Source organism: Mustelus asterias, chromosome 1, assembly GCF_964213995.1.
Source record: "Mustelus asterias chromosome 1, sMusAst1.hap1.1, whole genome shotgun sequence".
Classification (NCBI taxonomy): domain Eukaryota; kingdom Metazoa; phylum Chordata; class Chondrichthyes; order Carcharhiniformes; family Triakidae; genus Mustelus; species Mustelus asterias.
In genome coordinates, this window is record NC_135801.1 from 131,393,802 (window position 1) to 131,515,697 (window position 121,896).

Here is a 121,896-nt window from a genome sequence, read left to right on the forward strand (position 1 = left end):
AAACCAAAGAGATTTAAGAAGGAGACATCTATTACAATTGTACCACCCCTATGTAATCATAATATTTCCAAAGTTTCTGTCTGTTGAAGGCAGAAAGTTTCTGAACCCAGCCTAATGCTATCAGAAAAGCACACTATATGCAAAAGGCTGATAACCCTGCCTGACAAATCACCACTCTTTTTTCCATATTGTTATGCCCTCTGAATTGTGCACCAGGACAGAAATGTTCACCAAAATCTTGTTATCGTTCATGCCGGTGGGTTGTTACAGGTTCGTGCAGTGCACTCAAACCACGGGTTTCTGGCGGCAAAGGGTGTGTTCAACCCATTGACAACGGCAGGACCGTAAGAGCCAGTGCTGCCTCCCGCTGCCACAAAACACGCCACGGAGAAAAGAATCCCACCCAATAAGAAAATTTCCTCCAGTGGAACTTGTTAACCGGAGCCCCATTCTGTTGTCCACATCTGATTGAATAATATAATTCACACAAAACAATTGACACCATTCAGGGAAATGTCATATGGTCTTGGTTCTAGTACCAGCATGTGAGCTGATTCTAGCCACCTTTCCTGATCTTTCAGCACAATTCAATGTAAAACCGTCTGAAAGTGTTAATAATTATACAAGTTTAAAAATCTCAGTCAAACAGGGAAAGGTATGTGAAAACCACAGGTCTTGATTAAAGCCAATCCAGATAAGCGTAAAGGACCATTTAATTAAACGATGTGCAGCCCATGCTTGCCCATTAAAACAAGGAACAGTGGAAAGGGAGGTTGATATATATTGGTCAGAAACATAGCTATCATTTCTTGATGATATAACATGTACAAGTTATCACTGGACACTATACCCTTATGTATGCATGATGTAACCTTAATCAATAACTGCAAGTGAATAGTGGTAACTTATATTTTTATTGGTATATGCTAATTACTTGTAATCAAATTTCATACTACAATTGCTTGTGTATTTCTGAATTCTGCGCTCTGACTGGTCTGAATGGCTTAGTCGGAGTCCTGTAGTGCTACAGTTGTCAAGAAATCATCTTGAACGATTCCGTGACTTTGTCTGGCTACCAGAAGGGAACGATAGTTTTAAATACAACAAATAAAACATTGTGACAACTCTGTAACACCATCTGAAAAAGATATGATAGGAAAAAGTGGTGAACAAAAATTTCCCATTCATATCAAATCACCAATGCAAAGTCTGGACTGGCACCAATATAAAAAATAACTGAACAGTAAAATATGGTACCAAAGACCCTAAGAATCAATACCTAGGATAATTGCATTCTTACCAACTAGCATTAAAATATTCATGGGAATAATGCTTTTAAAGTTTATTTATTAGTCACAAGTAGTCTTACATTAACACTGCAATGAATTTTACTGTGAAATTCCCCGAGTCGCCACACTCCAGCGCCTGTTCGGGTACACTGAGGGAGAATTTGGCATGGCCAATCCACCTAACTTGCACGTCTTTGGACTGTGGGAGGAACCGGAGCACCCGGAGGAAACCCATGCAGACACAGCGAGAATGTGTAAACTCCACGCAGACAGTGACCCAAGCCGGGAATCGAACCTGGGTCTCTGGTGCTGTGAAGCAGCAGTGCTAACCATTGTGCTACTGTGCCGCCTTTTAAGACAAACTTAAATGCTGTCAGTTCTTCTGTAACCTCCACTTTTTTTTTTAGCATGTGCAGTAATCACCAAGCCAGTAAATAGCTTCTGCAATGGCTAAATGGAGCTCCCTGAGCCTTCAGCTGAATTTTGTCTTCAATGATGAGAGTCATTGATTGTGCGCACCACAGCTGCAGTCCAGATTCCCTGCAAGGCCCCACTTGTGCCAATTTGCTGGACAAAGGCTTTAGCCAGTGCAGAAACAATTGAGGAATGCCCAATGTTGGCATGGCAGGTTGAAGCTGAGTGGGCAGGCTGTGGGATCTGTGATGAGGAAGTAGTTTTGAATGGTGGCGTATTGGTTACATTTCTGCTGCCATAGGGTCTCTGCTCTTATTCCTTGGTACAGTGGTCTTAGCCATACAGGCTGTCATGATAGAAGGTGAGCAGGTGGATTGGTAAAGTCCTTGTGTTGCAATCTCCCTCCTTATGTGAAGGGCAGGATGTTGCTCAGGACTGGGAGCCGAGTTGATCGACAGGTACCCAAGTTGATACACATTGTTGTGTTGAGCTTGGTATCTACAAGACTGGCAGGGGATGAGTTGTACCATACTGTCCGCAGTACTCTGCAGTTGAGGTCCTTAAGGTTTGAGCATCTAAACCCCATGAAGAGCTGGCAAGTTTGCTGAGGAGGTTGTTTCCTCAGCAAACTAGAGGGCACAGCCTCAAAATAAAGGGGGGTCAGTTTAGGACAGAGTTGAGGAGGAACTTCTTCTCTCAGAGGGTGGTGAATCTCTGGAATTCTCTGCCCACTGAAGAGGTGGAGGCTACCTCGTTGAATATGTTTAAATCACGGATAGATGGATTCCTGATCGGTAAGGGAATTAGGGGTTATAGAGATCAGGCGGGTAAGTGGAACTGATCCACTTCAGATCAGCCATGATCTTATTGAATGGCGGGGCAGGCTCGAGGGGCTAGATGGCCTACTCCTGCTCCTATTTCTTATGTTCTTATGTTTCATGTTTTGAGCTTTACTGCTCAGATGATTTTTGTATATCAGTGTTCAGTCAAGGGTAACACCAAGATAAATGGGATGTTGTTCGTTCAAGGAGATTGCCATTCAAGGAGATGTGGAGTTCCCTATTGATGTTGGTATTGTGGAGGTGGAATATACCTGAGATTGTTTTGTTGCTGCTGCACACCATGTTTTACGGTAGTTGACCAGCTTTGCAACATTGTTGTTTGGTGTTGCCTCTAGTTTAGAAAATGTACAACCCTGAGAGGCACAATGGATTTTGTCAGCATAGATGAACCACTAAGGCAGGGTTGGAAGCATATAATTGATACGGAGATTGAAAAGGGTTGCGGCTAAACAGATCCCTTGGGAAGCCCATTGGACTGTTTCCTCCAGGCGCTTGTCTCAACACCCATGTGCACCCTGAACCGTCTACCTTGGAATAATAGAACAATTATGTCAGTAACCCACAGACAGAGGCTCTTGAGATTTTGACAAGGAGACAATGTGCCCGACTGTGCCATATGCTGCAGTGAGATCGAGAAAGACCGTGCCTGTTTTGAAGTTATTTTTAATGAAGGCAGTTAGGGCAAGAGCCTGGTTGCATGTGCTTTGCCCTCGCCAACAGCCAGCGTATTCAGATTTTAAATGTCAGCAAAGGGTTACTAAAAGCAAAATCATAAGAGCTAAGATGAATTATAAAAGAAAACTAGCAGAAAATATAAGCCTGATACGAAAAGCTTCCATAAGTATATAAAAAGGAAAAGAATAGTGAAAATAAATATTGGCCCTTTAGAGGATGATAATGGCAGGGTAATAATGGGATACTCAGAAGTGGCATGAAACCAATATTTGTCTCTGTTTCCCCAAAAACTTCAGTTATTGCAGAGGAACTTGGTGAAATTACTATAACTAGGGAGAAGGTATAAGTAAACTGTTAGGATTGAAGGCAGATAAGTCCCAGGGGCCTGATGGTCTGCACTCTAGAGTATTGAAGGAGGTGGCAGAAAAGATAGTGGATGCATTAGTTGTGATAATTCAAAATTCCCTGGATTCTGGAAAGTTTTAGTGGATTGGAAACACATTAATGTGATAACCTTATTCAAAAAAGGAGAGAGGCAAAAAATGGGAAACTATAGACAAGTTAGTTTGACCTCTGGTGGGGAAGTTGCTGGAGTCAATCTTTAAGGGGCAAATAACTGAACACTTGGAAAAACGAAGCTCAATTCACCAGTGTCAGCACCGGTGAAGGGGGAAAGGTTTTGAGGTTGTAACCAGCAAGATGGATAATGGGGATCCTGTGGATGTGGTTTATCTAGACTTCCAGAAGGCACTTGAAGGTTAGATCCCAGGGGGTTGGGAGTAGAGTACTGGCTTGGATTGAGGATCAGCTGACTGACAGAAAGCAGAGGGTCGGGATAAATAGGTGCATCACTAGATGGTGAACTATAACTATTGGGGCGCTGCAGGGCTCAGTTCTTGGACCTCAACTATTTACAATCTATATAAATGAGCTGCAAGCAGGGACAAAATGTAACATAGCAAAATTTGAAGATGATACAAAAATAGGTGGGAAAGCAGGCTGTGATGAGGACATAAAGAGTTACAGATGGATATTGATTGGCTAGAAGAATGGGCCAGAATCTGGCAGATGCAGTTTAATGTGGATAAATGCGAGGTTATCAATTTGGCTGGAAAAATAAAACGGTAAATTAAGTGGGTATGCAGGTGCAAAATATTTAAAAGAAAGGCAAATGCAATCTTGGCATTTATTGCAAAAGGACTGGATTTTAAAAGTAAAGAAGTGTTGTACAATTGTATACAGCATTGGTGAGACGACACCTGGAGTATTGTGTCCAGTTTTGGTTTCCTTACTTGAGAAAGGATATGGTGGCACTGGAGGTAGTTCAAAGAAGGTTCACCAGATTGATTCCAGGGTTGAAGGGCTGTCTTATGAGGAGCTGTTGAATAGCTTAGACTTGTACTTGCTGGAGTTCAGAAGAATGAGGGGGGATCTGATTGAGGTATATGAAATGCAAAAAGGGATTGATAAGGTGGACATTGAACAAAGAACAAAGAAACTTACAGCACAGGAACAGGCCCTTCAGCCCTCCAAGCCTGCATCGACCATGCTGCCCAACTGAACTAAAATTCCCTATCCTTCCGGGGACTATATCCCTCTATTCCCATCCTATTCATGTATTTGTCAAGACGCCCTTTAAAGTCACTACCGTATCCGCTTCCACTACCTCCCCCAGCAACGAGTTCCAGGCACCCACTACTCTCTGTGTAAAAAATCTGCCTTGTACATCTCCTTTAAACCTTGCCCCTCGCACCTTAAACCTGTGCCCCCTAATAACTGACTCTTCCACCCTGAGAAAAAGCTTCTGACTATCCACTCTGTCCATGCCTCTCATAATCTTGTAGACTTCTATCAGGTCGCCCCTCAACCTCCGTTGTTCCAGTGAGAACAAACCACGTTTCTCCAACCTCTCCTCATAGCTAATGCCCTCCATGCCAGGCAACATCCTGGTAAATCTCTTCTGTACCCTCTCCAAAGCTTCCACATCCTTCTGGTAGTGTGGCGACCAGAATTGAACACTATATTCCAAGTGCGGCCTATCTAAGGTTCTATAAAGCTGCAACATGACTTGCCAATTTTTAAACTCAATGCCCCGGCCGATGAAGGCAAGCATGCTGTATGCCTTCTTGACTACCTTCTCCACCTGCATTGCCACTTTCAGTGACCTGTGTATCTGTACACCCAGATCCCTCTGCCTATCAATACTCTTAAGGGTTCTGCCATTTACTGTATATTTCCTATCTGTATTAGACCTTCCAAAATGCATTACCTCACATTTGTCTGGATTAAACTCCATCTGCCATCTCTCCGCCCAAGTCTCCAACTGATCTATATCCTGCTGTATCCTCTGATGGTCCTCATCGCTATCCGCAAATCCACCAACCTTTATGTCGTCCGCAAACTTACTAATCAAACCAGTTACATTTTCCTTCAAATCATTTATATATATTACAAACAGCAAATGTTCCAGCCCTGAGGAACGCCACTTGTCACAGCCCTCCATTCAGAAACGCACCCGTCCACTGCTACCCTCTGTCTTCTTTGACCGAGACAGTTTTGTATCCACCTTGCCAGCTCATCTCTGATCCCATGCGACTTCACCTTCTGCACTAGTCTGCCATGAGGGACCTTGTCAAAGGCCTTACTGAAGTCCATGTAGACAACATCCACTGCCCTACCCTCATCAATCATCTTCGTCACTTCCTCGAAAAACTCGATCAAGTTCGTGAGACACGACCTCCCCTTCACAAAACCATGTTGCCTCTCACTAATACGTCCACTTATTTCCAAGTGAGAATAAAGCCTGTCTCGAAGAATCCTCTCCAATAATTTCCCTACCACTGATGTTAGGCTCACCGGCCTGTAATTACCTGGATTATTCTTGCTACCCTTCTTAAACAAAGGAACAACATTGGCTATTCTCCAATCCTTTGGGACCTCCCCTGTAGCCAATGAGGATACAAAGATTTCTCTCAAGGCCCCAGCAATTTCCTCCCTTGCCTCTCAGTATTCTGGGGTACATCCCATCAGGCCCTGGGGAATTGTCTACCTTAATGTTTCTCAAAAACCCCAATACCTCCTCCTTTTTGATTTTAACATGGAACAGATGTTCCCCTTGTGGGATAGTCTAGAATAAGAGGTCATAGATATAGGGTGGGATTTTCTGGCCTCACTTGCCCCAAACTGGAAAATCCCACCTGAGGTCAATGGACCTTTCCATGGTCTGCCCCTTGTCAGCTCTCATTCCCGTGCTGGTGGGACGGTAAAATTTGCCTTATTGTCTCAGAGCAGCTGAGACAAATGTAAGGAAGTAAGAGGAGATAGATTCAAAACTGAGATGAGGAGAAACTACTTCTCTTAAAGGGTTGTGAATCTGTGGAACTCACTGCTCTAGAGTGCAGTAGAGGCAGAATCAATCAATAGATTCAAGAAATAAATAGATATGTTTCTGAAGGAAAGCGGGATGAAGGCTATGGGGAGTAAGCAGGAAAGTGGAGTTGAGACCAGGATAACATCAGCCATGATCATGCTAAATAGTGCAGCAGATTGAAGGGCTGAATTGCCTACTCCCGTTCCTAATTCCAATGTTCCTAATACAGTCTTCAGCTGCAGAAAACATTGTAAATCTCCCTTACTATACTTCTCCTACTACGTTCATTTTAAATCTTCCCACTTGAATGGCTTCCTCTATCATCTTGCTACGGTCAGTCTGCTCATCCACACTACAACCTTCTTCCTTGTCCATACAAGCTGCAAGAACCTTGAACCTGTTGCTCAATTGCAAGAGTCAATCCCACCTTCTTGATCCCCTTACCTGCCTATCTTGCAGTCACACCCCCCTATTCCTGACGACTGACCAAATCAGATGACGCTAACCTAAGGGTGTGACTGTCTTCTGGAACAAAGTGTTCAGGTATCTTTCCCCCTGCCTGATGCATCGCAATGTCTGCAGCTTGGCCTCTAGCTCATCAACTCTAAGCCGATGTGCCTCAAGCCACAGATGCTTACTACATATGTGCTTGCCACGGATTGCAGTGGATCCCACTTGCTGCAGCAATCATACACCCTGCCATATTTGTGTTATTTAAATTATTTTTTCTTAATTAATTTACAGTTCCATTCTTCACTGAACTCCCTCACTCACAAACTCAAACTCCTGGCTTCAAACTCTGTGCATTCAAGCAACAGTAAAGGAATGATTATACATTCTGAAAAACAGCAGTCAGAAACCCTTGTATTTATACTTTTTGAAAAAGAGCACTCAGAAACTACCGTACTTATACTTCATGAAAAACCATGATGAGTCAAGCTCTGCTAAAGCTCAGAAATCAGTTTAAGCGATCTATTTCATTAACTACCTACAGCTGCTCTCAGAAAGCTTGTATATCCCTTGTCAGGAAAACATGGGTACTTTTAAGTGTTCAATATTTGTAGTGTTAAATATCAGACATAAAGTACAGTTTTACTTGGGTTTAATTTAGTGCTTCTGTGCAAGGGAGGGTGTAGTTGAGAATTCTGATTAATTCTAAATACCCAACATGAGGATAATTAGAATATGTAATTTGAGAATAATACAAAATATTTAAGTAACATCTTAATAATGTCTCTAAGAAATGAATTTGTAACATGCCAGTAAAATTAAAGATGTATTCATGAAAGATATCAGCACAAGTCAGGCACACATTATGCAACAAAGTAAATTACCCAAGCCGGGTGATAATATCAAAAGATAAAGGTGTCTTCATTTGGTACTAGAGCTGGTTTAAACTGGTTAGAGAAATGCTGAATCATAAGAAGCCATATTTGGGAGAGAACTTCCATAAAATGAACAGACGAATGACAAATCAATATTTGAAGGTGTCAATCTATAATTGATTGAAGGACATGTTATTGTTAGATTGACAGAACAGTGAATGAATGAAATTGAAATTGTTTTTAATTAAGTGCTGGGCAGTACAATCTGATAACGAAAACTATAATCATTCTGCTCTTTGGCATGAAATCTAAGATCTTTTAAGAATGCCTCATTGCTAATTTGCTGCATAGGTGAAATCAGAGATCTTCCTTTCGGCCGAAAGAAATTTGTCTTGTCTTAATTGTATGTTTGTCTGAATATTGTTAATTTGTAATGTTTTTGATTCTAACATTTCAATGTTTTAATAAAACTAGATTAATTGAAAAATTTCATTGAACTGAATAAACTTTTTTTGCCTTTGTGAAATGAAATGTTTAATGAAAAGATTTAGTCTTTAAATTAATCAGGCCACCTAGAAGAATTTACCACAACAGAGGGTAAATCTGTAGTTAGATTCATGCTAGACAAAAATATTTGCATCTAGAGGTTTTTGGTTTCAGATAAAACTGTACTTTTATTGTGCTTAGAGCGAGTTATGCTATGAAAGGTAAACAAGCAGGAGAAACATATAATCATTGCTTAGCAACCGGGGCATCTTTAGATAGGAAGGCTTTTTGAATGTAGTTTTTAGCTAAATTAATTTGCAGTTGATTTTAGAAAGCTAGAGAGGGAACATCCCTTTCAGTTTTGCTAAAAGAATCATGCCACGGAGAAATGGTTAAAAAAATGAGCATGAAACTTAGAGAACAGTTAGTTAAGTAGAGAAATGGGAGGTTCCAAAAAGATTGAAGCTGAAGGAACAAAAAGAATCCACCTTTTGGAGCAGGATACTGCTTATAAAAGTCAAAGTCAGAGCTGGGAAGTGAAGAGCTCATGAGTTTGGCTGCGAACTTGCCACATATCTGAAGCAATCATAAGGTTTAGTATCCTTATTTTCAGCGCTTGAAGCAATATATTCTGTTGGCGACTGAGTACCTGGTTTGTGTAAAAGCATTTAAGAAAAAGGAAACCTGAAAGAAGAGGTGGAAAACCTGGTGCTGGATTCCTTGTTAAAAGCAGAGCAGAAGCTTTGTTTGAAAGAATAGTTGGGAAACCTGAAATTGTTTCTTAATGCAAAGCATTGTTTAAAAGAAAATTTTTAAAGCACATATTTTTGGGAGTGAAGTTTGGAAACTCTCATGTGACAATCATCTGGGAAATTGTGAGAGAAATCTATGGAAGATCAGTTGAGAGGCATCAGCCATTTGGTTTCAGAGTGGGGTGTTATCTTTGATAACTGTATACATTTCTAAAGCTAAGGGGAAAATAAAAGTATTATATTATAATCAAACTTTTCATGTTTAAAACATGTTTTTTCTTGTTATTAAAATTAATTCACAAGCCTGTGACTCTGTTCCTCCATGTTTTCTAAAAACAGTAGAAATTATGATCTTTGCAGCCAGGGTTCCATTCTGGAATCTTCCCATCCAGTAGTCACACCAACTAGGTTCGTAACACCCTTTTTAAGACTGGAATAAACTTAGCTTATCTCTTAACTTAAAAAGTATTTTTTTGTTAATTGCTAAACTTTTAAAAAGACTTCAGAGAAAAATTAAGCTTTAAAATTTCCTCACTTACCAAACTCCTGGCTTTAGTATTGGTCTCTGTACCAATACCTTTGGATAAGAGAAAAATTGTAACAACCATCTCAGATGGGTAAAATTTCTAAAATTTCCCGAGTGAAGTTATTTAGTATACAATAACCTGAACTTTGGCAAATCATTGCTGAAAATGTGTCAGGGTAAAATTTTGAACTGAACAAATTTAGATTAATTTAATGTTAATTTAGAGTACTTAGATTTTTGGAGTCAGCATGATTTTAAGAATAAAGGTGGACATCTCACACTATTCCTGCTCCAAATGGAAGCTCGACACTGGGAAATGGTGTGCTGCAGGAGACATTGAGCAGCTTAAAGGCAGCATCAGAAGAGAGTAGCATTGAATTTATGAACTGCAAAGAGCACTGGGGTGGGCACAGTGGTTAGCACTGCTACTTCACTGCACCAGGGACCCGGGTTCGATTCCCGGCTTGGGTCACTGTCTGTGTGGGGTTTGCACGTTTTCCTGTGTCTGCGTGGGTTTCGTCCGGGTGCTCTGGTTTCCTTCCACATTCTGAAAGACGTACAGGTTGGGTGCATTGACCTGAACAGGCGCCGGACTGTGGCAACTAGGGGAATTTCATTGCAGTGTTAATATAAGCCTTACTTGTGACTAATAAATAAAACTTTAGAACTGTGATGTTCTAACAGAGACATATAATTTGAGATTAAACCTGGATCTGCCGGATTTCTGCTTATGAGCAGAAGAATCTCCATTAATCACTTTCCGGAAAGGTTGGGTTGACAATGCCCCCTTTTCAGTGAGATTTTAAGGAAGTGTCTGGAATCATTGCCAGGCTGCCCTAGAAAATTCTGAAAGCCCACAATCAACAGATCAGAGAAATACTCTGTAGCTCCACCATATAAAGTCCAGAATGGTGGACAATCATTCAATTAATGTGAGGAGGGGCTCCATGAAATCTTTATCCCTAACCAAAATATAGCCAGCACAACACAAGGTTGAAGTGTTTGCAAACTCCTTCATGAAAGTACTGCGTGGACGATCATAAATATTTTACTTCACTTTGATGCTAATCTTCAGCCAATTCTGTTCATTCCATGTGACATTAAGAAGGATCTATGTACACTGGCTATATCAATGGCAAAGTACCCTAATTACATCCTGGCTGTAATGGTAAACACCTGAAATAAGTTATCCCAGTAAAACTATGATATCAATATGAAAAATTGCTCAGGTATCCTATTTAAGGAAGGTGCAGAATAAATCTAACCCAGACTCTCCCAGTCATCAGCAAAAGTATGCATGGTTATAAATAATATCAAGTGAGACCTATTAACCATAACAACTCACAATTAATTAGCACCTTTATCATAGCAATGTGTCACAAGATGCTTCCCAGAAGCATAATCAGACAAAATAAATGTTACCAAGCCAAAGGAGCCATTAGAATGGGTGATCAAAAGTGTGATCAAATAGGAGAGAGATGAAAAGACAGGGATGTTCATGGAGGGAATTCCAGAGTTGAAACCTTAGATAATCTTAGGGAATGGTACAAAATGCAACTTGTTCTTGAACACAAGAGCTGAAAGTCAGAAGAGAAAAGTGAGTAGTTGTCCTCAACATGAAGACAGAATTCAGCTGACATGTACAACCTCCATCTGCAAGCACTCCACTACACGCCAAAATTCTACTATCCCACTCACTATGGAATCAGAGTGGGCAAAAGGCGGACAACGGAAAGTTCTGTTGACCTCAAACAAGGTAAGAAGTCTCACAACACCAGGTTAAAGTCCAACAGGTTTATTTGGTAGCAAATACCATAAGCTTTCAGAGCGCTGCTCCTTCGTCAGATGGAGTGGAAATGTGCTCTCAAACAGTGCACTGTTTGAGAGCACATTTCCACTCCATCTGACGAAGGAGCAGCGCTCCAAAAGCTTATGGTACTTGCTACCAAATAATCCTGTTGGACTTTAACCTGGTGTTGTGAGACTTCTTACTGTGTTCACCCCAGTCCAACGCCGGCATCTCCACACCATGACCTCAAACAAGGCCATAAAATCCCACCCTGTCTTTTATGCATCAATCAACTAAAAGCCTCATACTCATTTCCTGTAGCTAACAGCTAGATGCTCCCATTTCTTGCAATTTTATTGAAAGAGGAGGCAGTCCATGAAGTGGAATTTGCTAACAGGTGACTGAATGCCAACCTCCATTCGATCCTCCCTACAATGTGGAAGCCTTAGAACTCCAGGGGAGACAAACAGAAGTGATGTTGGAAAAGATGAACCAGCTACAGCTTTGTCATAATCCGCTGCTTCTCCTTCTTATAACATTAGACCACATTAAGGGAGCCAAGGGTTGGGTGGGAGTGGGGCGGGTTGGGTGGGAGTGGGGCAGGCGGGTGGCGGTGGGGGGGCGGTTTGTAGTCCGGAAAATAGAGTTAAGGCCACAATCAGAAAATCCATGATTTCATTCAATGGTAGAACAGGCTTGATGAGCTGAATGGCATATTCCTGCTCCTATTTCTGATAATCGTATGATAAACTGTCAGCAAGCTATACCATGAAACCCTGGTATAGCTCCTTTTCCTGAAAGTTGGTAAAATATACTCCTCAACAGGGCATTCCAGTTTATCTTTTCCACTTTTAGATGTCACATCAGAAGAAAGTAGAAGAAGAACTTCCAAACACTGCCAGGATTGTAAAACATAAACTATCATTTACCTTCTCCTAGAATGCAGAAGGCCATAGGCAGATACCTGAGAGGCACTGAATAATGAACCTGAGGACAGAGTATAGGATATGGCAATGAGGAGCTGAAGTAGAACAAAGAAGAAAGAACAGTACAGCACAGGAAACAGGCCCTTCGGCCCTCCAAGCCTGTGCCGCTCCTTGTTCCAACTAGACCAATCGTTTGTATCCCTCCATTCCCAGGCTGCTCATGTGACTATCCAGGTAAGTCTTAAACGATGCCAGCGTGTCTGCCTCCACCACCCTACTTGGCAGCGCACTCCAGGCCCCCACCACCCTCTGTGTAAAAAACATCCCTCTAATTTCGGAGTTATACTTCGCCCCTCTCACCTTGATCCCGTGACCCCTCGTGATCGTCACTTCTGATCTGGGAAAAAGCTTCCCACCGTTCACCCTATCTATCTATAATAATGTTGAGGTAGGGAGGGCTATAAACAAGCAGATAAGGGATGCGTGTAAAAACGGAACGGCAATAATCATGGGGGACTTCAACATGCACATTGACTGGCAGACTCAAGTCGGTAAGGGTGGAATGGAGGAAGAGTTCTTAGAATGCTGTCGGGATAGTTTCCTTGAACAGCATGTTACGGAACCGACGAGGGAACAAGCTATTTTGGATCTGGTATTGTGTAACGAGGTAGGTAGAATTAAGGATCTTATTGTGAAGGACCCTCTTGGGTCTAGTGACCACAATATGGTCGAATTTCTGATTCAGATGGAAGAGGAGAAAGTTTGGTCCCAAACCAGTGTCCCCTGTTTGAACAGAGGGAAATATGATAGGATGAGGGATGAATTGGCTAAGGTAGACTGGGAGAGCAGGCTGGCAGGTAGGATAGCTGAGGAACAGTGGAGGATTTTTAAGGAGATCCTTTTCAGTTCTCAGCAAAAATATATTCCAGCAAAAAACAAGGATTGTAAGAAAAGGGAGAACCAGCCGAGGATAACGAAGGAAATAAAGGAGAGTATTAAAATAAAAACAGCTGCGTACAGAGTGGCCAAAAATAGTGGAGAAACAAGTGATTGGGAAAAATTTAAGAAACAACAAAGAGAGACTAAGCAAGCGATAAAGAAAGGAAGGATAGACTATGAAGCTAGGCTAGCAATTAATATAAAAAATGATAGTAAAAGTTTTTATAAATATATAAAAAGGAATAGAGTGGCTAGAGTGAATGTTGGACCCTTGGAGGACGAGAGGGGGGAGTTAATAGTGGGAAATGAGGATATGGCTGAGTCTTTAAATAAGTTTTTTGTGTCGGTCTTCACGGTGGAGGACACAAATAGTTTGCCAAATATTAACGATAGAGGGTTGGCAGCAGGAGAAATACTTAATACAATTAATGTTACCAGAGAGGCAGTGCTGGGTAGACTAATGGGACTGAAGGTGGACAAGTCCCCGGGTCCGGATGGAATGCATCCCAGGGTATTGAAAGAAATGTCAGAGGTAATAGTGGATGCGTTAGTGATTATTTATCAAAACTCGTTGCATTCTGGGGTAGTGCCGGTTGATTGGAAAACGGCTAATGTTACGCCGCTGTTTAAAAAAGGAAGGAGACAAAAGGCGGGTAACTATAGGCCGGTCAGCTTGACGTCTGTAGTAGGGAAAATGCTGGAATCCATTATTAAAGAGGAGATAGCAGGGCATCTGGATAGAAATGGTTCGATCAATCAGACGCAGCATGGATTCCTGAGGGGAAAGTCGTGCTTGACGAACATGTTGGATTTTTATGAAGATGTGACTAGGGCGGTTGATGGAGGAGAACCGGTGGATGCGGTGTTTTTGGATTTCCAAAAGGCGTTTGATAAGGTGCCCCATAAAAGGCTGCTGAAGAAGATTAGGGCACACGGAGTTGGGGGTAGTGTGTTAAAGTGGATTGGGGACTGGCTATCCGACAGGAAGCAAAGAGTTGGAATAAATGGGTGTTTTTCCAGTTGGAGGAAGGTAACTAGTGGCGTGCCGCAGGGATCGGTACTCGGGCCGCAACTATTTACCATTTATATAAATGATCTGGAGGAGGGGACGGAGTGTAGGGTAACGAAGTTTGCAGACGACACAAAGATAAGTGGAAAAGTGAATCGTGTGGAGAAGATCTGCAGAGATTTGGACAGGCTGAGTGAGTGGGCGAGGATATGGCAAATGGAGTATAACGTTGATAAATGCGAGGTTATACACTTTGGAGGAAATAATAACAAATGGGATTACTATCTCAATGGAAACAAATTAAAACATGCTACCGTGCAAAGGGACCTGGGGGTCCTTGTGCACGAGACGCAAAAGCCCAGTCTGCAGGTACAACAGGTGATCAAGAAGGCAAATGGGATGTTGGCCTATATCGCGAGGGGGATAGAATATAAAAGCAGGGATGTCTTGATGCACCTGAACAGGGCATTGGTGAGGCCACAGCTGGAATACTGTGTGCAGTATTGGTCCCCTTATATGAGGAAGGATATATTGGCATTGGAGGGAGTGCAGAGAAGGTTCACCAGGTTGATACCGGAGATGAGGGGTTTGGATTATGAGGAGAGGCTGAGGAGATTGGGTTTGTACTCGTTGGAGTTTAGAAGGATGAGGGGGGATCTTATGGAGACTTATAAGATAATGCGGGGGCTGGATAGGGTGGAGGCGGAGAGATTCTTTCCACTTAGTAAGGAAGTTAAAACTAGAGGACACAGCCTCAAAATAAAGGGGGGTCGGTTTAAGACAGAGTTGAGGAGGAACTTCTTCTCCCAGAGGGTGGTGAATCTCTGGAATTCTCTGCCCACTGAGGTGGTGGAGGCTACCTCGCTGAATATGTTTAAAGCGCGGATGGATGGATTCCTGATCGGTAAGGGAATTAAGGGTTATGGGGATCAGGCGGGTAAGTGGTACTGATCCACGTCAGATCAGCCATGATCTTATTGAATGGCGGGGCAGGCTCGAGGGGCTAGATGGCCTACTCCTGCTCCTATTTCTTATGTTCTTATCCCCTTCATAATCTTGTACACCTCTATTAGATCTGCCCTCATTCTCCGTCTTTCCAGGGAGAACAACCCCAGTTTACCCAATCTCTCCTCGTAACTAAGACCCTCCATACCAGGCAACATCTGGTAAACCTTCTCTGCACTCTCTCTAATGCCTCCACGTCCTTCTGGTAGTGCTGCGACCAGAACTGGACGCATACTCCAAATGTGGCCTAACCAGCGTTCTATACAGCTGCATTATCAGACTCCAGCTTTTATACTCTATACCCCGTCCTATAAAGGCAAGCATACCATATGCCTTCTTCACCACCTTCTCCATCTGTGTTGCCACCTTCAAGGATTTGTGGACTTGTACACCTAGGTCCCTCTGTGTTTCTATACTCTTGATGGCTCTGCCATTTATTGTATAACTCCTCCCTACATTATTTCTTCCAAAATGCATCACTTCGCATTTATCCGGATTAAATTCCATCTGCCACCTTTCCGCCCAATTTTCCAGCCTATCTATATCCTGCTGTATTGCCCGACAATGCTCATCGCTATCCGCAAGTCCAGCCATCTTCGTGTCATCCGCAAACTTGCTGATAACACCAGTTACACCTTCTTCCAAATCATTTATATATATCACAAATAGCAGAGGTCCCAGTACAGAGCCCTGCGGAACACCACTGGTCATGATGTGGAGATGCCGGCGTTGGACTGGGGTAAGCACAGTAAGAAGTCTCACAACACCAGGTTAAAGTCCAACAGGTTTATTTGGTAACAAATACCATAAGCTTTCGGAGCAGAGCTCCTTCGTCAGATGGAGTGGATATCTGTTCTCAAACAGGGCACAGACACAGAAATCAAATTACAGAATACTGATTAGAATGCAAATCTCTACAGCCAGCCAGTTCTTAAATGTACAGACAATGTGGGTGGAGGGAGCATTCAACACAGGTTAAAGAGATGTGTATTGTCTCCAGACAGAACAGCTTGTGAAATTCTGCAAGTCCAGGAGGCAAGCTGTGGGGGTTACTGATAATGTGACATAAATCCAACATCCCGGTTTAGGCCACCGTGTCCCGTGTTTGTCTTCTGAGGAGGTCGGTGCGGTTTTTCGCTGTGGCGCGTCGGAACTGTTGATCGATGAGTCGAGCGCCATATCCTGTTCTTATGAGGGCATCTTTCAGCGTCTGGAGGTGTCTGTTGCGATCCTCCTCATCCGAGCAGATCCTCTGTATTCGGAGGGCTTGTCCGTAGGGGATGGCTTCTTTTACGTGTTTAGGGTGGAAGCTGGAGAAGTGGAGCATCATGAGGTTATCCGTGGGCTTGCGGTACAGTGAGGTGCTGAGGTGACCGTCTTTAATGGAGATGCGTGTGTCCAAGAATGCAACCGATTCCAGAGAGTAGTCCATGGTGAGTCTGATGGTGGGATGGAACTTGTTGATGTCATCATATAGTTGTTTCAGTGATTGCTCACCATGACTCCAAAGGAAGAAAATGTCATCGATGTATCTAGTGTATAGCATCGGTTGAAGGTCCTGTGCGGTGAAGAAGTCTTGTTCGAACCCGTGCATGAAGATGTTGGCATATTGAGGTGCGAATTTTGTCCCCATGGCTGTTCCGTGTGTCTGGATGAAGAACTGGTTGTTGAAGGTGAAGATATTCTAATCAGTATTCTGTAATTTGATTTCTGTGTCTGTGCCCTGTTTGAGAACAGATATCCACTCCATCTGACGAAGGAGCTCTGCTCCGAAAGCTTATGGTATTTGCTACCAAATAAACCTGTTGGACTTTAACCTGGTGTTGTGAGACTTCTTACGACACCACTGGTCACAGACCTCCAGCCGGAAAAAGACCCTTCGACCGCTACCCTCTGTCTCCTATGGCCAAGCCAGTTCTCCACCCATGAGCCTTAACCTTCTTAACCAACCTGCCATGTGGGACTTTGTCAAATGCCTTCCTGAAATCCATATAGACGACATCCACGGCCCTTCCTTCGTCAATCATTTTTGTCACTTCCTCAAAAAACTCCACCAAATTTGTAAGGCACGACCTCCCTCTTACGAAACCATGCTGTCTGTCACTAATGAGATTGTTCCGTTCTAAATGCACATACATCCTGTCTCTAAGAATCCTCTCCACAACTTCCCTACCACGGACGTCAAGCTCACTGGCCTATAATTATCCGGGTTATCCCTGCTACCCTTCTTAAACAACAGGGCCACATTCGCTATCCTCCAATCCTCAGGGACCTCACCTGTGTCCAAAGAAGCGACAAAGATTTCTGTCAGAGGCCCAGCAATTTCATCTCTCGTCTCCCTGAGCAGTCTAGGATAGATGCCATCAGGCCCTGGGGCTTTGTCAGTTTTAATGTTCCCTAAAAAACCTAAGATGAGCAGATAAGACTTTTTCTAAATAAGCTCTTTGCTGAAGATCTGCAGGACCAAGATCTCACAGATAAAAGATAGATGTTAATAGAATATCATGTTAATTGTATCTTAATTGGGTGTTTAAACTCAGTCAAGTGTAGGGCATTAGCTGGGAATTCACCAGCGCTGTATAGGATCAGACTGAAAACTGTGGCTGTTGGATCTTGAGGTACGTAATATTTAATGTATCTCGGTTATATTTACCAACTGACTTTTCAAGGTGAAGGATCATATATATATATATATATGTGCAGGTACAGCTGGCTGTCATCTGCTGCATATCTTGGGAGATTGTCAATTGGGGCAATCCACTACCCACATCTACAGCATCACAATGGATGGATTTGTAACAATGTTGACTGGAATTTTCCAAACGTTAACACTGGCGGGTTGGACTGCCCACACCCACAATGGAGCCAGCAAGGGCAAAAGTACTGCATGTGGGAGAGTCGCCAGCACCCTATCCCACATAAGCAGAAATATCCAGAAACAGGAATAGTGCACGAAGCCCAAATCAGATCTCGTGAGCCATTTTTAAAAGACAACTTTTAAAGGGCTCCTGAGTTGGCCCAGCTCACTGATAATCCAAGTCAAAACTTAGAACTTTTTCCAAAGTAATTTTCCCCAATGTGCAAATTAGTCACTATATTCAAGAGTGTTTGACAACAATGCAATCTGAAACTTAAAACAATTGCAAATTAGAATATTTACTTTTTTCAACTTATTCTGTACATGTAGCTTATTTTTATATTGTTCACACTAAGTAGTTGTTAATAACAATTGTTCAGGGAAACCGATTTTCTTCCTTGATATGCTGCAGTGGCAAAGAAAACAATAGTTTCTAATTAGAAAATATTTATTTCACTATCTCAGTGATCTCTCAGAAATTTCTTCCTAAATTATTTGACTGGAATACATTCTCCATCCCAATCTTATACAATAGTAAACCTCTCCTCTACCACAATAGCATAACTTCTCTCTTAAGGTTAACATGCAGATTGACTCAGCAGTTAGAAAGACAAATGCAATGTTAGCATTCATGTTGAGAGGGCGAGAATACGAGAGCAGGAATGTACTTGTGAGGCTGTGTATGGCTCTGGTCACACCCCATTTGGAGTATTGTGAGCAGTTTTGGGCCCCGTATCTAAGGAAGGATGTGCTGGCCTTGGAAAAGGTCCAGAGGAGGTTCACAAGAATGATTCTTGGAATGAAAAGCTTGTCATATGAGGAACGGAATGGCCCATCGAGTCTGCTCTGCCATTCAATCATGGCTGAATTTTTTCTCATCCCCATTCTCCTGTCTTTTCCCCATAATCCCTGATCCCCTTATTAATCAAGGACCTATTTATCTCTGTCCTAAAGACACTCAATGATCTGGCCTCCACAGTCTTTCTGTGCTGAAAGAGGTTGACTGTTTCATCACTCTCTGGCTGAAGAAATTCCTCCTCATTTCTGTTTTAAAGGATCGTCCCTTTAGCCTGAGGTTGTGCCCTCTGGTTCTAATTTTTCCTACTAGTGGAAACATCTTCTCCACATCCATTCTATCCAGGCCTCACAGTATCCTTTAAGTTTCAATAAGATCCTCCCTCATACTTCTAAACTCCAACGAGTACAGACCCAGAGTCCTTAACCGTTCCTCAATCTGCATGTTAACCTTAAGAGAATCTTGAGCAATGACTCCCAAGTCCCTTTATGTTTCTGATTTCCTAAGCATTTTCACATTTAGAAAATAGTCTATGCCTCCATTTCTCCTTCCTAAGTGCATAATCTCACACTTTTAACGAGAAACGTTTATAGCAACGCTGAGAAGTCAGACACTTCTTTTGTTAAACAAACAATGAAGGTATTTATTAAAGTGGAAGAAAGATAATAAACCACAAAAAGAACAATCTTATACTTTGGCAGATTAATATTTAGCAGTTAATCCCCCAAAGACTGAAAACACAAAAGTATCTGTTTCCCCCATAATCTTAAACTCTGCTGAGTTTTCCAAACAACAACCATAAATCTAAAGTTATAGTAAAGTTTATTTATTCGTCACAAGTAAGGCTTACATTATAGAAAGAAGAAAGAAGTTACTGTGAAATTCCCCTAGTCGCCATAGTCCGAGTCAATGCACCTAACCAACACGTCTTTCGGACTGTGGGAGGAAACCGGAGCACCCGGAGGAAACCCACACTGGCATGGGGAGAACGTGCAAACTCCACACAGGCAGTGATTCAAGCCGGGAATCAAATCCGGGTCCCTGGCGCTATGAGACAGCAGTGCTAACCACTGTGCCACCGTGCCACTTGTGATTTAACCAAAATCTATTGATTAGATTTAACCAAATTAAGCCAGTGATTACCACACCGTACAGCTTAAGTGACCAAGATTTGGGATTGGTCATCTGTGCAGCAAAGAAAACAAACTTTTGCACAACTTGGCTTGCCTTTACACTTCATCTCTTGCTGAGCTGCTTCCTGAAGATGGCTGCCCCTCTGTCGCTTGCTGCTGCTTCTTCAACACCTCATCTGTGTCTAAACTGCTTCCTGGCTCACAGCATTCTGACTACTAATAGTATCAATTACAAAGAACACCCTGTTCCCTATTCTTCCCTTACTCTTAGTCACTGCCCAGACATATCTTCAAAAATTCATGGCAGTTTGATTATACTTGTGCAAAACAATATATATTCATTTTAATAGCATCCAATCTTTGCATGACATGCCCCTCTTAAAGAAAATTAAGCCTCTAAATTTTAAAGGACGTTTTCCTTTTGCACAAGATTCTGTTTAATTTAACACTAATACAAAGATTTTTAGCATGCTTTAACAGAACAATAAACTCCAGGTAACAGTCTTTGAAACTCTTGATAGAGCATCTGCTCTCACATTTTCTCGTCAAGCAACGTGAAAAATGTTTTAATTAAATGGTAGCAATGATAAACTCCAACAAAATAGTCCATACTGTGGTCTCAAAGCTTTTTCAGGAATCTTAATGGGTTATGATCTGTATACGGAACTGTCTCTGTCGGATTATTGGAATGTAAATTTTAAAGTGTTGTAGTGCCCATACTAGACTTAAAGGCCACGATTTTACTGGTTCGCCCTGCCCACCGATGGGCGAGGCGAGCCGGTAAAATCGCGCGAGAGCCAAAAAATCAGGATCACGCCCGATTCTCAGCTCTCGCGATTTTACCAGTGATGTCTTGAGGAGTGTACGTATAAGAGAAGGAGGTGCTGGAAGTCTTAAAGCAAGGTAGATAAATCCCCGGGGACTGATGAAGTGTATCTCAGAACACTGTGGGAGGCTAGGGAGGAAATTGCGGGTTCCCTAATGAGATATTTGAATCATTGATAGTCACAGGTAAGGTGCCTGAAGATTGGAAGGTGGCAAATGTTGTGCCTTTGTTTAAAAAGGGCTGCAGGGAAAAGCCTGGGAATGACAGGTCTGTGAGCCTCACATCTGTAGTGGGTAAATTGTTACCCACTTGAGAGACAGGATCTAAATGCATTTAGAGATGCAAGGACTGATTACGGACAGTCGGCATGGCTTTGTGAGTGGAATATCATGTCTCACAAATTTGATTGAGTTTTTTGAAGGGGTAACCAAGAAGGTAGGTGAGGACAGTGCAGTTGATGTTGTCTACATGGATTTTAGCAAGGGCTTTGACAAGGTACCAATGGTAGGTTGTTGCATAAGGTTAAATCTCATGGGATCCAGGGTGAGCCAGCCAAATGGATATAAAATTGGCTTGATGACAGAAGCCAGAGGGTGGTTGTAGAGGGTTGTTTTTCAAACTGGAGGCCTGTGACCAGTGGTGTGCCTCAGGGATCGATGCTGGGTCCACTATTACTTGTCATTTATATTAATGATTTGGATGAGAATTTAGAAGGCATGATTAGTAAGTTTGCAGATGACACCAAGATTGGTGGCATAGTGGACAGTGAAGAAGGTTATCTAGGATTGCAATGGGATCTTGATCAATTGGGCCAGTGGGCTGATGAATGGCAGATGGGAGTTTAATTCAGATAAATGCGAGGTGATGCATTTTTGTCATTCGAACTAGGGTAGGACTTACTCAGTTAATGGTAGGGCATTGAGGAGAGTTATAGAACAAAGAGATCTAGGGGTACAGGTTCATAGCTCCTTGAAAGTGGAGTCACAAGTGGGCAGAGTGGTGAAGAAGGCATTCGGTATGCTTGGTTTCATTGGTCAGAACATTGAATACAGGAGTTGAGACGTGTTGTTGAAGTTGTACAAGACATTGGCAAGGTCACACTTGGAATACTGTGTACAGTTCTGGTCACCCTATTATAGAAAGGATATTATTAAACTAGAAAGAGTGCAGAAAAGATTTACCAGAATGGTACCGGGACTTGATGGTTTGAGTTATAAGGAGAGGCTGGATAAACTGGGACGTTTCTCTGGAGCGTAGGAGGCTTTGGGGTGATCTTATAGAAGTCTATAAAATAATGAGGGGCATAGATCAGCTAGATAGTCAATATCTTTTCCCAAAGGTAGGGGAATCTAAAACTAGAGGGCATAGGTTTAAGGTGAGAGATACAAAAGGTTCCAGAGGGGCAATTTGTTCACACAAAGAGTGGTGAGTGACTGGAACAAGCTGCCAGAGGTAGTAGTAGAGGCGGGTACAATTTTGTCTTTTAAAAAGCGTTACATGGGTAAGATGGATATAGAGGGACATGGGCCAAATGTGGGCAATTGGGACTAGGTTAGGTGTTAATAAAGGGGCGGCATAGACAAGTTGGGCCGAAGGACCTGTTTCCATGCTGTAATCCTCTATGACTCTATAATTGGATTTCTGGCGCAGTCCGGCTCTTGCCCAGTTCCGGCAAGAGGCTGAATAAATTATTTACATTTATGTTAAACGTCATTTCTATGTGGTTAGCGAGCCTGATGCTTAAACATCCTGGTTCACTTGCCTTTATGGCCTCACCGGGAGAGGTTGTCTCCGGCGAGGAAAGCACCTGCTCCCCACGAATGGGGAACCGTCGTATTGCCGTCGCCGCTAGAACTGGAGGCCATTGAGGCTCCCCACCCCTCCACCCCAGGGAGGTGCCCCTTGGGCAGTGCCATTTTAATTGTTCAGCTACCTTTTAAAAATGTATAAAGAATGCTTCTACATCTTTCTCCTCAAATTCTGGAAGTGCCCGTACAAATTTAATATCTCCCCACTAAGTTAATGTCTAGAGCTGTTTTCTCCCTCACTCTGCTCTAGTGTCTCTAATTGGTTGCATTCTATGCTTAAATTCTCACTCTTAATTTTGTCCTCTGTCTGCAATTGCTAATTTCTGCATTTACAATTCCCTTTGAAAAGCTCTTTCTTCTCTTTCTCTTTCTTGTTCCAGTTTTCTCATTTCTAATTTTGTCATTTCCCTTTCTGTCTCAGCTTGAATGAGTGTTAATTCCACTGCCTCACTTTTTAGAGAAGTGGTTTTGTCTGACATCGCTGGCAAGTTTAAGTGCTCTGCTCATCTTTCCACAATGTCGGATTTCTTTATTCTTACAAGTGAATCTAGCTCCAATCTATCTGCCAATTCCAACAGCTTAGGCTGAGGCACATTTTTCAATTTTGCAACGGTTATGTTATCCACTTCCAAATAAGTTTGGACTAGAATGAGAGTCATTTCTTCTGTAGTCTTTTACTTTAATCAAAAGTTCTCACTTGCTTTCCACATTTCTCACACTAGTTACCTTTAAAAAGTCAAATTCTCTACACCAGAAGAATTATGCTTTTTAAAATATCCCTTGCAAGAGCCCCCAATTTAACATGTTATGAAACCCTGCTGACGTTATGTGCGAAGGTGTCCCAACCTGAAGCACTGGTTTCGCATGATGTATTTTTTTGGATATCAGCAAGAAAGGTTGCGGAAACTCCAATCACTCATTAAACAACAATAAAAAATATTTGTTAAAGTGGAATAAAGATAATAAAACACTGTATAGAGCAACCTTATACTTTGGCATATTAACAGCCAGCATTTAATCCCTCAAAGATTGAAAACCTAAAAGTATCTGTTTCCCCGTAATCCTAAATTCTGCTGAGACCCCATTTCCAAATAATAACCATAAATCTATCGATCAAATCTAACCAGTGATTACTACACTGCACAGCTTAAGTGACCAGGCCTTGAGAATGGTCTTCGGTTCAGTGATGAAAATTATATTCTTGGCTTGCTTTTAGAATCACAGAAATAGGCCATTCAGTCCATTGAGTCCACACCGACACTCTGAAAGAGCATCTTACACAAGCCCACTCCCCCACACTAACCCCGTAACTCTGTGAATTTAGCATGGCTAATCCACCTAACCTGCACATCTCTGGACTGGAGGAATCCAGAGCATCTGGAGGAAACACACGTAGACATGGGTAGAATGTGCAAACTCTAGATAGTGACCAAAGGCCATAATTGAACTTGGGTCCCGAGCACTGTGAAGCGGGAGTGCTAACCACTGTGCCACCATACCACGCTCTTGAGCACTTCATCTCTAGCTGAGCTGTTTCCTGAAGGTGGCTTCCTCTCTTACTCTTGCTGCTGCCTCTTGCTGCTGCTTCTTTACACCTCATCTGTGTCTAAACTGCTTCCTGGCTAACAGCACTCTGACTACTAATTGTATTAATTGCAAAGAATATCCTGTTCCCTATTCTTCCTTTTCTCTTAGTTGCTGCCTAGGCATGATTTAAATAATACATGGCAGTCTTATTTCAATTGTGCAAAAAGAAATGTTCATTTTAATAGCATCCTGTCATTTCATGACAACCCCAAAATGGTAATTTCTGAAATAAATCTATCTCATTTTGTTATAGAATGTTCTAGTAAGCGTCTTCCTATTTGAATGTATATTTTGATGATATTGTGCCTTTAAGAAATGTATTTGTGTCCTGTTTCTTGTGAAGGATTTTATTTAGAAGTCAGGTCTGTTTACCTGGTGCCACTTTGTCTACAACTGGCAGCCCACATACTGAACGTGCAGAAGCAAAATTGATCCTAATTGTTAGAGTGTTTGTTGTAATCTGGGCTAATGTAGTTTTGTTATTTTAGTGTTTTCCCCTGGGACTTTCAGAGTAGGATTTGATTAGGTTGATTGACAGGAAAATCATGTGACTGGGCAGAGCTAGGCTTACAGAAACATGCAGCCAGTTGTTACATTGAATTTTCACAGAGCAATAGCTCTCTCTCTCTGGAGATTGGAGACTGGAACCTGCCAGAAAATAGGTCTCTTTCTCTGAAGTTCTTCTGTTTGAAGATAGATCTTTCTCTGGAGGCTGATATCTGGGAGTCAGAAGACCGGTGTTTTTCTGTATCGCTGTCCCGAGATATTAAAAGTCCGAAGTCTAGCACCCAACATAAGCCTGTGTGTTTTTACTAACTGATTCTGAAGGAGGGTTTATGTCTGTGGGGATACTGCTTTAATTGGAACCATAGAGATAGCTAGCACTTAAGAATTATATCTTGTCATGTTTAAGTATTTCAAACGGTAAAAGTTATGCTCATTCTTTCCGTTATCTTTTAATTGTGTCGTTGAATAAAGTCTGTTTTAATAAAAGCTTCCTAGTCAATAGAATCACACCTGGAGTGAAACACCTTATGTTTGCACTAATGCCGAAATAAAAAAAAGTTGGGGTCCAGGTTAACTTCATAATATACCTTGGAGTTTCTGACCTGGACCTTAACAATATTCTGAAGTCTTTTGCGAGTATGAGCATGTGCGAGTGATGTCATCAGTACTGCAGGCTTTTACATGTTCAGTCTTACCATGAAGGACTTGTGTAACTGCTTCCAGTTCTGAGTCCATGCTGTATTGTATTTTGATATTTTTGTCAGAAGATTGAATGTCACAACGCATTTGATTACTTTCTGTAAGCAAGTTAGCATATCTTTTTGGCGACAAGGAAAAACAGCAAAATAAAAAAATAAAAATACAAGTTTCAGCATGGCATTGCAAAGATTTGTGCAGTGAATAGCTAGTTTCCAACATGAGCACCAGTCCAGAGCTCTGATCAACGGATAGGTGAGTTCACAGATGAAAAACAGGTTAGCAGCATCATGACTATGTTCGGGACTATCAGTGAGTTTGTGGACAAGGACGGGGACTGTACTAAATATGTGAAAAGGTTAGAATACTTTCTTGGAAAATGGGATTGCAGATGAGGCTAAAAAGCACTCAATTGTCCTGAAAGTGTGGGGAGCGAAGATTTACAAGCTAATGAGGAATTTAGCAACACCACAGAAACCGGAGGACTTTCCATTTGTGGATTTAGTAGCACTTGTTCAGAATTGCCACAATCCTAAGCCCTCAGTGATTGTCCAGCAAGTTTTATATTCATTTTTAGAAGTTGGGACAGTCTAGCTAACTTTGTTGCTGAATTACACCAGCTCTCTGAACATTGCAAGTATGGAGCAGATTTGGATGGCATGCTCTGGGACAAACTACACTGTGGCATTAATGAGGACACCATTCAGCGTCATTTGTTGGGAGTGGCTGCACTGAATTTCAAGAAAGCTCTAGAAATTTCTCAGGGCATGGAAATCGCTGTCAGCAATGCAAAGGATATTCAAAAAGCCACTGGTGGTGCACAGACAGGTGCAGTGCATCAAGAAAGAGGCTGCAAGAAAAAAGATGAAAGCAGTGCAATGTTTCAGGTGTAGAGGGATACACTACGCAAATCATTGCAAATTTATGGATGCTGATGTCACTGTTGCAACAAAAAATGTCATTTGTCTAAGGCAAACATGCTAAGAGCAAGGTAAAGACTGAGCAGGAAGATTCAAATTCAAAAAAGATTCAGTCAGACATGCATCATCTGGAAAGCTCAGAGCAGGCAGAGAGCACATTTACAATATGTTTAATGTGTGTGAGGGGTGTGCGGAGCCTACTTATGCTACAGTGGAGATCGATGGAAAACAAATTAAGATGGAGATGGATACAGGAGCCTCTGCATCTATAATTAGGAAACCTACAGGAAGACTTGAGGCTCTAAGCAGGCGCCATTCCTTACTCAGGCAGGGATCCAACTTTGGATGTACACTGCAGAGGCTATACCATTGCTTAGGGCATCAAAGGTGGACATTGCATACAACAACCAAGTAATAAGAGCATGGTTCCTTATAGTAAAAGAAAAAGGGCCTTGTACGGCGAGACTGGTTCATTAAAATCCTGTTGAACTGAGCTGAGATTAAGCAAACACAAATGACAGAGGATGTCATTCAGAAATATCATAAGACCATAAGACCATAAGACATAGGAGCGGAAGTAAGGCCATTCGGCCCATCGAGTCCACTCCACCATTCAATCATGGTTGATTTCAACTCCATTTACCCGCTCTCTCCCCATAGCCCTTAATTCCTCGAGAAATCAAGAATTTATCAATTTCTGTCTTGAAGACGCTCAACGTCTCGGCCTCCACAGCCCTCTGTGGCAATGAATTCCACAGACCTACCACTCTCTGGCTGAAGAAATTTCTCCTCATCTCTGTTCTAAAGTGACTCCCTTTTATTCTAAGGCTGTGCCCCCGCGTCCTAGTCTCCCCTGCTAATGGAAACAACTTCCCTACGTCCATCCTATCTAAGCCGTTCATTATCTTGTAAGTTTCTATTAGATCTCCCCTCAACCTCCTAAACTCCAATGAATATAATCCCACGATCCTCAGACGTTCATCGTATGTCAGGCCTACCATTCCTGGGATCATCCGTGTGAATCTCCGCTGGACCCGCTCCAGTGCCAGTATGTCCTTCCTGAGGTGTGGGGCCCAAAATTGCTCACAGTACTCCAAATGGGGCCTAACCAGTGCTTTATAAAGCCTCAGAAGTACATCCCTGCTTTTGTATTCCAAGCCTCTTGAGATAAATGACAACATTACATTTGCTTTCTTAATTACGGACTCAACCTGCAAGTTTACCTTTAGAGAATCCTGGACTAGGACTCCCAAGTCCCTTTGCACTTTAGCATTATGAATTTTGTCACCGTTTAGAAAATAGTCCATGCCTCTATTCTTTTTTCCAAAGTGCAAGACCTCGCACTTGCCCACGTTGAATTTCATCAGCCACTTCTTGGATCACTCTCCTAAACTGTCTAAATCTTTCTGCAGCCTCCCCACCTCCTCAATACTACCTGCCCCTCCACCTATCTTTGTATCATCGGCAAACTTGGCCAGAATGCCCCCAGTCCCGTCATCTAGATCGTTAATATATAAAGAGAACAGCTGTGGCCCCAACACTGAACCCTGCGGGACACCACTTGTCACCGGTTGCCATTCTGAGAAAGAACCTTTTATCCCAACTCTCTGCCTTCTGTCTGACAGCCAATCGTCAATCCATGTTAGTACCTTGCCTGAGGTTTTCAAAGATGAATTGAGTAAATTGCATGGCACTACAGTTAAGTGGTCGTAGATCCTCCTGCCACTCCTCACTTTTTCAAGCCCAAGCCAATTCCCTATGTCATGAAAGACAAAGTGGAGGAAAAGTTGAAGCAGTGCAGAAGCTTGGAATCATTGAGCCCATTCAGCTCTTAGTCAGCTGGGTAGACTGTGACTTTTTTCTCTGGAGCACAGGAGGCTTAGAAGCGAACTTATAGAGGTCTATAAAATAATGAGAGGCAGAGATCAGCTAGATTGACAATATATTTTCCCAAAGATAGGGGAGTCTAAAACTAGAGGGCATCGGTTTAAGGTGAGAGGGGAGAGATACAAATGTGTCCAGAGGGGCAATTTTTTCACACAGAGGGTGGTGAGTGTCTGGAACAAGCTGCCAGAGATAGTAGAAGAGGCAGGTACAATTTTGACTTTTAAAAAGCGTTTAGACAGTTACATGGGTAAGATGGGTATAGAAGAATATGGGCCAAATGCAGGCAATTGGGACTAGCTTAGGGGTTTTAAAAAGAGGGCGGCATGGACAAGTTGGGCCGAAGGGCCTGTTTCCATGCTGTAAACCTCTATGGCTCTTACATTGAGCTGCTCCAATTGTTCCTATTCTTAAAAGTGATGGTACAGTATGCATATGCGGGAATTACAAACTTACCATTAATCAAGCCTCTAAGCTTGATTCTTACCCATTGCCACAGGTGGAAGATCTGTTTTCAACCTGAGCAGAAGGCAAAACATTCTCAAAACTTGACATGAGCTTACACCTATCAGCAGTTTTTGTTACAGGAGGACTCAAAATAATATGTCACAACCAACAGTCACAAGGATTTGTTTAAATACAACCATCTGGTTTTTCATGCCTCGCCCTGCAGTATTGGGGCAGTAAAAGTACTCTCTCAACTGATGGAGCACGGATCAGAAAAACCCATTGGTTTTGCACTACGTATGCTGATAACAGCTAAGAGATATTCTCAGTTAGACAGGAAAGGTCTGGTCATTGTCTTTACTGTAAAATGGTTTCATCGGTACCTTTATGGTCATTCATTCACTGTATGTACCGATCACAAACCATTGATGAGTCTTTTCAGTGAATCCAAGGAATTCCTCCCATGGCCTTGGTGAGAAATACAGCGCTGAGTTCTCACATTGTCAACTTATCAGTATAACATCGTGTACAAGGCAGGGAAGGACAATGCAAATGCAGACCCATTGAGTCATCTTCCCTTACCAGACATGCCCACCAAAACATTATTTTCTCCAAAGACAATATCCTTGCTCAAGAGACTTACATATGCTCCAGCAAATGCTAAACAGGTTAAGTTGTGCATGAACTGGGACCCTTTTCTACCTCAGGTGAAGAAATTCCTTAAGCAGGAATGGCCTACTGTTCTAGAGGATGATGAATTGAGACCATATGCAAAGTGGAAAGATGAGCTGAGTGTGCAGGATGGTTGTATCCTTTACGGGTTCAGGGTGGTCATCCCACACCTGGTGATTCACAAGTCTTGGATGAAGTTCATGAGACTCAACCAAGTGCCTCCTGAATTAAAAGTTTAGCTAGGTGACTTAATATGTTTGGTGGCCTAATATGGATCAGGACTCAGAGAACATGGTGAAATCCTGTTCGGTGTGTCAGATCAACCAAAAGGTGGTGCCACCTGCACCACTTCATCTAGGGGAGTGGCCTGATCATCCATGGTCTAGTCTTCATGTGGATTTTTCAGGGCCTTTCATAGGACAAATGTTTCTCGTCATTGTGGATGTGCATTCTAAGTGTTTAGAAGTACACATCATGAGCAACATTGTAGATCCAAATACAATAGACAAGCTATGCCAAATTTTTGCAACTCATGGTTTATCGGATTCTCTTGTTTCTGATAATGGTATCACGTTTACAAGTGATTTGTTCCAAGAGTTATGCAAAGGAAAGGGATACGCCATGTGTACTGCATCTTTTCATCCAGCTTCAAATGGTTTAACAGAGTGAGGTGTTCAGACCTTGAAAGAGGAAAGATTGAGGAAAATGGCAGATGATACTTTGAAAACCAAGCTCTCACAGTTCTTGTTCCAGTATCGTATCATGCCACAAACAACAAGATTCTCACCAGCTGAATTACTGATGGGTAGGAAGCCAAAGTCTCACCTGGATTTGCTACATCCAGATGTCAAAGCGAGAGTGGGAAGGAGGCAGGAAAAGGAGGAGAAACATGACTCAGAGACAGCATAAATTCCAGATAACACAGTAAAAGAAAATGCTACTGTGGACATTCCATAGGAAATGGTTCCTGTTGTACAAGGATTTTCAGTGGACTCTACTCCAGGAGAGGATAAGGGACATTCATGCACAGATACTCAACCTACTCCTGTGCCCATAAGTCCAGCTCTACTGAAACAATCCTCACCAGTGTCTATGGAGTCACCAGTGGTACTGAACAGGTTGCAGTGTAGTTGCAAAGTTCCAGAAAGACTGACGTATAGTTAAGCCATGAGTGCACGATGGCACAGTGGTTAGCACTGCTTCCTCGCAACGCCAGAGACCCGGGTTCAATTCCCGGCTTGGGTCACTGTCTGTGTGGAGTTTGCACGTTCTCCCTTTGTCTGCGTGGGTTTCCTCCGGATGCTCCAGTTTCCTCTCACAATCTGAAAGACGTGCTGGTTAGGTGCATTGACCCGAACAGGGGCCGGAGTGTGGTGACTAGGGGAATTTCACAGTAACTTTATTGCAGTCTTAATGTAAGCATTACTTGTGACTAATAAATAAACTTTTTTTAAAAACTTTAATTATATTTCTTTCCTTAAGGGGATTGAAATTAAGTTGGGGAGAGGGAGGGGGGGGGCCACGGAGAGAAGTGCTATAGTCTTCCTATTTGAATGTATATACTGATGTCTTTAGTTGGTATGAGCATGCGCAAGTGATGTCATCAGTAGCATGGGCTTTTGCAGGTTCAGTCTACCACTAGGTAGTGTGTAACTAGCTGCCTCCAGTTCTAAATCCACGCTGTGCTGTATTTCAATATTTTGGTAAGTAAAGAAGATTGAATATCACAACATGTTCGGTTGCCTTTTTGTGGCCAAGTTGCCACACATTTGTATTTCAATGAGTCAATATTGCTTCTACCATCTTCCAAGGGAATCTCTTCCATAGATGTACCATTCACTCACTGAAAAATTACAAATAATATTGTAAGCATCTAAACAATTCTGGTGAGATTTATTTTCCACAAGGTGCCTTCGTGATTAATGTAGCAGGTGACAACCAACTCAAAGCTCAGTGTATGGTAGAGTCAGAGGGCAAGTGGCAGACTGGCTGCCATAGGATGGTTGCAAAACTGAGAACTGAGGGTAAGTGTTAAGGGAAACTAGTATTCTGCAAAGATTCATGTTGAAACCAATATTGTTGATCATACACATAAATGCTTTGGACTTAGAAATTAGAAGTATGGTGTTTAAATTTGGAGATGATATTAGATGGCTGAGGCAGAGAATATAGCCAATAATGTGGAGGACTGCAAGAAAATGCAGAGAGGAAAAACAGGTTTTCAGGGTGGTTATATAAATGACATATTCAATAAAGCAAGTGTGAAGTTATTTTTGGTAACAGGAACAAGGAAGCCACTTATTCTTTGGAAAACACGAAACTAAATGAGTTAGAGAAACAAATAGAACTGGGAATGCAGATATTTAACTCAGACTTACATTTCTACGCACATAACTGCTCCATCATTGAGACAGCCTAAATTCAAATCCATAAAATCAACCATCTCCGAACCTGTCTCAGCTCATCTACCACTGAAACTCTCATCCCTACTTTTATTATCTCTATTCTTGACTATTTCAATACTCTCCAGGTCAATTTCCCAACTTACAAGTTTCATAAACTTAAACACTGTTGTTGGTAACCAACATGAAGTCCCATTCATTCAACACTCTTGTGTTTGATGACCTACACAGGTTCCCAGTTCAATGTTTCAATTTTAAAATATGCATCATGGTTTCCAAATCTCTCCATGATCTCAGCCCACCCTATCTTGGTAAGCTCCTCAAGCCCTACAACCTTCTGAATGCTTTTTTAATTCTTTCACGGGACGTAGGTGTTGCTGACTAGATCAGCATTTTTATTGCCAATCCCTATTTTCCCTTGAGAAGTGATGAGCTGCCACTTTAACTGTTGCAGACCATTTGGTGTAGGTACATCCACAATGCTGTTTGGGAGGGAGTTCCTGGATTTTGACCCAGCACCAGTGAAGGAATGGAAAGATAGTTCAAAGTCAGGATGGTGTGTAACTTGAGTGGGGCACACACAGGTGGGGGTGTTCCCATGTATCTGCTCCCTTTGTCGTTCTAGGTGGTAGAGGTTGCAGATTTGGAAGGAGCTATGATGAGTTGCTGTAACGCATCATGCAGATGGTACACACTGCTGTAACTGCATTGGTGGTAGGGGGAGTGGATGTTGATGATGGTATCTATACTCTAATTCTGGCCTCTTGTACATCAGCAATTTAATTCACTTCACTTTTGTTGGCCATGTCTTCCGTTGCCACAGTCCTATGCTCTAGAATTTCCTCCCTAAACTTCTCTACCTCATTTATTTCCTTTAAAACACTCCGTAATGTCTACCACTTTGAAGCTTTTGATTACTTGTCATGATATCTTCTGTGGCTTGGGACATTTTATTATATTAAAGGCATTATGTAAATGCAAGTTGTTCTACATAAAATTGCTAAAATCAGCAATACAAATTGATACAGCCGCAGAGTGCAGTTAGAGTGCAAACAAAGTATTGAAGTTCATTTTTGGAGGAATAGAACAGAGACGTTTGATTTATGCAGAGCATTGGTTACACTACATTTGGGGAGTACAGTTCTGGTCTCCATGTCACAAAAAAAGGATATTGAAACATTGAAGAAAGTGCAGAAAAGATTTGTAAGAATATAAGCAGAATTGAAAGAATATAACTGTCATGGAAAAATTAAGCAAGCTGAGGAGCTACTTTTTTTTTGAGAAAGAGAAATTGCTTCCATGTGCAAATGAGATAATGAGTCCACAATAAGAGGGCATACATATAAGAAAGCCGTTAAGAGATCAAATAAAAGATTTAGGAGAATTATTTTGCACAGAGGGTGGTGAGAAAGTAGGACTAACTGCCACATAGAGTGGTTGAAGCACTTACGTACTTCGGAGAGACTTGATCCATACAACTTGCATTTATATAGCTTCTCTTCTTGGGCAGTCCCTCGGGATCAAGGATAACTTGCTTCCACTCCAATTTGATGGGTTTTAAGATAGCTGATAAGTCCAATGCGCAATCTGTAGACATCACCACATGGAAAGCAGGTGGTGCTTGAAAGGTTGGGTAGATGGTTTGGAGATTTGTGTGCTTCCTCTGATGCCTCAATTTCATCTCTGCATGTTTCCAAAGAGTCTCTTGATGTGTTCCATGCCTTCCTGAATGTATTTTAGGCCTACTGAGTCTATTGATTGGGGTGCACACTGCATAGGTGGCAACTAGCTCTGTAAGGGGGAAAATACAAGGGGGGCACACTCTAAAATGGCAATACAAGAAAGCACACTCTAAAATGGCTGCCTGGCACATAAAGGGTTAACTGGGAAAGCCAAAAGAGCAGACACAGGCTCCTGCTGTTCAGAAAAACCTAACAGACAAGCCATTTCCAAATCACAGACAGTGACTCATAGCAAACAAACACCTCAGGAAGCCAAAGCCAAGGGTCAAGACATCTTTTAAGATAAGGAAACCCCAAAACAAAGAGCTTAGATTAATGTTAAAGGAAGGCGGGAAATATGAATGCGAGGGAACCGATTAGCACCCGCACAAGACGAAACTAGCCATTGATAGACCCATTCATAAAATGCTAAATGTCTATACCTGTTTGTATTCTTGTAAATATGGGGAAATGTACCCATTCATGAAATGCTAAATACTTGTAAATGTGATAATCTTCGAATCACCGGTCTAACCCATTGTGTAAAGGGTATAAATTTGAACCGCTCCCGGTATACAATTGAGAGAAGGTTTACTACAGACCAAGTACTTTGTCTCCATGGAGCTCCATTTAATAAATCGTATTTTCTGAATCTCGAAGTCTGACTACTAGTGGATTTTTCCCACAACAAGCTCTCACAACAAAAACACAGTCGTCCCCCGCCCCCCCCAGTCCCAATCAATCAAGATCAACAGCAAGATCCTGGAAAATGTGGACCATGTTCTGTAACCTCTGAACAAAAGCAGACATATACACTGAAATTAATTTATATGCCATATTTTTAAACATGCTCAACGGCTTTTGCGGCTGTAGTCCAGTTGATAGCACTCAGGCCTCAGAGTCATAAGGCTCCAGGATCAAGTTCCACTCTGGTGCATGGGTACAAAAATTGGGAGTGCTGTACTGTGGAAGGAGCCATCTCTTCGATGAGACATTAAACCAAGGCCCCAAAGACAAGCAGGGGAGTTAGTGTTCTGGCCAATATTTATCCCTCAATCAACACTGCAAAAACAGATGATCTGATTATTATCATACTGCTGTGTGTGGGAACTTACTACGCATAAATTGATGTTGAGTTGCTGGTGTTGGGCTGGGGTAGGCACAGTAAGTAGTCTCACAACACCAGGTAAAAATCCAACAGGTTTATTTGGTAGCATGACCTTTCAGAGCGCCGCTCTTTCATCAGGTGAGTTTCACAGACAGGGCATATATAGACTCAAACTCAATTACAAGATAATGGTTGGAATGCGAGTCTCTACAGGTAATCAAGTCTTTACAGGTGCAGACAATGTGAGTGGAGACAGGGTTAACCACAGGTTAAAGAGGTGTGACTTGTCTTCAGCCAGGACAGTTAGTGAGATTTTGCAAGCCCAGGCAAGTCGTGGGGGTTACAGATAGTGTGACATGAACCCAAGAACCCGGTTGAGGCCATCCTCATGTGTGCGGAACTTGGCTATCAGTTTCTGCTCAGCGATTCTGCATTGTCATGTGTCGTGAAGGCCGCCTTGGAGAACACTTCTTGATTTTGATTTATTATTGTCACATGTATTAACATACAGTGAAAAGTATTGTTTCTTGAGCCCTATACAGACAAAACATACCGTTCATAGAGAAGGAAACCAAGAGAGTGTAGAATGTAGTGTTAGAGTCATAGCTAGGGTGAAGAGAAAGATCAACTTAATGCAAGATAAGTCCATTCAAAAGTCTGACAGCAGCAGGGAAGAAGCTGTCCTTGAGTCGGTTGGTATGTGACCTCAGACTTTTGTATCTTTTTCCCAAAGGGAGAAAGTGGAAGAGAGAATGTCCGAGGTGCGTGGGGTCCTTAATTATGCTGGCTGCCTTGCCGAGACAGAGGGAAGTGTAGACAAAGTCAATGGATGGGAGGCTGGTTTGCGTGATGGATTGGGCTACATTCACGACTTTTTGTAGTTCCTTGCAGTCTTGGGCAGAGCAGGAGCCATACCAAGCTGTGACACAACCAGAAAGAATGCTTTCTATGGTGCATCTGTAAACGTTGGTGAGAGCTGACATGCCAAATTTCCTTAGTCTTCTGAGAGAGTAGAGGCATTGGTGGGCTTTCTTAGCTATAGTGTCAGCATGGGGGGACCAGGACAGATTGTTGGTGATCTGGACACCTAAAAACTTGAAGCTCTCGACCCTTTCTACTTCGTCCCCGTTGATGTAGACAGGGGCATTTTCTCCATTACGCTTCCTGAAGTCGATGATAATCTCTTTCGTTTTGTTGACATTGAGGGAGAGATTATTGTTGCTGCACCAGTTCACCAGATTCTCTATCTCATTCCTGTACTCTGTCTTGTCATTGTTTGAGATCCAATCCACTACGGTGGTCTCGTCAGCAAACTTGAAAATCGAATTCGAGGGGAATTTGGCCACACAGCCATAGGTGTATAATGAGTATAGTAGGGGGCTGAGAACACAGTCTTGTGGGGCACCGATGTTGAGGATGATCCTGGAGGAGGTGTTGTTGCCTACTGATTGTGGTCTATGAGTTAGGAAGTTCAGGATCCAGTCACAGAGGGAGGTGCCGAGGCCCAGGCCACGGATTTTGAAGATGAGTTTTGTGGGAATAATAGTGTTGAAGGCTGAGCTGTAGTCAATAAATAGAAGTCTGACATAGGTGTCCTTGTTATCCAGGTGTTCCAGGGTTGAGTGCAGGGCAAACGAAATGGCATCTGCTGTGGACCTGTTGCAGCAGTAGGCAAACTGTAGTGGATCCAAGTAGTCCGGGAGGCTGGAATTGATTCGTGCCATGACTAACCTTTCGAAGCACTTCAAATGATGGATGTCAGAGCCATCGGCTGATAGACATTAAGGCACACTGCTTGGTTTCTCTTAGGTACCGGGATGATAGTCATCTCCTTGAAGCAGATAGGGACGTCAGATTGTTGTAAAGAGAGGCTGAAGATGTTTATGAATACCCCCACCAACTGATCCGCGCAGGATCTAAGTGCACATCCAGGTACCACATCCAGGCCAGTTGCTTTCAAGGGTTGACCTTCAAGAAAGCTGCTGACATCTGCAATGGCGACCACAGATACAAGTTCATCCAGAGCTTCCAGGATGGAGGGCATGCTCTCGCTGACTTCTTGCTCAAAACGGGCATAGAATGCATTGAGTTCATCAGGGAGGGCTTACCTGAAAATCAGAGGCTGAATGCACTTGACTGCTGAAGTGTTTCCCGACAGGAAGGGAACACTCCTACCTGGTGATTGTCGAGCGCTGTCCATTCATCCGTTCTCGTAGCGTCTGCATGATCTCGCCAATGTGCCATGCCTCGGGACATCCTTTCCTGCAGCGTATCAGGTAGACGATGTTGGTCGAGTCACAAGAGTATGTACCGTGTACCTGGTGGACGGTGTTCTCACGTGAGATGATGGCATCCGTGTCGATGGTCCGGCACGTCTTGCAGAGGTTGCTGTGGCAGGGTTGTGTGGTATCGTGCTCACTGTTCTCCTGAAGGCTGGGTAGTTTGCTGCATACAATGGTCTTTTGAGGTTGTGCGGTTGTTTGAAGGCAAGTAGTGGGGGTGTGGAGATGGCCTTGGCAAGATGTTCGTCTTCATCAATGACATGTTGAAGGCTCCAGAGAAGATGTCGTAGCTTCTCCGCTCCGGGGAAGTACTGGACGGCGAAGGATACTCTGTCCGCCGTGTCCCGTGTTTGTCTTCTGAGGAGGTCGGTGCGGTTTTTCACTGTGGCGCGTCAGAACTGTCGATCAATGACTTGAGCGCCATATCCTGTTCTGGAGGTGTCTGTTGCGACCTTCCTCATTTGAGCAGATCCTGTGTATATGGAGGGCTTGTATATGGTATATGGAGGGGATGGCTTCTTTAACATGTTTAGGGTGGAAGCTGGAGAAGTGGAGCATCATGAGGTTATCCGTGGGCTTGCGGTACAGTGAAGTGCTGAGGTGATCGTCCTTGATGGAGATGCATGTGTCCAAGAATGCAACTGATTCTGGACAGTAAGCCCTGGTGAGTCTGATGGTGGGATGGAACTTGTTGATTTCATCATGTAGTTGTTTCAGTGATTGTTCGCCATGAGTCCAAAGGAAGAAAATGTATTTAGTGTATAGCATCGGTTGAAGGTCCTGTGCAGTGAAGAAGTCTTGCTCAGCACCCATGGAGCAATTGAACCAGGAACACACCTCGTCACATTGGATGTCTCGACATTCTACATCAGCATCCCCCTCAACGACGGCATTGCTGCAACTGCCTCAGTACTCAACGCCGACTATTGCCAATCTCCAGACACAATTCTACAACTCATTCGCTTCATCCTGGACCACAATGTCTTCACCTTCAACAACCAGTTCTTCATCCAGACACATGGAACATGTGGACCAAATTCGCACCTCAATATGCCAACATCTTCACGCAAAAGTTCGAACAAGACTTCTTCACCGCACAGGACTTTCAACCGACGTACAGATTAGGTTGCTTGGCCATGCTAAATTGCCCCTTAGTGTTGGGGGATTAGCAGGGTAAATATTTGGGGAAACAGGGATAGGGCCTGGGTGGGATTGTTATAGGTGCAGGCTCGATGGGCTGAATGGCCTTAGAACCATAGAACCATAGAAAATTACAGCTCAGAAACAGGCCTTTTGGCCCTTCTTGTCTGTGCCGAACCATTTTATGCCTAGTCCCACTGACCTGCACTTAGACCATATCCCTCCACACCCCTCTCATCCATGAACCCGTCCAAGTTTTTCTTAAATGTTAAAAGTGACCCCGCATTTACCACTTTATCCGGCAGCTCATTCCACACTCCCACCACTCTCTGCGTGAAGAAGCCCCCCCTAATATTCCCTTTAAACTTTTCTCCTTTCACCCTTAACCCATGCCCTCTGGTTTTTTTCTCCCCTAGCCTCAGCGGAAAAAGCCTTCTTCTGCACTGTTTCCCCAGTTGGGCAAAATAGCTTATTTTTGTTCTATAGATTCTTCGTTAGAATTCAAATTATAACAGCTAATAATTACCTTAAGTACTGTTTAGTTTTCTTTGCTGAATTTCTGTTGATAAAGTTACCTCGATACGTCTTCAATAACGCGCTTTAAAAGTCAGCAAAGGCAAACTATGAGAACTTTTGTGGTTTGGACAGGTTCCCACTCGGAACTGGATTGAAACTGGTCAACCTCATTTCACAAATAATTGTTACAGTAGACAGATCAGACATTCACATCGGCAAATTAACCGTTTGATAGCCCGTGGCGTAAGCAATTTCTTTTCTGGGCTTCAGGCTATTCGTCTTTATTTTAGGGACTACAAATTGTAATCATTTCATCGAGTGATATTACTTTCTAAATTTACCATAAAATCTCTCGCAGTTGTGTGATTAAACTATCGTACTACTTTTGAAAATTCTTAGTTAAAACAGCTTTTTTTTAATTGTAAAAGCCTGGCAGCGTGTAAACCAAGGAAATGTATCCTCGTCACACTTTTGCCGGAAAATGGCTGAATCGCGTTTAATTAACATTCCGGTAATCGCAGTGTTTTCCATAACAGTTTTTGATGCAACAACTGGGGTTTGGCAATCATAAAGTATATAGAGTAATCTGCAAAATAAAGTGAGCTTTGATCCAAAAACCTGTTTTTCGAGTCTTTACCTCCTTCTGTGCCACGGAGAATGTTTACTACAGTTGCAAATGTTTTAATAAAATCAATTACTTTCTGTAATTCACACGCCCAACTCATGAACCATCTGATGACTCAATTTACTGGAAGGCCTCATTTCAAGGGTCTCTGCCAGGAAGTGCTTGTACAATCTGCCGTAAGGCGTCTACTGTTATTGCGACTCCTCCTCCATAACCTTTAATATCGAATTTTTTTAAAACTCCAAAAGTTCTGCGTAACAAGCTCTCAGTTAGAAAGAAAATGCGTAAAGCAATGATCCCTTTAGCCATGAACACTTCCCTTAAACTGCATAGAAAACACTACCATAACACTGCATTTATTTGTTATCCACAGTAACCACATTTAATAATTCTCTTCAATAATCACAGAAACGATTCTAATCTCATCTACATTCCCCTATACCCAACCAAAATAATTGCAGTAACATTTTCTTTTCTAGCATTTTGTTTTGGTTTGTTGAGTGTCTAGCACAGGTATTAGTCAATACGATGCCGAGTGGATAATTGGGGTTCTAGATGTGTATAGAGTTGAGAGGACATGAATTTAAGGTAATGGGCAAAAGAACTAAAAATGACTGGGATTTTCTATGTCCCTCCCCCCAGGTTTTCCCGCGGCAGATGTGGCAAGCCATTCGCTGCGGCAGAATCTTCCGACCCAGCCAAAGTCTACGGGCTTCTGCATGGCTCAGTGACCCCGTCACCGAGGATCCCGCCATGAGGGATTGACTCCAGCAGGACAGGAACATCCTGAAAGCGAATGGGGCAGGAAACTCTCATCCAAAATGAGTAAAAATGTTCGAATGTAGTTAGGATCTGAAATACACTACCCAACAGGGTGGTGGAGGCAGGTTCAATGGTGGCTTTCAAAAGGGAATTGGATAAGCACCTGATGACAAAACAAAATTGCGCAGGATTATGCGAAAGGATGGGGAATTAGTTCTAGCTGGACTGTTCTTTCAGAGAGCTAGTGCACATGGCAGGCAGAATAGCCACCTACAATGCGGTAACCATTTTATGATTCTATGAATCTATGGTAAGTAAATAAAAATTCAGAGGTTTAGTTCTTGTACATATCATCATCAGACTAGTATTTGTACAAGTTTTCTACTGTAAGAACATTTGATTAAAATTGTAACATCCCCTTGACTTTCAATCAACACACCAACCTGACTTGGAACTATGTTGCTGTTCCTTCATGATCACTAATTCAAAATTCTGGAACTTCCTTCCTAACATCACTGTGGACGTACTTACACCACATGGACTGTATCAGTTCAAAAAGGCAACTCACCACCACCTTCTCAAGACCAGCCAGGGATAGGGAATAAATGCTGGCCTAGCCAGGGAAACTCACATCCCAAGAACGAAAAAATGAAAATGTTTACCATTATTAACAGGAAACTAAACTGGACAAGCGATATAAATACCATGGCTTCAAGTGGATCAGAGGCTGGAAAGTAAAGCACCTTCTGAGTCCCCAAGGCCTGCTCACAATCTGCAAGTCACAAGTGTGATAGAAAACTCGCCACCTGCCTGGATGAGGCAGCTCCGATAAAGCCCAAGAAATTAAATACCATTCAGGACAAAGCAACCTACTTGATTGGCATCCATCTACCATCTTAAACTCCATCCACTCCATCCATGAGTGCCTAAGCACACATCCAGGCAACACACCATGGCTGCAGCGTGTACCATCTTTATGATTCACTGCAGTAAATCACCAAGCCTTCTTTGACACCTTCAAAGCTGTGACCCTTATCATCTGGAAGAACAAACAAAGCAGGTATATAGGAACACAACAACTTATATTTATATAGCACCCTTAACATAATGAAATATCTCAAGGCAATTCAGAGGACCATTACAAAACACAGTATTACACTGATCTGTATAAGGAGATATTAGGTCAGGTGACCAAAAGCTTGGTCAAGGAGGCAAGTTTGTGTGCCTTAAAGGAGGAAATTGAGGTAGAGGTCCATAAGTATAGAGAGGAAATTCCACAGCTTGGGATCTAGGTAGCTGAAGTCCGTAAAACTATAACTTGGATTGCAATAGAGTTTTGGTTCAGGTGGCATTTATAGAGAGTGCAGGTTGGTTAGAACTAATCAAGCTTGAAGGTGATAGGTCAAGGCAATAGTTACAGAGCTGGATGTAGCCAGACTTTATCCTTGCTTGGTTCCTTGCCAGGGACCCGGGTTCTATTCCTGGCTTGGGTCACTGTCTTCAGAGTTTGCACGTTCTCCCCATGTCTGTGTGGGTTTCCTCCAGGTGCTCCGGTTTCCTCCCATAGTCCAAAGATGTGCGGGTTAGGTTGATTGGCCAGGTTAAAAATTGCCCCTTGGAGTCCTGGGATGTGTAGATTAGCGGGTAAATATGTGGGAGTGGGGCTTGGGTGGGATTGTGGTCGGTGCGGACTCGATGGGCCGAGTGGCCTCCTTCTGCACTGTAGGGTTTCTATGATTTCTATGATTTATGAGGTCAGGAGCTTTAGGAGCTGTAGGACAGTAGGACAGAAGCTGAACCAAGGGTTGAACAAGACACTAAAATTGTAACCAGTCTCATTAAACCTGAGGCTGTGGCCGAGGAGGGAATGGAGTTGAAGATAACAATACAGAATTTGTGGTGAGATTGAAAGTTTATGATTTCATTCTTGCCAGTGTTTAGCAGGAGGATATTTTGCTTCGTCCAAGACAAGGAGTCTGACAGCAGTTTTAGCAGAGAAGTAAAGGAAAAAGGTTAAGAATTTTAACTGGATGCAATTGATGTACAAATGTTAGCTGATTTCTTTGTTATGAATGATTTATCTAAAGAGCAACATATAAATTGTGGAAAAGGATGCAAAAATTATAGATCCTTTGGGGAAGGATGGGAAGAGAGGCTATTGCTGGAGATGCTCCAGAACAACTGGATAGGTAAGAGTGGAACCAAGCAAGGATAATCTCACCAAGGTGGACAAAGGGAAATGGCAAAATGGATGGATGATGTGGTCAAGCATATTGAAATTCCAAAATGTTGTGGTGGCATATGTTGCATGTTATTTATTGTTGCTTCCCTCCCCTCAATTTCTAATTCGAGACAGCACAGGACAGCACGGTGGCACAGTGATTAGCACTGCTGCCTCACAGTGCCAGGGACCCGGGTTCTATTCCTGGCTTGGGTCACTGTCTTCAGAGTTTGCACGTTCTCCCCATGTCTGTGTGGGTTTCCTCCAGGTGCTCCGGTTTCCTCCCATAGTCCAAAAGATGGGCTGGTTAGGTGCATTGGCCATGCTAAATTTTTCCTCAGTGTACACAAACAGGCACCAGAGTGTGGTGATGAGGGGATTTTCATAGTAACTTCATTCAGTGTTAATATAAGCCTACTTGTGACACTAATAAATAAAATTTAATTCAATTTTTGTGCATGAGCTGTCGCACCTTCAGTATTTCACCTTCAGAAGCAAATCCGCGTGTTCCCCAACCGGAAACCATGGATTGAACAGGGATATCCACTGCTTGCTGAAGTCCAAGTCTGAGGCGTTCAGGTCAGGCGACCCTGACCTCTACAAGAATGCCAGATACGATCCAAGGAGATCCATCAAAGATGTCAAAAGCCAGTTCGATTTTCAAGTTTGCTGATGACACCACCGTAGTGGGACAGATCTCAAATAATGACGAGACAGAGTACAGGAATGAGATAGAGATTCTGGTGAACTGATGCAGCGACAATAATCTCTCCCTTAATGTCAACAAAATGAAGCATAGAGGAAACATGCCCCTGTCTACATCAATGGGGACAAAGTAGAAAGGGTCGGGAGCTTCAAGTTTTTAGGTGTCCAGATCACCACAACCTGTCCTGGTCCCCCCATGCCGACACTATAGTTAAGAAAGCCACCAACGCCTCTACTTTCTCAGAAGACTAAGGAAATTTGGCATGTCAGCTACGAGTCTCACCAACTTTTATAGATGCACCACAGTAAGCATTCTTTCTGGTTGTGTCACAGCTTGGTATGGTTCCTCTTCTGTCCAAGACCGCAAGAAACAACTAAAGGTCGTGAATGCAGCCCAATCCATCATGCAAACCAGCCTCCCATCCATTGACTCTGTCTACACTTCCCTCTGCCTCGACAAAGCAGCCAGCATAATGCAGGACCCCGCGCACCCCGGACGTTCTCTCTTCCACCTTCTTCCGTTGGGAGAAAGATACAAAAGTCTGAGGTCACGTACCAACCGACTCAAGAATTCTTCCCTGCTGCGGTCAGACTTTTGAATGGACCTACCTTGCATTAAGTTGATCTTTTTCTACACCCTAGCTATGACTGTAACACTACATTCTGCACTCACTCGTTTCCTTCTCTTTGAACAGTATGCTTTGTATAGCGCAAGAAATAATACTTTTCACTGTAAGCTAATACATGTGACAATAATAAATCAAATCAAATATTTTCTTACAAGGAATGTTTTTATTTTCCTTTCAAGGGATGTGGACATCGCTGGCTAGGCCAGCATGTGTTGCTCATTCATCCCAATTGCCCTTCAGAAGGTGGTGGTAGAACCATTGCAGTCCATTCCATGTGACGTGTACTGCTCTTTAAAACACGGGTGATTGAGAGCACCCCGGTGGAAGTGCCCCTACATAACAAGTACTCCTGTCTGAGTACTGTTGGGGGGGACAGCCCATCTGGGGGAAGCAGCAGTGGCCGTGTCTCCGGGGTGGAGTCCGGCCCTGTAACTCAGAGGGCTAAGGAAAGGAGGAGGAAGGCGGTATTAATCGGGGACTCGACAGTCAGGGGGACGGACAGGCGATTTTGCGGAGGCAGGCGGGAGTCTCGCATGGTGGTCTGCCTCCCTGGGGCTGGGATCCAGGATGTCGCTGGGCGAGTCCCAGAAATCCTGAGGTGGGAGGGAGAGGAGCCGGAGGTAGCGGTACATATTGGTACCGCTGATGTGGGTAAGAACGGGGAAGGGAACATGAAAAAAGAGTATAGGGAATTAGGGAGACAGCTGAGAAGGAGGAAAGCAAAGGTAGTAATCTCGGGATTGCTGCCTGTGCCACGGGAAGGTGAGGAAAGGAATGGAGTGAGGTGGAGGATGAATGTGTGGCTGAGGGAATGGTGCAGGGGGCAGGGATTCAGGTTCCTGGACCATTGGGACCTCTTTAGGGGCAGGTGTGACCTGTATACTAAAAACGGGTGGCACTTGAATCCCAGAGGGACCAATATCCTGGCAGGAAGGTTGGCTAAGGCTACTGGGGAGAGTTTAAACTAGATAGGTTGGGGGGAGGGGATCAAAGTGACGTGACTGAGAGTTAGGAAGGTAGCTCGCAAACAGAGAAGGGTTATAGGCAGTGCAAGAGGGCAGGTGGACTGGGAACAGAGAAGGGGAGAGGTCAGACCATAGGATTGAGATGTGTCTACTCTAATTCCAGGAGTATAGTGAATAAACAACTAGCTAAAGGAGGAGAGGGCTTGGGAGATGTTAGTAGCGCTTCAACAAACCGGGTCCAGATAAAGGCTGGCATAAAGACACTTTGCCTGAATGCACGAAGCATTCGAAACAAAGTAAATGAGTTGATGGCACAAATCCATACAAATGAATATGATCTAGTGTCCATCACAGAAACGTAGTTGCACGGTGACCGGGACTGGGAACTGAATATACAGGGTTATCAGGCATTTAGGAAGGATAGACAGGTAGAAAAAGGAGGTGGGGTAGCTTTGTTAATAAAGGATAATATCAGGACGGTAGTGAGAGACGACATAGGCTCGAAGGAGCAAAACGTGGAATTGTTGTGGGTGGAGATAAGGAATAGTAGGGGGAGAAAGACACTGGTAGGCGTGGTCTATAGGCCCCCAAATAATAACTTAGAGGTGGGGAGGGCTAAAAACAAGCAAATAATGGATGCGTGCAAAAGTGGAACGGCAATAATCATGGGGGATTTTAACCTACATATTGAATGGTCGACTCAAATTGGACGTGGAGGGCTTGAGGAAGAGTTCTTGGAATGCTGTCGGGATTGTTTCATTGAACAGTATGTTACAGAACCTACGAGAGAGCGAGCTATCTTGGATCTGGTTCTGTGCAATGAGACAGGTAGGATTAAGGATCTTCTTGTGAAGGATCCTCTTGGGATGAGTGATCATAATATGGTGGAATTTCTGATACAGATGGAGGGTGAGAAAGTAGGGTCCCAAACCAGTGTCCTCTGCTTGAACAGAGGGGAGTACGATAGGATGAGGGTGGAATTGGCTAATGTAGACTGGGCGAGCAGACTGGTAGGTAGGACAGCTGAGGAACAGTGGAGGATTTTTAAGGAGATTTTTTTAAGTACTCAGCAAAAATATATTCCGGTGATAAAGAAGGACAGTAAGAAAAAGGATAACCGGACGTGGATAACGAAGGAAATAAAGGAGAGTATTAAAATAAAATCAGATGCGTACAGAGTGGCCAAAAATAGTGGAGAATTAGTGGATTGGGAAAGCTTTAAAGAAAAACAAAGAACGACTAAGAAAGCGATTAAGAAAGGAAAGATAGATTATGAAACTAAACTAGCTCAAAATATAAAAAATGATAGTAAAAGTTTTTACAAGTATATAAAAAGGAATAGAGTGGCTAGAGTGAATGTTGGGCCCTTGGAAGATGAGAGGGGGGATTTAATAGTGGAAAACGAGGAAATGGCTGAGACTTTAAATAAGTTCTTTGTGTCGGTCTTCACGGTGGAAGACACAAATAGTTTGCCGAATATTAGAGATCGAGAGTTGGTGGGAGGGGAGGTCCTTAATACAATTACTGTTACTAAGGAGGTGGTGCTTGGTAGACTAATAGGACTGAAGGTAGACAAGTCCCCGGGCCCGGATGGAATGCATCCCAGGGTACTGAAAGAAATGGCTGAGGTAATAGCAGATGCGTTAGTAGTAATTTATCAAAATTCGCTGGACTCTGGGGTAGTGCCGGCTAACTGGAAAACAGCTACAGTTACGCCGATGTTTAAAAAAGGAAGTAGACAAAAGGCGGGTAACTACAGGCCGGTTAGCTTAACGTCCGTAGTTGGGAAGATGCTAGAGTCCATTATTAAAGAGGAAATAACAGAGCACCTGAATAAGAATGGTTCGATCAAGCAGACGCAGCATGGATTCATGAAGGGAAAGTCGTGTTTGACGAATCTACTGGACTTTTATGAAGATGTCACTAGTGCGGTTGACAGAGAGGAACCGGTGGATGTGGTGTTTTTAGATTTCCAGAAGGTGTTCGATAAGGTGCCTCACAAAAGGTTGCTGCAGAAGATTGGGGTACACGGAGTTAGGGGTAAGGTGTTGACATGGATTGGGGATTGGCTATCTAACAGGAAGCAGAGAGTTGGGATAAATGGGTGCTTTTCTGGTTGGCAGTTGGTGACCAGTGGCGTGCCGCAGGGATCGGTGCTGGGGCCTCAATTGTTTACCATTTACATAGATGATCTGGAGGAGGGGACTGAATGTAGGGTATTCAAGTTTGCTGATGACACGAAGGTGAGTGGGAAAGCGAATTGCGTGGAGGACGCGGAAAGTCTGCAGAGAGATTTGGATAGGCTGAGCGAGTGGGCGAGGATCTGGCAGATGGAATATAACGTTAGCAAATGTGAGGTTATCCACTTTGGAAGAAATAATAGTAAATTGGAATATTATTTAAATGGAGAAAAATTACATCGTGCGACTGTGCAGAGGGACCTGGGGGTCCTTGTGCACGAATCGCAAAAACTCAGTCTGCAGGTGCAGCAGGTGATCAAGAAGGCGAATGGAATGTTGGCCTTTATCGCGAGGGGGATAGAATATAAAAGCAAGCAGGCTGCAACTGTACAAGGCACTGGTGAGGCCGCAACTGGAGTACTGTGTGCAGTTTTGGTCCCCTTATTTGCGAAAGGATATATTGGCCTTGGAGGGAGTGCAGAGAAGGTTCACCAGGTTGATACCGGAGATGAGGGGTGTGGCTTATGAGGAGAGATTAAACAGATTGGGTCTGTACTCGTTGGAGTTTAGAAGGATGAGGGGTGATCTTATAGAGACATATAAGATAATGAAGGGGCTGGATAGGGTAGATGTGGAGAGATTATTTCCACTTAGAAGGGAAACCAGAACTAGAGGGCACAGCCTCAAAATAAGGGGGGCCGGTTCAGAACAGAGTTGAGGGGGAACTTCTTCTCTCAGAGGGTAGTGAATCTCTGGAATTCTCTGCCCATTGAAGTGGTGGAGACTTCCTCGTTGAATATGTTTAAATCACGGGTAGATAGTTTTCTGATCGATAAGGGAATTAGGGGATATGGGGAGCAGGCGGGTAAGTGGAACTGATTCGCTTCAGATCAGCCATGATCTTGTTGAATGGCGGGGCAGGCTCGAAGGGCCAGATGGCCTACTCCTGCTCCTATTTCTTATGTTCTTTCATTGTTTACTCATTTTGTTCCATAATCCTTTCTAATCTCTTTTTGTGGCTTTTCTTCATGTTTTTTACATGTGTCTTCAGTTTGATTTAATTTATCTGCCCTCTTTTCTGAAGTTTAAAATGCAACGAATTGGAGACAGTACGAAAACGTTCAACGTTGTCAAGGGTTTTGATAAACCAAAGTTTTATCAAAGATTTAAAGTAACAGATGTAAGGTGAGATGAGGAACATTATCTTGATGTAACAAATTATGAATTAGAATGCATTGCCAGTAAGGGTGATAAGTGCATATTCAATAATAACTTTCAAGAGCGAATTAGATAAGTACTTGAAGGGGAGAACATTGTCTTTCAAAGGTGACCAGAGGCAGAATTGTGCTACCGGATCCGGTGAATCACTGCACCTTTCCGTAAACTCTCTTTCTCTCTTACTGTAATGTAACTTGGTTTGCATCTTTCCATCTCCTCGATACTGAGTTTAAGATTTTAAAACACGATAATGAAATTCCCGCGTAATGAAGATGCCGCGGCGACAAAGAAGACGGTGTGTTTGAACACCAGATGGTGTGGGCGTGGTGTAAAGGCGTCAGTGGAGGTGGGGTGGGCTCTGTTGACCAGTCAGTCAGCAGTGAGATGCTAACAGACAGACAGCGGCTCGGGGCCTAAAACGCGGCCTGCAGATTTATACCGAGTCTGAGCGGCGGCTTTATCAGTTACTAACTCTACCTTAGCAAACTTAATTCCTTCGCAATGGGGGAGGCCTTGACTACCGAATAAATAAACAATACAGTAAGTACAGTGCAATTCACACAGCTCTACCATAGAAATAGATGATGTATATATATTAGTGGAGTTTTTTTAACATACGGAGTCCGCCTCTGGGCGTTGCTTGCGATGGAGTTGCCGTGGTGACGCAGCCTCGTGCAGCTGGTGGCCTGCAGGCAGGCACTGCGCCTGCGCACTCAGTCTGTTGACCCAAGTGTCGGCGGTTGGACGGTTCTGGAGGCTTTGCTGAAGCGCCGACATACCGCGCGCGAGCGGCCGGACCCTTTACCGGGAGATACCGCGCGCGAGCGGCCGGACCCTTTACCGGGAGATACCGCGCGCGAGGGGCCGGACCCTTTACCGGGAGATACCGCGGACAGACGGGTACGTTCAGCAGTTTTTTTATAATGGTGTTGTAACGTCCTTCACGCAGACGAGTCTCCTCATGGGAGTGGTCGTGGTGCAGCTATTTTTTCTGCTGCTGCTTCTTGGGTTCAGTGTTAATCTTGTCCGATTTCATCATAGCGATTTCTCAATTCCAGTCACCAGCAACCGCCCCCCCCCCCCCCCCATCATTTCGAAAAGTGTTGTTGGATAGGGTGTGGGGAGGTCAGGGTGTGAAAATGAGTTGCAATGTGATTGTTGTAGCGATTGATCAACGTTTTCTCTGAGCCATTTAAAGTAGTAAAATGCATACTCTAGGATGATGCCAACAATGAAGCCTGGAAAGTAAAAAAAAAACGTATACTACATCGCATCTTTCAAGACTCGAGACTCCCACAATGTTACTCGTTGAAGTGCATCTACACTTTATAATGTTGTAATGTAGGAATAGTTCCTGTTAGATCAGCGTGCTAATATCAGGCAGGCCAAAACGTTACTAACGCTGTCTACCACAAACCCCACAACAATCGTGCCTTTGGGATTGTCCTGTTCAAACTGCAATCCTTTTTGTATTCACACTAGCACAACATTTATACGATAAACATTTCACTCCTTTGACTTCAGTACGTGATTGTGGACTGTCAGCGTCATGGGTTTCCCAAGATTCAATGCCCCCGTGTGCTGCTTCAGGTGGATTTTTAGCATAACTTTATAAACACTCTTTGTCATCCTCCATTATGTGTTTTGCTGATATTGCATCTCCGTTCACCTAGTAGATCCGATCTTGTTTCAATCGTTTGTGCTTGGACTTGGAATTGTAATTTGTTTTTAGTTATTGCAGAGGGAATAAGTACTAAAATTAAACCTAGATTCCTTCTAGAGTACACCTTCAAGGAAATTGTACGAGCTCAGCCAAGGAGTTTGTAAAATAATGCGATAATTATTTTAAACTGAATGAAAACGAGACAAAAGAACTAGTTACAAACTTTAGGGAAAAACAGTTTCATGTAGTAACTTCACAGTCAAATGGGAATTGACTAATTCAGAAAATTTGTTGAATTCTAATTCATAAGACCATATGACATAGGAGCAGAATTAGGCCACACGGGCCATCGCGTGTTCTCCGCCATTCAATCATGACTGATATTTTTCTCATCCCCATTCTCTTGCCTTTTCCCCATAACCCCTGATCCCCTTATTAATCAAGAACCTATCTATCTATGGGTGGCACAGTGGTTAGAACTGCTGCCTCATAGTGCCAGGGACCTGGGTTTGATTCTCATCTTGGGTGACTGTGTGGAGTTTGCACACACTCCCCGTGTCTGCGTGGGTTTCCTCTGAGTGCTCCAGTTTCCTCCCACAGTCTGAAAGATGTGCTTGTTAGAAGCATTGACCCAAACAGGTGCCAGAATGTAACTCCATTGCAATGTTAATGTAAGCCTTACTTGGGATTAATAAATAAACTTTACTTTAACTCTGTCTTAAAGACACTCACTGACGTGGCCTCCACAGCCTTCTGCGGCAAAGATTCACCACTCTGGCTGAACAAATTCCTCCAAACCCCTGTTCTAAAGGATCATCTCTTTAGCCTGAGGTTGTGCCCTCTGGTTCTAGTTTTTCCTACTAGTGGCAACATCCTCTCCACGTCCACTCTATCCAGGCCTTGCAGTATCCTGTCAGTTTCAATAAGATCCCCCCTCATCCTTCTAAACTCCAATGAGTACAGACCCAGAGTCCTCAACCTCGACAAGCTCTTCATTCCAGGGATCATTCTTGTGAACCTCCTCTGGACCCTTTCCAAGACCAGCACATCCTTAGATACGGGGCCCAAAACTGCTCACAATATTCCAAATGGGGTCTGACCAGAACCTTATACAGCCTCAGAAGTACATCCCTGCTCTTGTATTCTAGTCCTCTCAACATGAATGCTAACATTGCATTTGCCTTCCTAACTGCCGATTGAACCTGCACGTTAACTTTGAGAATCCAGAACAAGGACTCCCAAGTCCCTTTGCGTTTGATTTCCTAAGCATTTTCCCATTTAGAAAATAGTCTATGCCTCCATTCCTCCTTCCAAAGTGCATAACCCCACACTTTTCCAAATTGTATTCCATCTGCCACTTCTTTGCCCACTCTCCTAACCTGTCCAAGTCCTTCTGCAGCCCCTGCTTCCTCAATATTACCTGTCTATCTACATATCTTTGTATCACCTGCAAACTTAGCAACAGTGCCTTCGGTTCCTTCTTCCAAATCATTAATGCATATTGTGAAAAGTTGTGGTCCCAGCACCGACCCCTGAGGCACACCACTTGCCCCTGACTGCCATCCCCACTCGCTGCCTTCTGCCAGTCAGCCAATCCTCTACACATGCCAGGATGTTGCCCTTAACACCATGGGCTCATGATAGTTGATTTATTATTGTCACATGTATTAGTATACAGTGAAAAGGATTGTTTCTTGTGCACTATACAGACAAAGCATACCATTCATAGAGAAGAAAAGGAGAGTGCAGAATGTAATGTTGCAGTCATAGCTAGGGTGTAGAGAAAGACCAACTTAATGCGAGGTAGGTCCATTCAAAAGTCTCATGGCAGCAGGAAGAAGCTGTTCTTCCCTGCTGCTGCCTTCAGATGGTACGTGACCTCAGACTTTTGTATCTTTTTCCCAATGGAAAAAGGCGGAAGGGAATATGTTCAGGGTGCGTGGGATCCTTAATTATGCTGGCTGCTTTGCCGATGTAGCAGGAAGTGTAGACAGAGTCAATGGATGGGAGGCTGGTTTGCATGATGGATTGGGCTACATTCATGACGTTTTGTAGTTTGTTGTTGTCTTGGGCAGAGCAGGAGCCATACCAAGCTGTGACACAACCAGAAAGAATGCTTTCTATGGTGCATCTGTAAACGTTGGTGAGAGTCGTAGCTGACATGCCAAATTCCCTTAGTTTTCTGAGAGAGTAGAGGCATTGGTGGGCTTTCTTAACTATGGTGTCGGCATGGGGGACCAGGACAGGTTGTTGGTGATCTGGGCACCTTAAAGCTTCTACTTTGTCCCCATTGATGTAGACAGGGTTATGTTCTTCACTACGCTTCCTGAAGTCGATGGCAATCTCCTTCATTTTGTTGACATTGAGGGAGAGATTATTGTCGTCGCACCAGTTCACCAGATTCTCTATCTCGTTCCTGTACTCCGTCTCACCATTGTTTGCGATCCAACCCACTACGGTGGTGTCATCAGCAAACTTGAAAATCGAGTTGGAGGGGAATTTGGCCATACAGTCATGGTTGTATAAGGAGTCTTTTCAGGGGCTGAGAACAGAGTCTTGTGGGGCATCAGTGTTGAGGATGATCATGGAGAAGGTGTTGTTGCCTATCCTTACTGATTGTGGTCTGTGGGTTAGGAAGCTGAGGATCCAGTCGCAGAGGGAGGAGCCGAAGCCCAGACCATGGAGTTTGGAGATGATATAGACACTGCAATAGTTACAAACTACAAGTGTCTAGTTATCAAAGTAGATGATAAAGTTGAATTGCAGGGAACAGTGTGCACGTGGTGACCAAGGAACATACACAATTAAACTGCCACAAAAATTAAAATTATTTTGTGTAGTCCCCACAGTCCAGTTGAGTGTGCTAACCACTGTTATTAGAGGTGTTTTAGGAAAGTAGACTCTTTTGAGGGTCCAAAGGTTATTGAACAAGACAGGAATGGTATTTGAAGAGCAAATCGTTATGACAAAATCTGCTCTCAAAGAATTTTGCTGAACGTTAAAAATGTCATGAACAATGAGAATCACCACTTTTCTCAGTATCATTGCTGGTTGTGTTCAGGGAAAAGGCTATAATTCCTCAGATGCAGGGCTTATCTGTGCTCTTCTCCATAAGAACTTAACAAAAATTTGAGATGTGGATTAAGATAGGCACTCAAGGTGGGACACGTTTATTTTATGCAGTAGAACAGTTTTTAATGCATATTTTAATTAAAGTTAGATCTCTGTGACGGGGTCACTTTCTCTCTTTTTTTATTGTTGTTCATTTATATGTAATTTTCTAACAAGTAATGTATCCAAAATGAATTTCTGTATGGACAATGAAATGAAATTGATTAATTGTTTAAAATGAGGAAAAATAGACAAGTACATGAGAGGGAAGGATATAGATGGAAGGAGGCAGGTCAAATGGGAGAAAACATGTGTGGAGTAAAAATATCAGTACAGACTAGTTGGGCCAAATTGTCTTTCTGTATGCTGAATATTTTATGCATATGGTTTGGCATAAGAGTCTGACAGCACATTCGGCACATCATTCCAAAACCAACTCTTTGAAAGAGGGACCAATTATAAGTCATCCACAAGATGATGATCAGGTCATTTAGCCCCTCAAGCCTGTTCCACCATTCAGTGAGACATGCTTGATTTGCAACCTAACTCCACATACTCGCCTTTGAATAATAAAATTTATTAATCCTAGATTCATCTGGCTTCAATCGATGTTCATGGAGGAAATTTCCAAACTCCTATAGTCCTTTGTGTGTACAAGTGTTTCCTAATCTCACTGCTGAAAGGCCTGGCTTTAACCTTTAGACTATGCCCCTATTCCTAAATACTCCCAACTGGTTCAGATAGGGTAGATCAAGAGGAACTATCTATTCCCCTTTAATATCTTGAACACTTCAACCAAATCACCCCTCAGCTTTCTAAATTCCAGAGAATATAACCAAGGAATATAATATCTCTTGCCACCTATATATGAAAATATTTCCTTTTCATATATATATTCAGTTTTCTTTGTGTTAAGCTGCAAGTTAAAGGGGAAATACGTTTGCAAGTACTTTTCATTCAGATTACACTCCATTCCCCTATTGTGCATTACTTTCAACTGATGTAAGTTGCTGGCTGACTGGTCTTTGATTCCAGTTTCCTACCTCCAGTACAGAACCTTGAGTTTTATCTGTCCGCCACAAAACTTGTTTCCACAACCATAATTGTCTGTCCACCCAACATTTAGTTATGGATGAGTAGCAACATTTTGTAATTTCACATTAAGACAGAAAAGCTTCTGTTTGGTCCTGACTGAAACTCCATGCCTTGGGCAATGCCTGCCTGAGTACCTACTCTTGTGTAACTCCAAGATGAATTCCACTCCTCCTTTCAGTCTATCATCAAGACTCTACCTTCACCTCCAAAATATTATTTCACCTGATTACTTTTCTTATTATGCATTCTACTTTCTTCAATCATATCCTGTTTAATCTCATGGGTGTCACTCTACATAAACTCAAATTCATCCATCTGGTACAGTAGTGCAGTGGTTATGTTACTGGACTAGTATTCCAGAGAACTGATCTAATGTAGAGGATGAGAATTCAATCATGCCACCATGGCAATTTAAACATTTTAATTCAGTTTTTAAAATAATTAAATGGTTGCAATAAAAATGGCAGTGAAGCGGTTGGACTATTGTAGAAACTGTTTTTTTTTCCTGGAAAGATGCTACTTGTGGCTATAGTTTAAATTTAAAGCCCCCCATGTTGTTCTGTCGTTCAACAAGACCTCACACATCAAACAAGTATCCATGATATACAAAGGAAGTTAGTGTTACTATGAATCACTTTGAGGCAGACTGCCTTTAGGATAGAAATAATTTAGTTTCAAATTCCTGTGGCATCAGTTGAATTTTTTGGGGCTGAAATTGTGTTTTTTGATAGGAATGGACACAGCATATTAAAATTTTTCTGTTCCTTTTAACCAAAAGCTTTGACACAATGACAGTAAATGTTATATAATATTGAATACTGGACTGAGAAATTTCATACAAATGCAAGCGTTACTGATATCTCAGCAAAATTCGAAGCCAGGTTTCCTAGCTTGAGGTCATTGCTAAATGGTCTTTTAGAGGTTTATAGCATAGAAACAGGCCCTTCGGCTCAACTTGTCCATGCCACCCAGTTTTTACCACTAAACTAGTCCCAATTGCCGGTGGCCCTCTATATCCATCTTATCCATGTAATTGTCTAAATGCTTTTTAAAAGACAAAATTATAGCTGCCTCAACTACTGCTTCTGGCAGCTTGTTCCAGACACTCACCACCTTCTGAGTCAACAAATTGTTCCTCTGGACCCTTTTGTATCTCTCCCCTCTCACCTTAAACCTATGCCCTCTAGTTATAAACTCCCCTGCCTTTGGGAAAAGATGGTGACTATCTACCTGATCTATGCCCCTTATTATTTTATAGACCTCTATAAGATCACACCCCCATAAGCCTCCTATGCTTCAGGGAAAAAAAGTCTTAGTCTATCCAGCCCCTCCTTGTATCTCAAACCATCAAGTCCTGGTCGCATTCTAGTAAATCTTCTCTGCACTCTTTCTAGTTTAATATCCTTTCGATAATAGGTTGACCAGAACTGCACACAGTATTCCAAGTGTGGCCATACTAATGTCTTGTACAACTTCAACAAGGCGTCCCAACTCCTGTATCCAATTTCAGAATATTGCAGCCATGTGGCTGGCTGTTGACTGTCTTCTAGACATGCAAATCACTTATTATATCTATATTGTTCAAGAAGATGACTTATCAACGTCTTCTCAGGGTAAAACAGAATCTTCAATATATTGTTGACCTTGTCAGTGATACCCACAGTCTGAGACTTGAAAGAAAAGTGGACACTTCTATTTTCAGTTGCACAAAGTCTCACTCATCTCACAGTCCTGTCCTTGGGGGCAAAAGTCTCTTTTACAGATTCCTTCATCTTCTCCAGCCTTGTTCAACCCTTCCCCTGTAACCTTCAACCAGCAGTATTTCATTCCTGGTTCTTTATTAAAGGAAATATATGTCAGGCGTTTCCTCCTTTTTTATAGGTAACTGTTGCAGTGATATCACTCATATTGGGATGCATGAAAGCAAGCTGTCCCATTCATTGTAATGGGGCCTTGACTTTGATCAGGCATAAAAATTCTTGTAAATAGCTGGCCTGGTGCATATGTGACTGATACTGTGAATGTGGTCAACAGCCCCCTGAAATGGCCGAGCAAACCCCTCAGTTGAATTCAAGAGGCAGCTCACCACCACCTTCGGAAAGGCAGTTAGGGATAGGCATTAAATGTTGGCCTTCTCAACAACATCCACATCCCATGAATGAATAATGAAAAACATAGTGGCAACAAATGTGGACTATAATCTCATACTGTCGGATTTTTTTCCCAATTGACTGCCAAATTGGTGTGAAGTTACTACACCAATTGCAATCAAAAGAGATGTTCACAGAACACCTATTATTGATATCACTTGATGGCCTAGAGGTGAACAGATTTGGCGATATGAAATTGGTGATTTTAAAAAAGTGTTGAACTAACAACAAGATGAGTATACATTTGTAATATATGCTGAAGTGATTTATTTTGACACAAAGTGAAAATGAGTCAAAACAATTACTGCCATCATTTAAAAAGTCAGTACTTGTGCATTAAAAAATGGTGCCTCTGACTCAGTACTTTTAAAGAGTAAAATAGTAAATATTTTGATGAAGTTTCATCCTGGCTGTTAAAATATTTGAATTATTCTGTTTGTATTTTTAATCAAATTAGAAATTTTATTATATTATGGACCATGACCGTGTTTTGGTACAAAGACTGCATAATGTTATTTTGTCACTTTCCATCAAAATTGCATTATCTTTAAGGAAATTAAACTTCCCATATAGCCTCCATTAAATAATGTACTTTGGGGAAATTTAATTAATTTCCAGACAAAATGAAAAAAATCAAGAGCTATTTCTTGGTATTTTCATGAAATAAAAAATGTCTAATGGGACGTGTGAAATATAATCTTCTCTGCAGCAGTTATTACAACTTTGTTAATCAAATAACAAATGCCAAACTGTGATGAGGAAAATGCAAACTGAACCTGATGAGTCATTTCAAGTATTTTTTCTATAATTTTTAAAGTCTTTTAAGCATTCATGGCACATTCTTGTTTCTGATCCATTCTCTTGTCTTAAAAAAATCTTTAATCTTAAAAAATTATGGGTCACTAAATGAATGGAGCTGAAGAAAACTTACCTTTTGTAAGCTTTTAATGTCTACAAATCCGCTTACAAATGATTATGCTGACTAGTGCTGTTATTAAAATGGGCACCATCTGCATTAATTGAAAGTAAACAAGGATGAAAATGAGAATTATAGTTGCTTTCAACCTTGTCATTCAGTAATATTACTGTAACAAAATAGGTAGCAACTTACAGTCCAAAGAAAAAAATACAACATACTCATAAGACAGGGGTGGCCAAACCATAGCTGATGAGCCAATGCAGCTCTTCAGCCCAGAGCATATGGTTCTTGCCTTAGTCCTGAGATCGCACTGTGGAGAATACTTTTTTAAAAATGAGCCAGTCCCAACTGACACAAAAGAATGCTTTGTTGAAACGAATGCCATCCTATGTAAGACCACCAGGAAACTACAAAAGAAATTTCACAATAATGTGATTTTTAAAATTTGTTTTAATAACATTTTGGAAAATAAACATGTCTGTTACTGAGGGGGAAAATATAATGGACGTTGGAAGATTTATAAATGTTGATATTACTGCTGCAGAAAGTAATGTTTATGATAAATACATGCTGTACACAACATTTTCAAAAAATTATAGATACAAATCTTAGCTGTGTTAAGTAAATGACAATTACATGTGTTAGGCCCATTGAAAAATGCATATAAGTACAGTTTCTGTTCAAGGACATGTTTGGGAACATTGATAGTTATTCCATATATCCTGAATTTTAAAATACATTGTATACACTTCAAGTACTGCTGCTGTCATATTTTGTTTGCTGCTATAAAATGCTGTATTTCTTTGCACTAGATTCATTTGGAATAATTGCGCATTTAAGTGTAATCGAGGTGACCTAGGATGCATTGCGGATACTTGTTTTTCTAAGAGTGAATGATTAATTTATGCTTGTGATGTTTGTATTTTATGGTTCCTGGATGTGAAGACTTTAGAGAGGGTGTACAAAAGATTAGCAAAAAATGGTTCCAGGGAGCAAACAGTTAGGAGCTGGAGCATACTGCCTGAAAGTGGTGAAGACAGATTCAGTAATGATTTTTAAGAGGGCATTGGATAAGCATCTGAAGATAAGCATTTGCAGAGGGAGGGAGCAGGGCTAACTAAATTGCTTTTGCAGAATTCTTGCATAGGCTCAACTGGCCTCTTTCTATGCTGTAATCATTCTATTGTTCTATTTTCATGATGGAACATTAAAGTCATGTGAAGGGGGATAATAGCCATATTAATAATCTTGAAGGGGACGAGTAGCCATATTAATAGTCATACTCCATGAAAGGGTTAAAGAAAGCATGCACACAGTTTAACTGCAAAACAAGTACACTGGGGCACCGAACAGTGGGCTGTTAGTTTTTACAGTATGCGTTTTAACAACACCAGGTTAAAGGCCAACAGGTTTATTTGGTAGCAAATGCCATTAGCTTTCGGAGCACTGCTCCTTTGTCAGATGGAGTGGAAATCTGCTCTCAAACAGGGCACAGAGACACAAAATCAAGTTACAGAATACTGATTAGAATTCGAATCTCTACAGCCAACCAGGTCTTAAAGATACAGACAATGTGAGTGGAGGGAGCATTAAGCACAGGTTAAAGAGATGTGTATTGTCTCCAGACCGGACACTCAGTGAGATTCTGTCCGACCTCCTCAGGAGACAAACACGGGACACGGTGGACAGAGTACCCTTCGTCATCCAGTACTTCCCCGGAGCGGAGAAGCTACGGCATCTCCTCCGGAGCCTTCAACATGTCATTGATGAAGACGAACATCTCGCCAAGGCCATCCCCACACCCCCACTTCTTGCCTTCAAACAACCGCACAACCTCAAACAGACCATTGTCCACAGCAAACTACCTAGCCTTCAGGAGAACAGTGACCACAACACCACACAACCCTGCCACAGCCACCTCTGCAAGACGTGCCGGATCATCGACACGGATGCCATCATCTCACGTGAGAACACCATCTACCAGGTACACAGTACCTACTCTTGCAACTCGGCCAACATTGTCTACCTGATACGCTGCAGGAAAGGATGTCCCGAAGCATGGTACATTGGGGAAACCATGCAGACGCTACGACAACGGATGAATGAACATCGCTCGACAATCACCAGGCAAGACTGTTCTCTTCCTGTGGGGGAGCACTTTGGCGGTCACGGGCATTCAGTCTCTGATCTTCGAGTAAGCGTTCTCCAAGGCGGCCTTCACGACACACGACAGCGCAGAGTCGCTGAGCAGAAACTGATAGCCAAGCTCCGCACACATGAGGATGGCCTAAACCGGGATGTTGGCTTTATGTCACACTATCAGTAACCCCCACAGCTTGCCTCCTGGACTTGCAGAATCTCACTGAGTGTCCGGTCTGGAGACAATACACATCTCTTTAACCTGTGCTTAATGCTCCCTCCACTCACATTGTCTGTATCTTTAAGACCTGGTTGGCTGTAGAGATTCAAATTCTAATCAGTGTTCTGTAACTTGATTTTGTGTCTCTGTGCCCTGTTTGAGAGCAGATTTCCACACCATCTGACGAAGGAGCAGCGCTCCGAAAGCTAATGGCATTTGCTACCAAATAAACCTGTTGGACTTTAACCTAGTGTTGTTAAAACTCTTACTGTGTTTACCCCAGTCCAACGCCGGCACCTCCACATCATGTTAGTTTATAGACAGAAATCTTGCAATGCGACAGAGAGCCTGTCCAAATGACATATATGGCCTTCAGATAATGTTGGGGTGGGGGAGGGTTGGAAACTGTGGTGTGTAGGTTTATTTATCTATCCATGGCTCAGTTTGAAACAATTCATTAAATCAGACTTCAGAACATGGGAGAGATATTTGATACCTACAAATCCAGACCCAAGCTAGCATGTTAAGGACAACTTGTAACAATGAATTAGGCCAGCTAACATGATTAAACCTTCATGCTGATTAAATATTATAATCAAGCAGGCATGCAACAGTGGTGATTGGTGTTTAACATTTGGATCTTATGCATGATGTAACCTTAATCAATAGTTGTGTGGATAGAGATGACTCCTATACCTTTATTGGTATATGTTAATTACTTGTAATTGAATTTCAAACTATATTTGCTTGTATAATCCTGAATTCTGTACTCTGGCTGGCCAATAGCTGGCTTCCAAGATACTTGCTATATAGCATGCAATAACCATTGTGTGGAAAAACTCCATGACTTGGTCTGGCTACTTAAAGGGAACAAAACCAGACTAAATCAATAAGGCTGAACATCAAAAAGCTCCACAATATCATGAATTTAATTAATTTACTCCACACATACATAATCTGAGACAAACTTTAGTCTGTCATAGATTAATTATTATGTAACATTGATAACTGGGTTTATGTACAGATTGACATCAATACACCAGGAAAAGTTACACTTTGTGTGCAGATTTTGAAGCTGTAAAATCTACTTCCCGTCTGATATTAATTCATCACCTCAAGATGTTTCCACCTATGTATTTCTGCATAAAAATTATGCAACTCATTTAGGCATTTAGAGGCAAAGACTGAAAAGGGACAGTCAGCGTGGCTTTGTGAGTGGAAGATCATGTGAGTTTTTTTGAAGGGGTAACCTAGAAGATAGATGAGGGCATTGCGGTTGATGTTGTCTACGTGGATTTAGCAAGGCCTTTGACAAGGTACCGCTTGGTAGGTTGTTGCATAAGGTTAAATCTCGCGGGATCCAGGGCGAGGTAGCCAACTGGATACAAAATTGGCTTGATGACAGAAGACCCATAATGGTGGTTGTGGAGGGTTTGTTGTTCAAACTGGAGGCCTGTGACCAGCGGTGTGCCTCAGGGATCAGTGCTGGGTCTACTGTTTTTTGTCATTTATATGAATGATTTGGATGGGAGTTTAGGAGGCATGGCTAGTAAGTTTGCAAATGACAGCAAGATTGGTGGCATAGTGAACAATGAAGAAGGTTAGGATTGCAACGGGAACTTGATCAGTTGATTAATTGAATGGCAGATGGAGTTTAATTTAGATAAATGTGAGGTGATGCATTTTGGTAGATCAAACCAGGGCAGGACTTACTCAGTTAATGGTGGGGCATTGGGGAGTCATGGAACAAAGAGATCTAGGGGTACAGGTTCATAGCTCTTTGAAAGTGGAGTCACAGATGGACAGGAAGGTGAAGAAGGCATTTGGCATGCTTGGTTTCATTGGTCAGAACATTAAATACAGGAGTTGGAATGTCTTGTTGAAGTTGTACAAGACATTGGTAAGGCCACACTTGGAATACTGTGTGCACTTCTGGTCACCCTATTATAGAAAGGGTATTATTAAACTAGAAAGAATGCAGAAAAGAATTACTAGGATGCTACCGGGACTTGGTGCTTTGAGTTATAAGGAGAGGCTGGATAGACTGGGCCTTTTTTCCCTGGAGTGTAGGAGATTAGGGGTGATCTTATAAAGGCCTATAATATGAGGGACATAGATCAGCTAGATAGTCAACATCTTTTCCCAATGGTGGGGGAGTCTAAAACTGGAGGGCGTAGTTTTAAGGTGAGGGGGAGAGATACAATAGGTCCAAAGGAGCAATTTGTTCGCTGAGGTTTGAGTGTCTGGAACGAGTTGCCAGAGGTAGTAGTAGAGGCAGGTACATTTTTGTCTTTTAAAAGCATTTAGACAGTTACATGGGTAAGATTGGTATAGAGGGATATGGGCCAAACGTGGGCAATTGGGACTAACTTAATGGTAAAAAGTGGGTTGCATGGACAAGTTGGCATAAGGGCCTGTTTCCATGCTGTAAACCTCAATGACTCTAAGTCAGGGAAGTGGGATTAGGTAGAAGACTCTTGTAGCGAGCCAGTGCTGAATAGCTTTTTTCTGCACTGTAAAGATTCTGTGAATCAAGTAATAACTTAAAAGATCATGGACATATATTGACCATCAATAGGATATTACAGCCGGAATTCTCTGACATCACCCATGGCTGGATTCTCCAATCCCACTGCAGCGAATGGAGTTTTGGCTGAATGTCAAATTCTCCAAAATCGCTGGCAGTGGTGGCGAGGCAAATGAGGTCAGAGAATCCCAGCCTATGTTAGAAATTCTCGACAGAAACTTATTAATTTGGAGTATCAGGGAATTGTTTTTGTGTGGTATACCTTTACACATTTAAAGAGCTTATGAATATTTTAAAAACTAAGAGAAACAAAATAATGCTACATGACTGAGAAATTAATATTTGGTACAAATACAGAGGTTATTTGGCATTGCAGGTAAGCTGGTTGTAAGTGCCTATCCCTAAGATGGGTATAGAGGGACATTCCATATCCCTCTATACCCATCTTACCCATGTAACTGTCTAAATGCTTTTTAAAAGGCAAAATTGTACCCCATATCCACATAACTTTGCACATTCTTTCTTTTCAGAGAGCAATCCAGTTCCTTTTTGAATACCTGCCTCCACTACCCTTTCAGGAAGTTCATTCCAAATTCCAACCATCCTCTGGGTAAAAACATTTTTTTCCTCACATCACTTCTCCTTTTGCCCATTAGTTTGAAGCTGTGTCCTCTAGTTCTTGATCTACTCTTAAGAGGGAACAGTTTCTCATTGTTTACCCTGTCCATACCCTTTACGATCTTGAATACTTCTATCAAGCCTCCTCCCAGCTTTCTTTCCTCCAAGGAAAACAGACCCAGTCCCTTCAATCTATCTTCATAGCTACAGTTTATCCCTGAAATCATTCTTGTGAATTTCCTCTGTACTCTCTACAGTGCCTCCTTCACATCCTTCCTCAAGTATGGTACCCAGAACTGGATGCAATGCTCCAGGCTAATGGAATGCTGGCCTTTATATCTAGAGGACTAGAATATAAGAACAAAGAAAAGTACAGCACAGGAACAGGCTTTTCGGCTCTCCAAGCCTGTACTGATCATGATGCCCTAACTAAAAAAAATTCTTCTGCCCTTACTCAGTCCGTGTCCCCCTCTTTCCTCCCTATTCAGATGCCTCTTAAATGTTGCTAAGGTGCCTGCTTCCACCACACCCTCTAGTAGCTTGCTCCAGGCACCCACCACTCTCTGCGTGAAAAACTTTCCCCCTCTCGCCTTGAACTTGTGTCCACTTGTAATTGACACGTCTACCCTTGGAAAAAGCCTCTGACTATCTACCCTGTCAATGCCTCTCAATTTTGTCGACCTCTATCAGATCTACCCTCAGCCTCCGTCTTTCCAATGAAAACAATCCTAGTTTATTCAACCTCTCCTCATAACCAACACCCTCGACCAAGCAACATCCTGGTGAACCACCTTTGCATTCTCTCCAAAGCTTCCACGTCCTTCTGATAATGTGGTGACCACATTAGGATAATGATGCAGAAAGTATGCTGCAGCTATACAAAACCCTCGTTCCACCCCACTTAGAGTACTGTGAGCATATCTGGGCACCACATCTAACCTTGGAGAGAGTGCAGTATTGGTTTACAAAAATGATACCTGGATTTCAAGGGTTTCATTATGAGGAGAGGTTACAAAAGTTTGACCTGTTTTCTCTAGAATTTAGAAGGTTAAGGGTTAATCTGATTGAAGTCTTCAAAATACTAACAGGAAAAGACACGGTAGATTAAAAAATAAACTATTTCCACTGGTTGGAGATTCTAGAATGAGGGGACATAGTCTACAAATTAGGGCCATAGCATTCAGGAGAGATGTTAAGCACTTCTACACACACAAGGTGCTAAAGGTTTGGAACTCTCTTCCACAAATGACAGTTGATGCTAGATCAGTTGCGATCTTTAGATCTGAGATAGATAATTTCTTTGTCAAGCAAAGGTATTAAGGGATATGGGCCAAAGGCAGGTATATGGAGTTTGGATATATTAAATGGCAAAACAGGCTCGGTGAGCTGAAAGGCCTACTCCTGTTCCGATGTGCCTAGTTGAAGCTGAACTAGTGCCTTATGCAAGTTCAACATAACCTCCTAAATCTCATACTGAATGCTTCTATTAATAAAATATAGGATACCATCTGCTTTGTTAACAGCTCTTGCAACAAACTCTGCCACCTTCAATGACTTGTGTATATATGCACTAAGGTCCCTTTGTTCTTGCACCTCCTTAAGAGGGATCCGGGGGGAGGGGGGCTGGTGGCACGCAGACATTGGGAGAATATGCAAACTCTACACAATGACCCAAGCCAGGGAATTGAACCCGGGTCCCTGGCGCTGTGGAGCAGCAGTGCTAACCACTGTGCTATCATGTCGCCCCACTGTAAGTAAGAACATAAATAAGAAAAGGGTGGTAAAAGAAAGAATAGGCTGATTATGGCTTTTTTAAAAAAAAGAGACTTGCATGCGGAGATAGGAGAAGTAGCAGATGTATTAAACTAATAGTCTTTACAAAGGAGGAAGGTGCTACTCAAGCCAAGGCGAGAGAGAGGAAGTAACTGGTATACTCGGGTACAGTGTAGCACTGTATTAAATGCCTTTTGAAACTCCATGTACACATCATCAGCATTGCCCTTGTCAACTTTCTCTGTTACCACCTCAAAAATCCCAGTTAAAAATGAATCCATGCTAGCTTTCCATAATTATCCTGAACTTGTCTGAATGGCTATTGATTTTTGTCCCGAACTATAGTTTCCAGCAGTTTCCTATCACTGTCAAACTGATTGTTATGCAGTTGCTGGCATTATCATTGCACCCCTTTTTGAACAACGATGTAACATTTGATGATCATGATTGAGAAGTGTGGGAAAGCATTCAAGTGGAGCATAAACTTGAGCAAAAAATGGGCTGTAAGGTTTGTCAATTATCGGAAAAACCCATCTGGTTCACTCATGTCCTTTAGGGGAGGAAATCTGCTGTCCTTGCCCATCTGGCCTACATGTGATTCCAGAGCCACAGCAATGACAGCAAATTTTGCACGTCAACCACGACTCTCTCCAACGTTTACAGATATACCATAGAAAGCATTCTTTCTGGTTGTATTACAGCTTGGTATGGCTCCTGCTCTGACCAAGACCGCAAGGAACTACAAAAGGTCGTGAATGTAGCCCAATCCATCACAAAAACCAGCCTCCCATCCATTGACTCTCTACACTTCCTGCTGCCTCGGCAAAGCAGCCAGCATAATTAAGGACCCCATGCACCCCGGTCATACTCTCTTCCACCTTCTTCTTTCGGGAAAAAGATATGTACCAACCGACTCGAGAACAGTCGGTTGGTACATATCTTTTTCCCAAAAGAAGAAGGTGGAAGAGACTCAAGAACAGCTTCTTCCCTGCTGCTGTCAAACTTTTGAATGGACTTATCTTGCATTAAGTTGATCTTTCTCTACACCCTAGCTATGACTGTCACACTACATTCTGCACTCTCTTGTTTCCTTCTCTCTGCACAGTATGTTTTTCTGTATCGCGCGCAAGAAACAATACTTTTCACTGTATGTTAATACATGTGACAATAATAAATCAAATCAAATGTGGTTGACTCTCAACTGCCCTCTGAAATGGCCTAGCTCACCACTACCTTCTCAAAGGCAACTAGGAATGGGCAATAAATGTTAGCTAGCCAGCAGCGCCCATGAATGAATATAAAAATCAAAAATGTCGGAGCAGGCTCAGAAGGCTGAATGGCCTATTTATTTTTCTGTTTTCTAAGTATGTATCCCTAAAGCCTCTGATTAATATGCTGGTATTTCAGCCACAGTTTGTTGGCACTTTCTGTTTTAACCCTGGCTTTTGAATAGTCATGTGCTATTAGGTTTTTGCTGAGAGCATCCTTAAGAGGCATGATCTTGGATTTTTCCACATTACATAACGACCCTCTTGTAGCTGGATTCTTGTAAAAATTGATGTATTTGGGTGGATTTGTGCATAAATAACACCTTAACTCTTGACCCCAGTAAATTTCTTTCAAAATAAAATTAGAAACCATTCAAACACATTTTAAACAGAAACCGAATAATCAACTTGAGAACTTTTCTTCAAGTGTGAAGAGAATGAGGGGGACCATGTAGAGATCATTTTAAAAAAGACATTTTAATTCCCATTTACTGACTTAAAGAAATTGCATGCCAAGATTTCAAGTTTTAAGACTTTCACTGTAACAGGCAAACTAAAATCAACATTGACTTTACCGAGTGAGGCAATTAATATTCTAAACTACAGAAAACAATTCTGTGACTGATGGCCCACAACACGTGTCCAATTTGGAGCTGCTAGATTTCACTGAATATATCCCATTCAGCACAGTGATAATACACACAACATGATGGAGGGTACCCTTATTGGGAAGAAGGGATTTCATCTCCAGAAGGACATTGCAATGGTCACTCCTACCAATACTGCCATGCACAGATGAAACCATGGCAAGTAGATTAATGAGGACAAGGAGAAATTTCTTTACCCAGAGAGTGGTTAAATGTGGGCAGTGAATAACTGAGACAAATATAGATAAATGCAAGAAGAAGATGGATAAGCTTATAAAAGAGAAGGGAATATAGCAGTTTAAGCTGGTGGAATTGATTACGAAATGTGGGAAAGCATTCAAGTGGAGCCTAAACTTGAACAAAAACTGTGCTGTGAAGTTTGTTTGTGCTGTATATCTCTCATTCTACAGTTGAAGTCGGTAAAAAATACCTCTGAGGCTGGTATGAGTCAAAATAGAGTAGGCTTTATTCTCACAAGCTTGCGGGAGAACTTGACCCCTTGAAAGCGGAAGCCAAAGTTCTTTCTGAACACAGAAAAGTGGGGATATATATACATTATGGCTCCCAGCACCAGTCACGACACAAACACTGGTCTGGTCATGAATCAAAGTCCATACAACAGTCCTTGATCACGAAGCAGTGGTTCTCTGGCAGCTGTAGTCACGATACAGTCTTAGGTTTCCTGCTCTTCCACGGCCCTTCCTTTGAAGTTACCGGCACAATTGTAGCTGGCCCAGCCGGAGTCCTCCTTTAAACGGCCGTTATCATGCTCTACATCTTGTAATTCCGTTCCTTCCTCAAACCACACACAAGCTTGTAGAAAAGGTAAGACTTTACAAACATTACATTTATATTTAGCTGTCTGTCTTCATAAGAATGAAGTTAAAGAATGAAACCATGAATGTGCTGCCGGGCAAGGTGGTGGAGGCAGACACACTGGGAATGTTTAAGACTTATCTAGATAGCCACATGAACGGAGTGGGAATGGAGGGATACAAAAGAGTGGTCTAGTTTGGACCAGGGAGCGGCACGGGCTTGGAAGGCCAAAGGGCCTGTTCCTGTGCTGTTTTGTTCTTTGTAACTACCAGATGTTGTGTAATTTTAAAGTTAACTGACACTGTGGTAAACCTTATTTGCGAACGAGCATGATGAATTATAGCAATGCAGTATTGTGACACTTGTGCATAATTTTGCTGTGATGTAATCAAATTATTTATCGAGCAAAATGTTCACTTTTTTTGTTCATGTCTGTTCAGTTGGTGAAATTGTTTTGTATAGAACTTTTTGGGAGGGTTGGTGTGATTACGGAATCATTTTTTAATTGATTACACTTGTATGAAGCACCTCAAAGACTTTCTTTTTTTAATTCATTTGTGGGACATGAGCGTCGCTGGTTGGCCAGCATTTATTGCCCATCCGTAGTTGCCCTTGAGAAGGTGGCGGTGAGCTGCCTTCTCAAGCGCAACTTTATTCACTTTGGAAGCAAACACAAGAAGGCAGATTACTATCTGGCTGTAAATTGGGAGAGAAGAGTGTACAGCGGGACCTGTGTGTCCTTGTGCACCAGTCGCTGATGATAAGCATGCAGGTGCAGCAGGGGGTAAAGAAGGCAAATGGTATATTGGCCTTCATTGCGAGAAGTTTAGAGTGCAGGAGCAGGGATGTGTTGTTGCAATTATACAGGGCGTTGGTGAGGCCGTACCTAGAATATTGTGTGCAGTTTTGGTCTCCTTTTCTGAGGAAGGATATTCTTGCTCTCGAGGGAGTGCAGCAAAGGTTTACCAGGCTGATTCTGGGGATGGTGGGACTGATGTATGAGGAGAGATTGACTGACTAGGTTAGCATTGTTTTCGCTGGAGTTCAAATGAATGAGGGGGGATCTCATAGAATCTTATAAAATTCTAACAGGACTAGACAGGGTAGATGCAGGAAGGAGGTTCTCGTTGGTGGGGGTATCCAGAACCCGGGTCACAGTAACTGAGGATTCAGGGTAGACCATTTAGGATGGAGATGAGGAGACCTTTCTTCACCCAGAGTGATGAGCCTGCCCCAGGAAGTAGTTGATGCCAAAAACGTTGAATGTATTCAAGAGGTGGCTAGATATAGCACTTTGGGCGAATGGGGCCAAAGGTTATGGGGAGAAAGCAAGATTAGGCTATTGAGTTGGACGATCAACCATGATCGTAATGAATGGCAGAGCAGGCTCAGATGGCCTACGCCTGCTCCTATCTTCTATGTTTCTATGAAACACTGCAGTCCACGTGCTGTGGGTTGACCCACAGTGCTGTTAGGGAGGGAATTCCAGGATTTTGACCCAGCGACTGCGAAGGAACGGTGATAACTTTCCAAGTCAGGATGGTGAGTGGCTTGGAGGGAAACTTGCAGGTGGTGGTGTTCCCATGTATCTGCTGCCCTTGTCATTCTAGATGGATGTAGTCGTGGGTTTGGAAGGTGCTGTCTAAGGATCTTTGCTGAATTTCTGCAGTGCAGCTTGTAGATAGTACACACTGCTGCTACTGAGTGTCGGTGGTGGAGGGAGTGGATGTTTATGCATGTGGTGCCAATTAAGCAGGCTGCTTTGCCCTGGATGGTGTCAAGCTTCTTGTGTTGTTGGAGCTGCACCCATCCAGGCAAGTATGGGAGTATTTCACTACACTCCTGACTTGTACCTTTGTAGATGGTGGACAGGCTTTGGGGAGTCAGGAGGTGAGTTACTTACCGCAGTATTCCTAGCCTCTGACCTGCTTTTGTGGCTTGGATGTCAAGTGGCGGTGGTTAGAGTGTCTTACTGGTGATGGTCATTGCCTAGCATTTGTGTGGCACAAATGTTACTTGTCAACCCAAGTTTGGATATTGTTCAGATCTTGTTGCATTTAGTCACGAATGGTGCTGAACATTATGCAATCATCGGCGAACTTTTAGAAGTTTTGTATAATTTATGTTCATAGAATCTCTACAGGACAGAAGGAGGCCATTTGGCCCATTGAGCCTGCACCGATAACAATCCCACCCTGGCCCTATCCCCATAACCCACATATTTACTCAGCTAATCCCCCGGCAGTAAGGGGCAATTTCAGTGTGGCCAGTCCACCTAACCTGCATATCTTTGTACTGTAGGAGGAAACCGGAGTATCCAGAGGAATCCCACGCAGACACGAGGAGAACGTGCAAATTCCACATACACAGTCAACCAAGGGTGGAATTGAACCTTGGTCCCTGACACTGTGAGACAGCAGTGCTAACCACTGTGCCTTTTGTGGAGGAGACCCTTTTCTTTGGTACATGTCCAAGTAGGGGAAGGTTTTGATATTAAAGATATGTGAAATGAAGAACAATACAATGGTGCTTGCCACCCCATAGAAGTTCTGTGAATTGTTGTGTTGGGATTTTACTAGCATGCATAATAATCATAGGTATAAACCTTAAGAGCTCAATGTGCTTGATTTTTATGGTATTAGTGAACTCTGACATTAAAATGAACAGAAAGGTGCCAGCAAAAACCCTTTTTCACATTGTTTCATATGTTAGAATCCCAGTTGATATAATTGGACAGGAAGATCCCAGAATGGAACCCTAGCTCAAAAGACCATAACTTTTTCTTGATAAAAGCATGGAGGAACAGTCACAGGACCACTAATTTGTTTTAACAACAAGGAAAAAAACATTGATCAAACATGAAAAGTTGAATTATTACATGATACTTTTACTCCCCTTAACTTAAAAAATACACAGATTTAAAGATTGATATGGATTACAAAGTACATCTTAACCTACAGTAGTCTCATTAACACAAAAGGACCCATTTAAGTGCACAAGATGACTGTGGTCAAATACACATACACCGCTCCGAACCCCAGAAAGTGTCTGTGGATTTTTCCTCTGAATTAAAATCTTTAAACTTTAAGATGATGATTATATGAGAGCTTTCAAATTTCACTCCCAAAAACATGCTTTAAAATCTTCTCTCATCAATATGCTTTCCCTTAATAGTTTGCATTCGAAATCCAATCCTGGTTTTTAAAATGACACTTAAACAAAGCTTTTGCTCCACTTTTAACAGCGAATTCAGTCCAGGATCTTACACTAACACCTTCAGGATATTTTTTGTCTTGACTGCTGTGTAAACTGCTTTAACTCTCAATTCCCAGACTCCTACTAAAATGACAACAAATGTTTCACCTACTTCTAAGGTCTGCTGTCACACTTTAAATATAGTTGCTGCAATTGTCTCTTTAACTCAGAACACCTAGTTTACTCTTCCTTGTATTCTTCTGAACAATATCTTGCTCTCTGTTTTCTTATTCCAGTCATCTTAATATTCTTTCTGTCACAATTCCTTGGTTATCTAGACTCTAACTTGCACTTTAGGAAGCCTGCCTCTTTGTAGCTCCCATCCTATGCAGTCTTTCTTCAGAGTTGAGAGATGCTCACTCCCCCAAGATCCTGTCTCCAACTGCCAACAAATTAGCTAAACTAATTTATCCTGACAATGCCCCAGTTGCTAAGCAACACCACATATCTCTGCTGGCCTATTTATTTACTCTTCACACTGTAGCCGCCTCTAAACACAATAGAAACACCGTTGGAATTCAACCAACCCCCATACATAAGAACATAAGGGAGCAGGAGTAGGCCATCTGGCCCCTTGAGCCTGCTCCGCCATTCAATAAGATTATGGCTGATCTTTTCATGAACTCAACTCCACTTACCCGCCCGCTCACCATAGCCTTTAATTCCTTTACAGTTCAAAAATTTTTAAAAACACCTTTGTCTAGGGTGATTCTTAACTATAGGTTTGACCCTTTCAAGCACAGAAACATTAAATTTAAAACTATACCTTATTTCTAATGTTTACCAATACAAATATAAATCCGTTGAAACTACCTTTTATTTCCTAACACATTTTAAACCTTGCCAGCCACTGAATAAATTGAATAAAAGTCTGTCAGGAAGATACTGCTTGTTGCAAGAGATCAGGTGTTCTGTGCAGCTTGGAATCTATAGATGTTGGGAATTTCTTTTTCCACTGCTGGGTACTCAATTCTTTTATTATCCATTTTTTTTGCATGGAATTTTCTCTTCACTGCTATTTATGTTGCTGAATTCAAACTATTAGATAATTCAATCCCTTAGCATGGGAAAATAACTGCATTACATATCAGGAGAAAACTGTAACTGATCGCAATAATAACTTAATTCCACCTCCATAACATCATCTGCCTCAATCAGACTGCAGCTGAAACTCATTCATGCCTTTTGTTACCTCCAGACCTGTTTGTTCCATTGTGCTTTTGGCCAGTATCTTGAGCTTAATGCTCTAAACCAACTTATCCTATCCTGTACCAAGTCCCACTCACCTATCTCTCCAACTTTGACTGACGTTGGCTCCTGGTTCCCCAGTGTCTTGAATTTTAAATTTTCATTCTTGTTTTTTTTAAGTTCCTCATGATGTCACCCATCCCCCAGCACTTCAGCTCCCACTAGAACTCTCCATTTCTCCAGTTATGGTCTCTTGTGCTTCGTTCCACTGACGGAATCTTCAGAAACCTAAAACCTACCCAATGGCATTTATTTTTGATTTCACGTTTTTTGGAATAAAGTATGACTCTGAGGTTAATGCCCTACAGGCACAAATAAACATGTAAGCCATTGCTCAAGTGAGGGGGCAGTCCGAGCGTGACAAGCAGCTGGAAGCTATCGTTGTGAAACTGCGTGGTTCTAGCTAGTTGAACTCAGCACTACTAACGTGTGAGGATCCTTAAGTCTGTGCTGTCAGTGTGTACTGAAGCTCCCTGGAATTGGTAATTTGGGATGTAATCATCCATGATGAGTGTGCACATAGATATTGAATGAAAGGAAATCGCAAAGGTAGGTAATGATAAATTTCTGTATTTTAAAAAAAAATCACTGACCAAAAATAAAGTTTAAAAAATGTAGATGAGCAATCAATCCCTTGAGCTTCGGCAAAATGTATGCAATCTGTTCCTTTTTGTAAGGAAGAGATAATTTGTTATTGTAGGGTAACTGATTATAGTATACAGCAGGGGGCATATCCTCCTACGTTTTCTGTAAAGCTAATGGACAGCACTCTGTTAAGAAATGTAGAAGCAATTCAATGAAACCCAATAATGTGAAAAGCCTCCTTGTTTTTTTAAGGTTGATTATGCAGTGAAATAATCAGGTACAAATTTGTCATTTGTCAATTTATGCTTTGAAATTTCAGTGCGCCTTTAAAAACTGCATTGCTGAGCAGTCACATGAAAAAGGGACATCGTGTAACTAACTACACAATACCAGAAATAGGAAAATGAGGGACTCAATGATTGCCGCATAAATTCAGGCTATTATTGTTTCTTTGGAATATTTTACTCATTATGCAAATCAGCTTGCACTTTTTGGTTCCAAATAAAAAGTTATTGTACGACTGAACTTTGATTTTACAGATGTTGATAGCAGTAGGTTTGATATACATTATTACTTTAAAACTGCTAGATCTTTCTGTTGAATTGTGTTCTCATGATTGAGATATTTTATAAGCACAGTTGTGATTTCAGTTAGCTGGTTTCATTGTGTCCAGTCATTGACTCATTTAGTACGCTGCTTTATCAGTGAAGTAGGTATACAGCAGAATGTTTTTGCAAAGGAATTAACAAGGTAGTAGTGACTGTATGATTTATGTAAATATAATTTGAGTTAGTAGAGGTTTACTCTCATATGGAAATTGCCACAGATCACTATTGCTATTGTAGTTTTCAAAATTTTCACGTAATTTCGTGACAGAAACTACCACCATTTATTTTTCTAATTATTCTATGCCTTTTTTTAAATGAGGTCATGGATTATTAAAACTTCCTTGGTTTTTGTGGGATTAAATCACCCCTTTAACTGTGCATAAGCATTTCACTTTTATTGGAGCTCTCCTGTCCGCATTGCACAGCATGTAACAGCACCGACTTGGTATTTTTACAGCACTTTCAATATGGTGAAACATCCCATGGCAAAAGTAGTGATCTGGACTGGATAATCTGTAAAAACAGACCTAGTTAACATACATGAGGCAAAATATAGTTTGCATGATAAACTGATTTCTCCATGGTATGGTAAAATACAGCAGACATGCAGAACATAAACACACATTGCAACGTGAATGGAGTGCCTTCAACAGAATGGAAAATTTGAAATTTGGTAAGAGTACAAAATCAAAGTGGAAAGGCAAGGCACTTTTCCTTTTTAACTTTTAATACTTATGATCCTGGACCAAATCCCTACATTTTTGGTATGATCCAGATAGGGACCAGTAATTTTTTTAACTAGTCAAAGTTTGAAATCCCGGATACTTAAGTAAAACCGCAAGATACCACAGTTTTAAACAAACAAAATAAATTTTGCTATACAAAGTCAGAACAGTAAAATGATTTACAATATCTATCTGATTCTCTAACATTCAGAACCGACACAAGAACAGCTTCTTTCTCTTTTGCCATCAGACATTTGAATGGACCTACCCTGCATTAAGTTGATCTTTCTCCAAACCCTAGCTATAACTAACACTACATTCTGCACGCTCTCGTTTCCGTCTGTATGAACACTATGCTTTGTCTGTATAGTGCACAAGAAAGAATACTTTTCACTGTATGCCAATACATGTGACAATAATAAATCAAATCAAAGTACATGTGAATTAATAGGCAAACTGTAGTCCAGTTGGCCAATAAATGGTAGATGTGACCAAGACAGATCCCACAAATTTCTCAGCAACCCACTCAGATGTCAGTAATCACTCCGAATCAACCAATCTCTAAAATTGTCACCCTTTGAGAGACTTCCAGTCTTCACCTTATAAGATTTAGGCTCTGAATTCCTTCCAAAATTTATTCCAGTTCAGACCGCCTCAACAACTGTTCACTTCCTAGGGTTCCAATCTTGTCTCCCAAGATAACGTTGCCTTAGATTCCCAAGTTTGCACTCCAGCACCAGCTCGCCATCATAACTCCAGCTTCTCGGCCATACCGAGCAGGACATCACTGCTCTAAAGGGCTTTTGCCCTCGAGCAGTGCACAGCAGGGAGTTATCGATCTCTTGCAGCCTTTTCAGCTCTCCAGAATTTCTTCCAAGCCCTCGTTACCTGAAGCTTGGCAACCCAACTCCTCAGAGCAATCAACAGCACTACAACTGCATGGAGCTTCTTGTCCTACTGCTGACTAAAACTGACTGAACTTTGAACTGTTCCTCACTAACCCATGAGTTGATCTGGGCAGCCTATCAAAGCATCCCGAAGAGGGTCCTGCCTAATAACAAGTATGGGAACATGTTGTGCCTTGAATGTTACAATTGTCACAAGTGTTTGTTCACAAAGCACAGGACAAAAAAAAAATTAATGACATTCTATATCAATTTGAGGCAAAAATTATTTAAAACTAGGGATCCATGATTAATACTTTATTAAGGGAAAGAATCATGTGAGAAGAGATGTGGTAAATCTAAAGAAAGCAACTAGATAATAGAGCAGGGTAGCAATTTGAGTAATGATATCCAGAATGTGGAAGGAAGGGACACAGCATTAAAACTTACAATTGCAGCAGGTAAGGTCAAAGATCGCAAAAATGGCAAAAGACAAGAATAAGAACATAAAAACACAAGGACTAGGAGCAGGAATAGGCTATCTGGCCCCTCGAGCCTGCTCCGCTATTCAAGAAGATCATAGTTGATCTTTTCGTGGATTCAACTCCGCTCACCATACCCTTAATTCCTTTACTGTTCAAAATTTTATCTATCCTTGCTTTAACGTTCAATGAGGTAGCCTCAAATGCTTCACTGGGCAGGGTGTTCCACAGATTCACAACCCTTTGGGTGAAGAAGTTCCTCCTCAACTCAGTCCTAAATCTGCTCTTCCTTATTTTGAGGCTGTGCCTTCTAGTTTCACCCGCCAGTGGAAACCGCCTCCCTGCTCCTATCTTATCTATTCCCTTCATAGTCTTATGTTTCCAAAAGATCTCCCCTCGTTCTTCTGAATTCCAATGAGTATAACCCCAGTCTACTCAGTCTGTCCTCATAAGCCAACCCTCTCAACTCCGGAATCAACTTAATGAATCTCCTCTGTATCCCCTCCAGTGCCAGTATATCCTTTCTCAAGTAAGGAGACCAAAACTGCACGCAGTACTCTAGGTGTGACCTCACCAGCACCTTATACAGCTGCAACATAACCTCGGTGTTTTTAAACTCCATCCCTCTAGCAATGAAGGACAAAATTCCATTTGCCTTCTTAATTACCTGCTGCAGGTGCTCTGTACCAGCATTCAGAACAAATTGGATGAATATTTAGCACAGATAGAAATTATTATGCATAGCCTAATAGCCAATGCAACCACGCAGTTGTGAGATCAACTGGGACCTGAATGTTGAAGGGTATTTGACATTTTGAAGAGACAGGAATTTAGGAAAAGGTGGAGTACTCAAGGGTAATCAAGGATGTTATTAGTGCAATAGTGAGAGATTACTTTGGCTCGAAAGAGCAAGATGTAGAATTAGTTTGGGTACAGATAAGTAGAAAAAGTAACAGTCAGTTGTGCAATTAGTTAATAGGCCCCCAACGGTAGATGCACTGTAGAATCTAATACAGCAAGAAATAAAGGGGGCATGTAAGAAGGGCATCGCAATAATCATGGGTGACTTTAATCTATATTTCGATTGGGTGAATCAGATTGGCAAAGGAGCCTGGAAAATAATTCATAAAAGTGGATTCGGGACAGTTTCTTAGAGCAGTACGTTCTAGAGCCAACCAGGGAGCCAGATAATGTGTAATGAAACAGGATTAATCAATAACCTCAGGGTAATGGAGCCTCTAGGTGACAGCAATCATAACATGATTCAAATTCAACTTCAGTTTAAAGGGGACAAGTGTGGATCTAAAACTGTTTTAAACCTAAACAAAGGTAGCTATGAGTATGAAAGCAGAGCTGGCTAAAGTGAGCTGGGAAACTAGATTAAATAGTAGGACAGTAATTATTAAATATCTCCATAAAAGTCTCAGCAAAGATTTATCCCAATGAAAAACATCTAAGGGTCTATTGCCTGTGACGAAATAAAAATATCAAATTAAAGAAACACTACAAATCTGTCAAGATTAGTGGTAAGTCAGATTTTAAAAAGCAGGAAAGAATGACTATAAAAATAAACCTGATGAAGGGGCAACACTCCGAAAGCTTGTGCTACCAAATAAACCTGTTGGACTTTAACCTGGCGTTGTGAGACTACTTACTGTGCCTACCCCAGTCCAATGCTGGCAACTCCATATTATAAAAATAAATAGTATGAGAGAAAACTAGCTGGTAAGATAAAACAGATAGTAAAGGTTTCTACAAGTATTTAAATGCAAAAAGAGTAAATAAAGCTAGTTTTGATCCTCTAGAGAATGAGTCTGGGGCATTGACAATGGAAAACGAGGAAATGGCAGGGGCATTGAACAAGTATTTTGTGTCTTGAAGTCTCAGAAAACATCCCAAACATACTTGAAAATTCAGAGGCGAATGGGAGGGAGGAACTTAACAGTCACTATCACCAGGAAAATGATGCTGGGAAACTATTAGATCTAAAGGTGCATAGCCTGCATCCTAGGGTCTTTAAAATAAGTGGCTGCAGAATCATAGAGGCATTGCTTCTCATATTCAGAAATTCTTTAGATTCTGGAAAGGTGCCGACAGATTAGAAAATAGCAAATATGATCTCAATTGAAGAAAGGAGCGAGACCTAAAGCTGTAAACTATAGGCCAGTTAGCCTAACATCAGTCATAGCGAAATTGCTAGAATTCATTAGCAGAATGCTTAGAAAACCATAATGGGATTAGATATAGTCAACATGATTTTGTGAAAGGGCAATTGTGTTGCTTAATTGGTTAGACTTCTTTGAGGAAGTAATAAGTAAAATGGCTGAAGCATTACCAATAGACTTCTCCAAGTTGGTAGGAAGAATGAAAAAGGCAATATTGAAGAGAGACTCGAGGATACAGAAGATTCTGAATGTCATGTTATGAGTCATAAAAAGATCATGCAAATGAAGCATTGTTATTTATAGTAAGGGGTTGGAATATAAAAGTAGAGAAGTTTTACTGCAGCTGTACAGGGCTGTGGTGAGACCACATCTGGAGTACTGTGTGCAGTTTTGGCCTCATTTGAAAAAGGATACAATTGCATTAGAAGCAATTCAGAGAAGCTGCATTTGACTCATTCCTGGTTTAGAGGCCTATCTTATGAAGAAAGGCTGAACAAATTGGGCCGATACTTGGAGTTTAGAAGAATGAGAGGTGATCTTGTTGAAATATATGAGGAGGAAAGATTCTGAGAGGGATAAACCAACCATGGTTAACCAAAGAAATTGAGGAGAGTATGAAGTTGAAAGAAAAAGCGTATAAGGAGGTAAAAGTCAGTAATAGTCCCGAAGACTGGGATAAATTCTGAATAAGAAGTTTAACAACACCAGGTTAAAGTCCAACAGGTTTATTTGGTAGCAAAAGCCACACAAGCTTTCGAAGCTCTAAGCCCCTTCTTCAGGTGAGTGGGAATTCTGTTCACAAACAGAGCATATAAAGACACAGACTCAATTTACATGAATAATGGTTGGAATGCAAATACTTACAACTAATCAAGTCTTTAAGAAACAAAACAATGGGAGTGGAGAGAGCATCAAGACAGGCTAAAAAGATGTGTATTGTCTCCAGACAAGACAGCCAGTGAAACTCTGCAGGTCCACGCAACTGTGGGAGTTACAAATAGTGTGACATGAACCCAATATCCCGGTTGAGGCCGTCCTCGTGTGTGCGGAACTTGGCTATCAGTTTCTGCTCAGCGACTCTGCGCTGTTGTGTGTCGCGAAGGCCGCCTTGGAGAACGCTTACCCGAATATCAGAGGCCGAATGCCCGTGACCGCTGAAGTGCTCCCCAACAGGAAGAGAACAGTCTTGCCTGGTGATTGTCGAGCGGTGTTCATTCATCCATTGTCGCAGCGTCTGCATAGTTTCCCCAATGTACCATGCCTCGGGACATCCTTTCTTGCAGCGTATCAGGTAGACAACGTTGGCCGAGTTGCAAGAGTATGTACCGTGTACCTGGTGGATGGTGTTCTCACGTGAGATGATGGCATCTGTGTCGATGATCCGGCACGTCTTGCAGAGGTTGCTGTGGCAGGGTTGTGTGGTGTCTTGGTCACTGTTCTCCTGAAGGCTGGATAGTTTGCTGCGGACAATGGTCTGTTTGAGGTTGTGCGGTTGTTTGAAGGCAAGAAGTGGGGGTGTGGGGATGGCCTTGGCGAGGTGTTCGTCTTCATCAATGACATGTTGAAGGCTCCGGAGGAGATGCCGTGGCTTCTCCGCTCCGGGGAAGTACTGGACAACGAAGGGTACTCTGTCCACTGTGTCCCGTGTTTGTCTTCTGAGGAGGTCGGTGCAGTTTTTCGCTGTGGCGCGTTGGAACTGTTGATCAATGAGTCTAGCGCCATATCCTGTTCTTATGAGGGCATCTTTCAGCGTCTGGAGGTGTCTGTTGCGATCCTCCTCATCCGAGCAGATCCTGTGTATACGGAGGGCTTGTCCGTAGGGGATGGCTTCTTTAACGTGTTTAGGGTGGAAGCTGGAGAAGTGGAGCATCGTGAGGTTATCCGTGGGCTTGCGGTACAGTGAGGTGCTGAGGTGACCGTCCTTAATGGAGATGCGTGTGTCCAAGAATGCAACCGATTCCGGAGAGTAGTCTATGGTGAGCCTGATGGTGGGATGGAACTTGTTGATGTCATCATAGAGTTGTTTCAGTGATTGTTCACCATCTGGACAATGTACGTGTACAATGTACATGTACATCTCACGTGCATTGGCTATGCTAAATTCCCCCTCGGTATACCTGAGCAGGTGTCGGAGTGTGGCGACTAGGGGATTTTCACAGTAACTTAATTGCAGTGTTAATATAAGCCTACTTGTGACTGATATATAAACGTTATAGAAAAATGTTAACATTAGTATTTTGTGCATTCAGAGATAGCAAGATAGATTATTGGCATGAATTGGGATAAACGCATTTGATTCAGTAGCGGTTGCTGAGATGTGGTTGCAGTCCAAGTTTGGGAACCCAATTCTTGGGCAATTAATTTTTAGAAAAAGATAGCAAATTAGAAAAGGATGTGGGGTTGCTCTGATAATGGGTGAGATAAAGGCTGAAGAGAAAAAGGACCTTAACCCAGAAAATCGCAATGATTGGAGCTAAGAAATAACAAGGGTGAGCGTAATTATATTATTGGACAGTGTATAAATCAGAAAATCATGTAGCGAGCAATGCAATCATTGTAGTCGACTTTAACCTCATAGATTGGGCGGACAAAACAGTTAAAAGTAATTTGGAGGGTGAGTTCATGCATTCACTAAGTTTTTTTCAGAACAGTATGTCAAGGAACCAATGCAGGAATAGTCTATTTTAGGTCTAGTGTTGTGTACTGTACTGCACAGGGATAATTTGTAACCTTGTAGCAAAAGGTCCACTGGGTAGAATGATCATTATATGATAGAATTACATATTAAATTTGAGCATGATATGGTTAAGCTTGCAACTAAAATATTAAAAGTGACAGACAATTGCTTAATTTCGAGGAGCAAGTTGGCAGAGGTGGATTGGGAAATTAGATTACAAGCTTGTTAGGGAACAAAGGTAGTTTTAAGGGATTTATATTGATAAACATTAGAAATAAGATATAATTTAAGTGGATTTAATATAATGTTTCAGTGCCTGAAAAGGTAAAATCCTATAGCTATATTCATGCTGTACAAAGGTGTTTGTATGTGTGGGAGTTGGTTAAGTTCCAACTGGAATTCTGTTATGCTTAGAGCGTGCTACGGCGTGAAGAAGAAATAAGCATAAAGAAGGATGTAGTTGCGAAGCAACTGAAGGGATTTCCTTTGTTCTTAGTTTTAACTGGAAGCCAAAGCAGTTGGAAATATGGAGAGAGCGAGAAGGCAGCTCTCTCAGCTCTGCTAGAAGCAATTAGTTTCAGAAGGCTAAAGAGGAACATCTCTCTTCATATATTCAAGATGGCGCCGGAGCATGATGACTTCTTGCAAGCTATGTCCAGCATACTCTCTAATTCTATCTCTTACTCTTGATCTATGCTTTTAACACCCTAGATATGTCTGTAACACTTAATTCTGTACCCTCCTCTTTACTTCTCTATGTACGGTATGCTTCTCCTGTATAGCACGCAAGAAAGAATACTCTTCACTAATACTAATACATGCAACAATAATAAATCAAAATCTTTTTAGAAGAAAAGTCTTACTATAGAATAATGGTTATTCTAAAGTCTAGCACTGAAGAGAAGAAACTGGGAACAAGAACCGATTACTGTTCAGTAAAGTCAGAGTTGAAAAAGCATTGGATCGTGAGAGGCCAGAAAGATATCTGCAATAGTTCTAAGGTTTGTGAGAAATTACTACAGTTTGAAACATTATTTGAAATAATCAAGTAAGTCAATGGCTGGATTTCAGAATTTGTGCAGGAGCCTTTAAGGCAAAGAAATCCTGAAAGGGATTGGTGTGAAATCCTGGAATGGATTCACTAGTAAAAGTGGTGTGGAAGCTCTGTTCAAAAGAATCATTTGGAAAACATGGACTGGATTCCTGAATGCAAACCATTAATATAAAGCATCATTTTGAACCAATATTTTACAGTCTGTTTTTGGTTGTGGAGTTTAGAAACATGCATGTGACAATCACCTGGGTTGAATTCTGAGGAAACATCCACAGACATACACTTGCGATTCAGAAAGGAGAGTGTTTTTGACCGTCGTCATCTTGTCTGCTTATAAAGGACTTTGAGTATTAATGCGACTATTGTAGTTTAAGATGTACTTTGTAATCCATGTTAATCCTCAAATCTGTGTATTTGTTGAGCCAAGGGGAAGTAAGGGAGTATTGTATAATAATCCGACTTTTCATGTTTAATAAATGATTTTTCTTTCTTGTTGTTAAAATTAATTAGTGGTCCTTTGAAGTTGCAGCCTTTTGAGCCAGTATTCCATTCTCGGATCTTCCCATCCGGTTGTAACATCAACTGGGATTGTAACAAACTATAATGGGAGAAATTAATGGAATACATTTTAAGAAATTCAAAGTTCTTAATGAATGTACATTACCTTGTAAATCTCCACTAGAAAAATGTGGCCATTGATAACAAAATCTACTTGAGGATAATAGATTAAAAGAAGAGGTTTACGTGGTTGCCAAAATGCAGGCAAGTCTGATGATGAGATGATGAAAATTGGCAAAGGATGACCAAGAAATTGATGAAGGAAAAATTAGGGTATGAAATTAAATGAGAAAAAAATTATAGGGACAAATTATAACATAGAAGACATTAATAACCTAATCGGAACCAAGGACTTACTGAGAATGAAGAGTTTAGTGTAATTAATCTCAGTAAAGAAAAAGTACTGAGGAAGTTAACAGGACTGGTGGCTGCATTAGACTTAAAATTTGAGAATTCCTATTAATCTGGAATGGTCCCAGTGATTTGGAAGGTAGCAAATATCACCACCATTCAATAAAAGAGGGTGAGAAATCAGGAACTATAGGCCTGACATAGGGAAAATGCTAGAATATTACTATGGACATGCTAGCAGGGCATTTGGAAAATCACATTATGATTAAGCAGAGTCAACATGGCTTTATGAAAGTGCAGGTATGTTTGATAAATTTATTAGATCCTTTTGACAATGCAACTAGCACAGTTGATTGATTGGGGGTGGGGAGGGTAATGTATTAAGATTTTCAGAAGGCATCCGGTAAAGTGCTGGAGGATTGGATGATGGACAGAAAATCAAGAATACAAATAAGTTATCATGGAGATGACAAGATATAACAAGTGCTGTGCCAAAAGGATTAGTGCTTCAGTCTCATCTGTTTACTGAGATCTATCAATGGCTTAGATAAGGGGACCAAGTATAACTTATCTCGGTTTGATGACAGTACAAAGCTAGGTGGGGAAGTAAGCTTTGAGGAAGATGCTAAGATTCTGCAAAAGATTATAGACTGGTAAAGTGGTTGGGCAAGATGGTGACAGTATTATGAGAGAAGCTGTGAAATTATTTCCTGTTCTTTGGATTTAGTACATTACATTTCTTAGATATTGTCTGCAGTTATTTTAAAGTTTTCCTATTTGTCATCCAGCAGTCTTAACTGGGTTAATGCTCTTTTATTATTTACTAAATAGCTCTAAACACAATTAGACTGATTTTGCCCAGATTAATAAAAGAAAATTCTCCCTTCTTGGTATCATGTGATTTTCCAGCAAAGGGCATGGATAGATAAAATGCTCAAGTTTTTGAAGCTGCCCTGGAGCAAGTCAATAGTGATGACACTTTTTTATGTTGAATTTGGTACAAGAACAGCGGACATATAGTACAGGAACATGATAAACTAAGGAAAGCCGAGTTAACGTTTTAAGTCTTTTAGTTCTTCATATAGTGTTGGGTTGGCAGGGAATTGAAATGATGGGCAGCATGTTGGAACATGACCTAGTCCAATCCCTTACTGCTATTAATCTTTGCTCTAGCTAAATTTTAGACAAGATCAAAATTTGATGTTGCGGTAACATGGTTAATTTCAAAATTGACAATCTTTTTATATTTTTCAGTAGCTGCCAGAATCATGTTTCTGGAGTGGGGCTGGTTAACGTTGATAGTACATCTATACATACAAATCAGTGTATGTTTAAGGACAGGTAAGTAAAGAAGAATGTGTGCTACATCTCTTGGCTTATCTACATTTTGATATTTACTTGAGGCAATAAATTGTCATGATTGTGTGTGCGTTGCAAGCAATGATAAACCAAGTGTTTTATTGTCCAGAAAGTCATGCTTTTGGTATTGTTCACAGTGCATTTAAATGCATGCATTAATTCGAATTAGCACTCAGTAACAGTGCTGGAAATGCAAGCCCATGCATCAGAACGGGAGATAGAAATATAGAATGGAGGCCCCAATTTTTCTTGGTGTTCTGCTCCAATTCAGTTGTGTTGTCATCATAGAATCTCAAGTACTTGAAGTAATATGACCACAAGCCAAATGTGGACTTGTCAAACTCCAAGCATGGCCTGAACAGGCCTAAGCTTCCTTGGGAGTGGCAGTCAGTGTCAGATTGCTACTCTGCTCCTAGTTTCTTATCCAAAATCCTGCCTCACCTGACCTCCCAACTGAAGCCAAGTGCTTTACTGTTCAACAATGCATTCTGAGCCAGCAGATCCATTTCCGGAGCTATCAGCAACATGTTAGGGTTAACCTGATGAGTGCACAGCCAGATAGTCCTTCTTTAGCAAAACTGACAAGTAGGGAAAGTCTTGTTCATTGAAACTAGACTGCACCATGGCTAAGTTAGAGGCTCACATGACTCGTATGATTCCTTCTCCGAGCATGTTTTCAGTGTTTAACAGCCAACGGCTTTGAAGTCACTTTGCCTGTCTCATCTTCAGATGCTCTAGCCTTCACCACAGCACGGAAGCAGCTTAAAAGCACCAATGGTAGCAGCACCAACTGCATCATGATTTTTCTGTCAGTTTGAATTCAGAACTTCACATACCTTAATTCCACCAAGATGTCTTGCCCAAAACATTTAATGAAGTAGATATTAAAGAGAATTATTGAATACAACAACTTCCATTTTTTCTGACCAGACTTCGTGAGCTTGAGGTCTGGAGAATTATACCAAATTGGAAATTATTAATTTGGATGTGTTTGGTTTCCCACAATAAGCAGCAAAACTCTGTCTTTTGTGCTGCATTTACCTTCTTCCTGAGGTACAATCAAGTCAGATATGAAAAATATTATTTAATAGATTGAAAATCAGTGAATAGGTCTTGTTCTGATGGCCTCGCCTTTCAAATTATGCCCCCTTTCATATGCAGTTTTATTTCTGTCTTAATAAAAAATAAGCTTGGGTGAATCTACTTTGTGTATAAATACTGTTGAGAGGTTTACTTTGTGACATGTAGATGTAATTGCTAAAATAGTTTCATTTCTTTCCTCTAGTACACAGTTCAATTTCGAGGCATGGCTACATCATACCGGAGTCACCAGTAATAGCACTTGGCTCACAACTAGAAGCATCCTGCATCCTTAATGATTCCTTTGTAAAAGAAAATAAAGTAGATGCAAATCAAATATTCTGGAAATTAAAGGGCAATACAATATCAAAAGACTTCTACCACACAGTCAGTAGTACAGTGTCTAATATAACGCTGAACATTTCCAGTGCTGAGAGTTCACTTCTGACCTGCAGTGTACAATGCAATGAGGATCAAGCAACAACTGTCTTTGGAATACAAATTACAGCAGGATGTAAGTATTTTTTGTGGACAAGAGGGATAAAAAGAAAATTTAACTATCTATCTCATTTTTAGATACAAGAGAAGTAATATTCCAGAAGTAGGTATTATGTAGACTGAGACATTCCAGAGTTAACATGACCAGAATAAAAAGATTGTGAGGATGGAGGCAGGATCAAAGAACAATACAGCACAGGAACAGGCCCTTCAGCTCACCAAGCCTGCACTGACACATGACAGCTTTCAAACGAAAGACCTTTTGCCTTTCATAGAATCCTACAGTGCAGAAGGAAGCCATTCAGCCCATTGAGTTTGCACCAACCACAATCTCACCCAGGCCCTATCCCCATAGCCCCATGCATTTACCCTAGCTAGGCCCCCTAACACTAAGGAGCACTTTAGCGTGGCCAATCCACCTAACCGCACATCTTTGGACTGCGGGAGGAAACCGGAACACCCGGAGGAAACCCATACAGACACGGGGAAGATGTGCAAACTCCACACAGACAGTAACCCTAGCCGGGAATCGAACCCGGATCCTGGCGCTGTGAAGCAGCAGTGCTAGCCACTATGCCGTCCTTGGATATGCTTTGTGAAAGCACAAAGTGGGGAAGAGAGAAAACACGGGCCGTATCCCTCTATTCCCTGCCTATACATGTGTCTGTCAAAATGCTTCTTAAACATTGCTGTTGTATCTGCTTCTACCACCTCCTCTGGCAGTGCATTCCAGGCTCTTGCCACCCTCTGTAAACAAAACAAAATTCCCCTCAAATCTCATTTAAACTTTCTCCCTTTTACCTTTAAAACCTATGCCCCCTAGCAATTGAGATTTCTACCCTGGGAAAAAGACTCTGACTATCCATTCTATCCATGCCTCTCATATATTTGTAAACTTCTATCAGGTCACCCCTCAGCCTCCAACATTCAAGTGAAAACAAACCAAGTTTGTCCAATCTCTCCTCATAGCTAATACTTTCCAAACTGGGCAACATCCTGGTAAACCTTTTCTGTACCCTCTCCAAAGTCTCCACGTCCTTCTGATAGTGTGGCGACCAGAACTGTATGCAATATTCCAAATGTGGACCTAACTAAAGTTCAGTGTCAAAATCTTGTGTCTATATATAACAAAGTTTAGTTATTATAGTTTTCATATACAATTTAAACATTCAGTGCTTGTCCAGGTATCATAAGAAGGGCTTAGCTTACAGCCCAGTTTTTGCTCAAGTTTATGCTCCGCTTAATTGCTTTCCTACACTTCTCAATCATTTTTGATGGTGGCTGAGGTCTGTGATTTTTGTTTTCTCTCTTCCCTACTTCGTGCTTTTCAAAGCATATCCAAGGATTTCAAACACAAAGCCATAATTGTGCACAAGAAGATAACCCCATTTATTTCCAAATGATGCCATAGTCACAGCATTTGCCAACCAAACAAGCCAAAATGTGACAGAAACTATTTCCAGTGTTTAAAGTTGAAATGCTAACAGTTTAGGGAAGTTCGCTGAATGGATGACTAAGAACCTTGCACTTGAGTAGCTTGGCCTACACCATTACATTCAATTGAAGGGATTTTATGGGTTTCTTCCTGTTCCCAATGATGAAAAATTGCACAGATTTTGGTGTATCTGGAATTTGCAAATTTCTTAAAAGGTTAAATTCAGTGACTGTGCTTCATATTATCAAGTGATGTCAGAGGTGATTCATAGTAAGAAATTGCTGACGTTTTGTCATTTAAGGGAAATATTTTAATTTTTGTTTTATGTTCGCAAAACACCATCCATCTCTGTTCCTACAGCTTTTGATAAATCTGTTCCAATGCAACAGTCACAGTCCAGTAGGCTATTTCAAAAATAAATATTAGTTCTATCCTGAATAAACACATACCAGTAAAAATTGACTAACCATTTGCTAGCTCTTAATTTGACTGAGTGCTCTGTTTTCCTAACATGGCTGGGGGTGGAGTTTCATCCGAAAGTCAGTGCTTAGAATAAAATCCCTTTCTTTCCTGGTCTTGCTAAATCTCTTCATAGATGAGGTTGGTGTTTACCTTAAAGATTCAAGTGAATAGAAGCTAATAAAAATGAATGTATTAAATTGTTTTGCACATTTTTCTAAATTTAAAAACTATTTTGATTTAAATATTTCACAAAGTGAGCAGACATCTTCAAACTACAGACCGTGATCTGTATTCAACCTCTCAAGCCCTGGCAGTTCAGCCTATCCAATTGTTACATTTGGGATTTTATTTTCTGCTTATTGATTCTTTCCTTGCTTGAATTTTATGCGACTAGAGATTTAGAAAGAAAAAAGGGACTTTTATAGTGACTTGTTGATCCTTCATAACATCGGTGCAGACTCGATGGGCTGAATGGCGGCCTCCTGCACTGTAGGATTCTATTACTCTATTAAATTGCTATTGTCATGTAGGAAAATATGATGGCCATTTTGGACACACCCAAGACAGTTCCTGATATTGATCTCAACTGATAAATCAGAACATGCAAATTTAGTTGTAAAGACAATTTGAAATCTAAGCATTATATACAGGGCGACACAGTGGTTAGCAATGCTGCCTTACAGCCCCAGGAACCTGGGTTCGATTTCCGGCTCAGGTCACTGTCTGTGCGGAGTCTGCACCTTCTCCCTGTGTCTGTATGGGTTTCCTTCGGGTGTTCCAGTTTCCTCCCACAGTCCAAAAGATGTGCTGGTTAGGTGTATTGGCCATGCTAAATCCTCCCTCCGTACCCAAACACGTGCTGGATTGTGGCGACTAGGGGCTTTTCACAGTAACTTCATGTAAGCCTATTTGTAACACTAATACATAAACTTTAAATAAATAATAAATAAACTATAAATGTTCCCCTGGACTCCCACAATACTCTGAACTACTTATGCGTATACTAAAAGATCAAAACGTTCCTGATGTAAGATGACTGGTATTTCTTATACAGTGCTAAATTTTCTTTTGTTGTAAATTGTGATAGAATGCAATTTTTGTGGATTTTTTCCTTTAGTGCCGCCAGAGAAGCCAAAAAATTTGTCATGTATTACCTATCATGAAAGAAATATGACCTGTTCCTGGGATCCGGGAAAAAATACATACTTGCCAACCAGCTACCAGTTTAAATTGTCGTAAGTATATCGTTGCTTTGCCAACAAATGGTTTTACAGGTCATCCTACAGAAAGTTAATTGTTGATTTTTATTCTTTTAAGTGTTCAGTTTTTAAGCATGAAGAAAAATCGCAATTAATATTTCTTTCCTATGTGTTTGGGGATTATGTCTCAATTTTTATCCTTGGATCATTTTACTGCATTAATGTTACTATTTTGATGCAAGTTGTTCTTGTTAAAGGGAAGCATTTACAAAGTGAAATCTGAACAAAATCCTTTGTCCCACAAAAATATCAATACAGTCAGTGATATTCCTGCAGGAAGGTTAGAATCATGTATGTTTAGGACTACATTGCTCTGTACTCGTTGGAGTTTAGAAAGATGAGGGGTGATCTTATAGAGACATATAAGATAATGAAGGGGCTGGATAGGGTAGAGGTGGAGAGATTCTTTCCACTTAGAAGGGAAACCAGAACTAGAGGGCACAGCCTCAAAATAAGGGGGGGCCGGTTCAGAACAGAGTTGAGGGGGAACTTCTTCTCTGAGGGTAGTGAATCTCTGGAATTCTCTGCCCATTGAAGTGGTGGAGGCTTCCTCGTTGAATATGTTTAAATCACGGGTAGATAGTTTTCTGATCGATAAGGGAATTAGGGGTTATGGGGAGCAGGCGGGTAAGTGGAACTGATCCACTTCAGATCAGCCATGATCTTGTTGAATGGCGGGGCAGGCTCGAAGGGCCAGATGGCCTACTCCTGCTCCTATTTCTTATGTTCTTATAACTTGAATAAATAGCTATTGCAATAGTTCTTAATGAGTTTAATATTTTAGATAAAAAATACAGTATGTGTTAAACATCCTAATTTTTGTTTTTCAGAATTGCACCTGACAGGTTGAAGTCATATCAGCTGCCAAATAATGTGAACAATTCATACGCAATTTTATATCCAAATATTTCTTATTTTGTTTTCAATAAAATCTGGGTAGAGGTGCATAATGACTTGGGCAGTGCAAAGTCTGACATACTACAGTTGGATCCTCTTGATGTTAGTGAGTATGCATTAATGTATTGTGGGAGAAACCTGATGAGCAATAGAGATCAATCTATGCACAATATTTCCAGTGTTGAATCGAAAGTCACTCCTCAGTTATCATTTATCAAAAAGCATCCTAAATCCATATTTTTTTCCAAAGAGCTTTTGGGCAAGTCCCTATCCCAAGCATTAATTCACTTTTTCCCCTCTATGGATGCTTGCATGGCCTGCTGAAGATGTCCGGTATTTTCTATTTCCAACGTGTGCAAGTTTTTTTGCTGCTTCCACACTATTATCACACCTGTTCACGCTTTGATGTGTAGTATTAAGTCAAAAGAGTAGAACTGTATAAAATGTTGATGGAACAGTTGGTAATGCTTTATCCTAGATATATTTAGCATATTTTGATTTTTTTAATGCATAAACTGGCAACATCTAGTATTATTAGCTCACAATTTGGCCATTTTTGATTCCATTGTGGTGTTTAATTGGAACATCAACAATTATTTTTCCTAGAATTAATATAAATTCTACAGCTGCTTTTGATCACTGGCTAGTTATGCAGGCTCACGTCAGTGTTTGGTTTTCCAAGACCCATCATTGTTATGATCTCAAAATCCCAGTTATTTACTAAAAGAATGAAGTCGCAACATTCCACAGTTTAAAACAGAAGAATATTTACTATACAAGAGTTAAACAAAACAAATACCAAATACTATTTTAGGTAACCTCCTTTACTCTAACATCAGAATCAACAGAATAACATAAATTCATTCATTGTAAACTATAGATTACAAGTTAAATGATAGATAAACCAGGACTGATCTTAAGAATTGGTTTAGCAGTCAACTCTGATCATCAAACCCAGTCATAATGTCCTTCAAAACTGTCTTCCTTATGAAGAATTTCAGCTCCTCTCCTTCCAGCAAACAGTGGCACACAATCAAAGTTCCAGGAGTGAGTTCTTCACCAAAAATGGCACACATCCGCAGAACCTCATCAACTCTAATTGAGACAATCTGGATGATGTAGACTTACCAACGTTGTCTTCAAGTAACAGAAACATCAAATTGTTCTCAGTTTCTGGATTTAACCGCTATCTTCAACTTTCCTGCTACTATTGAGCTTGGATGGCTTTTTGTCCCTCTATAAAACCTTAAGTTTCAGTTTTGGCTTCTGACCTCAATTTTAGTTTCCTTAGAAACTGAGAGGATCAATCTGCTTTCCCATCTCCCTTCATGACCTGGGTCTGTCTCAAAACAGATACAAGCTTTGAAGCTGTAAATTCCATCATAATATATATATTTTATTCTTTATATTTATCATTTTTAATCTTTTTAAATTGCAGCAATGTTCTTTGTTGTTTAACAGCTTATGTTACCTCATGTTACTGCTTTTGTCTATGATTGGCAGTTTGTATATTTTGTTGAGGCATCCTAACTGATGTGCGTATCATGAGCCAATATGTGCAGGCAGGTTAATTTTCAACTTTTCAAACCCTATATGTAATATAGATCTTGGAAAGACTCCCCCATCAATGACTGGACTTTAAGCCAATTTTCTGTGCAGTATGGAACTTCTCCCTCTTGCTACATTTCTCTGCACCTTCAAAATCATCATTAAGCCCTACTTTGGTACCTTTTGCTCTCTTCCGTAAACTACATCCACCTCTTATTTCAGTTTGAAATGCCATTGGGAATTTTGGTACATTGTTGTTGCAAACATTCTGAACAAACCAAATTTATTTTTGTTTTTTCTTTCCAACATCTATATTACATAGAGTTTGAAAAGTTGAAAATTAACCTGCTTGCACATACGTTGTAGAAGTTGGAATAGTGTGACAATACTTGTTTTTCTTTTAACCTCTTCACTTTTTTTAAGACCATAAAAAATAGAAAGGATGTTCTTGCTATAGATGGAGTGCAGTTGATTCCTGGCTTGGCAGGACTGTAATATGAGGAGAGACAGAGTCGATTAGAATTATATTCATTGGAGTTTAGAAGAGTGAGAGGGGATCTCATAGCAACTTATAAACTTTTAACAGGATAATACAAGATAGATGCAGAAAAATGCTGGTTTGGGGGGGGGGGGGGGGGTGCAGAACTAGGGGTCATATTCTGAGGATAAGGGATAAACCTTTTAGAACTCAGGTGAGAAGAAATTTCTTCACTACCGCAGAAAGTAGTTGAGGCCAAAACGTTGTGTGATCGATTTCAAGAACGAATTAGATACAGCTCTTGGGGCTAAATGGATCAAGGGATATTGGGAGAAAGTGGGATCAGGGTATTGAATTTGATGATCAGCTATGATCACAATGAATGGTGGAGCACACTCAAAGGGCCGAATGGCCTATCCTTCGATTTTCTATGTATGTTTCTGTGAACAGGAGTAGACCATTCGACCCGTCAAACTTGCTCCACCATTCAATAGGATCATGGCTGGTTTGGCTTGCATTCTGTTTCAAAATCTGATCTTATGGTTATCTGTCCGTGTTAAATTAGTTTCTCTTGTGTTTTAGTAAAACCTGACCCTCCAAAGATCACTTCTGCACAACTTGTAAAAAATATAAGCACAGTCTTGACTCTGAAATGGGAAAATCCACTCGTACCAATTACATATGATCTCAAGTACAATCTACGGTATAGAATTATTGATACTCCAGACTGGATACAGGTAAATTATTGCCCTGGCAAAGGAATTGAATATTTGATACATATGTAAAGGATTGATTGACAAATTTACAGATAATTAACTTGAGAATAAGTGAAAGCAATCAACAGATTTTAACATTGCATGAACTATTTTGCTGCACAAAGAATAACTAGTAATTTCAAGAAATAGTTTCCAGATTTTTGTAACCTTTCAGGAATTTAATTTATAATTACTTTCTCATAATTTCCTCAATGCTTGCCCATAACATGGAATTAAATAAACTCACATTAATTTTAGTTCCATTCGTGTGGTTCAATAATACCTATGCTTACATCCGCTAGCTTAATCACAGCAGATGTCTGCTCCTGGCCATTAGCCATTATAGTACTTTTAAGCCATGTAATATTGGCCGGCAACGGCAGCCTGGAAAATTCCAGCCATTGTGTCATTTGAGTTCAAAGTAATCCTAGGTTTGATTTAATCAGTGCTAAGTCAGTGATCTCAGATGGTGTTGGCTGTTTTGTAAATTTGTTCAATTATATCTGAGAAATCATTAGCTATTTCTAAAATGTTGTGATACATGACTTAGATGAAGCCAATGATTAATTTATTTCTAATCTTAAATTAATTGTACTCTACATTATTAACATTTGCTATTACTTTCTTGACAGGTTCCTCCTGAGGATACAGAATCCCCTCGGGAGTCTTTCTTAGTTCAAAACCTGAAACCTTTCACTGACTATGCCTTCACAATTCGGTGTAAAAAAAATGATGAGACAGGATACTGGAGTAACTGGAGTTTGGAGAAAATTGGAAAAACTCCTGAAGCCAGTATGTAGAATAAATAAACTTGAATTATGTTAAATGTAGAAATGTTAAATTGAATTGCAATCTGCTGAGAGTTCACTTAAATTCACTTAATTTTAAATGGTGACCTTTTGGTGCTACTGCATTCATTATCTTTCCTCCATTACCAGCGTACAGTGGCAGCTGTGTACCAAATACAAGATGTATTGCAGCAACTTGCCAAGGCTCCTTTGACACCACCTTTCAAGTTCTCAACCTTTGTCACCTAGAAGGACAAGGGCAGCAGATACAAGGGAAAAAACACTACCAACAACTTCCCCTCAAAATATATCACCATTCCTTCACTGCCAGTGGAAGGAAATGCTCCCTTCTCACTGTAGGTGATGTACTAAGGCGTAAGAACTGTTGTGGTTCAAGAGGCAACTTACCTCTATCTCCTTGAGCATTTAGGGTTAGATAATACATCATGGCCTTGCCAATGCTTATCCCGTGAACAAATTTTAAAAGAGAACTTCTGGGATTGTATCATTAGAACAAGGTGCAATTGATGTCAGTTAATTTCAAGATAGCATTGTCTGTATTTCTCCATTTTGAGAATGTGGGTAGACATTTAACCCCCTGAACCTGTTCCACCATTTAGTGCGATCATGGCTGACCTGCCTTTTATCTTTGATTAATTAAAATCACATCAATCTCAGTTTTAATTTGACTATTAACCTAGCATCAATTGTTCTTTGCAGAAGAGAATTCCAAATATCCACCACCCTCAGCATATATAAGTATTTCCTAACATCATACCAGAAAGGTCTGGCTCAAATCTTTAGGCTATGTCCTATTGTCCTGGACTCCTTAAATAGTGGAAAAAATTTCCATCCACTCTTATCAGCATCCTTAATATCTTTTTTAAACTTCAATCAAATCACCACTTAATTTTCTAAGTTTTGGAGACCAATGGACACTCACCAGCTGCGACCACTTCAGGTGAGTCATACACACTGTGTAGTGCACTGAAAGAGCCACCAAGTGTCGGTGGATTGCGGTGTGGAGCATGCCAAAAAGACCAGCACAGATCACTCCATTATTCTTGCCATTATTACACTTAAAACGTCTTTGGTAGGATTCCACCTCAGAGCTCTAAGTGTAGTCAACTGGTGATTTGTAGTTGTAGCATAACTTTTACCCCTTTGTACTCTAGGTATTCAGTATTCCATTAATGTTCTGATTGTTTTATCATTTTATGACATTTTAATGACCTACGTATATGGACAATTTAAAGCAGATGTTACATTTTAGGATCTTTTCACATCACTTTGTTCTAGATTATCTTGGCTTCCTTGAGTAGTTTTGTTGATGAGTCCCTACTCTCCATGCCTTGGAGTGAAATCTGGATAAACCTTTGATTAGATACTTGAGAAATGAATAGCAAAGTTTGATCTGGTTAACTGCTCTTACTTACTGGACTAATCATGTACCCTCATTGAAAGCTATATTTATAAGTTTGAGCTATTGAGCAAATTTATCCTTGGAAGACAAAAAAATGTGCAGTCACAGGATTCACTGGCATTATCTGTGTTCAGTCAAAAAGGGCCTAGTCCAGACCCTTAATAGTTGTTAACTAATACAAAAGCAAAATACTGGAGATGCTGGACGTACTCAGCAAATCAAACAAATGAGAGGAGAGAAACAACATTAACATTTCGCTTTGGTCTTTCATTTGAGGTTCAGATGAAAGATCACCAACCTAAAATGTTAACTATGTTTCTCTTCACAGATGCTGCTGGGTATTTCCAGCATTTTCTGTTTTCATTTCATTAACAATTGGACTTGGTTAAGAATGGAGGAGCCAAGAAAAATTGAGGAACAGTACTGAAGTGTGAGGAATTTTAACAGCAAATGCCAACCAGCCATCTAAAATGATAACTGTTAGCATGAAACCCTCTGCTTGAAATATGCATTTGTGACATAAATACTGAGTCAAATTAATGTATATAACTTTTTTTAAAGTTAAGCCAATTATTTTACCTGTACCATTTTATTACTAGAACCATTACGAGGTCCACTCATTTGGAGAACAATTGAAAATCTAGAATCTTCAAAGCAAAGGATACGTATCATGTGGAAGGTAACTTTGTTTATATAGTGAAGATTTTCCTAGCGCAAGCATCTCAAATATACAAGTACCCAGTGACAAACACAGAGGAAATAGTAATTTTAAAATACAATGGCTAATGCTTTATCTGGCTCTCATTTATAAGTGGAAACATCAATTGCTAAATTGTCCATTGTTTTTGTTCCTTTTTGGAGAGTGGATAAATGGTACAAGAAGGTTGGGGAATTCTAGATCTACCTCATAATTTAACGGAGGACAAGTGGAACTCCGTTTATGTGACAAGTAATCATCGAATTCAAGTTTTGGCAGAAGCGGGAGAAAGAGAGGCAATAAAGACTTAATGTCACTGTTCCAAAGAGTGTACAAGGGCAAAGGAATCTGGTGGCAGAATATATTGAGAGAGGAGTTAGCAAAGCATTTGGGATATTGGGCTTCTTAAATAGAGGTATTGAGTACAAAAGAAGGGAAATTATGCTGAACCTGAATAAAGCTCTGGTTAGGCCACAATCAGAGTTACATCCAATTCTTGTCACTATATTTTAGGAAAGATGAGGATCCATGGGAGCATGCGGAGGAGATGTACCAGAATGATTCCAGGGATCAGGTATTTAGATACAAGGTTAGGTTGTAAAAGTTAGGGGTATTCCCCTTAGAGCAAAAGAGGTTGAGGGGAGATTTGATCGCAATCAACCATGATCATAACATAAGAACATAAGAAATAGCAGGAGTAGGCCATCTAGCCCCTCGAGCCTGCCCCACCATTCATTAAGGTCATGGCTGATCTGATAGTGGTTTAGTTCCACTTACCTGCCCGCTCACCATAACCCTTAATTCCCTTATTGATCAGAAATCTATCTACCTGTGACTTAAACATATTTAACGAGATAGCCTCCACTGCTTCAATGGGCAAAGAATTCCAGAGATTCACTCCATCAGAGAAGAAGTTCCTCCTCAACTCTGTCCTAAACTGACTCCCCCTTATTTTGAGGCTGTGTCCTCTAGTTCTTGTTTCCTTTCTAAGTGGAAAGAATCTCTCTGCCTCTACCCTGCCTAGCCCCTTCATTATCTTATATGTCTCTATAAGATCTCCCCTCAGCCTTCTAAACTCCAACGAGTACAGGCCCAATCTACTCAATCTCTCCTCATAAGCTAACCCCCTCATTTCCGGTATCAACCTGGTGAACCTTCTCTGCACTCCCTCTAAGGCCAGTACATCCTTCCGCAAATAAGGGGACCAAAATTGCGCACACTACTTTAGTTGCGGCCTCACCAGTACCTTGTATAATTGCAGCAAGACCTCCCTGCTTTTATACTCCATCCCCTTCGCGATAAAGGCCAACATTCCATTTGCCTTCTTGATCATCTGCTGCACCTGCAAACTGAGTTTTTGTGATTCATGCACAAGGACCCCCAGGTCCTTCTGCACAGTAGCATGTTGTAATTTTTCACCATTTAAATAATAGTCCATTTTACTATTATTCCTTCCAAAGTGGATAACCTCACACTTGTCAATGTTATACTCCATCTGCCAGATCCTCACCCATTCACTTAGCCTATCCAAATCTCTCTGCAGACTTTCTGCATCCTCCATGCAATTCGCTTTCCCACTCATCTTTGTATCATCCGCAAACTTTGTTACCCTACACTCGGTCCCCTCCTCCAGATCGTCTATGTATATGATAAACCATTGAGGCCCCAGCACCGATGCCTGCGGCACGCCACTAGTCACCGACTGCCAACCAGAAAAGCACCCATTTATTCCAACTCTCTGCTTCCTGTTAGATAGCCAATCCTCAATCCACGCTAACACTTTACCCCCAACTCCGTGTACCCTAATCTTCTGCAGCAACCTTTTGTGAGGCACCTTATCGAACGCCTTCTGGAAATCCAAAAACACCACATCCACCAGTTCCCCTCTATTGAATAGCAGAGCAGGCTTAATTGGCTATGGTCTGCTCCTGCTCCTATTTCTTCTTAGGCATGCAAGAAGGGGTATACAACAAAAAGCTGTCCCCAGTAGCCGATGGTAGAAGGCCTAAGGGACACATTTAAGATTTTGGGCAAGAGGTGCATGCAGCATGTGAGGAAGAACTTCCTTAACACAGCAAGTGACAATGGCTTGCAAATTGCTGTTTATAAGGGTGATGGAAAAGGAAATGACTGGTTTGAAAATTAAATTGGATGGGCACTTGAGATAAATAAATTTGCAGGATAAAGTAGAGGATATGACTGATTAGCTTTACAGAGAGCTGACGTGGACTCAATGGGCAGAATGCCTCCTGTGGCACAATGACTACAACAGCAATAAAGAGGACAACACTCAACTTCAATGGTGTTGTGCCAGGATTAGCATCCAAGTCTAGGAAGGAATCTAATCCCGTTTAATAACTCCAGGCTGAAGAGGGAACTGAGTATGTCACTTGAATGGATCATTTAATCTACCTGATCTAGCAGATTATCAGCAAATTCTGTTATGCCTGTGAAGCGTGGCAGATACCTTACTGAGTAGGAGATATTTGGAACATGATTACTTTCCAACTATACTGGGCAGGACTTGAAGATATTGTTACTTAAAAAGCAATGTTGAACTTCAAAATGTTATGATTGGGTTATATTTACCATCAGTTTGCTATAAATTAGATCATCTAAAAAATAACACTTTCTAATAAAAAAACTGAATTGCCTCATCTAATTCTGAAAGGCACATACTTGAAACCTCCTCTTTAAAAGGGAGTGAAGGACTGCATTTATTCCTTATAAATGACTCGATACTGATTATAGCAGCCAAATCGTGCTAAAAATGCTGTTATTTTGATCTGTCCTTTTACACACATCTGTTTTGAAAATCAGTCTCACTTTACCTCAATTTTTACTTGAACTTTTAAAATCTATTCAAATTACAGGAACTAGATAAGTCAGATGCTAATGGAATTATTTTGAAGTATCAAATGTCAATTAAGGGAAAGAATTTTATGGAATTCGTAAGTTTTGGAACTGAAAAACTAGAATACAATCTTATCCTTTCAAACGAAGAATATGAAATCAGACTTAATGCCAGCAATTCAGCTGGTGACTCTCCAAATGAGATTTTAGTACTGCCAGCAACAACAAAGTCAGGTAAGCTAAATTTTATAATATAAAGTAGTGTGTGCAAATAGGCCATTCAGTCTTTCAAACGCATTCCCATAACAAATTTATTCTACAGTGAAATTTGCTAAATTTCCCAAGCAATACTAACCAGTACCTGCAAAATCTTCCTAGACATTCAAGCACAATGAAATGTTTTTCCTTTAATAGCGAAGGCAAACAAATCAAATTCCACAAAACTGTATATGCCCTTCTTGCAATTGGATCTATTCAGCTCTGATAGTTGCATTTATGACACTCTCATTCATCATCTCAGCAAAACAGGAAACAAAAGCAGGCATTGCTGTGTTTCCCTTTGTAACACTGGGGGAAGTGTTTGGAGTTAAAGAAGTTGCTAATGTGAGAACAAGTTCAACTAGACACAAGATATGGACTTGTTGGATTTTCATTCAAAGAAAAGAGCTTGCAGACTGACCTGGTGAAGGATGGATGTATCTTACAATCTCGATGTGGAGATGCCGGCGTTGGACTAGGGTAAACACAGTAAGATGTTTAACAGCACCAGGTTATAGTCCAACAGGTTTATTTAGTAGCAAAAGTCACACAAGCTTTCGGAGCTCCAAGCCCCCTGAAGAAGGGGCTTGGAGCTCCGAAGGCTTGTGTGGCTTTTGCTACGAAATAAACCTGTTGGACTTTAACCTGGCGTTGTTAAACTTCTTACAATCTCCACAGTGCAGAAGAGGCAATTCAGCCCATCAGGTCTGCACTGACTCTCTGACAGAGTATCATCCCCAGGCCTCCTGCCCCGCCCTATCCCTGTAACCCCGCACATTTAGAGAGATTGGACATCAATTCTGTTGGTGGCAGAAGGTGTCAGAAGAATTGCAGATGTATTGGGAAGAGACTGGGAAGGGGCGACAAGAAGAAATCAGTTCAGTAGGGCAAGAACAAGCTGAACCAATGGGTTTGCCAGGCAGCACTGTTTGTAAATCTTGGAAAGAGATGGAATCTAAAGTTGAGAGAGACTGGGGACTATAAGGTTGGAAGCCATAGAAGGAAGATTTCCAGAGGAGATGCGGTTAGTAATAGTCTTGGAGAGAGAAGCTTGTGGTATGAGACTTCAGTTAAATGGATAGATTTTAAACTTTGTATGATGCTAAGCTCTTCTTCCTTTCCTTCCATGCCTGCTTCTTTTGCCAGTGGCTTTTCCCCCACATAGCAAACTCTTCCTTTTACCTCCTGAATTCTCATTCCAAATGGATCTTCCCCTCTTGCTTCTTGCCCCCTCCAGATCTTTTCATTGAAAAAGCTGCCAGTGTGACACCTCAATTTCTGTTTTCCTTCTCACTTCTAAACTATCCCTTCAAATCTGTAGGACTACATTCTCTCAGGCCCAGTGGTAACATGATTATCAAATCTGCAGATAAGAATGGAGGTATTGTCATTGGGCAAACCTACCTCTAGCCCAGTGGAGGGTGGATGCCAACTATCTGACGACTCCTCCTACCTTCCCCAGACCATGAAAAGGCTGCCGAACATCAAGGTATAATTTCCAAGACCTGTCACTGACCTGATCTCCTTTTGAAACCCACAACTTCATAGTCCCCAAAACTCGTATAGCCCACTTCTATCTCCTGGCCATGATCTGCATATAGGGCTGCCAGTAAACACAATTTCAACCTGTTCTTGTTCTTCCTCCCTATCTCAACTCAAATTTCTCGTCTTGTCCATCTTCTTTCTACTACATCTATGACTCTCTCAACTCTCTGCCACTTTAACAGTTGCCTTGCCCTCTTTCACCACTTCCTGTACATTAATGATTATAAAGATACCACTTCATACTTTCACCTTGAACTGGAAAGTTTAATCAACTTTATTTCGCATTACTACCCTTTCCTCATTTTCATATGATCTGCTTTTAGCTCTTCCCTTTCCTTTCTTGATTTCTTTGCTAACCTATTCCTAGAAATGGGGACAATCAATATCCACTATAAACCCTCCTCCAACTATTTTGAGTATACTTCCACCCAGCTTCATAGGAACATAGAAGATCGGAGCATTAGTAGGCCATTCAGCCCTTCAAGCCTGCTCATTCTCTGACAAAGCTGGATGGGAAGACATATCCTTCTTTCTCCAACCAAGGAATCCTTCTGGGATTCTAATGCTCTCACTTCTTTCCTTCCTCCCAGAACCACTAAGATTCCTTGCCCTCAACTTCCATCCCACCAGTGTCTGCATTCAACGCATTGTTTCCACAACCTCCAGTGTGATGCCACCACCAAACACATTTTCCTCCTGTTCTCTTTTGACATACTAAAAGGGTTGTCCTCCATGATCCCTTAGTCCACTCCCAATCACCTTTATCCATCCCACAGTACACGTGTATGCAAGCACATAAGATGCCTTTACCTTCTCCTTGTCTACAAGTCCCCTGTATATAGGGGTAATGAAATACACCTTGGGTGACCATTTTTCTGATCACCACTATTCAATCCACAACCATGACCCTGAATTTACAGTTGCTTGTCATTTTAATTTCCTGCTCCACTCTTCCTCTGAATTCTCTGCCATTGGCCTCCTAAGCTGTTCAGTGAAGACCATATGAATAGGAAACGGGAGGAGGAAACAGTGAGAGGGGATAAGGGCTTCTTTTTCACATTGGCAATCTGTAATCAGTGGGGTTCCACAGGGATCAGTGCTGGGACTGCAACGATTTACAATATGTATTAATGATTTGGAAGAAGGAAGTGAATGTATTCTAGCCAAATTTGTAAATAGGTGGAAAGGTAAGTTGCAAGAGGGATACAAATAGTTTACTAAAGAGCTATTGATAAGTTAAGTGAGTAAGCAAAAAGTTGGCAAATGGCTTATAATATGGGAAAAAGTGAAGTTTTTCATTTTGCAAGGAAGAACAAAAGAACAGTATTATTTAAATTGAGAAAAACTACAGAAAGCGGCAACGCAAAGGGACTTGGCGATACTTGTGCACGAAACACAGAAATCTAGCATGCAGATGCAGCAAGTAATCAGGAAGCCGAATGGAAATGTTGGCCCTTATTTCAAAGGGGTTGGAATATAAGAGTAGGGAAGTCTTGCTGCAACTGTGCAAGGTACTGGTGAGACCACATCTGGAGCACTCTGAATAGTTTTTTCCCCTTTTTTAAGGAAAGCTATTATTTAAGGAAAGACATTTCATTGGAGGATGTTCAGAGAAGGTTCATTCAGATGATCCAGGATGGAAGGATCATTTTATCAGGAAAGGTTAAACAGGTTGGGACTCAGGAATTTAGAAGAATGAGAGGTGATTCTCATTGAAACATATGAGATTCTTAAAGGGTCTGCCAGGGTAAATGCTGAGAGGATGTTTCCCCTCATAGTGGTGTGTAGGACCAGAAAGCATAGTCTCAGAATAAAGGGATGCCAATTTAAGACTGAAATGTGGAGGAACCCCATCTCTCAAAGGGTTGAGAATCTTTGGAAAGCCTTGCCACAGAGAGCTGTGGGGGCAGATCCTTCTGTATATTTAAGGCTGAGAAAGATAGATTCTTGATCAGTAAGGGAATTAAGGGTTACAGGGAAATAGCAGGAAAGTGGACATGAGGAATGTCAGATCAACCATGATATTAAATGATAGAGCAGGTTTGAGGGGTGCTCTACCCTTACCATCACTATGGGTTCTTGTCTTATAGATATCTTATCGTCTTACAAATTTGATACAGTTTTTTAAAGGATTACCAAGTAAATAGATGAGGGCAGTGAGGTAGACATTTACTGCTTAGACTTTAGCAAGGCTTTCGACAAGGTATCCACATGACTGGTCAGGAAGGTTAGATCACTTGGGATCCAGGGAGAACTAGCCAATTGGGTACAAAAATTGGCTTGTCGGTAGGAGACAGTATGGTGGTAGAGGGTTGTTTTTCAGGCTGGAGGGTTGTGACCAGTGGTGTGCTGCAGGGATCAGTGCTGGTCCACTGTTGTCTGTCATTTTATATAAACGATATTTGGGTGAGAATATAGGCGGTATGGTTAGTAAGTTTGCGGATGACACCAAAATTGGTGATGTAGTGGACAGTGAAGAAGGTTATCTAAGACTAAGCAGGAACTTGATCAACTGGGCCAGTGGGCCGTGAAATGGCAGATGGAGTTTAATTCCAATAAATGTGAAGTGTTGCATTTTGATAAGACAAACCAGGGCAGGACTTGCACCGTTAATGGTAGGGCACTGAGGAGTGTTGTCGAACCGAGAGACCTAAGGGTGCAGGTGCATAGTTCCTTGAAAGCGGCATCACAGGTAGACAGGGTGGTGAAGAAAATGTTTGACACACTTGTCTTCGTCATTCAGAGCATTAAGTACAGGAGTTGCGATGTTATGTTGCAACTGTACAAAACATTGCTACGGCCACATTTGGAGTACTGTGTACAATTCTAGTCATCCTGCTATAGGAAGGGTGTTATTAAACAAGGGTGCAAAAAATATTTACAGGGTTGTTACAGGAACTGGAAGGTTTGAATTATAAGAATAGGCTGGAACATTTTTCCCTGAAGCATGTGAGGATGAGGAGTGACCTTAGAGGTTTATAAAATCATGAGGGACATAGATACAGTGAATAGCCAAAGTAGGGGGGTCCAAAACTAGACGGCACATGTTTAAGGTGAGAGAAGAAAGATTTAAAAGGGACCCGAGGAGCAACTTTTTGGCACAGAGGGTGGTGCGTATATGGAATGAGCTCCCAGAAGACACAAAGGCAAGTATAATTACAGCATTTAAAAGGCACATGGACAGGTGCATGGATAGGATGTGCTTCCAATTTCAAAATTATTTATAACGTTCAAATACTGAACCGTGGGAGAGAAAAAAAGTCTTGGATCAATTTAGCAAACCAAGTAAATTTCCCTCTGATAAGCATCTCTGCTACTAAATGCCCTCAAGCAAGGTCTAAGTGCCATGATAACTCATACAAGTCTCAGTTAACCCATGTACCATCTAGGTAGTATCAGCCTCAGTGGGACGTTTATTGGCTCATTGGAATAGAACTTATACCTACAACTTTCTGATTCTGACATGTGATACAACTGAACCAAGGTTAACAGAAGAGCAGAAGAATTTGATTTAAAATAGGAAAAGCAGGATGAGAAATATAAATTTGAATTTGTTTTCAACTCAAGGCAGTGAACATTTTCAATGCAAAATGTGTTCATTCTGTTTTAGCACTGCCACCTGTACGGAATCTCCATGCTTACCCTCAAGAAGGTCAATTGATGGTCGAGTGGAAGCCTCCTGATCCTGCAGTGAGTGGCTACGTAATAGAGTGGTGTGAAGAGTCCAGCAGGGATTTATGCCCTGGACCTTTATACTGGCAACGTGTGCAAAAAGATGCAAGCAAGGCTTTTTTAAAAGGTGTGTGTTATTTTGGCTTCATTCACAGTATTCAGTATTTGAAGAGCAAGTGTGCAATATGTTTGTCTGCCAATTATTTTACTTTTACTTTGCTCAATGGCTCTGTGCTAGAACGTAGGAGTGCTTTTCTTCATTTGTGCTTCTGGTGTGCAGCCTTGCTAGTTGAGAAGGGGATATTGGAAATTTAAGTACAAGCAGTGCGCCATTGTCCAGCCAGCATCTTAAATGATTAGAAAATTTTGCACAGCATGTTCATTAAGCTTATCCTATAAAGCCACTGTTGGAGGATGTATTTATTTATGATTGGGTTTCATTGAATGGTACTTAGGCATAGAATTAATCACAAAGTACTTCCAATCGCACCTGCTGATTGTGGGTTTTAACACCAATATTCCTAGTCAGGACTATACTGGACTTCTAATCTACTTCCCAGCAGTGAATTATGAGAATTTCAACATGTTTTATTTTGTTTTATTGTTCTTTGTTCTTTGGAGGGCCGAAGGGCCTGTTTCCTGTGCTGTACTGTTCTTTGTTCTTTATTTCTCTGCATTTGGTTAGGTGTTTCCACTCTCTTTGAGTTCCCAAGATCATTCCTCACCCAACAATCCTGGCAGATAATGCCAACCTTTTAGCTAATACCCATTGGCTACTTAAGAATATTTTGATTTGGTTCCCTATTATTTTTCCTCCACTCTGAAATTTTCTTCCTATTAGAAGGATATTAACTTTGGCTGTGTTAATGTGTTGAACGACAAATTACTTGGACATCCAACTGATTTTTGATTTGTTGAAGGAGGATTGGGGGACTGGAGAAGCAATGAGGTTGTCCCTAAACCCTTTCATTTCTTTCACAACTTTGTAGAATGCATTCATGTATTGTGTTTCACCGATTCATTCTCATTTTGGCACAGTTGGTAAATTAGGGCCGTTCCCCAATAGCGCTGCTGCCATTTTCATTTTAGTGAATTTATGGAGCATGTTCAGATCAGTTCAAAAAATCAAACTGCAGCTTCATTGCCTCACTGCTCGCCACTTCTCCTACATGCTCATTCCCTCCTCCCACTCTGCCCGCTGCTTCCCAACTCCCTCCCACTCGCAGCCCCCTCACTCATTTTTGTTCCCTTGCCCAGCCTCACCACTCTTTCCCCCCCTCCGACCCCTTGCCCACAGTAGAGTTTTAAGGAGAGAAAGCACCAACCAGGGAGGCAGAGAAGCAGCAAGTGGGAAGGGTTGGTAAGCTGGTGGGTGACTGTAGGTGGCATTCTGAAGATAAGTTAGTAGTGTTTATCCGTTAGTGATAAGATAATGTTTGGGCAGTTGGGTTCAAAACAGCCAGTAGGTTTTTAATGTGAATATTACGGATCAGGAATGTAATCCATCTTTATTACACACTTTCTTATAGAAAAGTGATTTTTGTTTAGCACGGTTTCTTTTAGCGCGCTGTTTTTTTTTGCAAGAGCACATCAGGAGTGTTAAATGTGAGATAACTGTATAGAAGTTGAAATAATATGTTTAATTTAATTTCTTCTGCAGATAATGTTATGCCATTCAAACGCTATAGGATAACTATTTACCCTCTGTACAGTGGTCGTCCAGGAGCTCCGCTTTCAAAACTGGCGTATCTACAGCAGGATCGTACGTACACCCTGCTTATACTGACTATAAATGCAGAACATATTTGCATCTAATGGCTTAATTGTTAAATATATTAATTCTTAAATATATTAACCCTATATGATTAATTCATCTGCATATTCAGTTCATATTATCAGAATGCCTCAATAAACATTGGAACGTACTATAGAAGAGAATTGGCTAGCATATTACCCTTTCAACTCTGGGACCTAACAATTGAATTCCTTGATAAACATTATTATTGTTAGACCAACAATCTTTCTAAATTTCTCACTAAAGAGCGTCCTATTCGTTGTAGACACACACTCATTGCATAAACTGTCAATTTGCCAATAACACTATATCAGCATGCAAAATGCAAAGTTCACAAAAATTTCTATTGGCAATTAACTGCAATGCTTCATTATGTGACTGCAATATTTTACTATGTAGTGGCACCTCTGGAAGATTAACCCTCATGTAGGATTTATTAAGTTATGTACATCTCATGGAAAAACAAATCGACTTTATGCTCAAAACAGACAAATTTAATTAATAACTGCTGGGAAATGGCAAGTAAATCAACAGTGCTTTTTTTAAGTTCAAAAGACCAGAAGTTTTTTTAAATATCCCTATTTTGTATTTTTATCATGTTATATTCAGCCCGAATGACCCTGATGCCTGAAGCAGCAAAGTATGCTAATACTAGTGCTGACCCTTTCCTAATGAGTACCAAATTAACTACGCCTGATTGATAAATTAATTTAGCAAAATAATTGGAGTATGGGTGGTTAAATACAAGAGAGCTGAAAATGTAGAATTGTTTTCACTACGTGGATATTTTGCACTTGTACAAGCTGTGTTAAAAGTTGAATTGTTCTGTTTTACAGGTCCAGAAAATGGCCCAGTAGTTCATCTGAAACATGTGGGAAAAAAAGAAGTTGAATTAATGTGGAGTGAAATTCCTGTAAAGGAACAGCGAGGTTTCATTACAAATTACACCATATTTTACAAGAGTGGAAATGCAAATGAAACAAGTATGTTGCTTTAAGTGAAATATCTAGAGTGTGATGTTTTCAAAAGGTTCTTCAACTGGATGGGCTAGATTGCCATTTCCGAAATACTGAAATTGTAATGCTATTTTCAATTCTTTTACCTGTGTTAAGTATTCTGGTATTTCCTGCAGCTTTCAGCTGTAAATATTAAATGCTACATGTGTATATTTTTGAGCATTCATAAAATTGGGTTCTGCGTTTAAAGTAATTAAATTACTTTAAATTAAAGTAAATGAAATCTTCTGCATTTAAAAGTGTATATTACAGTTTATTTTGGGATTAAATAGCAAGCACTTTTTTAATTGGCTGTTGCCAGTAACATTCAAGTTTCATTCTTTCTTTTGATTAAAATATCAGTTTAACTTGAGTTTCAAAAATTGGAGAAGTGTACTTTTGGACCAACATGACAGCTAGGTTGCACGCGGTAAGATCCCACAAGCAGCAGTGAGACAACTGATCTCACAATTTAGATAAATGGTATTTGCCAAAGAAAAAAGTTTGGCCTTGGCCATCAGGAAAATTCCTTTGCTCAAGTAGCACCATTGGACATGAAGAAGCAGGTACAGGCCATTCGGCGTTTGAGCCTGCTCCACCATTCATTTTGATCATCAAATTCAATATCCTGATAGAACAAAGAACAGTACAGCACAGGAAACAGGCCCTTCGGCCCTCCAAGCCTGTGCCGCTCATTGGTCCAACTAGACCATTCATTTGTATCCCTCCATTCCCAGACTGCTCATGTGACTATCCAGGTAAGTCTTAAATGATGCCAGCGTGTCTGCCTCCACCACCCTACTTGGCAGCGCATTCCAGGCCCCCACCACTCTCTGTGTAAAAAAACGTCCCTCTGATATCTGAGTTATACCTCGCCCCTCTCCCTTTGAGCCCGTGACCCCTCGTAACCGTCACCTCCGACCTGGGAAAAAGCTTCCCACTGTTCACCCTATCTATACCCTTCATAATTTTGTCCACCTCTATTAGGTCTCCCCTCATTCTCCATCTTTCCAGGGAGAACAAGCCCAGTTTACCCAATCTCTCCTCATAGCTAAGACCCTCCATACCAGGCAACATCCTGGTAAACCTTCTCTGCACTCTCTCTAAAGCCTCCACGTCCTTCTGGTAGTGTGGCGACCAGAACTGGACGCAGTACTCCAAATGTGGCCTAACCAGCATTCTATACAGCGGCAACATCAGACTCCAGCTTTTATACTCTATACCCCGTCCTATAAAGGCAAGCATACCATATGCCTTCTTCACCACCTTCTCCACCTGTGCTGCCACCTTCAAGGATTTGTGGACTTGTACACCTAGGTCCCTCTGTGTTTCTATACTCTTGATGGCTCTGCCATTTATTGTATAACTCCCCCCTACATTAGTTCTTCCAAAATGCATCACTTCGCATTTATCTGGATTAAATTCCATCTGCCATTTCTCCACCCAATTTTCCAGCCTATCTATATCCTGCTGTATTGTCCGACAATGTTCATCGCTATCTGCAAGTCCAGCTATCTTCGTGTCATCCGCAAACTTGCTGATAACACCAGTTACACCTTCTTCCAAATCATTTATATATATCACAAATAGCAGAGGTCCCAGTACAGAGCCCTGCGGAACACCACTGGTCACAGACCTCCAGCCAGAAAAAGACCCTTCGACTGTTACCCTCTGTCTCCTGTGGCCAAGCCAGTTTTCTACCCATCTAGCCACCTCTCCTTGTATCCCATGAGCCTTAACCTTCTTAACCAACCTGCCATGAGGGACTTTGTCAAATGCCTTACTGAAATCCATATAGACGACATCCACGGCCCTTCCTTCATCAACCGTTTTTGTCACTTCCTCAAAACACTCCACCAAATTTGTAAGGCACGACCTGCCTCTTACAAAACCATGCTGTCTGTCACTAATGAGATTGTTCCGTTCTAAATGCGCATACATCCTGTCTCTAAGAATCCTCGCCAACAACTTCCCTACCACAGATGTCAAGCTCACTGGCCTATAATTACCCGGGTTATCCCTGCTACCCTTCTTAAATAACGGTACCACATTCGCTATCCTCCAATCCTCAGGGACCTCACCTGTGTCCAATGAAGAGACAAAAGATTTCTGCCAGAGGCCCAGCAATTACATCTCTTGTCTCCCTGAGCAGTCTAGGATAGATGCCAGCAGGCCCTGGGGATTTGTCAGTTTTAATGTTACCTAAAAAACCTAACACTTCCTCCCTTGTAATGGAGATTCTCTCTAACAGGTCAACACCTCCCTTTGAGACACTCTCAGTCAACAAGTCCCCCTCCTTTGTGAATACCGATGCAAAGTATTCATTTAGGATCTCCCCTATTCCCTTGGGTTCTAAGCATAATTCTGCTCCTTTGTCCCTGTGAGGTCTGACTTTTTCCCTGACAACACTTTTGTTCCGAATATATGAATAAAATGCCTTGGGGTTCTCCTTAATCCTATCTGCCAAGAACATTTCGTGACCTCTTTTTGCCCTTCTAACTCCCCATTTGCGTTCTTTCCTACTCTCTCTGTATTCCTCCAGAGCTGCATCTGTTTTCAGCTGCCTGAACCTAACATACGCCTCCCTTTTCTTTTTGATCAGATCCTCAATTTCCCTGGTTATCCACGGCTCTCGAATCCTACCTTTCCTATCCTTCCTTTTTACAGGCACATGCCTGTCCTGCAGCCTTATCAACTGTTCCTTAAAAGACTCCCACATGCCAGACGTGGACTTACCCCCAAACAGCCTCTCCCAACCAACAGCCACCAATTCCTGCCTAATCCGGCTATAGTTAGCCTTCCGCCAATTTAGCACCCTACCCTTAGGACAACACTCATCCTTGTCCATTACTATCCTAAAGTTAACAGAGTTGTGGTCACTATTTGCCACATGTCCCCCTACCGAAACTTTGACGACCTGACCGGGCTCATTTCCCAGAACTAGATCCAGTTATAGCCCTGTGATCCTGCCTTTCCCCCGTAAGTTTATTCATTCATTCATGGGACATGGGCGTCACTGGGTGGCCGGCATTTATTGTCATCCGTAGTTGCCCTTGGAGGGCAGTTGAGAGCCATTCACATTGCTGTGGCTCTGGAGTCACATGTAGGCCAGACCAGGTAAGGATGGCAGATTTCCTTCCCTAAAGGACATTAGTGAACTAGATGGGTTTTTCCAAATTCCAAGATGACGCCAGAATGAGGCGACTTCATATAATCATAGAAACCCTACAGTGCAGAAAGAGGCCATTTGGCCCATCGAGTCTGCACCGACCACAATCCCACCCAGGCCCTACCCCCATATCCCTACATATTTACCCGCTAATCCCTCTAACCTACACACCTCAGGACACTAAGGGGCAATTTTAGCATGGCCAATCAACCTAACCTGCACATCTTTGGACTGTGGGAGGAAACCGGAGCACCCGGAGGAAACCCACGCAGACACGAGGAGAATGTGCAAACTCCACACAGACAGTGACCCAAGCCAGGAATCGAACCCAGGTCCCTGGAGCTGTGAAGCAGCAGTGTTAACCACTGTGCTACCGTGCCACCCCTTCTTGCAAGCTGTGCCCAGCATACCTTCTAATTCTACCTTTTACTCTCGTTCTATGCTCCTAAAACTTCATTCTAACTTTTTTACACCCTAGCTATGACTAACACTACATTCTGCACCCTCTTGTTTCCTTCTCTATGAACAGTATGTTTTGTCTGTATAGCGCGCAAGAAACAATACTTTTCACTATGTTAATACATGCGACAATAAATGAAATCAAAGGCAATTGGCAGTGGTTTCGTGGTCATCAGTAGATTCTTAATTCCAGATTTTTTTTATTGAATTCAAGTTCCACCATCTGCTGTGGTGGGATTCGAACCCCAGTCCCCAGAACAGTAGCTGAGTTTCTGGATTAATGGTCTAACAATAATACCACTAGGCCATCGCCTCCTCCCCAAACCCTTGATCCCTTTAGCCCCAAGAGCTATAATCACACAATGTTTTGGCCTCAACTACTTTCAGTGGTAGTGAATCCCACAGATTCACCACTCTCTGATGAAGAAATTCTCCTTGCCTCAGTCCCTTATCCTCACACTGAGCCCTCGCTCTGAACTCCCCCACCATTGGGAACATTCTTTTTGAATCTACCCTATTTAATCCTGTTAGATCCATCAGAGCAGACAAAACTCAGGTTAACAACTCCCCTTTGCCAGTGGAGCCCTATTGAATTGTCAATCTTGTGCTGAAATCCTGGAGTGGGTTGTTAACCCTTTTACTGAGGCCACAATACTGTCAATAAGTCAAGGCTGCCACAACAGACTTATGCAACTTAAAAAGAATATTGCAACAAACATATGAATTTCTTCAGCCCTTTCATAAACTGCTCAATGGAATTTCTTTATAACTGTTTCAGCTTCTAAAATGGATGAACCCCCCCCCCCGCCCCCAGCCTGCCTTTATCTTGAACTTGTGCACCTTTGTAAGTGTCATTTCTGCCCTGGGAAAAAGCTTCCAACCGTTCACCCTATCTGTACCCCTCATTTTATAAACTTCTATCAGGTCGCCTTTCAGCCTCTGTCTTTCCAGAGAGAACAATACCAATTTGTTCAATCTCTCCTCATAGCTAATACCCTCCATATCAGGCAACATCCTGGTAAACCTTTTCTGTACTCTCTCCAAAGCCTCCATGTCATTCTGGTAGTGTGGTGACCAGAATTGGACGCAGTATTCCAAATGTGGCCTAACCAACGTTTTATATAACTAACATAGTTTGCCAACTTTTATACTCGATGCCGTATCTGATGAAGGCAAGCATGCCAAATGCTTTCTTCACCTTTTCCACTTGTGCTGCCACTTTTAAGGATCTGTGGACTGTACTCCCAGATCTCTGTCTATGCACTTGATGGTTCTGCTACTTACTTCATAGCTCCCATCTGAATTGGATCTACCAGAATGCATCACCTCGCATTTGTCCGGATTAAATTCCATCTGCCATTTCTCTGTCCAATTTTCCAGCCTATCTATATCCTGCTGTATCCTCTGACAATCTTCATCACTATCCGCAACTCCACCAATCTTCGTATCATCCACAAACATGCTAATCAGGCCAGCTACGTTTCCTTCCAAGTTATTTTTATATATAAAAAACAAACGGCAAAGGTCCCAGCACTGATCCCTGCACAACACCACTGGTTACTGACCTCCGTTCAGAAAAACACCCTTTCCTCTGTCATCTATGGCCAACTAGTTCTGAATCCATCTAGCTAGTTCACTCCTGATTCCGTGTGATTTAATCTTTTGCACCAGCCTGCCATTAGGGACCTTGTCAAATGCTTTACTAAAGTCCTTGTAGACAATATCCACAGCCCTTCCCTCATCAATCATTTTTGTCACCTCCTCAAAAAACTCAATTAAATTAGTGAGACATGACCTCCCTCGTACAAAACCAGACTGTCTGTTACTAACGAGACCATTCAGTTCCAAATGTGTATAGATCCTATCTTGAAAAATCTTCTCCAACAATTTCACAATCACCGATGTCAAGCTCACTGGCCTATAATTACCCGAGTTATCCTTGCTGCCCTTCTTAAATAACAGCACAACATTGGCTATCCTCCAAACCTCTGGGACTCACCAGTGGCAAACGAGGAAACATAGAATCCTGCAGTGCAAAAGGAGGCCATTTGGCCCATCGAGTCTGCACCGACCACAATCCCACCCAGCCCTATCCCCATGCATTTACCCTAGCTAGTCCCCCGACACTAAGGGGCAATCCACCTAACCCTCGCATCTTTGGACTGTGGGAGGAAACCGGAGCACCCGGAAGAAACCCACGCAGATACGGGGAGAATGTGCAAACGCACACAGACAGTGAGCCAAGCTGGGAATCGAACCCAGGTGCTGAGAGGCAGCAGTGCTAACCACTGTGCCGCCCCAAAGGAAACAAAGTGCAGTAAGCCAGGAGGCTCAAGCGGAGGCCATTTAGCGGGCTCCCTGCCGGGCACCACAGCCTCCGCGAGTCTGAGCACAAGATTTCTGGCGCCATCAGCTGCGTGCCAGAAATCGGCGCGGCACTGCCTAATATATTCAAAACCAAATTTAAATATCATTTCAATCCCATTAGCGGGCCTGGGACTGAAATCTCCAGGCCTGCTAGCGTCTCCCCCACTGCCAGGAGTGGTTCACTCCAGCAGGGTTTAGTGTAGCTCCCCACTTGCTAGGAGCTGGCGGCTGTGAAGGGGAGGCCATCAAGGCCCCGCAGAGAGCTGGGACCAGGGTGGGGCTGTCCCATGAGCAGTGCCAGCCTGGGCCCCCGGCACTGCCCAAGGGGCAATGTGCCAATACCCAGGGTACATCTTGGCACTGCCCATTGAGAATCCCTAGTGGGGTCAAGGCCTCGGGCAATCTCTGGGGGGGTCCCGCTGCCACTCTGCACTTTGTTTTGTGACAGGGAGGGAGGCCTGTGATTGGGGTGGTGGGAGGGGCGGGGTCAGGAGATTGGGGTGGGGGGGTGGTTTGTGGGGCTGGCCAGTGATCAAGCTGGCTAGCAATCGGGAGGCCAACAGACGGGCCACTGCACATGCGCATGATAGGTGCATGTGCAATGGCCCCCTCAACACTATGCTGCCGGCCTCTCCAGCGGGAATAGACCCTGCCCAAGCTTTTTGGACTGATTCACACTAGTGCACTCAGCAGTGCACAAAGTGTGGGAGATTCATTTTGAAATTCTCGCAAAAAGAAACCAGCATGATTTACTTCAGTTTTTACATGAATTCGACGTGTAGAGTTTTTTTGGGAGAATTGCCCCCATAGTCTGATTTGTACTGATCAGTGTTAAAAAAGCGAGTTGTTCCAAAGCAATGTTGTTGCCTGCATTAACCCAGTTTTACTGTTTAAAACTGAAAATTTATGACACTATTGGATGGGTTGCATGGAAGTATTAGAGTGGTTTCTGAAAGTAAACCATTTGCAGGAATAAATGACTTGCCTTTCCTCGAAGTTACTTTGCTGTCCCAAAAGTGATGTTTTATAAAGAAAATTGAGAGATTGCAGGCAAGTTCAGTAAAACAATGAAGGATTGAATATATTTTTCAAGTAACACGTTTTATAATAAAGCTCTTGCAAATTCTGTATTCAGCTCGTTGTATTTTTTTACTTGGTTCAGCAAATACTGTAATGCTTAACTGATTGCAATGAGGTGGAAAACCTGTCGCCCTCTGCATAAGAGAAGTTCAGATGAAAGAGTAGTGTAAGGATATTTGTGGTGGCAATATATATGGTTGTTCCTTGACTCTGCTGTACCAATTATGCAATCCATTCAAGAGAACAGAGTCCATAATGTTGAATGTGAAGTGTTATGACAATTACCACACAAGTAAAACCATGTCTTATCCTTCAGCAGTTGTGCAGAAAATAAGTTTCTAGATGTCTAACCAGCAGAGACATGCTGGGCCAAATGACGACCTCCTGCACCATAAACATTTCTATGCAATCTCACTGAGTGGTAACTGATGCCATCCCAACTGCCATGTTCTCAGCATTTCCAAACTGTGTATTGAAATATTGGTCAGAATTTGCCAGAACAGGCAAATCCTGTCAGGTCCTTCACCTTTCCACTCCATTTTTTTGCTCTGTAAATTATTGGAAGTGCGAACTGCTAATGAGGCACTTCGGACCTTGGTGACAACAGGATCAACAGTGTGTCTCCTTTAAAAAGAATTGAGAGAGAAACCGAGAAATGATGGAGATGGCAATAGGCAAAGTTGGAGTCAAATTGGAAAGAATGTTAATATTGGATTCAGAGTAAGGGAAAAAGAAAAGTAAGAAAATAATTAAAGCACTTAAAACATGAAACATTTACACCTTGATCTTCAAGTTACTACCTCCACGGTTTGAATTGTTCCCTTTCTGGGACAGAGAGATTGGGTGGGATTTAGTACGGAACCCGCTGCATGTTTCATGGTGGTAGGCGGCAGCCGGATTGGCAAGCGGTAGATCTTTTTCAGCCATTGTCAGCAGGGCTTCCTGTTGAAAGAACCCCTTGCCACCAGGGAACCCACAACGGGAGTGCCCTGTCAGCGGGACTAGAAGATCCCACCAGCATGAACAGCCAGAAAGTTCCAGCAATTGAATGGCATTGCAAGAACATAAATTTTGTAACTAAAAAGAATACTTGTTCTGTTGTTGACTTGCTGATAGTCTTGTTTTGCATTAATGCCAATTTTCTGCCCATTGGTTTCACTTGCCTTTACACATTATGTGCATCTCTTCAATTGTTTTAGTTTTTACTTGATTGGTGTTTCGCAAATTGTTTCTAATTCTTACTGTATAATTTCCAGGTATTGTTGTTGATGCAAAATATCAAGAGCTCCAGCTGAATTCATTAACAGGAAATACTTTGTATGTAGTACGTGTCATGGCATCAACAGTGAAAGGAGGCACAAACAGCTCTGAAGTTAATTTCACCACTTTAAATTTTGGTGAGTTATTAACTAGGTAATTTTCTCTCATCCACAAGTCAAATATGTTACTGAATAATCAGTGGAAACTTACATTCTTATGGCAACATAACTGAGGCAGCAATTCTTTTCATAGATAGAAATTGCTAGTTTGTGGGAACAGTTTAAACTGGGATTTCTGTTTTTGTAATTATCTGTCAAAGCTGAAATTGGTTTATTATTGGATTAGAGCGGCGTTGTCAAACTCGCATTATATGGTGGGTATGATATGATATCCTGTTAGTTTGCCAAAAGGTATTTGAACACACGAGGGTTTTGCTCTATTTTATGGGTGTAATATTGGTGCACTGTATACCCAAAATAAGGGTTGAAATGCAAATTTAGAGTGAACCTCAAGTGGCGATGAGATCGCAAGCAAGGAGTTGATAGTTGAGCTGGAGATAACCTTGGGTCTATTGGCTATGGCTCTCTGTTCTGAGAGAAAAGCAGTCAGCTTCTGGCTCCTATTCCAACACAATCCAATACAATCTTCCCACTCTTTTTTTTCTTCCTGTACTTCTGATCCTGCTTTTTGCCACCACTTAAGCAGGTGGCTTGCAGAGGGTGAGAAGTGCTCCTGCAACACAACATTTGAAAGGCATAGTTCTCCCAGACTGTAATATCCAAGATACTTGTATCTCATTCTGGCAGACTCTGCAACTCTAAGCACAGTATACCATAGGTTGAATAGAACTGTTCAAGGTTAACACATGGAAGGGCTTGAATGTAGAACTGTTGCTTTTGTTGTAACATTGACAGGCTTTTCAAACCTACGTTTGGTTTCATTTGACTTCTGCTGTCAGATTTTCCTCAACGTTTCTATTTTAATGCTGCCAAAATCTTGTACTGTGTAACCTGTTTATCAAGGTTTTGCAATTTTGAATATTAGGTAGGTAAATTATTGGTGCAATTGAAACTGAAAGGGAAAGGTGCTCTGGTGATTTTCATCTCGGGGCAGCTGAGAACAAAGGTGGACCAACTCAAAGAATTCTGGAAGGGCGTTAACACTAACTATGCAGTTAAGAACATGGTGAGAACCGAAATGATGTCTCTCAATAAAACTTGCACGGTGTTTGGAGAAAATTGTGTCCTGGCGCTCTCTATGATTCCTAAGGCGTTACGGACACTGTAGAAGATAGGCGAAGAACTCAACATGGGCATTGCACCAAAGAATGTTGATAAATTGCTGGCATCACATTTTGAAGAATTAACCAATGAGGACCTCATTGAATAGAACAGCAAAAAAGAGACAGAAGAAGAAGATGCACCAGCTATTGAAGAGATTTCTCATAAAATCATAACAGCCTATGTGTTGGCTGAGGCATTTCAACATTTGTTGAAAATTTGTTGAAACACAAAGTCTAGGGTAATAAAATGGCGTCACACATGAAAGATGTTTGGGAAGCAGTACCACAGAGACATTTAAATCTGCACAGAGGAAAAAGATTAATCCAGTAGAGTACTTGTGAAGTACCTCATTGTTCCTCAGGATATATCTTGGTCCTGGTCTGCAGTGTTGTTTCTTTTTTAACTTCTGAAATATTAGGTCATGATATCAAGCAGTGAATATGTATCTCCATCATATAGAAACCCACCCGTTGCTTTCTTAGTCATGCATATGTGTACCACAATTTAAAAATGCTTCTATTTTATTTGATATTGCTTCTATAGGGACATTTTAAAATTTCTTTTAAGAAAATCTAAAACAGTCTTAAGTGATCAATGTATTCTCCACACTTCAAAATTGAGGCCTCATGTTGGCACAAATGCTGCCTATAATGACAATTATTTTTGATTTACTGCAAAGCTTTCCATTAGTTGTAATGTTAATCCCATTTTTCTTTTTTTTGCAGCAAAAGGTGAAATTGAGGCAATTGTAGTGCCTATTTGTCTGAGTTTCCTTTTGATCACTGTGGTGACTATACTACTGTGCTTCAACAAAAGACATCTGTGAGTATAATTTATTTTGAGTTAGCAATGTCATTTGCAGATCCTTAATCTATTGCAAAGTATGCCAACAACTTATCTTGTATAGCACCTTAAATGTAATGAAACATCAGTACTTCACAGGAGCATTATAAGTTATAAACTTGGAGCCAAGTCAGGATTGATTAAATCAGATCACCAAAAGCTTGGTCAAAGAGTTTTAAGAAGTCTTTTAAAGAATGAAAGCTAGATAGAGACCTGTTTCAGTACCTTTTTCAGTGCAGGTTGAGCATTAGAACCAAGCAGCCTGTCTTTTTCCCATGCCATTATCCCACCCATTGTGCCCACCTTTGATCTAGAGCAAGTCCCTGTCATACTTATTGCGGTGTCCTGCAGTGATGTTCAGTAATTAAGTACGTACGTAAGGGAACACACAAATCCCTATAGAGCCAATGGGAGTTGGGGAGAAAAAAGTGAAATGGTATCACACAGTTTAAAAACACCACATATGCAAGAAGCAAATAATGAAAAACGAGGAGTGGCACAAAAGATTGGCAAGTGGCAAAGGGCAGGAGAAGCAGTTACAGGGAGAGAAAACTAGAGATTTTTTTGTTGTTGCACAATAACAAACACTGTTGTTGGGCATAATGCTTCAGTGAGCCATGTTGGGCAATATACACTGGTTTAATTTCAAAAATCTTTTTACAGGATTAAGAAATATGTTTGGCCTAACGTTCCAGATCCTGCAAATAGCAGGGTTGTTGAATGGTCACCTAGCACTGCAAATCTCATTCAGGTATGGTTTTTCATCTATGACTGTAAAACTAATGGCTCTGGAACACCATTTAAGAGATGCTGAAAAGCAATGCAATCTCTGTCTACTGTAGCTATGTTAGATAATAGTGCCAAAGTACAGTTAGGTTTATTTTTTAATTTGTTATTTATACTTAAGTTTCTTGTTCATGTTTCCTTTCCCATGCACGTGTTCTAATTTCAGCAGAGTTTAAAATGGATCCCAGTTTATTTGTGCTCCAATGACCAGTTTTTTTAAGATCATGTAAAGACTTAAACAGCATTATTCGGTCACCGCAGTGGAGCAACCAAATCAAATTGTCGATAACTTTGGACCAACTACAATAGTCCAAATGAGCTGGTGCTTAAAATGGTGTAACTTGATTATGTGGGTCCTGATTAATAGGTAATTTATCTAATTTGTTATTGAACTTTGGGCAAAATTCCATGTTTACCTATATAACAAGTTACTATATTTCAAAAAGTAAATAATTAGCTATGAAGTGCTTGTGGGACATCCTCAGAATATGAAAGGTATGTAAAATGCAATTTTGCTGTTTCATACCTGAGTGCTACTGAGATTAGATTTTGTTGACGACAGTGAGTTTGTACTGACTGGTCCTTAACTTGATAAGGATTTTTAATTTGTGTTGCATAACTTTAATGTATTTAGATTATACATATGTCACTTTTAATCACAACAAGTAACTATTTTCAACAGGACAACCTCGGCCCAAAGGAACCCATGAATCCAGATGGCTCTATTTCTGATGTTATAATAATAGAAGCTGATGCAGATGGTGAGAAATATCTATCTAATGAGGATGAAATAAAGCAATTGACATCCTTAAAGAAGGAGAAGAGTACATCAGAAGAGCACAGTAGTGGTATTGGAGGTTCCTCGTGCATGTCTTCCCCTCGACAAAGTGTTTCAGATAGTGATAGTGAGTCTGCACAGAATACTACAAGCACAGTCCAGTATTCAACTGTATTAGTGAATGACACTGGTTATAGGTGTCAGCAACCGTCAGCACAGGCATTTACAAGATCAGAATCAACCCAGCCATTATTAGAAAATGAAGAAAAGGCTGATGAACATACATATGGCAATTTTGGAAGCTGCAGCACAGAAGTAAAAAGACAGTATTTTAAACAGAATGCTGGCATTGAGGAGAGAAATTTGAGTGTGCCACATTCAAATGAAGTTCTGAGTGGTACGAATGAAGACTCACTCAGACAAAGTCAAATGGAAATTTCGGATCAGAGCTCAGCCTTGGAGGGATGCTGTACAAATAAGGAGGAGTTCCCAAGCAGTAATGATCAAACTGTTGTCAAACTGGAGTTTTTGGGATTTAGTGCAGGTCTGGAAACTGATCAGCAAAGTTACATGCCTCAAGCTGTGAAACATAACAGTTATATGCCTCAATCAAAATAAAATAAATCTACCCTTTTCCTTGTGCTTGAGGTGAAGAAGCTCCTCTTTCACTGGCTACGTGTCAATGTTTTTTTGCAGCTATCCCAAGTAGCCTAAAAAAAGCACTTGCAATTTGAGCATCTGTGGTACCACCTTGGCTTTCTAAGAAAATTGTATCCAAATACTGCTGTGAATGTTTTGTTTGCAAAATCGTGGACATCAATTTTTGGGGTTGAATCATTTTATTACTTTTTTTGACCATTTTGAAAATGCTGGCCTGGTGGAAAAATTCAACTTGGCCATGGAAACAAAACTAAATATTTACAAGACAGCCATTTACCAAAGAGTGTTGGACAGCAGACTGGATTTATCAAACTGTGGGACAAGAGAGGGAGGATATGTAAAATTAATGTAAATTTTTAAAATGCATACCATGTTGGATTTGTTTTGATGACGTTCCTACAGGATTAGGACAGTTAAGTATTAGACATTTCTGAATTCGCTTGGCCGTTCCTTTTTTTGTTAATACAAGTATTGAAATGCAATGTATTTATGTCAACCTTTTAAATTTTATTTGAAAAAAAAATGCTATATTATGAAGCCACTTCTTTTTCGTTGGAAGTGCTGCACTGTTCAGTGGGTTCATATACTTCTGCTTCATCCAACTGAACAGATTTGAAACCGGTAAAAAGCTCATTTGACTTGGAGGACACAAGATAAATCTAAGCACTCAAAAAAAAATTGCCTGGTCACCTTCTGTCATAACAGACTTTCAGTAATTATTGTGAATAAAATGTACCAACCTTGCTTGTTTAATCCCCTCAGTAAGAACTTTGTTATAATCTTTGAATAATTATTTTGATTTGAAAAATGAATCTCAGTGAAGGTAGCTAGCATCAGTTTAGATTTTAACACCTTTGAGAATTAGAGGTGGCAAAAGCACTACAACTATTTTTTGGCAATATATTAACCAGGTAAAGAGAAGGGAGAAGATATCAGATTTACACTACTGTAGCTATAATACCTTAAACAAAAACTATTTTTCTATTATGTACAGTGTTAAAGTATCTTTCACACTTTATTTGAGATGGGGGTAAGAATGTAAAGTATGTCCTGCATAAACCAAACAAGTACCTAAAATGTGAAGTGTAACACTGGAGCAGTGAGCTTTATGTTCAGTTCTCCTAAAACCGGATATGGCGGCATTTTGAGATCTCTTGCAACTATATTTGCAGATTTATGATGGCAAAACCATTACCTATATATACTGTATTGGATATTGTGGAAGATTTAGTAGTGAAGTTTGAATGTAGATTTTTCACAAACCGTTTTAAAGGATGTATGCCACTTAAATATTCATTATCAGTGTTGTGACACTTTAATCATGTTCTGAACAATTCTACTCTATTACATTTTCTCAATGCAAGCTATATCCAATCGCATTATCTGCTGAACTAACACTCGAAGGCATCTGCTTCAAGGCAAGGATTTTCAGTCATTAACTCTGCTAACATTTTATTCTGTGCATGTATGTTTAATGGTGATGATTGCAAACCTTGAGAAATTGATAATATGTTGCAAAATTTGAAAATAAGTGTACATGGCATTGCAATGTTCAAAGTTAATCTAGCTCTTTGAGCTTCATTATCCTAATGGTTAAAACTTTTTCCATTATTGAAGCGTAATGCTATTTTTTAAATAATCACACGATCAACTTTGAGCCAGGTAGTCTCTGATTCAAAAGTTAAAAGTGTCCTAATGACATTTTGTATCCAAGGCAACATTGTGGACAAAATTTAATCAAACCTAATTCTGGTTGCAATATTTAAAAAGAGGATTTTTAAAAAATAATTGCCATTATCTTTTATTTTACTATATGCCACTATTTTAATCTTGCTGGTATGTTATACAACCAAAATTACAGGGCTAATTCTGTGCAACTAGCTGTGTGAGTGTAAGCCCTTTGTGTTCTCATTACACTTGTTTATTCTTAAACCACATTTTGTTTTCATGAAGTCATTCCTGGAAAGCTAAAATTGTGGTTAGGGCTGTAATATTTGAGTTTTGCTAATTCTGCCTGAATCCAAAATAAAGCTTATTTTTCAAGTTTTGATTGTGCCTGCCCTTTTCATGGGTCACATTTTTGTTCCCTATACTTCCTACCTGAAGTTGAAATCATTGTTTTGGAGCTGACTGTTAGTCCATTCAGTTGTATTATAGGAAGGACTTGCAAGGTAACTTATGTACTGGGATTTTTGGATGAAAATTACATGTTACATGCACGTAATTGTAAGGAATTGTCTATACAAGACATTTTACCACCAGCAAATGGTCAAACATTCTATTAAGGTTTGTTTCTTATGCATAAAGCTTAACACACACTGGAATATTGTATTGCTGCTTAATTAAACTTTGTTCAATTCTTTCGAACCCAACATTTTTTAGGGGTAAAGTGGTTCATTTATTTCCTATAGACTGAGTATGATAATCAAGTTCCTGAAAAGCTTGCACTCTAATACCAAAGCATGTAGAATGTGAAAACATGATATTTTGAGGATAATGTATCCAGACTATTTGAGTGACTTATCAGGAATATTGAGACAATAAGTACATCATGTGCATAAATATATAGGTAGCTAGAAGTTGGAATTATTTATACTCATAGATAATAAATCAGACTCAAACTTTTGCATCTATAAAATTATCGATAATACAGCTTTTTAAATAGTCTTGTAATGAGCTTTTATTCATTATTTTTAAACTAAGTAGTTTTATGTAAGTCCGCTCTAGGACATATGCTCTCCAGCTCCATACATAATATTCTTCCTAACACTGCTATCCTTCATTTTGTTCCTTACCTTGCATCTAGAAATACTTAGTATCTAGTCCTGCCCCTTTTTTTTGGAGCCAAGTCTCCATTATCACCACAACATTATCATATTCTGTGTGTTCACACAATAAACCTAATTCAGGCCTTACTCGTTCCCTCTTACTCTGACCTTTATTTTGCATCAAGGAGCCCTAGGAACACTGGAGTCAGTGAGAATCGGGGGAAAATTCTCCACTGGTTAGAGTCATACCTACCATAAATGAAGATAGGTACAGTTGTTGGAATTCAATTATCTTAGTCCCAGGCTATCAGTACAGGAGTTCCTCAGGGTAGTGTTCCAGGCCAACTTCAGTCGCTTGATCAATGACTTCACTCCATCATAAGTCAAGAATGGGATGTTCAATGATAATTGCACAATATTCACCATTCACAACTCGTCATTCTAAAGCAGTCCATGCCCATACAAAGCAAGACCTGGACAACATTCAGGCTTGGGCTGATAAGTGGCAAGTAGCATTCATGGCACAAAAGTGCCAGACAATGGCCATCTCCAACAAAAGGGAACCAATCCATCACGCAAACCAGCCTCCCATCCATTGACTTTGTCTATGCTTCCTGCTGCCTCAGCAAAGCAGCCAGCATAATTAAGGAGCCCATGCACCCCGGACATTCTCTCTTCCACCTTCCGTCGGGAAAAAGGTACAAAAGTCTGAGGTCACATACCAACCGACTCAAGAACAACTTCTTCCCTGCTGCCATCAGACTTTTGAATGGACCTACCTTGCATTAAGTTGATCTGTCTCCACACCCTAGCTATGACTGTAACACTGCATTCTGCACTCTCTCCTTTCCTTCTCTATGAACGGTATACTTTGTGAAGTGCGCAAGAAACAATACTTTTCACTATGCTAATACATGTGACAATCAAATAAAAATTATCGCCAACCATCTCCCCTTGGCATCTAATGACATTACCATCGCTGAATCCCCCACTACCAATGTCCTGGGGGCTAACATTGACCAAAATCTGAACTGGACCAGCTATATAAATACTGTGGCTATAAGAGCAAGTCAGAAGTTGGGAGTTCTGCAAAAGATAACTCCCCTCCTGACTGCCCAAAGCGGAACCAGCATTCACGTGGCAGAGAAATCCTC

The 121,896-nt window shown here is 41.3% G+C and overlaps 1 protein-coding gene across 9 annotated transcripts; it reads left to right on the top strand.

The window, feature by feature from the left end:
- The first annotated feature begins 48,293 nt into the window (after positions 1 to 48,293).
- On the top strand, positions 48,294 to 120,022 carry il6st (interleukin 6 cytokine family signal transduce). Of its 9 annotated transcripts, none has more exons than XM_078218983.1 (17): positions 48,678 to 48,780; positions 48,817 to 48,854; positions 82,747 to 82,833; positions 84,137 to 84,445; positions 87,444 to 87,561; positions 88,416 to 88,588; positions 91,091 to 91,245; positions 91,896 to 92,055; positions 94,074 to 94,153; positions 97,045 to 97,258; positions 102,438 to 102,626; positions 104,160 to 104,261; positions 105,131 to 105,277; positions 113,621 to 113,761; positions 115,633 to 115,729; positions 116,414 to 116,501; positions 117,219 to 120,022. In XM_078218983.1, the coding sequence occupies exons 3-17, from the start codon at positions 82,761 to 82,763 to the stop codon at positions 117,930 to 117,932; spliced, it is 2,760 nt and encodes a 919-aa protein (XP_078075109.1). In that variant the 5' UTR covers positions 48,678 to 48,780; positions 48,817 to 48,854; positions 82,747 to 82,760; the 3' UTR covers positions 117,933 to 120,022. The 9 variants fall into 9 exon arrangements, 8 of the variants coding, with proteins under 8 accessions (XP_078075117.1, XP_078075109.1, XP_078075101.1 ...); XM_078219017.1 differs by having other exon boundaries at positions 48,706 to 48,780; positions 82,750 to 82,833; XM_078219000.1 differs by adding an exon at positions 69,202 to 69,362 and having other exon boundaries at positions 48,732 to 48,854.
- The last annotated feature ends 1,874 nt before the right edge of the window (positions 120,023 to 121,896 follow it).

Coding starts and splice junctions, on each gene's coding strand:
- il6st (XM_078218954.1), top strand. Junction 82,834..84,136: donor CAGTGTATGTTTAAGGACAG/GTAAGTAAAGAA, acceptor TCTTTCCTCTAG/TACACAGTTCAATTTCGAGG. Junction 92,056..94,073: donor TGGAAAAACTCCTGAAGCCA/GTATGTAGAATA, acceptor TTTTATTACTAG/AACCATTACGAGGTCCACTC.